The sequence below is a fragment of the Colletotrichum abscissum genome (assembly GCF_030869225.1).
Source record: "Colletotrichum abscissum strain IMI 504890 chromosome Unknown Scaffold_39.1, whole genome shotgun sequence".
Classification (NCBI taxonomy): domain Eukaryota; kingdom Fungi; phylum Ascomycota; class Sordariomycetes; order Glomerellales; family Glomerellaceae; genus Colletotrichum; species Colletotrichum abscissum.
In genome coordinates, this window is record NW_026850309.1 from 148,214 (window position 1) to 285,114 (window position 136,901).

Below are 136,901 nucleotides of genomic sequence, written 5' to 3' on the forward strand. Positions count from 1 at the left end.
CATTGATAAGGTGCTACACATCGAGGAAGCATCACTGCAGAGTACTCTAAGCTCTAGCCTTGGCGTTGGAGAAAGCCATGTTACGACGGAACGCCCGCCGATTATCGGGATCTCGATAGTCATGATGGAGGGGACCATCCAGCGCGCAAAGCTTCGGTGATGGGACCGATTGTAAGGGTTGCTTCTCCCGGCACTTGCGGGCAGGTCGGGTGTGTTTAAACATTTCGGGAGTCCAAGCGAACGGGTCAGCCAAGACGAACCACGGTCTCAGGTAGCCCCGTGCTTGAACCTTTGATCACTGCGCTCTGCCATTTGGACAGCTTGATGTTTATATCCGTAATCGTTGCGAGAGATGGATGATGGGACTTCTGGAGTTTTGCCCGCCCTAAGCTTTTTTCGAGCGATCCTATTCAGACGTCGGCTTTTATTCCGCGTCCGCGAGTTTGTGGTCCGCTGTCCTGCGCTTCGAATCTCAATATCGATTTGGCTAGCCATGTAGCTTCCCGGATCAGAACGGGAAGAGCTTGAGATAGGCTGTAGGTGACAGGGTAATGCTTATGCAAGACTCTAGCAGAGTTCTGGTTGGAAAACCTTGATCCACCGGCAAGTCGGATAGCAGCTTCAGGCGCGATAGAGTCCCAAGGAGGTCAAAGGGGGAGCTCCCGGCCGGAGTGGACACGAATTCGGAATGGAGGGGACGCGAGAGGAAGATGGAGCTTAGCTGGTTTTGACACATTGGCGCCGAGGTTCTCCTCCCCCGCTGGACGTTGAGGAACCTTTGGTTGGGGGTCGTAAATGCCGGGGGATTGCACAGCGACGTGGGGTGGACGAGGAGAAGCAAGGCAGGAGATGTCGAGGAGGAGAGTTTCGAGTACATACGGATACGGGGTTACTATGCATTATACTCTGTACAGATAGCCTATAGATGTAGTACCTATGTGAAGATAGAGGGCGATGAGATGGCTCTAGTCGAAGCTGCTGTTGTGCAAAACGGATGAGCGATGGGAAACATTAAAATGGGGAAGGACAATCCGGCGACTGTGGGGCGGTCGTCGAGAGCACGGAGGCAGGAGCATGGGGCATACCTTACGCAGTAGAGAGCACAGACCTTGTCACCAGCGCTTACCCCACACTTTGCACCTTCCAGGCCAAGTTGAACGGGGAAGGCAGGCACCTCAGACTCAGCGCAGGTGCGTCCGCTGCACTTGCCCGCTGCAACTTCTTACATGAATTGCCATGAATTGGGATTACTGAGGCAAGAAAGTTAAGAGACTTTGAAGTGCAAGCTGCCTAAGGTGACTCCTGCGTACTCTGTACTCCTTCCTGCCTAGGTACCTGTCGTGCTTGCCTCTCCTCCGCATTGAGGTGGATGCCCTCCCAATTGGCATTGGAGCTTGGTTCCCATCCTCAGAACTCGCCCATTCCCACCTCCCACACCCACCCTTTCCCTTTCCCGCCATTTCACCACACCTCACGCACAACAAAACTGGAACAATCCACCGACCTCCCTCTGGCTACTGCAAGCTGCAGCCATCGGGAAATTTCTCAACTGCAAGGTAGCTTGGAGATGGGATGTCACGTTCATGGAAGGGTCTCCAATACGAATGGGTCCCCGAAAATTCGTCGCAATTTCCCGCCAGCCAGAAGGCCCCTTTCGAAATCGAGAGAAAGACAGACCTGGACGAAGGAGAGAAAAAAAAAAAAAAAAGAGGGGGGCCCGAGCCTGGTCAAGTGAGCCAGCGGAGTATCGGCCGGATGCTTGCCGGGCGTGCCTCAGAAAAGAGTAACAATATTTCACGAGAACGACAAGAAGCACGAGGAAACTGACGGATATACCCTTCCGCGGCCCAAGGGCACAGAATGGTCTGACAGGGTTCAGCATGATGGATCGACTGAGCACACACTAATAATGGACGGAAGCATAGCCAGACATGCATGCCACAGGTATGGCTTGTTGTTCTTGGGGTAATCAATCATTAGAGGCAATGTATCTTTTCCCTGTTCTGTTCTTGTCTCCCCCTTCTAACCTTTGATGCTCTTGCGTTGCAGTTGCACCGAGACACCCGACTGCGACTCTTGTGCCCGCTCCTCTCGTCGCTCGCTACCTAGTCTCGACGGGCAGATGGGCCTACGTGGTACGGTGTTGGACCACCAAGTCGCACGCCATGTAACAGTCCTGTGGCTGATTTGTTATTTTATGAACTTATTTTGCCTCTACAGCTTTTGGAGCTTGTTCGGGAGGTTTACGTTTTACTAATCCCCTCTTCCCTCCGGCAAGCTCCCGTCCTTTCCAGTGCGCGTCTCGGACTCCGCATTTGGAGATATGGAGCTGGGTAGCTTTTGCTGGGAGGTGAGGGTATGTAGCTGCCCAAACCCCAATGTCCATCGTGCAGGGATGGTGGCCGTCGCTCTGGAGTCCCAGCTTCAGATTCAGATTCCTTTGAAGCTCATGACACACAGCAACCGGGGGTGGGGGTTGGGTTGAGCTAGGCCACACAGGAACGCACCGGCCCAGAAGCAGCAAACCGAGCTTTGCCTCGTCTCGCCTCGCCCGATTCTACAACAGCGGGAAGGTGAAGCTGATCAGGGCCGAGAGCCCGGGGGGTTTCGAAATGGACAAGATCGATCATCTCTTCTCACTACCCTGGCACTCCTGGCACGCCGCACGCCTGACTTCTGCACGTTCAAATACACTACGGACTACTTGGCCTTGGACAGACGGCGTCGTGTGGTTTCTCCAAAAAGAGGACGAATGAGTGGTCCGTTGGCGATGTGGCCGTCTCATCTAGGGCTCCCTGTCACGATTGGCCGCGATTGCGAAGCTGCCATTGGCGCGTCTTGAGACCAGCAGTGTCCCCGGTGTGTATTCAGACGCCTAATGGAGAAGCACCCATGATCCCCTCCCGGCGTCAGTGCAGCACAAGGCAGCTTGCACAGACACGTTGACGCAGAGTCCAGGAAGAGCATGGCTTGCTTGTGTGCCAATTAGCCTGGCTAGGTACTCAGATGCAGAAGAGGCAGAGGAATACCGACGTGTGAGTGCAAAGAAGACAAGAGCCAATCAGTTGGTGATGGTCTGGAATGAAGAGAAACAGCCGTGGTAGCCCACCAGCAAGCCGCAACGACAACAAGCAGATTGGAGTAGAAGCTTGTTGAGATGAGACGAGATTCCGATATTCGTTTTTTTGCTTTAGTTTGCGTCTTGGGATCTCGCCCTCTCACCAATGGATCCACGGTGCAGATGCAGATATAGCCCACTCGACAGCAGATGACGGAAGTGCCTTAGAGTTATCCGTAGGTATCTGCTTGACTGGATTGCTTGACTGGATCATCGGCCTCCAGTGGCCCTTGCCGACGAGGGATGATTTCATGGCTGAGCTCCCATTGGCACTGGCTGTGAAGCTCCCCGCCCTGCTTCCCCCACCACATGCAACCATCTTTAGGGTGGTTGAACAGGGCAGTCCTTGGTTGAAGCTTGGCCCAGCCGCTACTTGACTAGGTCATCCGAGGAAGGTCTCTTGTTGGTGTGACCAAACGCAAAAAGATACTTCACACATGTCAACCTCAAAGTCCCCTTTTAAACAATCGAGTCTACGGATACCTGACTACGAATGCCCAAGGCCACCCAGAGTGAGGTGAGTCTCAGAGTCTCAATTCTGCTGCCCCAAATCATCTCGCTCGCCCAAGAATCCTTCGACGCCTTTCGATTCTCGATGTAGGTAGACATCATACTCGGGTCAGATACCTTGCGCGCTTGTCACCCTTTGCCCTTTTCTTCTGACCTTTTTCCATCTACTTGCTACTGATGCATGGTCTCTTTGCCGGCTCCGGGATCGAAACCTAGGGATATCCGAATGGAGGTATGGGAGGCAAGACAAGCAAGGTACCTTTGGAGATTGGAGAGATTGGGAAGGGCAGCGGGGGTTGGCTGAGGTAAGCTACCTTGTCATTGGTCGGGGATGGTGGGATGGACCTATGGTCGTAGGTACGTAGATACTTGGGTACGTAATAAGCTACCTACCTTAGGTAGGTAGGTCAGGTAAGGTAGGTACTGTGCAAGGTGAAGGAGCACCGGGAAAGAGCGACCAGTGACAGACGCTACGAGTGCGGCAGTGGCAGCGGCAGTAGCAGCACGAAGCAGGAGCAGGGCACCTTGGTGCTTCTCCAATGCGGAGAGAGAGGAGACAACCCCAGACCCCAGATTCTTGCCTGGATTTCCCCCATTCAACGGAAGCCAATTCTTTCTCTCCTCATCACTCTCTCCACCTTTTCCCACCCATTACCACCACCCGGCCACCACCTCACCACCACCTCACCTCACCTCACCTAACCTCACTCACGGGCAACCTCACATCACACCTCTCACAAAATACACTTCACTTCCATCACTCGCCAGGCACCTCACTCACACTCGCACACGCACACGCATACGCATACCGACACACGCGCGCACACTCTCAGACTCAGACTCAGACTCACACTTTGGACACGCGGGCGCACTACACTCCCTCCCTGCTTCTACCTACCTAACGCATTACCACCGCGGCTTTCTGCCTCCTCATCGCTTCACGTTTCTCAATTCCTCCTCCTCCGCCTCCGCTTTCTTCACACCTACCACCTCACCTACCTTACCCGCCTCCTCCTCACGCAAAGGGCCGCCATCATCAAACTACGTTACCAGCTCCATCTCCAAATTGTCCCCCCATTGGCACACGCGCCGGTCCTGTACACACGACGTATTAAGCATTAATGTTGCATGCGAAAGCATCCCTCCTCCATTAATCTTCCGCGGCACTCCGTTAGATTAGACCTTCCATTGTCGCTACCGCCACCTCAACTTTGAACAGCCGGCACACCAGCCAGCTCTTCTACCGACCGCCTCACGCGACATCTTTCGACCTCCAAAATTTCCCCTCCCGATACACGTAGTATCTCCATCTATACATCAGACTCGCCGCCTCGAGTACCGGTACCACAAAGCTTTGTAGTAGCGCCGATCATATCCTCTTACCTATCTAAACATTCAGCATTATCTCCTTGTCGCACGCGCGCCGCAGACAGCCGGCATCTCCGTGTTTCCCCTCTTCCGCCGCATCCCAAGCTTAAGTTTCTCAGCTTCCAAGCTACCTGCCTTAGCTTACCGAGACAGCTCCAGCCTCTCTTTTCCGCGCTTCTGTCTCTGCACACGTTAACGTCGACGTCGGCGACTCTCTTTCTCATCGGCTACTGAGAAAGGTACGCCGCGGCTCAGCGTTTCCCTTTCTTTCGCTGCTGCTGCCCTGCGCTCTGCCTCTTCAACTTCTGCCGGGCTTCGCTACGACTTTGGTTCGCCCTACGACCTAGTCGCGTCTCTCCTCATCTTTCTCCTCTTTCTCTCACTGCTGCTCTCCCCTCCCGAGAGTCTCCTCATCCATCAATTCCCCGCCTTTTGCTCTCCCACCCCCTCCCTGCCAATTCACTTCGACCTCGCTGCCATTTTATCCAAGGTTGTTATTGTTTGAGCCGAGTAACTACGCCTTGGTTGTTCACGCTCAATCTTCGCATGCATGCTTGCGTGTGTCCTCAGCCCAACGCACAAACATCCATACACATTGCCGCAACATCCCACCGCACACACATCTCCTTCATACTCGACCTCGCTCTGCCTGTATCCGTTGTGTCACTCGTGGTGCCGTGACACCAGTACTTCCCTTCTTCCCCAAATCTTCTCCTCCTCGCGCCCAATTTTCCTCGCAACTTGCCCACCCTACCTATCACCACTACAGCCGGGACATCCCACTCCGAATCCCAACTCCTCCCTTCCCTCGCGCGTCTCCCGCATGCTGTGCGGTACCGGTTGATTCGAGTTGCAAACGCCGGCCGCCACCGCCCGTGGACGCTTACGTCTACCAAGAGGCATCTGAGACTCGCTCACGCCAGGCTTGCATGGAAAGAGACGAAAACGGGGGGCTAGCAGAGGACCGTTGTCAAAACAATTCTCTGTTGCTGCTCTTCGCGAGACCCTGAAAGCTGTCTCTACAACAATCATCTTCATATCGATACACACACCGCACCCCGCAAAGTATCCCTTTCAAGCCCAACTCTGCTTGCTCCGCCTACCTTACCTCCTCCATTTCCCCCACTTTCTCGTGCTGTGTGACCTCGGTGGTCCTTGAGCTATCCTATTACCTAGCCGAGCACACGGTACCCTTCTTTTCCCCCTTTACCTGTCGCTCCTTTGGGTAGCGTTTGCACAAAATGATGCCACTCCAATCCATAGAGGGGCAGCCTCATGGAGGCTCTGGCATAGCTGGGGAAAATGGTGAGGCCCGGCAGCAAAAACCCAAGACGTTGCCGTGCAAGTATTGCAGCAAGCGCTTCAGGTAAGTCGGCTTCCCCTCCTCCTTGTTGCAAGGCCCCCCGACTCTCCTCTCTCGATGATTGATTGCCCTACCTTGCCTTGGCTTTGGCTTTCTGGCTGTACCTTCGGCTAGCTTACATTGCTTTTGCATTATAGGCGTGTGGAGCATGTCCAAAGACACGAAAGGACACACACCAAAGAGAAGCCCTTTGCCTGCGGCTGGGCTCGCTGTGGGAAAACGTTCGGACGACGGTGAGTTCTATCAACCTTGCCCCTGGCCATTCGTCATTTCACCCGTCCTGCGGCCTGCCTGAGTACACTTACCTCACCACATCGACACCATATGCTGTCACCTTCCACACACTCCACACCACCACCCAGCTTGACTTTGCTTTGATTTGATTTATCCCCAAGACGTTCCCCCGTCCCAAGACCCCGACTTTCGACTCCACCTCTTCCCTGTTCTTGATGCTCAACTCCAACACGGCCGACTCCCCCTCCCAACTCTGACGAAGGAATATGCTTATATGGACATCAGTGATCTCCTTGTCCGCCATGAGAAGCTCGTTCACCTCAACGAGGGCAGCAAGGAGAATAATCGGCCAAGAAAGACTTCATCCAGCACACACAATCCGCCATCTTCCTCCGACAGCCATGTCGAACACGAAATGCTGGGCGTTCAGCGCCCACCTCAGCCCCAGTATCACCAGGAGTCAATAACGGCCGTGGCATCCACCATGGCCCCAGATCCTCGCATGCCAGGCCCGGCCCGTGCCGCTGCTTGCAACCTCGATCTACTTTCTGATGCGGCTCTGGCCAGCGAAGTGAACCCCATGCAGCAACCCATGATGGCTGAGATGGGACGTCCGCCTTCCGATCATACGAGGATCAAGTCCTATGATGAGTCGATGGGGTATCCCGAACGGCCACGAGAGGATCAGAACATGCTGGCACCGGGATATGTTCCTCAGCCCCAAGCAGCACCTTACGACGACTATCACATTTTCCTCGACGACTTTGCGCCCTCTTCGCACTACTTGCCACCTCCGTTCGAGTCTGATCAGCAGATGGGGGGACTGTGGCCCCGTGGCGATATGCATCACCGTGGCCCGTCCAAGCCATCATCGCAGTTTCCGTCACGGTTCCCTTCGGTTCAGCCGGATGGTCGGGAGGGTATGGAAGGTGGTCCAAGGAGCCACGAAGAGTCAATGAGAGCACCCCTTCGTATCTCTGCCGTCGACCACACGGTCATCAAGAACCGACTGGAGGAGTTCTCATCCGTTATTCCAAACGACTTTGTCTTTCCGTCTAGACATACACTCACTCGTTTCCTTGAGGGATACATCAGCGGTTTCCACGAGTATCTCCCGTTCCTGCATATACCCACATTGACGCCCGCCGAGATGGCACCGGAGCTTCTATTGGCCATCTTGGCTGTTGGTGCACAGTACCGATTCGAGAGCCACCGGGGTCATGCGCTGTGGTATGCTGCAAAGGCTGTTGCGCTCGAGCAGATTCGAAGGAGACATAGTCATGAGGTACATGCTCTTCTACCGACGCCCGCTGCGTACAGCCCACACTCGACCCGACCTTCTCCCAGCTCTGGATTTAGGCATACCTTTGCCTCGGCACAGCAGGATCGCCCGATGACACAGGACACTCATCGCGAGCCGTTGTAAGTGTATTTCCCATCTTGCTCTGCTTTTCAGCTCTAATGTTTTCCCCGCAGCTCGCCAAACACCCCGCAAGCTCGTCTTGAGACCACACAGGCTGTCTTGCTGCTCTTCGCAGTCGGGCTTTGGGGAGCGAAAGCAATCTTGCATGAGGCTCTATCTCTTCAGAGCCACCTTGCTATGCTCGTTCGCGAAGAGGGTCTGATAGCCGAGTCCAGCCCGGCCGTTGCACCGGATTGGGAGACTTGGATTCGACTTGAGGGAGCTACGCGCACCAAGCTCATAGCTTATTGCTTCTTCAACCTGTGCAGTATCGCGTACAACATGCCGCCTCTTATCCTTACTTCGGAGCTTGGCCTATTCTTGCCCTACCCGTCCAGGCTGTGGAGGGCTGAATCGGCATGGCAGTGGCAGGAAGACAGACAAAACTATCCTTCTGTCGAAATCACCGTCCACGACGCCTTCTCCAGAGTCCTGACGACTTCGCCCCAGGGCTTGCCTCCGCACATGTCATCCCTCGGAAACTATGTCCTTATCCACGCATTGCTTCAGCACATTTACCTGCTGAAACAAACTTCATTCGCACTCAGCTCGCCGTTTGGGCCACAGAGGGGATTGAAGCCGGAGGATGTGGAAGAGGTCACTGCTGCACTGAGGATATGGCAGGTGAGCTTCGAACACCGACACCAATTGAGGGCGGCCGACGCGGGGCATGTGGGCAACAGCGACTCGTTCCCGGGTGGTCCGGTAGCGTTCAACTCTACCGCACTCCTGCGCTTGGCATATATCCGTCTATACACCGAGATCCCACCCAACCGATCCCTCGAGACCAGGGATCACATGCTAGTTGCTTCGTCGTTGAGCAATATGCCCCTCCTTGTCCGTACGTTGAGATTGCATAGAGCCGTGTTCCAGGCCATTCATGCTTTGTCCATGTTGGTCAAGGCCGGCGTCAACTATGTTGCGAGGACCAAGAGCCTGGAATGGAGCATTCAACATTCCTGTAAGTACCTGTTCTTCTCAAACATCGCTTGTTCTAGCTAACCCCGTTTCTTTGGAGTGTGCAACTTCGAATGCGCCATTCTCTTATCTAAATGGCTCCTTACTCTCGCATCGATCGGACCGAATGACCCCCCTGCGACCCCCGAAGAAAAGAATCTCCTACAATCGGTCAGGAGAATGCTGGACGAGACGGAATTTGCTGTGCCCATCGATCCATCCCTGGGTGGGCCTACCACCGGCCAACCTGCCAACAACGAGGTATCTGCGAACGACAGCACAAGGTTGAGACAGCTAGCTGCAGCGGTCATCAGGCTCTGGGCAGAGACATTCAAGGGCTCGCACATTTTCGACATGGTCAGAGTAATGGGATCAAGCCTGGATGGGTATGCTGATTTGGTCGAGAAGCCCCGCGACAGAACGCCCCTGGGACGCATTGCCCATGACCCAAATCTCGGATGAAGTGGTCGGACCCCAGATGGTAAAGTATTTGGTTGAGGCTGTTACACTGCATGGCTTGTACGGTTTTCGACGGAGTAGCGGCATCATTGAGGCTTGATGTCGGTCGACCTCTCAGCGCCAAGACATGATTTCTCCCGATGCGGTTGTTTGCAGGACATGGAGTTTCCCTGTCGCATGCGTGTTTCTCCGCGTTCGAAGACCGCAACAAGGCGGCGTAGTCGCTGGTCCAGGTCTTTTTGGGATGGAAAGAAGCTCTCAACGGCCAAATGCGTTGATTCGGAATGCAGAGTTTGACGAATCGAGCAATGGCAGCGTGTCATTGGTCTGCCCTCAGATGTTGGAGAGGGGGAGAGCGTGCGCGACCCCTGGTCGGGATTTCGGGGCGTCGAACCGGCGGCGGAGTACCGACAGACAGGGACCAGCCAGACTACGCAGGAGATAGAGAGGGCGGGGGATGGGAGGGAAAAGAACTTTTGGCTTGGCGTTCTAATGTTACGTGCCTTGACGCAGTAAGGAAGGTGTCGGAGAAACAGTTGCACTGCGTTTTATCTTTCACCTTTTTTTTAATTTTTTTTTTTTATTCTTCGCGTGTACAGTGTTTGGTGGGCTCATCGGCTCGTCGGATGGGTGGCGCGGCTCGGCCGGTTTGATCTAGCTATTTCCATGTTGTCTCGTCGTATGTTCACCTTAGTCTGGCTTGATCTTTGAGGGGTTATGAAGTACGGATGAGAGATGTGGTTCCTGTCGGGATTGTGTGGCGTTGACAGGTCGCTAGATGAATAATGACATGTTCATATCTGACGTTGCGTTTGGTGCTTGATCATTTGTGATGGTCCTACTTGGCCGACTACCGTATAAGCCGGGTTACCTTTCCCGTTCTTCGAAAGTTCCTAAATGCATTTGAGATCCTAAAGAGCTTAAGTTCGATTTGCAGTTATTAAGCTGAGAACATGTTTTTGGCGAGAACACGAGTAATGTGATTGAGGAAGCGGAGTGGCCTCGAGTGTACGAACACTTCAAGGCTGTAAGACTACAGTTAGGATTGAAATAACAAATAATGGACTACTCCGCATCTGCCTTGTTTTTTCCCTCCTCGTAGTGGAAGATCGGTTTGTTTGTTGAACTATGGTAAACCCTCTCTGATTATTGATTTGTCAACGAGGAATAATATCAATGCGATTAGTTTACGAACGAATTCGAATTGGTGTCAGAAGTTAGTTAAAAGTTTACCAAGGACGGGCGTAAACAACAAGAGACAATTGACTATAAACCAAGCGAGGGGACATGGGGGACTCAAAGAGTCTATTTTCTATATGAAGGAGGAATAAGTACTAAGGTAGGAAACTTAAACTGATTCGATATCGAATTTAGCTTGCTTCTTTTCCGGAAACCAAGAAAGCACCAAAATGCTCGAGTCAAGATCACTCTCGATAGCCCCCTTTATTTCCTCACGTTGCTGTGGGCCATAACAAGAGCGTACTGGAAGAAAACACCACGTCACCATCATGTCTCGCGGAGTGTCTCTCCGTCGGAAACGGCCCCCCCAACTTTCCAAAACATGGAGGGGGGGGGGGATTCCCTCTAGCAGCGGACGGAACTGAGGTTGTCGTTGAAGTTGGAGGGGACGGTGTTCCGGAGACCTCTAGTGGTCCAGGAGGCGCCGCCGCAGCTGCCGTCGCAAGTAGATTGAAGAAATTGTGTTCGGAAAGATATTCTTGACGACCGTCGCTTGACGTACAGGAGCGCAAACGAATGTTTCATCTTCTCCGTTCTTGGAAGGAAGGGAATAAAGTAGACGGTAGCAACTCACGTGAAGAAGGTGCAGGTGGCGCTGCCGGTGTCGACGGAGCTGACGACGTCGTTCATGGTTCCGGGGACGTTGGCTTGGAATGACGTTTGTCAGCTTCGCGTTTTTGAGGGCGGAGAGGAATGAAGCCCGAAGGCTGGAGAGGTCTGAGGGGCGAATCCGAGGGTGCGAGGGACGTCCTGCGGCCGCCGACGTCCGTGGTGACGCAGTTGCCGAGGGTCTGGTCCTTGCAGATGCGGATGGTGGCGGCGTTGGTGAGGCCGAGGAGGGCGATGGCCGTGACGGTGGAGGACTTCATTTTGAGGATTGGGGGGGGGACTGGTACTTCGAGTAGATTGGGAAGATTGTGAAGATGGTTTGTAGTGTAGAGTGTTGTGATGAGGTGAGAGGCTGATGCCGATGGGAGGGGAGTTGGGATGGGTGGAGGGATTTATAGTTGAATCTGTATCGTCATTCTTCTCATCATTTCTAGACTGTGATGTTATTGTAGGACTGGGATTTCGACCAAAGCACCCGATTTTGCTGCCTCTAGATGTCAAGCCGTAGGTGAATACTTCGCGGGACTAGGACCTCAAACCAAAAGTGCCCGCTTTCGTTGTCTCTGTGTCATCCTTCGACTCCTCCCCTCCTAAATTCAAGACGGGAATACATTGTGAGACTAGAATCTTGGACCAGAGTATCCAAGTTCGCGTCTCTGCCTATCCACACTGTCCTACCTTGGCTCGCCACCTTGATTGTTCCTTGAGGTAGCTTAACAGCCCATCTCGTGTATCTGAACATCGAAGGTCTTTTTCGGTACCCTCTTGCCGGGGGATTGAGGATCGTCAGATAGAGCTCATGGTAGCCTTGACCAGGGAACCTCTATACAACCAATCACGACACCGAAAGCCTTGGATGTTGCCATCCGGGCGATCCTATTGCAACAACATCGGAAGAGACTTAGGGATCCACGGCTAGGGCAGTCCCATTACCGCCAAATATAATGCCTAGAGGCTAGGATATTGGGATGATTCTCTTACATCAGAAAGAACTTAGGAAGGTCTTGGATATTGCTCTCCGGATGATCCTACTGCAACGTCGGAAGGGACTCGAGGGAGCCGCGGCTGGAATACTCCTAGAGCATTGATGATGGCACCTAGAGCCGTGGGTATAGAGATCATCCTCTTGCAAGATGAAAAGGAACTTAGGGAAGCCTTAGCGGGGACACTCCTATACCACCAATGAGGAGGTCCAGAGACCTCAAGTCTCGCCTCTTAGACGATTCTCTTGCCAATTTGGGAGAGACTATCGTGAGACCTGGTACAGAGCCCCGAGCTAGAAGTCAGCATGGGTGCGTCGGCTGCATTCTGAGTAGCAAAATGGCACTGTCTCGATACACGAGACATCTTCGTGAGATGTACGGGACTTTGGTTGAAGGATCCATTAATACACTTACTTCATTTTGCTGGACGTGTCGGCACCATTGAGATTGATACTCTTTCAGGTGGACAACTCTATAAACCATGCCGGTTCAAACCATTAGGAAGGCCGGGAGCACGGAACTCGGCTGCTCCTTCATGGGGCGGTGTGAGATTTCTGTCAGCAGAGTACTGCGGCTCCTTTACTTCTCCATACTCTTTAAGATTAAGCCCTACTACGCTTAGAATCCTTCGCTTTCTATTACCGAGCGGAGACTTTCCAGCGACGTTGAGCGGCTAGGATGATTGTGAGGCTAGGATATTTAAACGGCATGGCCGTGCGGGTGTGGCTGGCGGTCGATCTCTGCTATATCCACAAAACCGCATATGGCGGGGCAGTCAAATTATATTTTGTGGTTTTTGGGACTTTGGATTCGGATCGACATTTAACTCTACTTCAGCCTGCAGCCGGGCGGCCCGGGCCCTGTGCCGGTCTAGACTAGTCGGCTTACTTGTCTCATCTTACTATTGCCTCGAGTTGTGTGTGCGAGAACTGAGCTCAAGAGATACGTCTTCATCTTAGAGAGACTACGCTGAACAAGGAGGCGACATTGTGGTAGGGGGATTGGACGGCAGAGACGAAAAAGCTACGGACGATGAGGGACAAAGTACTTCAACCTAAGCACTGGTCCTGAGACAGAACGAATCCTATTTCCCAGCCCAGGCCTTGGTAAGAAGCTCTTCAATGACTATGGGGCGGATATCTGGGTACTTTGCGTTCAGGCGGTTACCCTGGGGCACCAGGATCCTGCCCTCGACGCTCATCAACCCGAAGAGAGCGATCATCGCCTGCGTCTCCTCCATTGACGCCGGTCCTGCGCCGTAGCCAGCCGACCAGACGGTTGCCTGGCCGTTTCTCAACTTCTCTTCTCCGTCATAGACGACGTCAAACTTGGCTCCTGGCAAGAAAATAGACCATGTCAGTGCTACGTGACCCTTATAGAACTTTGCTATGAAGATCCAAGACTGTACGTACCCGTGAGTTTCTCCGCGATTCCCAGAATCTCGTTGAACGTGGTGTCTGAGCCGCTGATGATGCTAATTTTGGGCCAGTCGATGTCGTCGAGCATGCGAACGACGAAGCGGGCCACGTCTACCGAGTAGGTCAGGGTCATGAGCTCATTGCCTGTTCCAGGGATCGCGGCGCGGCGGTTCGCGATGTCGACGGCCCAGGTGTGAGGGGTGAGGTTGCTTGGGGTGTGCGGCATGCCAAAGTAGTCCATGAACCACCCGTTGATGACGCGGGTGTACATGAAGCCAGTCTTTTTGAGGCGGCGATTGCGTCCAGCCAGGCACCGAACACCGCCGCGTTCGTGTCGCTGGTTAGGTGTCAGTGACTCCGCGGCAACGAAGAGGGAAAGGTGCCCCGGGATAGAAGGAATCTGCGTACTCTGGAGACACCCAGACTCCGAACTCGCTGGGTAAGAATCGAAGGGTCGGCTTGGCCTTATCGGCCGCGGCGATGAGGTTGAGCTGTGACTGAGCGGCCTCCGGGCCCACGAAACCAATCGTGGAGATGACTGTCTCGACATTGTGCCTCTCGAGCAGCAGGGATAGCGCCTCGATGTTGCCGTAGTCAGCAAGCACAATCTTTGCGCCACCTGAGGCGAGTGTGGTAGGAGCCTAGAGGGCCTGGTCAGAAGGGGTTCAAGCGTGTTCGCATGTGGCTGCGGCTAGAGCATTCACCTTTCGACTAAGCAGGATCACCTCGTGCTTCTTGCTGAGCTGTAACTGTTCAACGATGGTCTTACCGACACCGCCCGTGCCTCCGGCGACTGCGACTACTACCATGATGGATGTGATGGTGGTTTCAGAGTTGTAGGAATTGGGTTGTGTGTTCCTGAAGTTGTCAAGTACAATGGATAACAGCTGGATCCTTTAGCACAAGACCAGATCCAACACGGTTGTACTTATAGTCAGTCGACCATGAAAACATAAAGCAATCTTGGAGTCTCGGAGGCCTTCGCAGAAACCCGCCCCTGTGCGGATTTATCGAGAATGCATTGACTTCAGGCTTAGGGGCAGCGGATCTCAAGTCAAGACACATGTGGCAAGTACTCGGCGGGTTAAAGATGTCTGTCTCTATCGAAAGAGGGAGCTCCGGAAGAAGCCGTCGTGTGGTGCAGAGAGTGCCATTTCCAACATCGCGGCAGACTTCCATGTTGCGGGCTTCAGGCGCAATGACATGTTCAGCTGGCGGAGTTTTGCCCCGAGGGTGACTCGTGTGTGTGAGCTTGGTATTCAAAGTTGTCGGAATTCGGGCTCCGCGGCCCCTTTGACGATAGAATGGCTGTCTTTCAACGAATTGCAATGTGTATCTTGTGCTGCCAAGCCTTGTTTGAACAACATCCTCTGCACAGTGTCATCAACATCTCCTGCTGGATCTCGTTGTACGAGTCGCGTAGCATCATTCTACTTCGCTCGGATGACTAGAATCACATACCATCATTCCTTTGGAGGAAACAGACGACTGCGTAGATGATGGCGGTCTCAAGGCATTCTCACGACAAGTTCGATATACCAGCAGATTATCAATCAGGGTATGCAAGGGTGATGAGCCAAGTCCCTCCTCATGGGGATGGCATTTCATTCCGACATTCACGGCATCTCACTCGTAAGGTTTGAGAATGAGATTGAGATATGCTTTGGTCATGCGAACTTCATGCAAGCCCGGTGCGGAACAAGCCTGAAAGTGCCGTGGTTTCGTTGTTGTGATGCTTGGAGTTCAGGCTTAAACTCCGTTTAGTGAGTCAGCGAAAGATTTCACAGTCAAGAAGAAAACTCTCAGTGGGTAGAGGTAGTAGCGGACAATGAAATGTGGTGTGGGCGCCACCGGTCCATTCGAAGAACAGGAAGCCGGTCGGTCGTTTGATTCTACCTGGACGGCAGACGTTCGAGGTCCGGTCCCGCCGCCGCGAAATGCGCGCGGCGCTGATAGACGATAAGTACACGTGCAAGGTCATGTGATGGCGCGTTCAGCCTGCGTCTGGATCCCGGCGCGTCCGTCGCCGTGCCCCCCGCGGTCGCCCACTCGATGACGCACGACACCTTTCTGGCTTTTGATGCTGAATTCTTGGTCTTGAGACCCAATCATTTTGTATGCACACCACAGCTAGCTGCAGAGCGACCCGACCTCAAAAGTTATCCATCGACTTATTGGGATACAATTGAGGAGAAGTATTTTAAAATCATGCCAGCCCGTAAGCGTGCTGCGTCGCCGGCTGCTGAGGATGAGCCCCGGCGGCGGTCTCGGCGCGTCTCAAGCACTCCCAAGAAGAGCATGTATTTCGAGAGTGACGACGACGATGATGACTTTGATGGAGATGCGAAGGTCGAGGTTGACAGTGATGAGGTGCAGAGCGAAGGTGATGATGAAGAAGAGGAGGAGGAGCAACCCAAGAAGCGTGGACGTGGACGGCCAAAGGGTTCAGTCGCTAAACCTAAAGCTAAGCCACAGCCCGCGCCCAGCAAATCAAAAGCAGTGAAGAGGCAGAAGATTGAGAAGGTTGAGGATGAATATCAGGATGACCAACCTGAGGAAGATGAGGACGAAGAGGAAGATGACGAGGAAGATTACGAGAGTAGGGTCACTATCATTCCGCATGAGAAGCTTCGAGGGCTCGATGGACAGGACTACTCCGACGACACCGTTCACAAGAACACTTTGTCGTTCTTGAAGGACCTCAAAGCTCACAACCAGAGATCTTGGCTCAAGAGTAGGCCCCACAAGGAAATCCTCTTGGTATTCTACGAATACTGATTTAGTCCAGGCCACGACGGCGAGTATAGACGCTCCCTAAAAGATTGGAACACCTTTGTCGAGACTATCACACCAAAGATCACCGAAGTGGATTTCACCATCCCAGAATTACCGGCCAAGGACCTCGTCTTTCGCATCCACCGCGATATTCGCTTCAGCAAGGACCCGACTCCTTACAAGGTACTTTGACATTCCCCATTGCCATCAGGTTGCTTGAAACCCCGTGGGAGAATGACACTAATGGTCAATAACTCACAGGCTCACTTCTCTGCGGCATGGTCTAGAACGGGTAAGAAGGGACCTTACGCCTGTTATTACATCCATCTTCAGCCAGGCTCTTGCTTTGTGGGCGGCGGCTTATGGTGTCCTGAGGCGTCGCACTTGCAGAAGTTGAGGGAGAGTATTGATGAGCGGCCGCGTCGGTGGCGTAGGGTCTTGAATGATGAGAGGTTCAAGAGGACTTTTTTGCCCAAATCGTTGCAGAAGGGGGGCGAGGAAGCGGCGTTGAAGGGATTTGCTGAGACGAATAAGGGAAATGCGCTAAAGACTAAGCCCAAGGTATGCCTATGTCGGATTTTTTGTCCTGCAATCTATCAAGAGCGAAGAGAAGACCACGGTCATTGTGGATCGTTACTAATCACGCTTTCGTAGGGCTACTTGGTCGATCACCGCGACATCGAGCTATTGAAGTTACGCAACTTCACGATTAGCAAGAAGGTTGATGACAAGGTTTTTACCGAGGACGATGCCCAAGAGCAGATTTGTGAGATCATTGCCGCGATGCACCCATTCGTAAGTAACCCTCTGCCGACTGGTTGTCGTTTGGATGATGGATGTGCTGACACATGATGTAGATCACCTTCTTGAACAGCATTGTCATGCCGGACTTCAATGCAGACGACGACGATGATGATAGCGACGAAGATGAAGAGGACGAGAATGGCGACGCGAATGATGATGCTCAAGAAAACGGCGATGCAGAGGAGACAGGGGATGAAGACGAGGAAGGAGGTAAGGACTGGAGCACGCACAAGTTCTGATACTTGGTTGGGATAGAACACCCTCTCTTCTGGCACACCACACCTACTCGAAGGATATTGCTATTGTTCAAGCTGGCGCGAAGCCATTGATTGGAAGCAAAGACAGCCCGGTGGGAACGAGTTCTAGCTGGATGATGAGCGATGATGGCATTTCGTGTTGATAGTTTAGCACGAGCGTAAGTGCTTGTAGGATATGAAACAGGCGCAGGACACTCCTGTGCGGTCTTTGCTGGCGTCGACTACAACAAGAAGGATTGCACTGATTGTGATACTCCCTTGTTCGTCCTATAGTTCTACAACCTTTGATCGTGAAGTCTACTCAAGTGCTCAGCCCGACTTGGAAGATCCGTTCATCCTACGCCAATAAAGGGGGACGATATCCCTTTGTTGCCTGAAGTACAACCATCCATCAGAAAACCTGATGAAAGGATATATCCTCGGAATCTGTTGCTGGCATGTGTCGGGGAACGGCTAATGGTTGTTTGACACACAGCTTTCGAGGTTTCAAGTCTTTAACATTTCAATCTAACATCATCTCTGAGTATGCATTGAGTCTTTCACGCTATGTAGGGAGCACAATAAGCCATCAGCTTAGACCTAGAGAGTCGTAAAGACTTGACCAAGCTTCTGGTCCCTGAATATATGGCTTCAGAAGGTCCTCGGCTGAGGCTACTTAACCAGAGGGATCAAAGCCACCAGACAGTTTCTACTTATCCTCATCAACAACATCAAATAATTTCATTAGCACATTGTTAAACTCACCGAGCCATTTTCTGACCCGCCACTCTAGTGTTTCGTTTCGACCCCTGCTGCCAACTTTCCTCAAACTTTTCATCATCATGACTATCGGTGCCGTCAACGCTCTGGTCGACTTTTGCAAGTGGGCTGCTGCCAAGCGGCCAGACGGCTCCAACCGTCAGTACAAGTATGGAGATTGCCACAACACAAGATGCCATTGGCCCATGGACTACAGCAAGGATAAGTGCCACTGCTTCGACCCTGTTGAGGAGGTCCCGAAGGATATCGCTGAGAAGGATGCTGGTGAGGATGCAGAGAAGTAGACAGTAAGTTTGGAAGACAGGTACTGCCGAATCAAGGTTTTGTGTTTCTTTACTTGACTATCAGTTTTGCATTGGCATGGAGTTGCACCAAAAAGTCTGCGATTGAAAATGTCCTAGATAAATGAACAAAGATGTCATTGCTTCATAGCTAAGTTGAGGTACGCCGTGAGTTAAGTGAGCCTGAACGAACAATCGTACTTATCTTTTGAGACTAGTGCTTGAACATTTCTTGTAAGACTGATTATCATAGGATATTGCCTGACTCGATCCCGTTCAACCCGGGAAGCAATACCTTTGGACTGCATTCGCAGGCCGCCATAGCCAGGTTCTTGTTGGTAACTTGTGCCATGCTTGGACTCGGAGCTTCAACCCATTGAACAGTGACTTAAATTCCAATCAAGTTCTAGAACAGCTTTGGGAAGCCAGAAGCAACAGTTGAGAGCTCTCAAAAAGAACGGAAAACGCGTGAAATGCATTTTTTCTTTCCAATCATTAGACGTCCACGAGGTTCAAAGCATCTTTGGAGACTGCAGGATCACATGACATATTGTTTCGGCCAGTCACTACGATTGGCCAAGCCGGATCACGGCGCCGAGCAGTGCCGGTGGTCCTCAGGGGAGTGATGACTCCACAGGGTTGAAGCTGGTTGGCCTAGGAGAAGTGGCTCGTGCTTCCAGCGTTTGTGCGGGACATCCCAAAGCTCACTGTTCAGAGAGGTCCGGCCAGCAATACCTTAGGCAAGGTACCTTGAACTCGGGTCATCTTCTCCAACCATGTGCCTTGCCAGACCCAAACTTTGATAAGCAAGACTTGAAAAGCCGAGTGAAAACTCTTCAATGCTTGAGTGAATTTGTTTTTTCTCCTTTGTTTACCAGCATGCTGCATAATACCTGTGTTCAAGTCCAGTTTTCAGGGTCGGTTCCACGGGCTCTTGAGTGAAACTACGTCAGCGGGGCCCAGTCCACCTAAGGTAGGTAGGCTCACGCGCACCCGAAGAGTACGTACCGGAGACACCCCGCGGAGCTGAGCTTGGAGGGCGCCCTCCCTGCCCCACCAAGACTGCCTCGTCCGTCCCTCATTCACTCACTTCATGCACATTCCATCCCGAGCCCGACCCGGAGCCCGATCTTGACGACGGACTACATATCTATCATTCGCATCGTTTTCGACAATCTGAACAGCCTCACTAGCGACGACCAACTACCTTAGCTCCGGGCTCCCGCATCTGCCACCCTCATCCTTATATCCTCAGGCGGACACTCCTCCGCTAAGTAGCGGCGACCTCACCTCTCGATCCCTCCTCCGGCCAGCCACCTGGGTTGAGCCGCAACACCACAGCTACATACCAGTCCTTGCTTGCTTAAGGACTACTGCCCTTTGAACTCAAGATACCTCACTGTATTGTACGCCGGGCATCATGTTCTCTCAGGTACGCGCGCCCCCTCATCTCTAGCTCTCCGCAGTATCGGGTGGTTACAGCCGCACGGGGGCTTTCGGTGAGGCTAGATGGATTGATAGTGGATGCTCAAGAGCTACGTTGTCTTGTGATGATGCCTATTCAACACCCTCCGGAAGCTTCATGTAGCCTCAAAAGAGCTATGTTACCTGTAGAGTACACAGGAACTGACACCAAGGACAGAAGAAACCATATTCCGCCGTTACGGTGAGCATTGAGACGCTGACCGCCGAGACATACGATGAAGATGACATGAGTGGCATCCCAGACCTTGTGGAAGTCATCAAGCTGCAAGCTTCGGGTCCCGTAGAGGCTGCCCGCGCCATTCGCAAGAAGCTCAAGTACGGCAACGTCCATCGCCAGCTCAGAGCTTTGACCATCCTGGACGGCTTGATCCAAAACGCTGGCCCACGTTTCCAACGAGCTTTCGCCGACGAGCCCCTGTTGGAACGACTGAGGGTCTGCGGAACCTCTGATCTCTCTGATCCCGACGTCAGAAAGAAGTGTACCGAGTTGTTCCGCAGCTGGGCTCAGTACAAGAGCACGCCAGGCTTGGAGCGTATTGCGAAACTGCACCAGGTACGGCCGACGTTCTTACTCGCCGATGCCAACTAATTTCTTTTAGGAACTACCCAAGCGCAAGGTTGCTGTGACTCAGGAGCGATCCAAAGCTGTGCGGGAGACTGAGAATCCTTTCGGGGAAGAGGAAGAGGACAAGCCTCCTTCGCCCACCACCCGTGCGGGCGAGTCATCCAGACCTCAGCAAACGCCGTACCTGCCTTATGGCAACACATCCAATGTCACCAACTCCTTTAGCCACTCCAAATCCTCTTCCCATTCTGGCGGCTCCTTCTTCGGGTCGTCAAAGGATAAGAAGAAGAAGGACAAGGACAAGAAGAGCAAGCGCAAACCCTTCAACCTGGAACTGGAAAAGGACGCAATGAAGAGCGCGATTGCTGAAAGTTCCATCGCCACAACCAACCTGACCAACCACCTGCAGAGCATCAACCGTGAGAGGGAACGGATCTCTGATAACGCCCAAGCTGTCCAGCAGTTCGAAAGCTGCAAACAGCTTAGACGAAAGATCCTTCGTTATGTAAGTCACGTTCGCGCCTCGCCGCCTGATTCTTTTCTCTGACTAGTTGCCACAGATCCACCACATTGAATCCGAAGAGTGGCTCGGCAGTCTCCTTCGCGCCAACGACGAGCTTGTCACGGCGCTCATGACGTTTGAGCAGCTCGACCGCTCGATCGACGCCGACAGTGACTCCGACGATGAACTTGCCGAGCAAGCTCACATGTACCGAAGTAAGCGTCCACGTATTCCTATCAATTCTCAAGAGCTCTACTAATAAATTTACAGTGGTGACGGAAAAGGCCAAGCAATCCATGTCTCCGCCTCCCCCTGATGTTTCTGGTCTGAGCATCGGCAACACTCCGTTCTCCCGTCCGCCTGCTCCACCCCGACCGGTCCCGATGGCGAGGCGTTCCCCGCCCGCACCGGCTCCGGCGAAGCCCCCGAGACCTCCTGTCCAGAAGGTTGTTGAGCCTGACTCGGAGGAGGAGGAAGACGACGATGACCCTTTTGCCGACAAGAACGCCCTGGAGACGCCCGCGACCGAAAGAGCAGAGCCGAGATGGTGATACCAAACCGTCATAACTATTACCCATCATACTTTTCTATCTTCTTTGTGCTTTCCCCCCTCTCAGTCAAGGATATTCTGTGATGATGAGGGATTGAATAAGTGGTCGAGAGACTGCATCAGGTGCAAGTTGAAAACCTCAAGTCATCTAGCAAAGCGCCCCGTTTAGACATTTTCATTGATGAATGATTCAAGAGCATACATATCTACTATTTCTGTGCTATTAATAATGCGCACTACTATAGAGTACATAACGTTCCCCTTTCCAAACATCCGAAATCGGTCACCGACTTCCCGCCGTTGGTATCGACTCGGCCTCAACTCCCCTTTGGGAACAGCGCCCGGGCCCCCAACGTCCCCGCCGAGCGCCATTCCGGGAGCTATCGCCCGACGTGCCCCCGCCGGAGATGCCACGATCCCGCAATCCCCTCGGCGGCATGTGTTCAATTTTTGCATCCTGTCAAAGCTCCCCCTCGCGGTAGAGCTCTCTTCGATGTCCAATGGGATCCTCTCTCGCGGGGCACGGGTTTCCTCTCACAAGCTCGGCCGAAGCTCTTGCTACTACATCTCGTGGATAAGACGCAAAACAAAGTTGTGACCCCGCGGTTCGATGTGACGTAAAATCAGGGCCCCGACGTTGCACCGCAGTGGGATTTATTGAATCCCTTTCGATTATCGATAAGCTCGGGCTACATTTTGGTAACGTCTTCCGCGACTCGCGCAACGGCATGTGGAGCGGAGGGCCCGATGGTAACGCGTGCGGATGGTGCATCGAAAGTGAGATGTGACATGGAATAAGATGAGAAGGTTCCCTTTTCGGGAGGGGCCTGTAAGAAGAATTCCCGTGAGGCCATCGCGACTCGCGAGGGATGTTCCTGCATGTCATTTACAAGGATGGCGGAGAGAATATTGGCAGTGATTCTAATCCCGCACGCTCAACCCGCCATCGCCGACCCGGGGGCAGCAAGAATGACCGTCAGACATCCTCCGTCTAAGACATCTATATGAGTGAGCTCTCCTCCTCCAATGCCATGATCTTGTCTCTTCAGCCTCCAGCAAGCGTAGGTCACTCACTCATTCCCTCCCCGAAAGTCCGCCAAGATGCTCGCCCTCCTCGCCCTGGCCGTGGCCATGGTCACCGGCGCCCACGCCGCCGCCAACACAACCACCACGCTCACCCCTGTCCTGCGGCCCGAGTGCAACAAGACGGACCCGGCCAACCTCGTTCCGTCCAACGATATCACTCTCAACTACGGCGCCGCCGACGACGTGAGCCTCGTCAGCGTCGTCCTGGCCATGAAGTACCCCTCGGTCGTCCTCGAGGAGGTCGCGGCCATTGCGAGCGTCGAGTGCGCTGAGGACGCGAGCATCACCGTCACCTTCAACGTCACGGCCGCCTTTGAGCAGACGTCTCAGCAGTGGCAGGCGCTCGACGACTTTGTCATGGTCACGAATCACCTGGGTAACTGCGATGCCGAGAACGAGCGCGGCTTCTTCTTGGTTGACACCGTTACCTGGGACGCCGAGACTCTTCAGGTTGTTGCGAACGCTCACAAGAGCGACGTTGCCAACACAGCTAGTAAGTCTTTGTCTCACGCCTTACACAAAGACATGTGCTAACCACCTTGACCAGCATCTACGGAGATTTCCTTCTCCAACGTCCCTGTTCAGAATCCCGCCAGCAAGCGTGACATCAAGTGGGACGACGGCGGCGTTCACATCACGAACACGCTCGCCCTCCCCGCCGACACGAACCTCTTCACCTACGACCCGTACCTCTCCGTCACCGCCGACGAGGCCTCCCTGACGTCCAACATGACCTTCTCCGGCACGCTCAAGTACAGCATCATCCCCCTCAAGGTTGAGCAACTCGCCCTCGACATCGACACCACCTTTGACGCGGTCCTCGGCCTCACCGTCGACGTCAAGGCACCGTACTCTGGTAACTTTACCTACGACCCCGAAGACCTGGGCTACGTAAGTGATCACTTCTCAAACTTGCCGCATTACACCGACTAACATCCGAATCCCAGAACTTTGTCGACATCCCCGGCATCATCAAACTCGGCCCCGCAATCGGCTTCGCCATCGGCGTCGAACTCGAAGCCGACGCCAAAGCATCCATCACCACGGACCTAGGCATCTCCTTCCCCGACGCGAAACTCCACCTCGACCTCGTCGACGCCGCATCCTCTTCCGCCACGGGCTGGGACCCCGTCTGGACCGCGCGCGCCAACATTTCCGAAAAGGCCGCCGTCGGCGTGAACCCCTACGTCGACCTGGGCGTCGAACTCGTGTTTGAGATCCTCGGCGGCGCCATCGATCTCAGCTCGGGGGTGACGTCGCGCTCTAAGCTGGTGAATGACTTTGTGCTGTCTGCGAGCCAGGGGGTGAATGGGACGGGTATCAGTGTTGGTCAGAATAATACGGGTTGTGAGGAGGGGCTTTCGGTGAAGAGTGATTTCTTTTTTAGCGTTGTTGGGTTTGCGACGCAGTGGTGGTCGCAGGAGCTTTACAGTGTTGAGGTGCCTGTTGCGGATGAGTGCTATACTTGGTTGTGAGGTGTGGTTTATGAAGTTCGATGATGCGGCTGCCAAGGCCACTGGGATCTGAATGATCAATATGGTGATGAGATGAATATTCTGAAAATCCCACATGATGTCGTTGTATGAGAAATGAAATTGACAAGTCTTCAAGCGTCAACCTAGAACGAATGCTCGCGTACCTGGAAAGACATCGAGTTGGCTTGTCTAGGGTACTACGACCGATTGCAGATGATGGTTGATCTCAGGTAATTTGGACCTTGTCTGCTGCCGATCATTCCATCTGGAGACGAAAGGAACCAATCTTTCTACCGAGTGTTCTTTGTTCGAGTTCAGTTCAGCCCTGTCGATTACCTCGAAGAGAGAAAGGATATGCCGAGCAACCCTGCAGGCGATGTTCAATCTCTGCGGCTCTATCTTTGAGAAGATTGAGAAACTTCCCTTGGCTATATGGCCTGAAAGAAGCAAGTCACTTGTTCTAATCATCTATTACCTACGACCGAATCTGGTTTGTCGATTCAGTCATATGACGCTTGATAGGAGACTCAAATCTGCCGTCCTTTCGGAGCAGCCGATCAAGTTTACGATATAGAAGCTCACGAATGGTGAGAAAGGGATTGGCAGTCTTCGAGAGCCGGCATCCGTGTGTACAATCTAGGACAAGACTTCAAGAGGAGGCTCCGAGAAACAAAGACATATATCTCAATCTAGAGATTGCTAGGTGCCTTTATGGGTTTCTCTTGGCTTCAACGCCATTTGAAAGACCTCAACGTCTCAATGACGTGATGAAGCCAATAGCCAGATTTTCCCGGAAGATGTCTCAAGCTACATGCTAGTAGTCTCTTCTTCAAGGGAGTGAATCATACGTACTTCAGTCAGCGATGCATTTGAGGAATGATCGCATGCGAGATAGCCCTGTGTACGAAACCGTCCTTGAGAATGTTCTCCTGAGTCCTTTCGTGGCCTTTCCATGTCGGTGCTCTCGCTATCAGACTAAAAACTTACTTTTGTCAGCACTCACTCACTCATCAAAGCCAAGGTATCAAACCCCAAAAGGATCTTGAAATTTCCTTATTTTCACATATGATACGAAGCCGCGGCACATTCCTGCCCAACGACTAGTCTTCTTCTCATGACAATGGACTTGTCCATCACAATACTTCCTGGAGAGCCTCCTGGTCCGCCTCGGTCCGCCATCACCCTTGGCATTAGGGGATAAAGCCGAGGCACTAAGAAAGGACGAGTATGGAGGGTGGGTGAGGGGTAAGAGTATGGCTGCGGCACATCATGGCTCACGCTGTCTTCACTCATCATCCAAGGCTCACCAGGTCTAAATGCCATACTTGTGAAGAATCCGTCCCCTAAGATCGAGCTCGTAGGGAATGATACTCGGTTTCGAGGTAGTTTTCGCTTATTGAGACCCACCACTCAGTCATATTCTGTCACTCGACGTGGCAGACGCAGTGAAGGATTTCCAGCTTGCGACAAGACCATACACCACGGGACCACTTTCAAAACTGTGCCCAGTGATGCCTCATCAAGATGAAGCCCCTCCATTGAGTCGCTCCCCAATTCGTGAATTGCATGCCTCTCGGCGTGCGCCCTGACAAGCCGCTCTAGGCAGAACATGACACGGCCCGATACCCATGTAAGCTACTCTGCCTTTTCTTCAGGGACTCCTTCGCCCTTGTCTCCGGATATGCGGTGCGGCATATCGTCATGAGATCACAAAAAGCACTCTCAAGATACGTACCGTATCTGATATAGCCCAACGGAGCAATTCTTCCACAGTTCGTAGCCTTTTCGAGTGAACTGAGTGGCGAGTATGTTGTTTCATGGGTGCATATATACGTCCACTGCATGTACTGTTGATCCATGCACTTTGTTTGGAGCGCGAATACATGTAGCATTCGCGAAAGCTCCTCATCGCTGGGTTTCTTACCGCTATTCATGGCGGGAGGCATAGAATATTGGTGACTTACACGGTGAATGCATCCATCCTGGATTACGCTCTGCTACCCGGATACCACGACAAGCTAGGTTCTAGCATGAAGGCAGCTACCTTGACAAGACTACATAACCAAGTCAATTCCGGATGCAGCGCCTGAAGTGTACATCTATTTCTTCCAATTCTCCTTGAGCAAACCGGCGGTGAGGAAGGCCTCGTTTATCCGCCGCGTTTAGCCTAAAACACGCGTGCTCCCGATCTGGCATCTACCGGTGAAGAAATGCTGCACGCGACCCCCTTGCCAATATGGTCTTTCTGATCTACTGGAGGTTGATTCGAGACAACATCTCCTTCAGACCTGTCACCCATGTTAAGGAACCGAATCCCTGGGAAAGATGGGGTCGGTTGAAATACCACCACTTCAGCCATGATGGATGGCACTGCCACCCGGAGTGGCTACGCCATAGGTGCGGTACTATTCCTCTGACACAATATGATGTTCTCTGGGGTGGGAAGAATGTTCACCAGTTGCTCCGTACAATGGCAATAGCCATGCCAGTGCAACGTGCTTGAAGAATATGGGGTACATGACCCCTTGCTATATAATATCAGCTCTACGAACAAAGTCGATGTGGCTTTCATGATCACTTGGTGTGTGTTTAACACAATTCAAGTTCAGGACGTCGTCCCTTCGGATTCCATAACTGTGCTTTTGCTTAGAATTCAAGTTGCGAATACCCCATCCTAGTACAAATTCGGGTATTAACCAGTCAAGGATAGCAATAGAGAAGTTTTCTCTTCTCTCAAAGAACCGTGGAGGCACTTGACCCGAAGTCCCGGGCCCGAAATTGCTGGAAGAAAGTCACCTGGCACACAAATTCTCACCGAGTAACATCATCCCTGGCACCTCGGTCAGCCACAAGCGATGCTCAGCGGAAGGATTTCCCAACAGAGTCACATCCCGCTCTCTTCAACCTTGGCTAATCAGTCTGACTTGCCAGAACACCGGACCGAATAACGGCTGAACAAAGTCGCGCATCCTCCACCCTCAAACAAGCCGTTACGCGTGGCTGTCTCGATCCGTGAAGGAGCGCCTTGTGACTGCTGATCCGAAGCCAGAATCCGCAGTTCGTAATAAATGGAAACCAGGAAGAACTTGAACGACCTGTCCAACAGTGTCCGAGGACCCACGTCGGCCGTACGGCCCCTCTCTCGCTGAAATATCATCCCGGTTTCCTCCCTGTCATTTACGGACAATGAAGCTCGCTCCCGGCTGCACAAGGCCGGGGGCGGGGGAGAACTAACTGACCTGTCGCGTCACAACATCCTGTACGACGGTACCCAGGAATAGACAAGATCTGACCCAATCGTGTCACGCCTTGCATAAATCGCCAATTCTTTTTACCGTCTCTTTTCCCTTGTTCGTCTCACCTCTCTCCCCACGGGACATGCCTGGTCCCGCCCACCGTGCGGTGCGAGGGTAAGCCGAGTATCGTGTCACCCTGTGTTCAGTACCTCAGCCCAAAGTCTCCATACAAGATTGAAGCACGATTACCACACATGGAAACACCATGGGTCCTGCTGAACGACCCCGTCCGAGGCTGTCCTGCGTGGCACCGCGTCTACTAGCTTCGGCTCGGGTTGCGGCCTCCGCTGACTGCGAGATTTGTCGGGCCGCGCGATCGCTAAGCCTGGCTCGTGGCATTGGTCTACAACCTGTTGTACTCTGAGTTGAAGAGGCGCCAGTCTCGTATATGATGACATGGACTCTTCGATGACCTACCTTGAATCCCTTATGGCTTGATCCGGCGACCCCGAGAATCTCAGCATGATCTATCTGACAGCACACCGCGAGCCTTTCTCCTGGGACACGCATGTGTTCTGAAACCTTTGGCTTTTCTGTGATGGAAAGAAGACGCGAAGAATGGCGTGAGAGGCCGGTTTATGGAATGAGCAGGCGAGACAGCAAATTTGACTTCATCGCACAAACTTTTGCACATGACCTTCACAACAGATTCTTGCGCACCCTAAGGGACCTTTGAATGTTCTTTTTAAGATTCTAGGGATAGGTACAGGATACTGTTGATGCTTATGTCGGCCGAGATACCTCACCGTGATACCCATTCCGAGTTCGTGTCGGTCCTAGCTGTGCTCCTTGTGCTTCTAAGTAGTTACTCGAGGCTGAAGAGATCGTCTGTGTAAACCCGTGTTGAAATATGTCCCCTTCTTGGGTCGGAAACGGAACACAGTATCCATGCCATGTTTCCCAAAGCTACACATAGACAGCGGGCTCTTTTGAAGCCGAACGGCTGCCTGCGTCTCCCGCTCAGGTCCAAGGCCCAGAATCGTGTTGATTTTCATCCTGGCATATCTTTTGGCAGCAGATGCCGAACATGAACACGCTCGGGATCGAGGTGGTCATCATTGACTGAGACCGTTATCGCCATACAGTACCCTGCGATCTTGTAGCTACGCCAGCTTATGCTTCATCGAAGGCAAGTAAGCAAGACCTAAGGATATCGGGCTGTTATGACGTTTGGCACTTTGCGGGTACTTTCGATCGGGGTCCTTTTATGGCATGGATGGAATACTTTCCGAGGGGATGAGCAATGAATTGTGGATTACTTGTATCGAGTTCTGGGGTAAGCTCATCAAACAATCTAGGAATCGAGTAGGTACAATGTCCATCACTTGGGGAGCTGACCTGTGAGTTCATGTAGCGTCTTGTATTAGGCTTCCGCATAAGCGGAAGCCAAAGAACTAGACTGAATAGATAGTCTCGGGCGACATTAGCCTGGTAGAGTTTCTTTTCAGCTATCTATACCTATTGAGTGAAGGAACCACTTGGTGATGCTATATCGTGGTTCATCATTGGCAGGCGGAGGGTTCAATAGCGGCCTATTCCTCGCGGCCTTGTCGCTGTGTATGTCATCAAATACCCACCAACCTTGACGAGCGATATGCCAGTCCTGAAAAAATACTTCCATCATAAGGATGGCCCACATGTAGTTTGCAATGCCCTATCCGAAGTATATTCATACACCCTTGGACATAAGGAGTAGGTTCCAAGATAGAGAGGTAGTATCCGTAAGCCACCCGGCATTGCAGTTCTTCAACGAGGATACGCTGGCGGCAGCGATCATGGGAACGATCTCTCTGCATCTTCACGTACTGGAAGCTTTTTGCAATGCACCCGCGGACACCACGGCTTCCCCCGGATCCTGCTGTTATGGAAATTGACTTCGCCGCCGTCTACTTCGTTCTAAACCTCACCGATGTTGCAGACATATTTCTCCACAACCTCACCGAAAGTGATGTCGTCAGCCCACGTCTGACCACCAGTCTCTCTTTCAAGACCTGGCCGTCAGCATCTTTCAAGTTTCCCCAGCCAGGCTCCCCAGATAAGCACGCAAGATATGTAATATCACGCCACGTAAATGTCGCTTGAGCATCTCGGCCCGCAATCTATCGGCGTCAGCAAGATCCACGCCACTCCCGCTCGCCCCGGAAGATCCTACCGCGAGATACGCAAAAGCTAGAAGAGCGAAAGGCCCGAACCTGCAGCGTGGGGGATAGGCTTGAGTTCATGAAAGAATATCTCCAACGGCCGTAGGTATTACACCCCGGGCATGACACCAATCATCTTTTGGTGCTCACATTTGTGTCGACTGAGCAAAGCCGAAAGCCTCACGTAGGAAGTGACAATAGCCGTCTAGTCTGTCTGAAATAAGACCCCATTCAGTAATTGCGCTGCATGTTTGCGCACCTGACAATCAGAACCGAGGTCTATTTGCTCAGCCGCGGCGTCAAACGGCCAACACATCAATCACACCCAACCTGACGAAAAGTCATCGTTGTTGGAGGGAAGACTTTAATGTGACGCTATGCTGACGGTCATTTCCCCCATCACCCACGGCGGCGGCCCGTCCCAAGCCATACCAAAATCCCCAAATCTTTCCGTAAGCCCGCGATTTCCGCCGACCACGGAGGGATAACGAGTCCAGCATGAAGGCTTCTGGAGATTGACTGAGACCACCGAGGGGGGCTTGGTGACTCAGCTGAGGCCTTCCCGTCCGCTGCCGCCGAGGATGCGTGGGGGCTGACTTCAGAATTGCTGCTGTCTCGGACTGGCTTGCGCGCCGCCGCAGACCTGCAGCGAACATCCCGAGGCACAGGAAGCTGTTCAGAATGACAATGGCGAACTTATTCGCATAGGAGACTGTGACACGGAAGCCGAAGCAGGGAGCGACTTGCTGACCTAACGTGCGACTCGTGATGATACCCTCATGGTCAAGCCCCAAGCGACGATGGCGGTAAGTCGCTAAGTCATACGCCTTCCGTCCGATACAGTTCCTGCAGTAGGCGGCGACCCGGCGGTCTAAGATTCTTCACCGCATCTCCGGTCCCTGACTCTCTCCCGCAGTGAAAGAGCGCGGCGCGGGGCATATCGCCGGCTAGATACGCATGACCCCCCTCCTCCTCCGTCTCAGCGTTTACCTCTATTCTTCGTTCTCATCCAACGACGAGTGAAGGGTCCAGGCACCATACTCGCGTCAGCAGAGTCAAAATCACGGAGAAAAAGTAGTCATTAGCCTAGCTGGAGACGATGGTAGTGCCACATGCGCTTCGTTTCCCCCGCCTTTCGAGGGGAAACGACCCTTTGCCGACAACCGTTGGAAGGATACAAGCGTGCGGCATGGGGGAAAGAAGGCGCGCTAAGTGCTGAAAGCAGGCACATCTGATCTGGTGGTGTGAGAATAGAGATTTGGCATATGCTTTTTTGCCTTCTTGCAATAATTTGGCTGACCTTCCCATTACGGCATTTGTTCCCTTGGCCGCTCCACGATGGCGCTGGTCAGCAGCACCTGGACGGGCAATGTGGATGGTCGGAGGCGGCAAAGAAGTATCGTTGTTGTGTAAACATCAGTTTCGCTGAGGTGTCATTCTCTGACTGCGCCGTTTGCGCTCAGTACATGCAATTTTGCTTTTCATTGTGTACCGCGTGACTAACTTTTGCAGTCATCCTCGACCGAACAGAGTCGCAAAGAAGAAACGGACAAGAATAACCAACGATGCACCCAGGCCACCTAAAACAGAAAACACATGTAGACGAAAATAGTGTCTGAAAGACGCTCCTGGAGTCTCCCCGTTACCAAACGTAGATTGCAACCTCGAGCTGTCAAATAAGCACACATTGGGGAGATGGGAGACGCGGGTGTGTGTGCCCCTGCGGCAGCGCTTCAGACCATGGGGACAAGCGCCGCCCCTCGAGGACGGGAACCCATTATAGATATTTTGGGTGATGCGAAGGGCGGCATCAGCATTGAACCACAATCGGGGCGAGCAAGAGACTATTGAGTCGCAGCAATGCGATGCTGAAGCCTAGAGCTGCAGCTCAATGACGGCGATCGAGAGGCTCAGCAGGGCGATAACCAATGACAGTAAGGAGACACATGCTTGCTGACTCTGCCTTATCGATGCCACCCACCCTCTCTCATCCATCCATCCAGCCCTTTACATTACTCTGGGCGGAAGAGGAGGAGGAGCTTTCTTCAACTCGTCTTTCAGGAGTTGCAAGGGGTCCATTCGAAACAGCGTCACCAGAGGGTGAATGAATCCTGGGGCGGCGTAACCTGTTGGAACGAAAAGGAAGACAGCAAAATCTGGGGTTGCAACCGTCGACCCCAGGTTACAGGGAATCTTTCCCGAACGCAAACGGATTTGTTCCCGCAAATCTTGGAGTCATGGGAACAAACAACGGATCAATGTCTGCAACTAGCCTCCGAGACAAGGGAACTCAAAATAAGCTGGAGGATTAAACAATTCTGGGACCAAGAAAATCAATATCATTAGTATTGAATAAAATATTCAAGGTTAGTAAGTAGCTTTTTGAAAGTGTGTATTTCCAAAGCGACGGTCTCATCTCCAACCTCTGGTCCACGAACCGTTTTGATACCCACCTTGATGTTTCCTGGATTCAAGGATCACGGTTCTTGGTTCACCGTATCTTGTAAGTTACCATTGTCCTGTAGTGGAAGTATCGAAATCCACACTCCTGGCCGCGATGGTCACATTTCCACTCTTCTCGCTGCTGGAACCTGGCCGAATGACCAAATAAGGAAGCCGACGAAGCTGCGAGAAAGATTGGACTGCCGGGCACAAGCCGAACCGACGACGACGCCACCGTCTCCATTCAATGTTCCGCATGAGGCGATATTCCGGGGAACCTTCGTGGAGGTCCCACGTACGGTATTTGCAAGCCTCGCAGAATGCGGAGAGAGAATGAGGGGGCTTGGCAAAAGCTCCAGAGTATCTACGACGATTGTGGACCTAACTCGGTATTCTGTCCGCCGAGCGAGCGCCAGCTAAGTAGCTAGTTCGGGAATCGGCTTCAGATTCGCCATCTCTGACCAGAAGCAGAGTCAAAAGATGTTTGGGCGCGTGAGAAGCATGAGGAGCGTAAGAAAACAAGAAATGTGAAAACGTTCACCCGGGGGGGTCATTGAAGGGTGGGACGAATGGAAAGCGTGAGCGTAAAAGCCAACGAGATCAGATGAGAAGAAGAACCGGAGCGCGGTGGACCAGGACAGACCCTGAATCGTGCTCAGGTTGTGGTGTGCACCACTGCACCCTGATTTTTCTTCGAAATCTCCTCTTACGGCAAGGTGATTGTAATAGTACATACTGCGGCAAGAACTAGGTGGCCAAAAAGTTGGTTCTTCCTGGGATGGTGATAGGAACGAAAATCAGGGTCTTGACTTTTGACACTTCAACGGCCAAAGTTGGCAAAACCATCCCATGCGACGGTTCCAGTTCCTTGGTTCGGAAGTGGGATGAGTCGTACCAGAAACGGAACGCAAGAGAAGTCGCTGAAGAAGACGTCAGTTGGAGAATTGGCTAATCGAGGATTTCCTTGGTCTGTGAATGGTTACAACGTGAATGCGACCTCGTCCGTTACAACTTTACGGAGGGTGTTCCGAAGCGCTTCTCATACTATGCCCGCCATCTACCACCCCCTCTCCCCCTCCGCGACTCCAAGAAACGGGGTCTGATACTCCGCCCTCCGTGTCACGATGCAGCCCGGCGGACGCCATCTGGCATCTTGTCTCTTTGCTGGGCCAGGTGGGCTCTACACTAGTAACCCAACCCCTCTCGTGGGATTTTCTTGGACGCAGAAATTTCGCAGAGCATCGTGACTTTGCCGGGGGAATCACCACCCACCCCCCTCGACTCCTCTGTGGCGGGCAAACGTCCCATTCGTGGACCAAGGTGTATGTGACAGAGAGTCCCAACGATGTGGATAGGCTACACTAGACAAAATGGAACTCGGTGCGACTACGGTGGTGATGGCTAACGGAGCGGGCCCCGAAAGAGAGAAAGGAAGAAGAAAAAGTTCCAGGTTCTCCTCCTTCTTCTCCTGGCATCAGAGAGACAAATCCACTATTGTGAAGAAAAGCGCCAAAGACGTTATCCATTTCCCCCTCTTTCTCGAAACTGGGATTTGTCCCGTTTGATATTCACCCCTTGTCGCTCGTCTCGTGTCTCCAGGCGCAACAAAGAGGAGAAGATACTTCGGTACGGGAGCGTGACAGTCCCAGGTGTTTGCGTAATAAACGTCCTCTCAAAGGCTGGAATCACTTCGGTCTGCAGGGACCTGCTATCCCCGCCGCCAGGGAGCGGTTCCTCTCGTGATGACCAGGTCCCACCTCGGTCGGGTTTGCTCGGGGCAGGCGACAGAAAAAAAAACCGCTTTATCCCCCCCATCTCAGGCGTCAAGACATCGTGGAGCTCCGTCGCTCGTTGGGCTGCCACGAGGGGGACAAAGAGCTGTGGCCTGTAGGAGATTCTCCGCGGTAATCTCCGCTTTTGCGGTACATAGCTGGAGTTTACTCGAATGTCAATGAGGAGCCCTCAGGTTTTTCTGAATATGCGCAGAACGGCCAACTTGGCTTGTGCTGCTGATGCCTTCCCCTCACTTGCCGTCTCCGTAGCTGAACAACCGTCGCAAACCTTCGTGAGATTTCGCTCATGATGAACCGGGGGGAGGGGCATGGGAGGATGCGATGTGATCGGATCACTGGTGGGGCTTTGCATTTCGTGTTGGACATGGTCTCACAGAAAGACCAGCCAGGCGAGCCTGTGGATTCCCCCAAAGACCAGCCTAGCAAACCAGGTTGGATGGACGATGAAAACTTCAAGAGACAACCTAGCAGTCTAGTTCTCAGGGACAGTTCGTCGTCCACACCAGTCCGGCAACCCGGTGCGGGATATCATGAAAAAAAGGGTCCAGTCCTGTCAAGCAGAAGTGTCGGTCAGGGCAACAAATCAACAACCATCAGCCGACTCTGAGTGGTTGTAGTGTAGTGTACCGCTTGAGCCACCATCCCGGGACCAAGTCAGGACCCTTCTTGCATCGAACGTCTCTTCTGAAGGTTGGGTAGCGCAGAAGATAACGTAGTGACAAGTTCAAAAGGCGGCTGGACCTTTCTTGGAGAGAAACAGGCAGCCAGCCATGTGGCCAAATAAATTTACCCGAGCAATTTAGCCACGGGTGCCGACTGGTGGAGGATTCTCCTTCTGCCGCATGATTTGTGCAACAGGGCTGCAGAAAATGTCACGCTGCTGACCCCTCCGGGCCCGCCGCCAGATGGACCACCGGCGCAGGCGAAAGCTCCGGAGGGTGACTGCCTGAGGAGGTTTGGTGGTTGTTCATAGCCATGTCTTTCGGTCAAACATCCAGACGACTCGCCGGCGCCATCGCTTTCTCGAGGTTGGATGTGAATGCTCAATGTCTCGCTTCACCTCCAAGATCTGACTTTCTTCCGAGGAGGACCCCGAATGATCCTCCCCAGACGATCTCTCCACGCTCATCGCGGTCCCATTCAGGGGACCACCGCTGATCATGCGCCTTGCGCAAGATTGTCCCCAGAAATTGGACATGCGATCTGAAAGACCGCGCGCACATCATTTGTTGCCCATCAAGACACGTGAAGATGATTGCCGGATGTGTTGAATTCTCTCATCTGGAGCGAACGAGGTGATCTGCCTTAGCGTTTCTCAGTCTCCGTGGGCCGGCGAAAGACCCTCCTTCCGTCGAATCTATCCACCAGTCCCAGTAAAGACGAAGATCCGAAGTCTGATAGCCTTGTTGCCTCGCTCGAGAGGATGTCAGTCGCGGGGTTTAGAGGCACGAGAGGGGGCTGGGCGTAAGCGGGCTTTGCCACCATCGTGCAAGAATCTGATCCTCCGTCCGGGGACACAACGGTCATTTTGTGGACTCCGCGGTGGCCTCGCTCGCAACTTGCAATGACCAGTATCTCCCTAAACCGTTAGGTGGTATCACGTGAAGAGGCGGACATGCAGTAGCTGCGACCGGTAATTGCGCGTTCATGGACGTGGGAAGGGAAAAAATTGGAGAATGGTCCGTACGCTCGCGATGCCTCGACCCACGGTCTGATATTCCGTTCTATCCGCAGATGTTGATAGAAACATTCCCGTGCTACTCAAATACACAAAGGGGGAAGTGGATAAGGGCGTAATGCGAGACTAGGCTTTCGGTGAGTCTAGACTTGAGAAGCAGCCAAAGGGGTTTTAAGCAAACGCCGAGGACACAAGACGGCTTATCAACTCGATGAATGGAGGTCCGTCACTGCGGAGAAGAAAGGGAGCAAACCGGCATAGGAGTGATGTACAGGAATGCTGGCCTCACCCGTATCGCAAAACAGTTCCTGGACTCCGGACAGACGAGGCCAGAATGGCCGGCCTCCTCAGTTCTCGGGCTGGAATTGACCATCGCGCCTGTAGCAAGCACGCGCAGGGCAACAACACCACGCCTTTTGCTTTCTCCCCTTCGACTCTTCCGCGCGAACACACTTGCCTAATCCGGTCTCACCACCGACTCGGCCGCCTGTCGTGAACAGGGACCCCGTTACGATCCCGGGCGACGCTCCGTGACCGAACGACGCGCCGTTCTCTTGCGTGCTCGGACCCCCCTCCGTGAAAGTCCGTCGTGGTTGGTGCGCTACAGACCCTTTTGTTTGGAGACTTTCGGTATGGACAAGGCTGCCTGCGCAGACCACGGGTCTATTTGCCCGTCTAGACCTTTCGCTTGACGTGTGCTGCCGCGAGGACGCATGACAGAAGCCGACGTGGAAGGTTTTCTCAAGATGACGGGTCGCCCTGCACCATTGCTGACAGGCAAAAGCCGCGTGCGACTATGCGCGCGATCCGATGGCAGGAAGACCTGGGCAGCAATCTGCACATGTGAGATACCTCAAGGCGATACCTACAACCAGCAGGATAAACGGACATAGATATTTGAGTAGGCCTGAAGGCTGCTGGTGTGTGGCCAGCGCTCGAATGAAGGTGACAGGGGTCATTGTGAGTCTAGTCTCTCGGTCTCTCCCCCGCGGCTCTCCCATCGGACTTCCAGGTCCTCGTTGTCTCGAAGGCAGAGACAGCGCCCGTGTCTGTCTTTTACCCCCTCCGTCATACCGGCCTACGGATCAACGACCGTCGGATCCAGCGACGGGATTCTAATGGCTAGAGGAGAACTAAACCACATGTAAATGCCATCAGGTTACTCCAGTTCGATGAGGAACCCCAAACAAAAAAAGGCATCCGGCGCCGCCCTTGTGAGATCTCTCGATAGTGGAGTATTAGAGGTCGCTAGCTGATTTATGCATTCTCAATGTCCCCTTACCGGCTCAGCTTGCGAATGACTCTCCAAACGTAGTTTTGCTTGACTCTTTTGTTCCCAACCGGCAGGCGACGTTCGTGAGTAGGTCTTACTTACCCCTCCATCTCAGGCAGGCACGGATCCTCCGAGTCCCGCGGTCCAGGTGCTGTTTTCGATTTTGGGTATTGATTTTATTATGGGTTTGCGTGGGAATAGGATGGTCGTAGAAAAACTCTGTCCAAAATGTGATAAATGACAGCTGACCAGATCCACGGCGTCCATCGGTACCCTCGCGCATCGCGGGAACATCGGTAACAGAGGGTGTAAATCGTGGGTATCCATTCGTAGGGGTTGACGAAGAGATTTGCAGAGATGCTGCCGGCGCATAGGCAGCCGGCCGAATCTAGAACGGCCAAAATACCTGCCTACATCTCCACCACCCATCCCCAAGCTGCCAATAATACGAAACATCCCTTCCCGACGACGCAAGAGGCGTTCCTGACACTACCCTCCAGAGCAAACCTGACAGAGAAACCCCTGCGAATGAGGGGGGAAGAAATAGGTTGGTAGAGAGGAGATTTGCTCATGTCTCTTCCGGCCGAATGTGACCCCAGGCTTGTCTCAAAAAGACAGATTCAATGTGTGTGGTGGTGTGCGTGATGTGCGTGCCGCTTCGCCAGGCCTGCCACGCCCTGGCAGGCCTTCCCGTCCGGGGAAGCGTTCCGGCCGAGGTGAAGGAGGTCCAGATGAGTGGGTGAGGAATGCGCGGATGCTTGGGCTGGGAGACCTACTGGGTAAAAAGGAAGAAGAAATGTTTGGCCATACTACCCCGTCCAGCCAGTACCGTGCTTTTGCAGCCCTCGTTTGCCCATGTTCGTCTCATCTCACTTTACACGCCCCTCAGGAAGGGGCTCAGCTGGGGTCACTAGGTGAGATTCGTGTTCATGCTTATTATGTGGTCAACATTCCCAGCTTGGAGTATTTGACAGATGATTATTTTTTAAATATGAGATTTAATAGACTTAAAGTAATGATTTGTCTTGTGACGCAGAGTTAAATAATATAATATTTGAGTCTCCGTTTCTCATTTTAGTCAACGAAATTCCTGTCGGTGAACCCGTGATATTCGATTGACGTTATAGTATCCCGACAATGACATATGTGGCATTCATGAGGCTTCTCGATCTGGGTCTATTGACGTTTGACACTTTGCCATTGTTGATGCAATGAATTGCTGTACCTTACAGGAATGCGGGCAAACATACATGTTCAAGCTACCACCAGCCTACTGCAGATCATCAGCTCGGGAACCACTCGGTGTTCTCTTATTACCCCAACTATTCGCATCATCGATGAACGCCGTGGCCACTCCGAGATCCGTTCCCGAGAGCTGGTCCCTCGCCAATCTGGCAGTCTCTCAGAGTCTCCAGTCCCATGGCACAAGCGTCTACGTAACTGCGGCAGGCAAAGTGCAACCGAGCTTCGTCACGAGTCTTGAGGAGTCTTCATATCAATCAGCCACCTAGGATACGAATACATCCCTCGATATGAAAGACTCTTACCATATGCCCATTGATGAAGCAACGAGTGTGGCAGCCATCGAGATGCCTCAATAGACACGATTTCATTGGTCACAAGTCATGGCAGTAATTAGATGTATCCGGACGGGAAGCGACACTGATCTCCCCGTACTTACTAGTGCCACAAACCATCGTTGGTGTGCCTAAAACTTCAGCCCACCCCAGTCGTGTTTGCGATTGCCAACACATCGTGGTGAACCCCAGGTACCGACCGATTTTTTCCAGACGACTCAGCAGCCCGTACAACACAACAACAGTTGCGAATTACCGAGACGTCTATCGACGACGACTAATCCCTAGGTGCAAACGCTGAAAGTTTGAGCAGTGCCGCCTCTGTGGCTCACTAATCTCCCCCTCGAGAGGTGACAACTGACAGAACAAGGGACTAACTCCAGCTGCATCAAATCACCGTCCATCGATGACACTTCAGCTGCTTCTCTACAACTTCCCAAACAAGCCCTTTCATGCCTCCCAAAGCCATGATATTCGGTCTCGAGTCACGAGATGTACGTCCTCGAGAGTCAGATCTGGATCTAACGGCGGGAAAGACGAATTTCCCTACAGCCCCTTGCCAGATATTGATTCCAACGTGAGCGATTGGTCGGGTGGCGCTAATCAGCAAGGGTTCATGACACTATAAAGTTTGGTGGCTTGCGGGGTGGCCAAGCCCGCCGACAATCACCATCACTGCCATATTTCCCTAGCTTCAACGATTCATCCTCATTGACAGGTGTCAACTACACTGGTAGACTTCCTCTCTATAGCTCGACGGCTCGCATTGCGTCTACATGCCTCTTCAGAAACGTGATAGGCCGAAACAAGACTCCGGGCCGCAGATCCTTACCCGTCGCGCCGAGTGCCGTGAGGAAAAAGAAGTCCAGTGTCCACGTTCAGACTCTCGAACCCGCAGACTCAGCTACAAAGTGCAAGACATTCAAAAAAGCAACAAAAGGTTCGGCTGAACGAGGCTCAAAGTCTCTGGTCCTGAATTTTCTGGACATGCTGATCATCAGGCACGTTCGCCATCCAACCGTTCATTCCTATTCCAGACGCCACGACTCTGCCGCGAGAGGGGAAGACCGAGTCACACAAGACAGGACTCGGATTTCCCGCCTTGCCTGCTACACCTGCCTGCCTGCCTGCCTTCCTACCTGCCTGCCCTACTCTGAGAGGCCGAGTGAAGCCGTGGCGGGCGTTGCACATCTCAGCCCTCCCGTAGATGGCTTGTTTCTTTTGCCCTTTCGTCGGCTGAACATGAATCAAGCAGAGGGTGCGGAGGGTTGAGGCCCGCCGCCATCCGGTCCAGCATCGGGCTTCTCGTCTCCTCCTCCTCCCCATCTTCCCCTCCGTGCCGTCGCCCGCACATTAGAGACATTGGGCTTGGGTCTGGTGACATATATCTCACTTTGTTGCATCAGTGACATCTCGGGCTTCACAACGTTGCGGGGAGGTCTCAAGCCGCAAAGCCGCGAAACATGCCGTTGAGGTTGAAGTTCACGCAACCTTTACCGGCGATAGGCATCTGTACATTTCGATTTTCTTTTCTTTCTTTTTTATTGTTGTTATTATTTTATTCAAACGGTTGTCCGAAGTAAAACGGAACAATAATTGTAAAAGCCAATAGTCCGGCCCAGAAAATAGAAACTCCGACGACAAGATCAAACAGAAAACAGAGCAAATCTGTAACTTACACCGCTCCCCGCCATGGCGGACGCCGGCGCGGCCGTCACTGCGACCCGCGCGTCATTTTCTCAAATGTCCGCCCGCTTGCCTGCCGCCGGACGTTGACGCGCCCACCCTCTCCGTCCGTCCCCTTACCTCCTCCCCGGTTCCCGCTGCTGCAGGAAAACGAACCTGCGCGGCCATTGCCGGCTTCGATCTTCCGCCACTACGGTATAAGGTACGGATAACATCTGCAACTCGTTTCCCCTACCCTACATGTACCGTGCAGGTGAGCAAGCCTTGCATGAAATATCGTATCGTATCGGATCGCGTCAAACATATTGCATTGGATCTCAATAGATCGTACTATAGAAATAGACATGCGTGCGCCCTCACCGCTCTCCCCCACCCCAGACTTGCAGGAAGGAATGTCATCGTGCTTCAGCCTTCACCGTTTCCCCGTCCCGTTTGATTCCAGGGGCGAGAAGAGCTTGATGCCGATTTCAGCTGTTCAGGTTACCCTATTCAGGGCATCGCACATTACGTCCGTAGATCTTACCCGCCGAGCCTTCCGTATCCAAGATAAGCCATGCTGCTACCACTGCACCAAGCCGTGCTCTATTGCCATTGAAGAATCATCACCGATTCGCCCTTAACATGTCTCGATCAATGGTATTCCCAGATACAACCGACTACTGTTTGTCGATCGTCTGAATGACAATCAACCCCAACGATATCCAACCAGGTCAATGAAGGCTACTACCGCGGATCAGAATCCCCGGTTCCCCCATGTCTTGGCTTTCCTCCAGCGTGGCAGTTGTCTGATAAAAAGCAAACAAACATGGCTAGAAGTCTGGAGCTGGGGTTTGAGCGTACTTTCTGGCCGGACATCTGGTGAAGAGCAACGTCACCCACGCCAATACAGCATTCCCCAAACACACCTGCCGCAGCTTGTCTGTTGATCAAGAGTGTCGGACGGCTACTGTGGACTATCCACAAACACGCAGGCCTGGAGATAACCACACGATGCCATTCTTGAATCCAAGACCGATACATCCCACACCACTCACCCAGAACTTGCTCCCCTCCCCCCTTTGATCTCAACCGCCAACGTCGCAACCCCAGAAGAACGGTTGACTTGAAATAAGAAACGACGCACTCCTACACGACAAGTTGTAATCGTCCCCGGTATGCCGTCACGCGCATAACGTCCGTACCGCGGACGCGGACCCAGCTGCATCTCATCGACTCTTACCCTGCTTTGCATGCGCTGCTCCAAAGAAAAGCCGTTCGCCCGTTTGGAGTTATTCCCCTCCAAAACCATTGTAATCCTATCGCCCAAGAATGGTCCCAGCCCCACCATCCAAACTCTTCTCTCTCATAAGAACCACCTCCTCCAATGACATCTCACACAAACCGCGAAGACAAATCCCAAAAAGGGACAAACCCCCCCCCCCCCCCCAATGCCCATTACCCCCTTGTCATCCGGGGAAGCTCGCCAGTCTCTCCGCGGGTGGAGACAAAAGCTCAGGCCTGTCCCGCGCGACTCGCCGTCACAAATGACGAGATGGGTAGGTCAGCTGAGCATTCCCGAAACAAAATCTGACAGCGGGGGGGGGGGGGGGGGTGAAAAGGGCGGAACCGTGAACGCGCCTACGCAATCGCCAACTCTATCCCGTACTGCTCTATCAATCTGCGCACTTGGAGTGTACTAGTCATTAAGCTTCTCCCGTCGGGTAGCTGTCATTATTGACGACAAAACAGTATCAGTAAAGATCGTCACTTTTATATCAAAATGCAAGGGTCATACGCCGTTGTCGTTACCGTTACTGTTGCCGCATGCCGCCGCCGCCGCCGCTTCCAGGCGCCGCCATTCCCTTTCCTGTTCTCCCTGCGCGCCAGACGCCGAACGGAGAGGCCTTCGATCTATCCGTACGTCGGCCTCCTGCTGAAAGATCGTCGGTAAAGTGCCAAAGCAACCCCGGATCGTCGGGAAACGGGGCCACCCCGTTGAACGACGTGAATGCATCTGTACGCAGTAAGGTATCCATAGTGGCTCTTCAGCTTTGCATGCATTCTCTGAAACTGGTTTCCAGATTTATCATGATTTGATGGCCCCCCCCCCCTTTGATAACCTAAAATGTTAGCAAGAAAGAAAGAAAAAAGACATTGCCTTGTGAGTTGTGATAGAAACAAGTCCTGTCCATTTTTTCTCCCGCGCCAAACGCCGATTCCAATGCGATGAGAACAACCAAGCCGACGGGTCGTCGTTATCCGTCCGTTAGGCGTGGATCGGTACATGTATTATCAACTAGACTTGACTAGCACAATAGCGCAAAAGAGAGGGGGAAAACAAAACACCAAGCGACGAGAGAAAAAGCAACGTCCGCTACCATTTCGCAAACAATACCAGCTTGCAACAACGCAGCAAATCACGTTCCCCACGTGTTTTCCCTTCCCGTTCTCACTGGACCGACTGGTTCTATCCCACTCCTCGATACCTCTGATACGCGAAACAACGCGGCGCTCAGGCATAGCAAAGTTCGGTACTTGGTCAACCGCCCGTCTTCCCCTTACAGAGGGCAGAGGTGAAGGTTGATCGACATAACTCACGGCCATGGCGATATCAACTTCCCCCCGTTTCGCAGCGATCGATGGCAGCGGTGCCAGGTCGTAAATAATCCCTCGGTGTCGAGAGGAGTCTAGCGAAACCCGCACGACCCCGTAGCTGGGACTGCTGCATGAAACGCGGGATAATGTTGAACTTGCTATCCCACGTCTTGAGGGCTCAGGCATTTCGACACATGTTGAATTTTTTTTTTTTTATAAACGGCAATTATCAGAGGATTTGAGTACCCGAACCACCCCCCACGCGCAAAACTACTCGGAGCTTGGGAAATGCCCCATCATTTCATGATACTTCAGACTTTCGCATCTCCGGCTTACACCACCCCATCCAGTCCTCACGAAGCCGGAATCCTTCTCGAAGAAAGCAAAGAAGCCCCCCAATCCCCATAGCCCACGATAAGAAGCCACACCTCCTTCCTCATCGTCACGTAGCATCCTCCTACACCGCACCCGTACCCCCGTACACCGCCCAGATTCCCTCTCCGGCCGGTGCCTTTTGCGTGTCCGCGCCTGTTTGCAAATCTCCTACATACAACGAGGACTATGAGCCAGCCCCGTGCGGTTACATCCGAACCAACCCACCCAACAACACGCCAGGGTCCCAAAAGAAGTTGGTGTGCAGCCTGTGTATGGGTATGCTACAGCCTACCACGACGGTACCAATGCCATCCCGCCAGTGCCATATGGCTTCAAGGTACTCCGTACTCCCTACCAAGCTGTTGCGCGTGGGGGGTTGCACGCTGTCCCGGAGCCGGAGGCAGTTTTGCACTCTTGCGGGTTACCTACTCTTTCTCTGAACTTGGAGCAGTGGCAGGGAGGCGGGAACTCGGTCCAACCGCGCGTGGGGGGGGGGGCTCACCGTCCCCCATCCCCCTTTCGGACGGAAGAGTCGCCGGCCCGCGAGCCGCCGCTGGGCTTTTCCCCATCGTGCATTCCGTCTCCGCGCATCTGACCGCCGCCTTCGGCCACGTAGTATGGGTAGCCTATGGGAATACGTAGTTGTACTGCAAACTGTCCATCAAGCCAAGGGAACGACTGAACGCGACAGACAGGAATGAGACGGCAAGTCTCAGCAGAAGCGGACACTGCGTTTCGGTGTATGGATAAACGAGTTCCAAAGCAAAAACAAATACGCAAACGTGCCGTCGATTCGAGTGAATCGATAGAGATCGTGATGCTTCAAACGCTCCTCCAAATCGCCATGGTCGACTCGCGCTACCTTGCACCAAGCATCTTCCGAAATCCGGGACCTACTCTACGTCCCGACGCATCGAAAAGCCCGGTGATTACAACCAGGCCTACTCCGTACCTACCGCGATTCGAGTCAGCTTTCGTCTTGGCTAAACTACTATTTGCCTTCCCTCGCGCCAATGACAGGAGTCGCGATTTCCACGTATTTGCTTTTTCGCACATCACCAGCTGACCCGGCCGCGGGCGGCCTAGGAAATTCCGCAATTCCTTTCCTGAGCTTGGGTTGCTTCACAGACACACACACAAACCTTCACAGAAGAAGTTCGGGGCCCAGCGCGCCGGAAGCGGCCCCGTCCGCCGCCGACTGAGAAGGGCGCGCCCCCACATTGCTTTCCCGTTGTGGAAGCCCGATGGACAAACCCATCCCTGCATGCTGTCCGGGATGGCAGAGGCACACACACCATTTCTCTCCCCTTTCTCTGCCAATTTTTGTCCGGTTTCCCTCTCGCCCTTACGTACTGGTATCTGTATGCTCAGATGCTGGCGATGATGTTATCAGTCACCTTGTGACTGACCACCACCACCTCTCCCCAGAGCTGAAGGCGCCGTAGGGATAGCTAGGCACAAACTCTATGCTCTAGATATTCCCGAGGCCAAGGTTCCCAATCTCTCGGCCGATGCGACGTATCATTTTCGCAGTAGCCGACAAGGCGTGCAAACAGCGACCTAGAGAGTATCCGTAGTAGCAAAAACAAAATCAGATATGTGAGGTCAAAAGTCAAGTGTGAACCGGGGACCCGGCCCATTTCGTCTCATCATGGGTGTCGTCGTCCAGTCCCCTGGGAACCTTTTGAGAGAAGAAGAAAAGCAAGAGGGAGTCGGAGGGCCATGTCGTAATTGTCGTCGTTGGAGATGCCTTGTCAGGACCCGTTTGCTCAAAGAACCACACCCTTCCCCTTCCCCTCTCCAATCTCCAACTCCCACACCTTTTCACCTTCACAGGCATTCTCCTCACCTTGGCGGAACCTGGGTGGCCTGGTGTGCTTGCAGTTGTGTGCGGCGAAGCGAAGAAGTACCGCAAGCCAGGCCGAGGTGCACGATTTTTCCTGCTGCGCCCAACCAACCACAATAGCAGTGGACCATGAGTGGTGGAGCGTCTACACCGTCCCCGGTTCTTGGGATTTTTGTATGATTTATCGCCTTCCCAATCCCTCTACCGGTGACCAGGTGTAGCAAAGTCAATTTGATTGGGATGCATCAGTTGGCCTTCCAGAACCGGGCCGCTTCCCCCCCTTCCCACCCCCGGCCGAGGTCAACTTCAGGTGAATGCTCCGTCCTTTCGTGAATGATGGCATGGGTTCATGGCCCATGGGATATCGGTTTTCACCCATCCCCCGTTGGCCTGCTTGTCGCAACAACTCGCAATACCATGGGTATAGTCGTAGCCGAGGAAGGCAAAGGGAGGAGAACCAACAGTCCTGTCAGTTAACGACACTCCTGACAATCCCACGATTCCGATAATCCGGGTTGTTGGATCCAAGCCGTCTCATCTTTTCTGGCCATGTCTGCTTCGTACACTATGCGTACGAATATGCCACCCCGGCTCGAGAGCGCAACTTGCACCGAACAATTGTTTGTCGCGCCATCGGTCTTTCGATGGAATGCTCACCGGGTACCCAGTTCGAGTATGGCTTGCGCCGTGCCCTTCATCTTAGAACCCATGCACACCGGCATCCGGGAGTTTGGGAAGGAATCAAGAGTGATTGATTCCTCGTAAAGCCTCTCCCCTAGCTCCAACTGCGCCGTTGGTTTCGGCGTCGCGTGTTCTCAAATGCGCAAGCGATATCTTCGCGAGGCTAGGACAATACCTTTTTCCCTCCTGCCTCGTATGATCGTCACCATGTTCGCGTCTTCTCACAATCATGTTACTCGCGGGTTCCGTTTTGTCTCTCGGTCCGTTGTCGGGGGTGAGTTGGAGCAGGATCGTAGGGCCTGTCCATTTCCCATTAGCTCCGCACGACGTATGATTACCACGGCCTCGGGACTGCTAGATGGTCGCGGAAGCGATATCGTGGTCCCCCGGAGACCGTTTTCTGCGAAGCGAACACCAAGGTGACGGCGCTCACGACAAGTGCCCCCTGGCAGATAATATTGTGCTCTGCCATTGTCAATTCGGGCTTGACAAGGGCGGAGCTCCCCATCGACGATGGCGCCGAAAGCCCGTATCAAAATGCCGTGCACATCGGGCTTCAACTTTCAAGGATACAGCGAGATAGGCAAGCCAGAATCCTCCAGTCACCCTGGGTCAAGGGTGAACAGATGACCACGGAGAGTAGGGGTACTGGCCGCTCCGCCAACCGTGACGGACGGACGGGTGCTCCCACAGAACTAGCATCCCGCGCTGACAGTCGCCGTGATGCCAGGCGTGGCGCGGCTTCAGGGTGAGGGAAAAGAGGAAAAGAGTGGCAGTGGCTTCAGCCCCCAAGCTGCGGTGTTTGCTTCATGGTACCTAACGAGACGTGGGGTGCTGGCGTTGGCTTGACTTTGGGCTTCCAGAGGCAACCCGTCACTTGACCAAACTGTTGTCAAGCAAGGTCCCAATCGAACGACAAACGTTGCTTTTTGCGCAGAGTTGAAAATGTGAGTTGTCAAACAAGCGGCGGTCATTGCGCGATGAGTAAACCACATGGACCATGAGCAAAGCCTGAAAGCCTGAAACTCTGAATTGTAGGGCTTTGGCGATGTCCAGTGGCAGAAAAAACGAACTGCAAGGTGAGTGACGAGTGACCACCAACGCGGTGAAATGAACACCAGGCTCTAGGAACTGCTCCAGCAACTGCATTGGGGAAAAGGTGACGTTTCAAGGGTCCAATTGCAGCCTCTCCAAAGTTCCCCCAGGTGCTGTGACGAGGCACATTTTGGGGCCTGGTGACCAGTTGACCCATGCCGGGGCTTGAGAGTTTGGGAACGAATGTCTCCCCTGGTTCAGGAACCAGAAAGCCTCGAAGGTTTAACGAAGGTCTGGCATGCTGCTTCTGTCGGTCCCTCAGGATCGATCAGTCTCAACCATGCCTTCTGACACCGACTGCATACGTCTTGGCCTTCTTCTTTCTGACCTCTGAGTTGGCATGAGTGTCTCTCGTGAGCAGGAAGAACAACTCATTCCGGGGCGTGGGAGAGCCCACAAAGCGCCCATCTGCGTCTTGCTGCCCCCGACCCCCTGTCCAACCCGTTGATGAACACTGGATCCCATGACATTCTGGCAACCAACCGCGGGGTAGGTAATGAGGCGATGAGCAAGCAGGGCGGTTGAGTTCATCATCGATACCAGGTTCCAAGTTGCTGCTTGGCTGATGTGCATGTCTGTAGATAGGATGCCTCCTTGCGATCAACATTGAGAATGACTGTTATTATGGCGTCCCTTGTCATTACTGACGCCTCACGAGGGCTGAGCTTCGTGGGCGGGCAGCGGGCAGGCGGCAGACAGGCGACAAGCGGCAGGATTTGTTGATGACCTAAGTGATGGGCATCATCACGGGGTCGATTTGGGGCGAGCGCAGACGCGCTGCCGCAACCAGTCAAGCAGCAAAGTCGCAAGCCAGCGAGGGGGTCAGAGCATGTCACATCGCCGTGTCAGCGCTCAAGGACGGGCCGCCGCCGATTCGTCCGCAACCAAATTTGGCGACGACGAATTGACCTTGTCGCCGTCGCGAGTCCGGGCCCAAGCAAGCTGCTTTGGTGCCAGCCCACTATGAGCAGTCGACACTATCGAGGGCTATGCAGCCGCCATGAGAGATAGTCTCGTGGACACGGACGGGCACTGCGAGTCGCCGAAAGATGTTCTCCCTCCAATCTTGCGCCTAAACCTATCCTTCCGCGTAGCAGGCCGGATTTCGTCCCGAGGGACCTCGCGGCTGTGGTATCCGTAGGTTTGGAGATGCTCGAAGCGGAAGAGGGGCTGCGACAAGTCTGTCCCCGTGGTGACAATGCCATGGCAATTCAATTAACGGGCACTGTATTTGCAGCGGCACCTGCGACTCGTGATCCAGACTTCAGGGACGGGAACGAATGCTGGGGAAATTGGAACGTTCGGAACCAGGGCATCTGTTTGACCCCAGTATTCGTAGAGTGAACGTCAAGACTCAAAGGGGGGTTTCCGGGGAAGCGATTGGCGGTCGTCCCGACGGAAGGGTTGAGCAACCTAAAGCCTCGAGGCAGAGATTGAGAAAGCATCGGTTTGGGTTGGTCCGAAGTCACGGGCACAGCAGAGAGAACCAGGCGAACCAGTCGAGTCGAGCGTTTCTTCTGGTGGTCTCGTTGTGCGTTGTCACCTCCGTTGTGCCGTTCTCAGCTCAAGGAGTCAGTCAGTCAGTCAGGGACCCTTTCCCTCTGGCAGGACAAGTCTTTTCCCCCTCCAGTGGCTCCCCAGGTTCGGAGAAGAGCAGCGAGGCCGCAGGGCAGGTGAGCAGCTGGACAGGGACCGACAGGGACAGGGCGTTGATGGACGTTGCCTTCACGGTTCGAGCTGGACGGCGATCCGTTTCGGCGGGAAGAGGCACGGCGGCTCGTGACCAGTAACCAGACGGAAATCGCTGTGAATGGCAGCGAGCTGTCGAGGCTGCATTCGTTCTAGGCCGTCGCGGTCTGTGAGGGTGCCAGAAGGGGAACAGTGCCGGCAGGACGGTAGATCGAGGAGGTACGCCAGGCCTCTTTGGGTAGCAGATCTCTGGCTTATCCTCTCTGGGTAGTGTACGGGTGTTTCGGTCAGGTACCGAATGACGGTTGACGGAAAAAGCGCGACGGAGGACCGGACGGGGGTAGAGGTGTGGACTCTGCGGAGGAGCCTTTGCCTGTGGAGGAGTCTTTGGAGGTCGAGACGAGGCCGATGGAGACTTTTGGATGGAAAACGTGGAGATGAGGCGCGGCGCATATTCGGCCAGACGACTTAGCCACTGAGAATTGGTGACAGAAACCCCGTATTCCGCACAGGGAGAGTCTCCGTTTTTCTCTTGAACGTACGTACGAAGATTCTGTGCCCCCCAAAGATCCAGAACCGTGACGGAGACGCGATATGGAGACTGAATTGGCATGTTCCATACGGAGTAGCTTGGTCTGGATTGGCCGAGGTGCTGACGGTGACAAAACAGCCGACGGACGGACGGGACGCAATGCGGCAATCTAATGGGCCTGGATTGGTGATGCCGCGACGAAGACGGCCAGAAGACTCCCGTCACATGACCCAAACGGTCCCGTGGGCGAGGCGTCCGTGGAGCTGAACGTGGAGCCCAACGGACTGAGCTGGGCCAGGCCCCAGGTCTCAATTGAAAGTTTTCGTTCCTGAAGTTGGAAGACGTGGAGGGATGGAACGGAGAGGGGGGAGAGCGGACAGCTGACCGTCGACGTTCGCCGCCTCAACGGACTGAAGTACTGCCTAAAACGGCTAAGTGTCGAGGAAAGTGAGCTATACCGAAAGAAGTAGTATCTTGGGTCACCCGCGCTCCCAAAATTGCGCGTTGGGTTGCCGTATGGAGTTCAGCGCAATTGCCCTATGATGCCCCTTTGGGCTTGGTTCGAGATCAGAATAAGGGAGCTACTGTCTCTCTGGGAGGAGTCTCTCGGGGAACATCAGAGCAAAAGTCAAGAGTCAAGACAGCTCACGTTCCTGGACCCCCTCTCGAACTCCGGGGGGGAAGCCACCACGACTTGCCCCGTCCAGGCAGTGTACCGAACTTCCCCGAACGACAAGTTTCTGGACCTCGTCAACCCCCTTCCCTTGGGCCCTTGGAGTGCCCTTTGTACGTATCCCTGTGTCGTTGACCGTCCCAGAAGGTCTCTTGCGCACCCGTGACTGCCTTGCCGTCTTGCGCTTGATGGCTGCGCTGCTGGGTGCTGGTATTACTGTTCCGCGCTCTCTCCGTTCTGGTTCTGTGGTCTCGTGGAGTCTTGCGTCTGTACATTCGGCTACGTACCGAGATACCGCCGCAAAGAGTCGTTCAGAACCCCTGACACCCTGACATTGCTTGGGATGGAACACACTGACATGACTGACTTAGGTTGACTGAGTTGAGTCTTTCTTTCTGCTCTAGACCTGATTCTGAATCACCCGGCACGAAGAGGCCCAGCGTCGTCACAAGCCGAAAGAACCAGCAGAGAAGAACTGACTTGTCCGTCTCTCGCCAGGACAGATGGATAGATACAACTGGAGGCAAAGATAGTCGAGAGCTTGAGCAACCGCAGAACGCTGTCCGTATATCCGCACGAATACACCTACCTGGTAACTGAGAAGAAGTGGTACTTCCTGTGATGCTCGTCTTGGGGAGGGTCATTCCCCTCTGGAAGAGAGAAAAGCCACCGACTGGCGGTACTTTGTGCCCCGTACCTGAATACATGAGTTACCTCCACTTTTGCTTCAACACTTCCGTCGTCACAACCCAAGGCCTCAGGTCCCAAGGTCTCTCCTCTCTCTCATTTTTTTCGCAGTACGTACCTTACCTCTCCATACCCAATTCTCACTCACACCCCCACACCTCAGCACCCACACCCTCTTCTTTCCCTTCCTCTCCTTCGTGCCTTCTTCTTTTTTTCCCTCTTTACCAGGTAGTGGTGCCCCATGCCGGGGGCCCCTGCTCGCTCCTCCCTCCCCTCTTGTCTTCTTCCATGCTGAGGGAGGTGCGAGGATATACGTACTTTGCTCACCGCGACTCACCCCCATGCCAGCATCGACATTTCCCACGCCCCCCCCCCCCCCCCCCCCCCCCCCCCCACCCCCCCCCCCCCCCCCCCCCCCCCCCCCCCCCCCCCCCCCCCCCCCCCCCCCCCCCCCCCCCCCACCCCCCCCCCCCCCTCCCCCCCCCCCCCCCCCCCTCCAAAATCCTAAGGTACTCTCACCCCTTCCACCCACTCCCCCCCCCCCAATCCCCATCTCTTCCCATTGCCCATCGCACATTACATCTACCTATACTTACTTACATGCATCCCACTCCGCTGCCATCTAATCCACATCTTTCAACTCTCTCTGGCCAAACCCGAGGTGACGATAATTATTAACGTCCGTCTTCCCCCAGACTTTCCACCCTTCCCTTCTCCTCTTACTTCATTGCTCCACCAGAAGCACATCTCGACCATCGACTCGACACCTCTCCGCACATCCAGAGCCAGCATTCTCCGGATTCCCCTCCCGTAAACGCCATCATATTAAAGCATTCCTGTCTTCGCCCTTCCGCACCTCGACGTCTGCATCAGCACTTCCAGCGACATCATTTCCCCGACGTACATAGCGCCCGTCACTTCATCGTCGACATCATCGACCGCCACCCGCAAAACCACGACCCGCGACTCCAAATCTGATCTCGACAACATCCATCTCGCTTCGCTCCAGGTGCCGAATCTGCCCTACTGTACTGAATCCCAATACACCCTCAACGTTGGGTGTCTCTTCAATCTCAACCACCACCATATCCGCGGAACCGACTACCTCCAGCTGCTCAATTCGAGCAGCCCATCTCGGCGCAATGCCTTACCCTCTCGATACGCATGTCCTGACAGTGGACACCAATGTCATCAACAAGGTCGATACCTCAAATCCTCAGAACCTCTACAGCATGTGGACTGGTAAGCATCTCGCACCTGGCTGCTCCGTTCAAGGAGCTCGCGCACTACGCGCCTACTAACACACCCCCAGTCTTTGCCAAGTGCGCAGAGTCTGTTGAGCAGGGCCGCAGGTTAGAAAACCTCAGCTGGCGATTGTGGAACCGTGAAACGTTCTGCTGCACCGAGGAGGAACAAGCCTCCATCACCGCCACCAGCCTGCCCAGAGAGATTCCCCAAGCCAGCAGAATACAAGATATTCCTCAACTGTCCGGCAGTGTTGAGTCAGAAAACGACGACGAGGCAGTCGACTTCACTTCATTGTCCGCACCCCTCGAGATCCGCCCCAGAATCCAAAGACAGGACTCTTGCGCGAGCAACCGCAGCCGTGGCAAGGAACGCCACATCACTTCCGGCGACTTCGAGAAGATGGTCGTCTCCATAATCAAGGAGAACGAGCCCCTGTCTGCACCTCTTCCGCAAATGGCCTCCCCTTACATGCCTCCTATGAAGGAGACTCCCGACCTGGCCCCTGCCTCCCCCGTCTACGAGCACTCTGGATCTACCACAACCGAGTCGCCTTGCAAGTCATCGGAAGAAGAGCACTCCCAAGAGCCGACCTCACCCGAAATCACCTCTCGCACCACCGTCGTCCGCGGCTTCTCTCCATCACAGATCCCCAGAGCCATCCCTGCCTCTCCCAAGGTTATTTCTCCCGCCGCCATTCCCGAGCCGAGGTCATCACCTGCAGCCAAGCCCATCCTGTCCAAGAAGCAGCCCATGTTCTCCATCGGCGAGTCTTGCTCCTCGAGTGAACAAGGCCACAGCATCGAGAACCTCAGACCCATTCCCGCTCCTGTCCAGAAGCGCAAGATGTTCCAGGTCGGCGGCTCCTCCGAGGAGGACAGCTCTCTCAAGAGTGCTCTTGCCTCCCAACCCGGCTCCCTGCTCACCGGTCAGAAGAAGACGACTTCCTTTGCCGACCATGTCTCCACCCGCATGATCAACGACGATAACTCTGCTATTGCCGACGACTCAGAGACCGACTACGTTGACGAGAGCGCCATTGATGATGACGACGACTCTTCCGACTGGGAAGACTCCATTGAGGACAGCAACAAGTCTAGTATTGATGAGAAGACCTTCTTCCAGCGCGTCGACTCCAAGGTCAATTTGACGTCGCGCCGTTCATTGATCACGCTCATGATGACTGAGCAGAACGACCGCTCCAGCAAGCTTGGCAACATTGCTTCCCAGTCTACTTCGGCACTCCCTTGGTCGCGCACTAGCCACCCGGCTCCTCCTACCTTGGCCGTCTCCCCGAACGACTCTGATGACGCCCCTCTCATGATGAAGCGCGGCAATCGCTCTTCTCCTCTGAAGCCCATCAACGAGGTGCCTCGCTCGGCTGCCCAGCCTATCCATGCCACAGCCAGCCACAGCCACCTCCAAGCTGCTCTTTCTCCCCGCACTACCCGGCGCAACATGCTTGCGACTGAGTTGACCGAGTCTCTTCGCCGCAACCTTCTCTGGGAACGCCAGCAAAAGTCGTCTACTGCCAACGCTGTCCTCAAGAGACGCCATACCTCTCACGACGTCGCCAACCTGAAGCAGTACCCCGAGAAGGTTTGCCTCAAGAACGGAGACGCCCCGGTCAACCCCCAGTATTTCTCCAAGGATACTGACAACTTTGGAGGCTACCACTCCAAGGGATGGTAAATCACTATTACATAACCGCGCCACACACAACACAACACAAAACACACACACTTATCACGATATCTGACGAGCGTGTGGCCTTCGAGCCCGCTCGAGCACAGCTATTTCTGGTTGCTTTTACACTGCATTGCGCGCGGCGGCATCGCATCGGCTCTGCCATTCATCATAGTACCATAATCATGGGCGCGCATAGTTGGGACTATTCAGTCCCATGATACGACACGGGTGCATTCATTGGGCCTCGGGGTGGGCCCTTTGGACCTGATTCTAATTTTCACACATTTGCACGGCGTCTCTTCATCACACGATACCATGGTCTGTTTTGTTTTCGCAACATACCACCTTCATGTTTTATCAATGGGTCTGGGTCTCTGCATTTACATGGTTGTTTGAAAGTTTTGTAGTGAAGGAGAGGTGGATTGTACTCTATGGACAGGACCAACAGGAGGGGAAAACACATCTACAGAAGGCATTGCCCGAAGGCGACTTCAACAGCAGGACCTGACACTGACTGGGGCATGCTGATGACAAGACATGGGAGGGAGAAGAAAAACCGGGTGGTGGAAGACCAAAAGTGGAGAACTCCCACGAGAACGGCCGAAAGGGCCAGAAGAGGTTGAAAAAAGCTGGGTTGAAAAACAAAAAGCGCACGAGAAGGTCGGCGCAGATGGACCACAAAAGCAAGATCATTGCGACGAAGCCAAAAAAAATCCCAAAATCGTCAAAAGAGTTTAGCAAAAACATGAATAAAAGTTGGCCATTCAATCAAACACTCGCCTCATCATCACTGTGACACTGCAATTCATTCATTCGTTTATTCTTTTCAATTCAATGTGCCCTGTGACACTCACCACCGGCGTTGCCTCGCATTGAATGGACTTGCGCGACCGGGCAGATGACTACTTGCTGCTACTGCTGACTGATGGCAGAAGCGCAGACGAAAAGCCCATGCGCTCACCGCTGGCCGACACGCTAGAGCTGCGCTCCATCACGAGCCACCCCGGGGACCGGAAGCAGAGCCCGTTTATCGGTGTTGTGCATTATCAGTCTATCTACGGAGTACGGACTACTAAGGCGATGGGTAGACAAGACAGTACGAGACATACCTACCGCATGGGCTCGGCCATTGCTGACATGGGGGGGATTCCAAGGCGACGGCGGGTTACGCTAGGGCTGCGCCAGGGGAGGGACATTGGAAGGGTGAGTGGGAGTGGGAGAGGAAGAGGAAGAGGAAGAGGAAGAGTCGCATTGAGAATGGGCTGGATTTTTGCAATCCTAGAGTGTTGTTGCTTTGGCATTTTTGCGATTGCGGAGAGAGGGATAGGTTTCGTGGACATGTGAAAGTGAGAGGTGGTTGATACCAGTCCAGAGTACGGACGAGGTACGTGATTTACATTGCATGTTTCTCGGGGAGGGAGGGCAAGGGGAAGGGGATGGGATGACTGCCACATGCGTTCAATCACCTTTTTTGCGCATTTTGGGTAAAATTTTTGATTCACTCTTGATGTTCTTTTACACTGAGGAGAATAGTTGGCCTGTGATTGTTCGTTGATGTTGTCCTCCCCCCCCCCCCCCCCCCCCCCCCCGTTCGCGGGACCAGCCCGTCTCTTTTCCGCCCGGGGTTTTCCGGGTGGGGTGGGGGGTTGTTTTTTTTCTTGTCGGACGGTGTTTGTTTTTTTTTGTTTTTTGTGTTTTTGTTCCCCCCCCCCCCCCCCCCGTCCAGGTTTGGTGAGGAAGCACAGGTCTTTTTGCCGAGCTGGAGTGTTTGCCGAGGGATGGACGGATCTGCTTTTTTCCCTGAGAGAGAGTTTTGTTCATCTGTTGTTTGTTTGGATCTTGTTTTTCGATCACGTGTGTGTGGTTTTGTTGTTGCCGTGGTTAGATTTTGATGGGGGGAGAGCGGGGGGATAAGTGTATGGAGGAGGAGGGGGTGGTCGATAAAGTTTGAGGCTGTCAGGTGAGGGGTCGATCTTGGCTTGTGGTTTGTAGGAAGCCCAAAATGTTTTCCCAGAGGTACGGACACACACACACACACACACACCTATCGGCAGTCCAGTACGGAATACAGAATTCTTGGAGGAAATAAGTATTTGGGGACAAATGTAGACGCGTGAACGCCTGGTTCTAAACGTACCTAAGGTACTCTGTGCGGGTGCCCGGATCGCAAAAGACTTTTGTCGAATGGCATTGGCTTTGTGGGATACCGACGACCTTTGGATACCTTCGTTATCGGATGGATGTTTTTTTTCTTTTTGGTATCTTTGCGATCCGGATTGACAGTCTGATCTCTTCTCTGGTGGTGTGAGGGTCCATACGGGGAAACAGGCTGCGATACTTTTCGGCTTTACCCTCTGGCTGTTTCTTCATAAGAAGTACCTGATTCAATTCGACGTCCTTCTTACTAGGTAGGTATTGATGCCCGTTCCTTGACTCCCCGAGGATTTGAGGGAAAAGAGATTTGGGAATTTGGCGCGTGGCTTGCTCACCCGGCATTCTGCGGAATTCGAGGAGGGGCGCGACGCCGTCGCCGCCGCCGCCGCCGCCGCCGCACAAGGGGTAAGTAAGACTCAGGAAGAGGAGGGGAGATTTGCGCTAGATCTGCTGACAGGGCTTCATTTATCGTTCTTTTTCCTCAGTTCGGAGGCTCGTAGGGAGTTTTCATGGCTTGAGTCTGCGGTGCGGTGGTGCCCGGACGCCGCTGTGCGTTTCCATGTGTGTGTGTGTGTGTGTATGTCTTCGTTCGTCTATTTCTCTTGACTTGGGTATGCGCACCTCCGGCACATTGCCGGGTTTTTTTCCCCTCCCCCCTATACTGCGGATGAGCCTTGCGGCTTACATTGTGTCGCGGCTCCGTGTCTGCCCTGTTCTATGTCTTTGGCTAAAATATCGTGGCGTTTTTGTCCTTTGCGAGAGTGAGGGGGGGAGCGGCCGGCCGCAGAGAGGCGTTTAATTCGGGTTTCCTTTTCGTTGATTTCTCTGATACATCTGGTTTTGAGATTGCGCGGGGGGGGCAAAGGATAACAAAGGCTTGCGATTGCATTGATCCTTTTGGCTTGTGTCACGAGAAAACGGGGCTTCGATTGTTGATGGAAATGAGGCAGATGAGGAAGTACTCTCTGTAAAAAGTGTAGAGACATTGAACGGCAGAAAAGCAGACGCTGAAAGGTCATTGCTGTGGATGCTGAACCAAGTATGAGCCCAGACCACTGCATATCTCATCGTCCCAGCGGGGGAAAAAACAAGGGTCAGTCGGAGTTGCTGCGTCCTTGATGTCACGCATCCGGGGGCGGCGACGGGTTGTATCTTGCGCTGACATGTGCAAAAAGCCTGTGCTGAAGCTATCTAGAGAACTGGCGGGTTTGCCAGTGGTCGATCTACCTTCATCCTACTTCCCGTGCACCAATCGAGAAGCCGACGATACTTAGGTAACTTGCTGGCTGCTGATACGATGGTGAATTATCGATATCGCGCACGCCGAACTCTCTCTCGATACGAGTTTCCCATCCTTCAATTGAGTCGAATTCGATAGCGTGGAAGAAACGCCAATTAGAAAACTGGAAGCGTCTTTTTTCTTTCCCCCGATGCTACTCTGCCGGCTGGCGCATCATTATGCGCATGGGCGTGCTTTTTCTTTTGGGCGGTCTTGACACTACTGCAGTTGCGTCGCAGCGTTTTCGCGGTCAACTTCGCTGGAATTATTGTCGATAGGTAAAGTGCACCAGCTCTAGAGATTGAAAATTGTCCTCAAGTGGCCGAAGCGGTCTCGAACGCGTTCTGTTCAAAGATGCCCTGCGAGCATGATGCGGCTGGTAGTGTGGAATCGTTAGGTTAATCGTGTTTGATCCGCGACCACTTCCCCCGCCGCGTCTACACGGTTCTTCTATACATTCCGGCAGTTTTATGTAGGCAGGTGTATACTACCAGGTGGAAACCCCAGGTGATTGCAATCTGCTCATAATTCACGACGGGGCTAAGTTTCTCTGGTTCTTTTCTTGAATGGGCGTGGTTCTGTACCGGCTTTTTGCGCGAGGAGGGATCGTGTTACTTGGTAAATTCTGGAGAATAGGAGGTTGGAGTTTGGAGGCATGGTAAGGTGTGCGTGTAAGTAACCCCGAGTCCTTCACTGCCACTGGACTCGGCGCCTTTGTGGAGAAGGAGAAGAAGAAAAGACGAGGGAGCGCGTTTCGTTGAGACGGTTCGGCGAGTGCGCGCAAGGCCCGCGACGTAACGAGTTCCAATGAGGCTCTGGGCCCTGGGTTCACTGGCTCACGTCCACGAGTCCTCCGTCCCATCCCTTCTCTCTGCGTGACAAAATTTGGAGAAGAAGGCAATGGGATGGGGTCGGGAGTGAGTGGATTTCGTGGATGCTGAGTTAGCCACCTTGGAGGGTTTCCAGATCTAATTAGCAATTCTTAGGAACGGCTCCAAGAAACCCCACATTCTCTCCTCCTTTCTTTTTCGGTATTTAGAAAGGCCTAGCATGTCCGGGTTCTTCGTTGGAGACCATTTTCGTGGTGGTTGGGATTCTGGACCCGGCATCTAGACTGCCCGAGATGAGTATCAAGCGTCGAAAGGAGCGAAAAGTAGGCCCGAGGTAGTTTCGAGATTTGGGAAAACGCAGTAGGGCTAAAAAGCATACCGTCCTTTTGCTGTTTTTCTGACACATGGCAGACGGGCAGGGGAAGACATTGAATGCCACCCTCAATCGGAAAACTGTATTCGAGGGGCAGGTGTGACTGTGCCGGATCCGATTAAACCTTTGTCAACGTTCCGAACTATGTGACCGTGCTCGATGCCGTTGGTTGTAAGCAGCCTGCCGTCCAGTTGCCGATAATGGGAACCGGAAAGGTATGACGAGTTCCATCCAAGCTGTCTCCTGCTTGGCATAGCTGCGACTCCCGGAGGTGAACTCTATAACACTACCCATCCAAGGTATTCAAGCAGGATACTGTCAATCCGATAATGCCAAGCCCCTTCTTCCGATGTCGAGATGATGCGATTCCCCGCTTCAGATCTGGCACGTCAAAGGAAGAGATTGCCGACTGCCGGTGGATGCATGTGAGCTAAAATATGATGTTGGGTGTTGAGGCTTTGGGAACAATGCAACAGAATGGTTGGTGAGACAGGAGTGCGGAATCTCGTCCGCATCGGAACCACCTCCGGAAGGCCGGTCATCTGGGCCGGTCCATTGGATCAGACTGGATTACTAACACTTGGTGTGCGTTATGGGGACGTGACAGCTAGAGAAGAAACCACAGTAGATGCCTTGTTCTATGGTAATTCAAGCGAATAAAAAAAGATGATTTTTTTCTTAGTACGACCTACAGTGTATACCTATCCACAACCTCCGTGGATGGGTGACGAGAATATTTCGGTCCCAACTCGGTGATGGAGTAATGGAAAGGGATGGGACGGGTTGATGGCTCTTGGCCTTTTGCCTAGGACAACTATGTGGCTCACATAGTAAGTGCCGGTAAACTGACGAATACAAGCCTGCTATTCGTACTAACACCAAAGGGAGGTTTCGATGTAGGTATGCACTCAATTGGATCAGGTGCAGCGAACTCTCCGACATGCTCAGCTTGCAAGGCAAAAGTCTGGACTGTGGGTGCAACTCCATAATAAGGCCGCGGGTGGGATCGGGGTCTTCCCGGTGCCATCTTGGCTTTTTGGCTGACTGTTCAAACGTTGTATCTTTTTTTCTCTCTCAATAGTTTATTCGAATATTTTTTTTCTACTTATTCCAGTGAACCATCTCCACCTCGAAGAAGAGGGGCCGGCTTACAAAAGAGCGTCAAGGGTATGGCATCTTTGGGATGAAGTAGTGTGATTGGACACAATGATTGGCTCCATTGGCCCTCACACCCCCGGATCCGTAGGCCAGAAGCACGTGGTGGGATCTGGGGGGGACCGTGCGTGTGGCTTTTTGTGCGCGGCTCTTGGTCTTTTCACACTACCACGTGACTGCGTGAGCTGCTGGGGTATCCACCTGAGGCTGTGGTGGCTTTGCGGGGCCCGCGGCATCGCCGTTTGGCCGAAGTTTTGGAGACGGACACCTCAGGACGGAGCGCGAGCTAAGCCCCAACTTCTCGGGGTGGGGCAGAAGTGGCACGTGAGAGGGTGTGGCTTTGCGCCTGGAGCTGACGAATTCTTCTCCTCCCTCCAAATCGACCCAGACTGGGACGTCCCGCATCACGCGCGGAACAGTGAGGTAGGTACGGATAGTTCGCGGGGAAATGTCCGCACCGCGGTTCGGGGGAGGCGTAACTCGGACGGGGCGGGATCTTGGTTCCCTCTTCGGCGATGAAGAGATGGGCGGTACAACTGGTTGCCTCCTGTCGATAGCCCACGTAGTCGTTCAACGTGACTTGTATAACGATGACAAAGGTCCCTTACAATTGTGGCCGAGTTTTGCCTCGGGCCCCGTACTACCAGGCAGGGCGTGTGTCGCTGTAAGGTCAAGGTAATCAATCGTCGGGATATGCCCGAGAGAGAAAGACAGATTGAGTGAAGGCGCATGGCGGGATATGCGGAACGCCCTGTAAGCTGTAGCTGAACGGACGGGGGGTCACGATGCGCCGCATCGTGGCCTCCCCCCCTCATTCGGGGATGCGGAACCGTGATGGACGGTCACAGATTCTGCAGGGACTTTGAGTACTTTGCATCCGCACGTAGCCGCGGTAGGGCCACGATGCCTCATCAGCCACCAGCGACGGCCTACCTGGGCCTCTGGCCTTTGGGGGGCAAGGCTTACACCCCAGGCCCCGTTTACCCCTCCACGACCTCGTTGGCGAGGCAGAAACGGCGACGACAGTGAGGGGCAGACGAAGCTATCACTTTTTGCTTCCTTCTGGGCCAGCTCAATGCTTGACCCTCTCCCCGTTGCTGTGCGTATGACTCTTCTCCTCAAGCCATTGTTGATGCCCAAGCTTCAGTCTTGACTTTCCACCCCCTCCCCAGGAAACGCGGCATTTTGGTCAGTATCAATTCTCGAAATGGAGAAGAGGCCAAAATTAGTGTTGAGAAAGCCCTGAAACCCCTCACTTTTCCAATAACCCCCACCACAGAGAAGCAATGCCAGAAGAACACGTCAGATTACTAACGGCAAGGGCACACGATGACTCTTCGCCTCTAGGCTTTGGTCAAGGGTTCAGAAAAGCTAAAGAACATACGCAGTACACGCACAGAGGGAACCACCCCGCATCGTTATACTGCACGTAATGAGTTTCTCTCTCTTGAACGGGTGCTGCATCTTTGGTGGGGGGTGCTGCGCTTGGCCAGGCCACGAGATGCCCTTTTCTTCCATAGCCGAAGGGCAAGGTCCGGTATATACACCCTCGAGACAGACCGTGTAATTCTTCACCGCTCTGCCCGACGGACGAGGATGTTGATGGCGGTTAAGGCTGTTTCCGAGCTCTGTAGCTCCAGCTGCCCGCGCAGGGGGGCGGGGAAAGGATAGAGGGTGTGTAACCGCTTCTTTTCTTTGCGCCTTGCCCGCGTGGAGTTGCAGATTCCGTTGACTGGCTCTCTTGCCCTCTCTCTTGCTACTGTGGTGTATTAGCGGCGGGAGGAAAGAGGGAGGTGGTGAGTTGTCCATCATCGGTGGTCGGCCTGCCTTAGTTCGAGTTTGAGACTTAGGCGAGAAGTCGCAATTGCAACAGTAGGGTCGACGTTTTGCGTGGTGGTTGTTCAGATGTCCATCGCGTGATCCACCTCGTGCCGTTTCGAAACCGAGGACGAATTGGTGACATGAATTGGTTTGCAATTGACCATCTGTCGAATCTCGGTATCAAAATACGCTCGGTGAACAAGCAACATGCAAGGGGGTGATCTGGTTTGAGCGTGTGGTATTGAGAGTTCAGAGCCAGTTGATTAGTTTGGTGATGCGATTGCTAGAACTCAATTGGTGGCTGACGACTGCCGCACCTTTCGTTCAAGCAGCCATGCCAACCACACACGCAAAACCCGCTGCCGGGTCCGGGACTCGCTGCCGCGACGAGGCGCCGTTGACGAGATAGCCTTGGTGGCTTCAGAGCCAGCTCAAAGCTCAAGGCGAGGCACGTCGAGGATGGAGGGGCCGATGCAGAAGTAGAGCAGGCTATCGGGTGTTGCAGGACACCACTACGGATGCGACTCTAGAGGGGAAAAGCACAACAACAAGCTAGATCACGCCTTTGCTACCCCCATCCTCTCTTGGTGTTGTGCCTCGTTCTCTCTTCTCTTTGTGTGTGTGGTCATTGTGGTGTACAGGTAGCCCCTCACCACCCAAAATGCGATTGGAAAAGGACGAGAGAAACTCCACACCTCTCTTGTTGTCGTGGCAGTCAGCCGAGCGGTACGGCTTGCCTCACCGACTTTTGACGTGCATTTTGAATCTTCTTTTTCTCCTCACTGCGAACCCCCACTCGTCTTTCCCCCCTGGTTGTATCGTTGCAGCATGTTCTGCATACAGATGCAGATTGCCTAATTCGAATTCCTCATAGGGTGTGCGTGCGTGTATGTAGTTTTCCCTGCTGTCGATTGCTTCTCCAGAGCTTGAAACGGTCCAAGAAAAGGCAGGGTTATTTATGCTCAGTTCCTCAAGCGCTAAACATTTTAATAATTTTTTCATTATTCGTGGGTACCATTTTGTTATTTTTTCTTCATATTTTTCTAACCTCGTGTTTTCTTTTCCACAATTGGAGTTCGACAGACGTCAAAACGGAGTCAATTGTGGTTTCAATCTTGGGATGGAGATTCCTCATCCCGTAATGATAGACAACCCTGACGGCAAACAGAGTGAACCCCCCAGGTGGGGGGAACATGACGTTATCGTCTACCCCGGATCCGACGTCTGGACTCCAGTTCGGACCCCAGAACCACACCCCAAAATCAGTCCATTGTGAACCTCCGGGACCTCACGAGATTCGCATTTTCTTGTTTTTCCTCAACAAAGGTCCCGGGGGTTTGACTCGTTCGTCTGTTCCAGGCCATCCCGTCGGCCAAACATTGAAGGTCTGGAACTGGGACGCAAACCCCATCGGCAAGGCTGACTTGGAAGTTGACGAAATCGTGGGGCTCGGGTGACCAAGTTTTCCCCAGATTTGATCAGAGTTTGTGTCTTGAACCCCATGGTCCCTTAATTCCCCACCACCGAAAAAAGACGTCAATGACGTTTGCCCGGTTCCCATTCGCACCAAAAACATACGGGGAATCCGTGTCAGATTCCCTGACATCGATCACCATCTGACTGGATACGGTCTTCTCATCGATCAAGTCAGATCCCATAGATCCCATAGATCCCATGATCTGATAATTCCTGCTATCCACAGTCCATTTTTTAGAACTGATTTTCCGTTGGGGGTGTGGTCATTTGGAGGGGGAATAGAAGTTGGTGATGATCTATCCCAATACTGGCGCGACACCAAGCCTGTCATCGCCGATGGGGGGAAAAGGCTTGATGTCATACAACCCCATCACTATTGGAGCGTCTACCCGTCTCTCTACCAACACCCTCTTCGGGAGGGAAAGATCCAAGACATTGATTCTGCACGGCAGACGGGGAGCTCCCGTTACGCGTTGCCGGCCGGGTCCATGTCTTTTCCCCCTTGCTCTGGCGTGGTTGATATGTTTCCTTTAATGATTTCACACCTTTGTCTTCTGGCATAGGCTTCAGTGGTGGTGCTCGTTGTTGGGAATAATGACTCAGGATTGACGGTACATCAGGTACTTCGTCAGGATACTTCTCGCCATCTGTTAACGGTACAGCGCGGCTATTACTTGGAATTTTTTTTTTTTTTATTTCTCTTTCATTTTCTGAATAAACGCCCATCCGGGCTTCCATCCGTCCTTGGTTTCGAGTGTTCATGATAGCTACCCCGACGACTAGCTACCAACCACCCCAAAACGTCAAACGGCAATGGGAACTTGGCCAGGTGCTAGGGAAGTCCGAAGCGCAGGAAGCACTGGCCGACCATCACCGAGCTGTTTGTGTGACCGTGTTCAAGGTGTTCGAGGGGGAAAGGACATAACCTTAATTTCTCTGATCCCAAGTTTGCAGTTTGGTGCAGTGTGACAAGACCAGCTGCAGGGTCCTATTCAGCTCCAACAGGAAGAGAGTCCAGGCAAGCCCAAACGCCTCCTCAGAGTCCATAATATAATTTCACGACTTCCGAGCGATGAGAGTTTTGGAAACTCTGCTCAGGATGGACTCAAGCCAATGTTGGAACATCGCGGCCGCATTCGAACACTTCTGTAACTTTGATGCTTTGGTATTTGGTGGTTCAAGAATCCAAGCAAACGCGCTCCTCTCATTCGTTCGCTATGATCTTCATTATTCGCGACAATCCTCGCCGCATCGCCTTTCCCAACCGTTCGCCATAAACGGTCTTTTCCCCCGCTTGTCAACACTACCCTGCCTTCAGACAGAAGAGCGAACGGGAAAAGAATAAGCGATCTGAATGGGCTGCCGAGGGCGTCATCCTATCTCCTCTCTCTCTCTCTCTTTCCCAACCCTCTTCGTTCTGTTGTTTTAACCCAAATAATAGGTAATCAAAAGCGATAAACTTTGGATGAGATCTTGGATGATTTCTTTCAGACTTTCCACCGTCGGTCCTTCCACGGCACCATCTCGTGGAAAAACGAAAGTATTTCGGGTGACCACGCTGGCTCACGCCCAATCCGGGCCACACCTTGCTCGGTAGACCTCGGGGTTCTCTCCCCTTCGTGGTGTAGCGCGTTCCCGAAGCTTTCTGACCAGGCCTCGCCAGGGGGGGGGACTCGTAGTTATTCTCCTCACCCTCCTTTACGCCAACTGTCACCTCCCACCACCACACCTACTGTTAACTCGTTTTTATTGCCCTTTTTATTATTATTTTGTTATTCTATTTTCTTGCAGACCCATGCCGTCTGCCCTTTTCCATCTCCAACCTCCAACACCCCGCCGGAGACTAGCCACCCCCGCCGGAGAGAAGACCACGCCCCCCCCCCCCTTTCCTCCCCCAACCAACCAAGGCCACCCTACCGACAGCAATTCACCGGCTTCCCTTCCCCGGCCCCTCGTCCGGCCCCTCTTCGTAGCTTTCCGGGACTCATTTCCTGGGACGGAAGGCCTCCCCACCCACCTTCTAGAACAATTCCATCACCAGATCGTTGCACACCAACACGTGTTGGGCGGCAACCCAAAGCTTGCGCTTGCTATCAATTAGTGTTCGCATCTCCGATGACCAGAGATTGCGGTGCTTGGGGAGGTAGGTGTACGCAGTTGCGGCCCCAAGACTACCGCAGTAAGAAGCCAAGCTTTCAAGCGGGCTATCATCCCGAAAGCAGAGAGAGTCGTGCTCTTGAGGGGGAGTCATTTTGGAAAGACATTTAAACTTTCACGATCCTTGGCTGGCGTCGGCTCTTCACCCTCGACTCGACGTAGGCTCGCCGTTGCCCGAAACCGGTTGCGTCGAAGGATTCCGGTAGTATGGCTGGGAGAGGTCGTATCCACGACAGGACCTGTCATTCATCCTCCCAGTCCCTCGGGTTCAATTTGCCCATGGCTTTCTCCGGGGAAAGTCGACAATCCGCACGGCGAGGGGGTCGGCGATGGTCGCCTGCTGCACGGTAATTAGCCCTGCGAAATCCCGCGAGCTGCTGGCTAGCTAGCCCGCGTAAACGAACCGACAAATAGAAGCCTGTCAGAAGGCTCAGCTTGTCTCACTTTCCAGACGCACCAAGTCACGCCGACCCCTGATGCAGTACGCCATCACCGTCGAGTAGATGTTGGTCGACGCGGGCGCGCGCGGGCGCGCGAGAGAGAGCGCAACCTTCATTTCATTTTATTTTCTTGCTCAGTAATACGGAACTTCCGTCGGTGTTTGCACGACACAACCACGGAACAAGAGTGCAAGGAAAGAATACCAGACGTTTCGCAGTCGCAGGAACAGTCCCCTATGCGCCGCATCTGGGAGCGTCGAAGGGAGCATGTGAAAAGCACTGGCCATTGGGAATTGGGACGCAGAGAGTAAGTGAAATACCTAGCATAATGTCATCGGTCGAGTCTCGTTATTCGGTGGCTACGGCGTTCATCCAATCCTGTGCGGGTCAATTGAATAGTGGCCTGGGTTTTGACTTGCGAATTCCAAGCAATGACACCCCCAGAGAGAAGGGGGAGGGGGTGATTGTGATTCATGACTAGAGGCATCGTTTCATTGCAGCGGGGGAGGCAAGCGTGAACTTTGTTATTTGCCTGCTTTTGTGACTGTCCATCCTACATTTCGAGAGCTTCTCCCCTCCTCGTGCTAGGCTGAGTGAAGCTCAGGGACGGGCAATATCATCCCAAGAAACACGAACCACGTCACCGGCGTTTAATTGTGCCTTGAGAGCTGGTGGTGTGAAGACGGGGGAATAACAACTCGGGGGAAAGCTACACTCGAGAGGTGTGCATCCAGGAAAGAAAGAACCAAGGCGCTTGCGAATCAGTACGGAAAGATTGCCGAGTCAGAAATGGATGAAAATCTCACGGCAGGCAAGTTCCAAACTTGGATGGAAGCTTGAAATGTGCGATGGCCATGAGACCGCAAACGCACCAAGGGGGAGAGAGGGTGGCCCCCAGGTCCCGCGCCGGTAGAGTGCTTCTCCGCGAGATCCACGTGTCAAGCTTCCCTTCCGTCCTCTAGTCCAACTCCAGCTCATCAAGAACCTTTCCGCCGAAACGCTCTCACCGAGGATGAGAGAGGACACACCCCCCAACGCCGCCGTCGTCATCCGGTCATTTGCACTCCGTTGCCCCGGGACAGCGTTCCCCGGACGTTGAATTATTTCGATGACCCTGCAGCGGAATGCCGGGGTACACTGGCGACGCGAACAAGCCATTCGAGTCAGAAGATCTAGACCGTTGGGATCTACTGGCTATTCCAGCTTATCCGTTCTTACTTGGCTATACAGATGCAGGTCCCGTGTGCACACGGTTAGTGACGACAAGACAAGGAAAACGCGGTTTTCCCTCTCGGGCTTGACGTTATACACGTCTCCAGTCCACGCCACGTTACTCGTCGATGTTCCGGGGAGCCAATGTCTAGTTTTCCGAGCTCCTGCAACCCGTCAATTCCGCTTCTTAGCTTCGTCCTCAGCAATGCGCGGATCGGATTCTCATCAGTCCATCTCGTATTCTGCCGATATTCAACTCTCCTGGACGACTTGGCTTCTAGGATGAGGAAGAGGAGCTAACATGAACCCTGTCATATCACACCGAGGCGACCACCACCCATCTCGGGAATTTCAGCGTTCGGGCTGAACCCTCAGCCTGATGTTGCTTATTACCCCAGACTTTTTTTTAAACGCCCCGGCATCCGAGACAAATGAAACCATCTTCTTCGGCAGTGAGGCGCGGCAGTAAAGAGCGGCAATGAGATCTTTTCGGCACCGTCGAGTGCTAGACGTGCTGTCAGGCCAGTGGTGGTCTGTCATTGCTAACTTGATCCGGCATAGAGATCGCTGGAAGAGACACACTTCTCTGCTATCCGCGTTTGGAGGTTCGACGATGCAAATGGTGCCTCTGTTCCTGGTTGGTTCCGGTGGATTTGGTATGGATGCTCAACTGAGTTTTGGCAGTGATCACGCGAGCGCTCTTTGCTTGCCACTGATGTCGCTGTATTCCAAAGGCATGGCAGCTACTGGGATGGTGTTGCTGGAATTCAGGGATTTCGGATGAAAGTTTGTCATCACGATGCTGACGACTAAAAAAAGACAACCTTTGGTGCAGCTGGTTGCAGGCATGATATCGACTTGCCAGCTCGTGATATAGATACCGAGATCATATGATGTGAGTTGCCACTGATAAAAAAATACAAAAAAAAAAAAAAAAAAAAAACTTGCAGATCTAATAATGACGATTGACGCTTGAGATTTTCAATAACGATGGGTGAATTAGAAATGACGGAGGTATGCTGCAAGATGGCAAGCCAGGCACATCCGGATGGCAGGTGCCGTCTCTCTCCCGGCTGTGGAGCAAAGACCCGGGACACGCCCAAATCTCCGGTCTCCATCCGGCATGACGCCCGCCACTTCCTCCGACTTCAGAAGCATGATACATTACTAAGGCTTCGTATCAAGTCAAAAGTCGATAATGAACAATGGGTAGGACATCAAACAATTTATCTTTCTCATCTCAAGGTCGGCGAGCAATAGAATACCAAGCTGGAGCCTCTTAAAACTCTCTTCATTGCAAAAATCCGGGAGTCGTATAGAATTGATTAGGGCGATGATATTCTGCCAGCACCTGCCGATATCCCGCCACCAAGTGTGGCTGCGGCCGCTCCTGCCTCCGACTACGGAGCCCAGCTGCCTATACCTACCTACTTACCTACCTACTTACCCACCTACTTACTTACCTACTTACTTACTTACTTACTTATTTATTTATAACTACTATTTCGTTAACCTTACCGTTACTATTACTATTACTACTACTAATTAAAGCTATTTTTAACGTTAATATATTATAAAAAGAGAATAATTATAAAATTAACGATCTTTTTATTTATTAATATATTATTAATTATAACGATTATAGTTACGTAGAGTACGATTATTTATTTTATAATTAACGCTTTTTTAGCTTACTTAAGGCTAGAGTAGTATTTAATAAAGCTATTTATAAGGCTAGTTTTATAATTTAAATTATTTAATATAAACCCTTTATTAAAGTACTAACTATTATTACTTATTATTATACTCATAGCCTGCGTTATAATTAAAAATAGTAATACTTCGTAAAGTTAACTTATTTAAATAAGCGTTATAAATCCTTAACTTTATTTATAAATTATTATTAATAGATTATTATTAGCTTTTTAAGTAGTAACTAGCTCTTTTATCCTATTATTAGCGCTTTTTATAATTATTATAACTACTTATTTAATAATACTAACGCTTTTATATATTATTATTACGCGCTATTACGTAGTAAAAAGGACTAAATCGTTAGTTAATAAAATAAAGGTATTTAACTTATTTAAATCTTTTCGAACTTTTAATTAGAAAGTAGTAATTATAATAGTATTATTAACTATAATATATTTAATATTTTAACTACTTATTACCGTAACGAATTAGGTAGTAAATCCTTTATTAAGTAGTTATTTAATTAATTATACAATTTTATAAAGTACTAGTACTATTTTTAATATAACGACGCGGACTATATTACGAGCTTATTTATTATACTTATTATTACGATTTCCTTATTTTAATAATATCTAAATATTTTATTAATAGATTTTATATATAAAACTAATTAATTTAATATATTACTATTTAATATTTACGGAGCTATAAATAATAGTTATACTTTTTAAATTACGAGCTACTTTTTATTTAATAAAAAAGAAGCTAACTATTATTAGGTTATTAACTAGCTATTAGTATTATTTTAGGCTTACGAAATTCCCTTTTTATAAGTTACGTATATAAATTACGAGATTACTCTACTTAACGCCCTTAATAATAATACCTAATTTAAAATAGTACTATACGTACTTTATTATTAATATATTAATTTTAATATACTAGCTAAGACCCGGCGCTATTTTAGCTTAGCTACGAGGGATAAGATTAGTATTATTATATATAACTCTTATTTTTAATAATTCTTTATAAATTAGGGTAATCTCCTCTATAATAAATTAATAACTATATATTATAATTAATTATTTAAATTTAAAACTACTAAGTACCTTATAATAATAGTTAATTATATTATTAATACTTAGTTTAAGTCGTAGTATAAGAAAATCGTACTTATTTAGGTTAATTAAATTAAATACTTTAGTTACGTAACTATGTTAATTATTAAATCTTTATATATAAGTATTAAAGTACGAATTTATTATTATATAAGTAACCTTAAAGCCGTATTTAATAAATTAGTTATTTTTTAAATAAGTTAAATAGTTATAATTAGCGCTTATTAAACCCGTTACTAAGCTAAAGTATTAAGTATTACTATAAGATTATTTTAAAAAAAGGTCCGTATATATATATATTATAATATTTTTAAGTACCTTTTATAAGAACTCCGTATACTAAGTAAATAACTAAATTTAAATTTATATAAAAAGCTATTAAAAGAGTATATACCCTATTTAATTCGAACTACTTATAAGCTACTTTATTATTACGTTCTTTAATAATATACTAAGGACGGTACTTTAATATTACTAAAAAAGATTTACTTATATTAGTTTTAGCAACGCTTAGAGCTTATTATTAATAATAATATTTCTACCCCCCTACTTAATTCCTTATAAATCCGAGGTAAGGGTCGCTTATAGGGCTCTATAATAAGTATTATAATAGTTATAGTAAGTATTAAAGTACTTAAATTAAAAAAATTAGTAATTAATTTAAGTACTTTTTCTAAACGAGAGCCCTTTATATTTAAGTACGAGGAAGTTACTAAATATATAAAAATAATACCTATATTAGTACTATTACCGTTAATAATATTTTTAATACTAAGTAAGGCTATTTCTACTTAATAAGGCTTTAAAATTAAGAATTAATATACGGGCGTTATAAATTAATATACGGGCGTCGCTCTTATATAAGTATCGCTATTTTACTTTTTAATTAGTTTAAAAAAATAGTACCTCCCTATAAAAGCGGTAAGGGTAACTATATTAATATAGCTATTCTTACTATCCTCTCTAACCTAAGCTCTAGTTTAAGATTTTTAAAAATAAAAATACTACTATAACTTACGTACTTATTTAGAACTATTATATTACCTATTTAAGATTTATAAATCTTAAATAAGCTAATAATCTAAGTTTTTATAAATTTTAAATAAGTAAGGCTTTTTCTTATTATATATTTAAAATATATAAAAAGTAAATTATAATAATATTTACTTAACTACCTCTTTTAACGTAGTTATAATAATTTATTATTATTATAAACTACTTTTTATTAGCTCTATTTTTTCTAAATATTAAGCTATATTAGCTATTTATTTATATAATTCCCTATTATTCTCCCCTTATTAAAAACGCTAAATTAGCTCTTTATTTATTACTAAAATAAGCTCGATATTTAGTTTTAACTTAGCTAACTTATTTTTTTTATAAGCCTAGCTAGTATTAACTTATTTTTATTTTTAAATAAGTAGCCTCGTTTTTTATTACTAGTACTTTAATTATTATAAGTAATATAAGCTTAATTAATTAACTAGCCTTTTTTAAATAAGGCTAGTTATAATAAAATAAGCTATACTATATTTTTTAGCTTATTATAAAGGGATATAATAATCTTAAGGTTAAGGATTTAATAATATAAATTTAAAAAAGACGTCTTTTAAAAACGCTACTAAGGGTATACTTTTTACTTATTAAAAATAACTAAATTTAATATTTTAAAATAGATTTTATAGTAATATAGGATACTTAGCTTAATTAAAATAGTATAGTTTAAATTATAAAATCTAAAGAGTTTTAAAAATAGCTTCTTATTAAATAGTATTACTTTTTTTATAAACCGGCCTTATATCTTAATTAAAATAAAATACTTTAAAAAAAGTATTATTTAAAGTTTACCTAAGTACTTAAAACAAGTATTTATATACTCCTAATTTATAAGTACTTTATTTTTTATATAAGCCTAGTAAAAACATAGCTCCTAATTACTAATTATATTTTATATAACGTTAATAAGCCGATATAAATAACTAAAACTATTTAAAAAATAACTTTTAATATTATTATTACTTAACTTAGTATTAGAAATAACGCGAGTATTAAAGTTTTAGTATTTTTAAATAAAATAACGGGTTTATTATATTCTTAAAAATAGGTATATTACGTAGAAATACTAGAGGATTAGGTATTAATTATTAAACTTTTTATAAAGCTTAGTTTAGGCTTTTTTAAAAAATACTTAGTCTTAGTAAAAATAATAAGCTTTTATATTATAAAAACCTTATAATATATATAAAAAGGGGGCTTATTAATAAGTATATTAATATAGGCATTATCTTTATTATTTAATATAGTTATTATTTATATTAATAACTAATATTCTTTATTATTAAACTTATTATTATTACTATTATAGCTACGGTCCTTAACTTATTTTTATTTAGTCCTAAGTATAATATTAAAGTTAATATAATAAATATAAAATTATTACTAAACGTCTAAGAACTACTCGTTTAGTATAGCCTTTATTTACTTATTATAATTTATAATAATAATAATAAAGTAACGGATTAAATATTAGTTTATAAATTAGTAAATATTTATTAAAAAAAACCGAAAACCCTTTAGTCTCTCGTTATTAATAAGGCCGAACGCGGCGTTATAAATAGATTTAAAATAGGTTTATTTAGTAACTTAGAAAAGAGGGAGCTTAAAGCGATTAGTATTATAAATATTATTAAAACTAATTACTTTAAAAAATCGCTTCTATATTTAAAAATAATAAAAAAAGGTCTAAATAAGGCTAATAAAGTAATTTAGCTTATTATTTACTTATTTTATTACGTATAGAATATTTTGCTTATTAAATAGCTTAATTAATATTATAATTAGTGAGTATTTAGCTAGTTTTTCTTAGTTTATATAAGCCCTAGTATTATAAATATCTTGCTAAGTAAATAAAGATTTTAAAAACTACTCTTAGATAATAATATGTATATCCCGAGCCCGAATCCTAACTTATTAGCTTATAGTTTTAATAATATCCTTAACTATTTTAATAAGTTTATAATATAAAGGGTACGTAAAGGCTTTAAAACTAGGGCTATAATTATATTATTTATACTAAGGGTCTAAATAATAATATAATAACTACTTATTCTTTTCTTAAGCCTTAATAATAACTTATTATTTATAACTATATTTTTAAAACTTATATTATTAAATACTAATACTTTTTATAAGCCTAGGCTTATTAAATTAATTATATTAAAAAATATATTAAATAATTCGGCCTCGAGCTTTATACTTATTCCGCTTTATAATACTAAATTTATTAGCTCTTATAAAATTATTAACTTAGTTAAAAAAAGTATTATAAGTTTACTCTAAATTATTAAAAATTAATAAGTTTAAGATTTAAGTTATAAAAAAAAAAGAAGATCGGTTATTTAGAGTATAATAAGAAATTATAGTTTAAAAAAACGTTTTATTTTAAATAAAAAATAGCCATAAAAGTAAATAGGGTAATAAGTTAATTTAAAAACTTTATATTTATTATTATTAATAAATATATTTTTATTATTAGAGTAGTACTATTATTAGTTATTAATTAGTCTTAATAACCTATTTAATAAGCTAAAGAGTATTATTAAATTATTCTATTATAAAATAAGAAGGTTACTAAGACTATTTATTAAAAAAAGAGGAGTTATACTTTAAAAAAAGTTATAAAAAAGTAGTCCGCTAGGTTTTTATTATTCCTTTAGGGAAATAATAAATAAAGTATAATATAAGCTCTATATTAAAATAATTATTTATAAAAAGTTACGTATTTTATAATATATTAGCTAGGAGCTTAGTAATAAAGTTACGCTATTTTTTAAAATTATTAACTTGATAAAATTAATTAATATTAAAGTAACTATTTTTTAAAAAAGGAGATAATAATAGTTAATTAGATAATAATAAGAAACCGTAATTAATTAATAATTGTTCTCGTAGAGGGGGAAGTTTTTTAGTAGGAGTATTATTTTAAAATTAGTCTTAAGGAACGTTTTTAATTTTAATTATAAAAACTATTATAAATAAATATTATAAGTTAAACTTTAAGGCTTAATAATATAACTTAAGTATAAAGGGAGTAAAAGAATAAAAGCTTAGGATATTTTATAAGTATTTAGTAAAATTTAACTATACTAATAATTTTTTTTAAATTAATTAAAAAGTAGAATAGCGACGCTTATATAAAAGCGACGCCCGTATATTAATTTACGATGCCTATATATTAATTCCCTTAAAATTATATACGATTTTAATATATACGAGCTTAATATAAAAATATAATAGGGGTATTAGCGGGCTATTACTAACGAAATAATTAATATAATTAATAATAATATAATTAATCTTATAAGGGCTCTTTAATTACTAATACTTATAAAGTTACGATTTTAATTAATTAATAATTTTACGTAGTTAGATATATTATAAAATCTAGCTAACGAGGATTATATTTATAATATTAATTTTGTAATAAAAAGCGAGATAAATAGACTTATTAATAAGTATAAGGCTAAAGTAGAGGACGAGGCTAAAGTAAAAGAAGTTATTAAATTATAGGCTATAGGCTATACGAAGTAATTAATAATTAATTAAGTAGTTAATTAAGTAGTTAATTAGGTAGTTAATTAAGTAGTTAATTAGGTAGTTAATTAAGTAGTTAATTAGGCTAATTCGTTAATTATTATACTTTTTACTAAAATAATTTAATTAATTATAAGTTAATTAACGGCCTCTAATTAGCCTAACTTATTTAAATACTAATTACGTAGAGCTTAGCTTACGTATATACCCGAGACCGGCGGTTATATAGCGGCCGTAGTTATACTTAGTAGTAGAATAGCGGCAGCTAGTAATAGAATATTATCGCCCATTAATTATGTTCGGAGGAATTGCGCTTACGGCTTGAGTGGCATCTAGACACGGCAAGAATAAGAGGACTGCAAGGTCGAATTATTCACGACTTTGTTGCGATTCACCGCCACTGTGTCAAGATTTGGAGATTGAAGCCACAGTCAGTGACTCTGGCCTAATTGTCGGCCATTTTCGTTGGTTTGCATCTTTTCGTAGAGTCAAAACAGCGTGAAGGAGCTCTTGTCTCTTTTATAAGCCCAACAAGCTTTTCTCATTCTTTTCTTTTATGATTCTACCTGCTTCCTATCAGATAGCACATAGAACCCGAATGCCTTTACTTGCCCATGCTATACTGGTATATTGAGCTGAACTTTGAGAGTCGAGATGCTAGACAGATGTGACCTACTTCCAGACCCGTAATCGCACGTATGCATGGTGGAACTGGACCCTACGAGCCTGCATGCTCTTCACGGTATTCCCCATCAACCAAAGCAGCAAGTCTCACATTCCAATTGAAGCTTCGCGGGTCGCCCACTCAGACCTCGATCATTTGATCCCGCGGCAATATGCGTCCAAATTACCGAGAGGCCACCCAAAGCTCCAAGTTCGCGGCCGAACCAATTTCGTAGGCGGCTCATGTGTTCTCTCTCGCAATGCCGGCGACGCCGGCACCTCCTTAAGCGAGGCAGGACCGGCTGGGGACGGTGAGCAGGTGACTGAGCTCGAGACCCAGGCCTGGCCATTGCCGAGAGCTTGGGCCCGGCGAGGAAAGCTACGTCACCGCCGAACCACCTATCGCCGATGCTGTCTGCTATAGCCCATCGTCCAAGGTAACCAGAGAGTTACATTGAGTTCCCCAGTGAGAATACTGTGGGCAACGGGGACAACCCACATCAGTTCCAACCACGATATTCCAGATGGAAGCAGTAAAGTGCCCGTCGAACAATGCTTCTAGTTTCCCCCCCTCGAGAGAAAGTCGCAGCTCCCAGCCAGCATTGCCGAAGCCACCACCTTGGAGCGAAATGCACCTCGGCACCTGACGCGGACAAGCTCTAATGCGCGGTGCCAGCTGCCAGCGCCCAGGCCGCCGATCCTTGGTGCCCTCGTGACGGTCAACGCCAGGCAGGCAGTCAAAGACAAGGGGCAGGGGAGATGGGACAGAGTGCCAAAGGCATGGCTTCAGAAGTTCAGTCCGGGGGGGAGAGGGAGGGGGTGAGAAGCGAGTAGCCGCGGAACCTACAACCCTGAAGTGAGCCACGCGACATGTGCGCATCAGGCCTTTGACAATCCTGCTAAACGTTGATCCGTTGTGAGAGTGTTCGCAGCTAGGTCACACCGTTACAGGCTTACCCGTACTCCCTACAGCATGTCTTCCGACCGTGCCAGAGCGTGCTTTCGGGGCATCGATAGGGTGACATTCCTGACGAACATCTCACGCCACAAAACAGCAGGCCATTTGCCAACGCTGCGTCGCGCTCGTCGATGAGGCAGAGTCTAAGAGATCGCTATTTCTCGCTAGATAGTCCATCAGAGTCTCTCAATGTCACTTCGCGATCGCAGTCGGCTCCGCGCCGTGTCTTACTATACCCCAAGCGCTGCTTCCCCCCGACCGATAGCAATATCCGACATTGAAAGATGTGAAACCTCCCCTCTTTCCATCCCATGTTGGTCATCTAGGGGGCGGCCAGCCTCGCCAGACAGAGTTTACAGGCTTCGTCACTTGACCGGTTCCCTTTCGCCGAAAACGACCTTTGGCCCGTCCAGTCTTGTCCCTCTCCACGGGGAAGAGCAGATGAGCCGAGGACGGTGTGTCTGGGGGGAGGGAAGATGGGGGAACACAAAGAGAGGCACCACGCTGCTACGCTGCTCCAGGCTTCAGGCTTCAGGCTTCAGGCGTCAGGCGTCAGTCTATGCCCGGCCGGCTAGGGCAGGTCGATGCGGCGCTCGACCACAGAAGAAAACGGCGCCCCAGGGTATGGACGGATGGAATCATGGATGGCAGCGACGTCTGGTGTGCTGAACGCCTGAGTAGGAGAGAGTGGCGTGGACGCAGCATCAACGCTTTGATGGACGCGGAACCCTTCTCTGTCAAAGCAGAACGTCGCTGGGCCTCCGGATGACAATTCGAACTGGTGTGTGTCTGCCCTTCAACCACATAGTCCTCTTTACAAGAGTCATGGTGGTGTGTTCCAGGCGTCCAGCACTGCACCGTCGCCACGTCTGTTTGGTTTTCGGTCTGATCTCTGTGATCTCGGGGCCCCGGGGAACGGCGGGTCGACTTCCAGGTCCCGTCCCTTTTCACCATGTTCCGCCTATCTGTACGCATTGTGACCTTGCGGTTGGATGTACCACTTCGTCGCTTGACCCTTATTTTCTATTTCTTATTTTCCTTCAATTATCTGTCTTCGTCCGTTTCCATGTTGCCCTCCGTTATCTTGGCATCGCTATCGGCAACGTCATTTTGCAAAGTTGTGGTTTCCGTTCGTTCACCTACCAGAATCCCGGTAGTTCGGTCCACAACCTCAAGTGCGCCGCATGGTAACACAACAGTGTGTTCTCCATACGCGCATTCTTGTTGGTGGAATCCCCATCTGCTGCAGAAACCCCAGATGTCTTGCTTGTCATCATATCGCAACTGCAAATCCCCGATGCCATCAGTGACTCCTAATTCAGTTATGGGAAACTGAGCGACAAGCCAAACCCGATGACGGACGCAAGAGCTACGAGTCAAGAGACGGTCCCTCCTCACGGACGTGCGAGCAAACGGAAATCCAAATAATAAAATAATCAAGTAAAATAAAATAAAATACGTGGAGGTAATACTCCAAAATTCAAAAATATTCCAACAGCGGCTTCCAGAACACCGCGCACGTCCTCTCTCATTTCAACAAGGGGTTGGCCTGTCACAGAAACCTCTTGCCATTACCCCCAGAGAGAGCCAATCTCCCTGCCACGTTTTTTTTATTTTCTCCCCTTTTGAACGCCCTCTCGACTCAAGCGGAGAATCTCCGCGGTAAAGAGAGAGACCAGAGACAAGGCCGAACCCCCCCCCCCCCTCCTTGTTTGACGGCCCCAGCATCGTGGTAGCGACCACCCGGGTACGGAACCGCGTCCCGGAGCCAGGCTCATCCCAGTTCTTCATTGCGAGCCAGCTCCATGACTCGCAGATTGCCGGTCGTCGAGGACTTGCACTTTGAGAGCCCCCCCTTGTGAACCAGTGAATGACGGAACTTTGATCTCCCATTGGGGAAGTCAGTACCGGCCGGCCCTTCTTTTGTAACCTCTATTGAACTACATGTACGTAAACGTATCGTCTTTGTAGGTTGCAAATGCTGCTTTTGGTGGTTGCGCTCAGATGGGAAAAGTCACACTACACGATACAAGGCTACAGTCTATCAGTCAGCCGGTAGTTTGGAGCGACCCCGGAAGAATCAACTAATCTGTCTCCATCAGTTGCCACAGGATGACAGGCCCCCTAAAGGTGAGGCGATTCAGATAGTAGCCTCGCCGTGGCTCAAGAGTATCCGTAGAGGAGGTCTGGAAGGCGTATCAATGGAACGTGCACCGACGACGCACTGATTTCTCAAGATATGAACATGACTCTCTCCCCTCCAGGCTCTTCGCGTCTTACACTCAAAGAAACTTCGGGGGCCAGAAGACTTGCGCGGCCCGCTGTGGTCGCCCAGGGAAGGGCGTGCCAGATTTTGGGACGATCGGAGGGGCCTTTATGGAGTCTGGAGACGGGGGGGGCTTGGGCTCTTTCTTTCAAACCGTGGCTATTGCGTAAGGCCTCACCGAGATTCGAGACATGGGGGCCTATTTCATTATTTTTTTCTCACTGTGATGTTCACGATGTTTTCGATTCGATGAACGGTGGGGGGGGGGGGGGGGGGGGGCTGTGCGTCATTGCTGTCACGGGTTTGTCGTTTGGTGGGTCGAGGTAGTAGGTGCGATAGTTGTTTCTTTTTTTTTTTTTTGTGGGGGTGTTGGTTGTGCAGGTGTGGGGGGGGGGGGGGGGGGGGGGGGGGGGGGGGGGGGGAAGCTCGCAGAGTTTTTGGTTCACGTACAAATTTTGATAGTGGAGTTTTTGGAGTTGGATGACAGGTCGAAATAGCACGAACATGTCGGATCCGTACCTTGCATGGAAACTACGGCGTTACGACGGCAAAATTAGGCACCTTCCGAGACCTCCGTACGTCGCGTGGGTTCATGTTCCTTTCGGAGCCTCTCCGATGCGGACGGGGGGTTCGACTGACCATACGCGGCTCTCGAATTTGTCACCGATAACAGCAGCACCACTGTTGAGAGAGGAAAACTCTTCGAGTCGGGCGGCTGCCGCTTCCCGTTTGGAATGTGTAGCGCGAAGTGCAGACAGCTGAGTCTGCTTTTGGGATCCGGGAGTAGCATCGAGACTACATCATCAAGTTCACGCCACTCTCATGTACGTACACATGGCCACCAAGACCGCGCTGCCTACCCTTCGGTATCCTATGGCTCTTAGCAGCCTTGCCTGACCCTACAGGTCGGAGAAAGGGTCGGTAGCACTGCGGCTCCTTTGCGGGCTGGAAAAAGGGCACATGGCACGACTTGTCCGGGCCTATGGTTCGCCCCAATCCTAGTGCATTTACGACTGCAATATGGGGATGCGCTTGGGGTTGACCGTCCCGGTCACGAGGTCATAAGGTGTGGAGGAGGTGAAGAACGAATTCGGCCGATTTCACAGCGAGAAAGGGAATTAGTCTGGACTTTGGAGACGAGTGTTGTCGGGCAGTCCTTGTTTGACTGACTCCTTCCCTCCCAAGAAACTGGGATTGTTGTTATCGAGCCCGAGTTGAAGACAGGGGGTTTGCTGTTCATCAGGCGTCGAAGATGGTAGGGGGAGAGGGGTGCGCCGTTATTCTTTGCGGAGAGAGAAGGGTGATAACGGTTTTGGGTTATTGAAGGGGCACACTTGTCAGCCTCAAAAATAAATACAATGTATGAATAATTCGTAAAAAGCAGCCACATGATGTGGCTGCAACCCCAGGACCGGCAGGCAATTGTGATCCTTGAATACTTTGCCAAACTTTGGCCAAGCTTGGCCCCCCCCTCTTCCCCGTATCCGTTGCTGCGGTATTAGAAGCGAGCTGTCATGCCCATCTTCAGCGGCTCTTGCAAGCCTTTTGTGGGGTAACTTTGCCACAAGGTATCGGGCCATAGCCGACATCCTGAGGGAATTCGTTGGGTCATTTACGGCGTTGCTTGGTACCTTTCCAGGCTGAATAAAGACTGCCGGCTCTTTGGATGATTTCCCGGGATGAGAACGTAGAGTTGACTAGTGCAAGTTGGTCCTTCAAAGAGCCTTACAACCTACCTGGTCAACATCATCTGGTCGACGGACGCAATGGCAGCAGTGGGAAGAGCACACCACACGCAGGTAGATTGGAAAGCAGAGCCTCAGCCACCACTAATCATCACGTTTGAAAATCATGCAAGACCTTAAAGAGGGAAGCTGGAGCCACCGGTCCAGACCCCGGGGCCCTCGCCGCATGAAGCACCTCCTCCTCGTCGAACGCGTACCTGCATGCGCATGACGAAAGTCGCGCGATACAAAAGGGTGGAGGGCGGACGTGGAGGAGGGGGGTGCTCTGCAGTGGAGTCATGTTTTCCGTCGTCCCAAGTTGAGAGCATCACAGGATATACGTAAGACCCGGGGAAATACGGGTTGCTGGGAGCGCATAGAGTTGGAGGGGACCCGGCGAGTCACCTGCAACTTACTTTTGATCCCAAGTTATTCCAACCGAGAGTTCGTCGGTGTATGGCTCGTAGAAATCTCGCATTAATAGATTCGGATGAGAGGCCCGGCTGGGAGGAGGGTGGAAATCGTGATCTGAAGGAAGATTCAGAGAGGGGGTAGGGATGTTGAGCGAGGTTCTGGGGACCCCATGACAGAAGCTCTGTATTCGGGACGGACTTGACCTTATTTTTGGCTCTTTGGCTCTCATACGGACACGTCTTTTTCATATTATAGAGGTTGCAGAGGACCCTGCGGGCTTAGGTTGCTGATTCATTGCACAGGAAGCTTGGGGCAACTTCACATGTCGAAGATCAACAGCTTCCTGCTGCTTTCCCTACTGCAGAACTTGCGACGTTGATTGTTTGTTTGAGGAGTCGGGAGAGGTATTTCACATGCAATCCCTTGACACGTACAAGTAAACTCGATGACGGCATTATTGGGCGGTCGCAAACTTGGGATATTGATGAAGCGGGATTTAGCCAATCGACTCATGATATCGATTGCCGCAAGGAGACTCAAGCGGCGAGCAGCAGGTCTGGGATCTGTATGCCTCATATCACGACATGGTCGGCTTGAGTCGCGCATACGAAGGGCGTGTGTTCCTGAGCCTCTAAATTAACTTGGCGAATCTGGGGTATGGGGGAAAAAAGCCTGGGGCAAACAGCCAAGCGCACCAGGACGAATTCGTAGCTTACGGTTACACAAGCACGGCGATGACTTATTGATACCACACGATACAGCTGACAGAAGGTCAGACAAGCTAACGGTAGGTAGTGGAAAGTCAAACTATTCAAATTTGAGACGGACCTCAGAGTCATTGAAATCCTTCACCACTACCGCCAACGAGGGACTCAACGATGAGACCGTTGAAGGGTTCGCCAGATCAACAAGACACATGGTCACATCTAGGTGGCAACCAAGAATCCGGGGAGACATTGCCGGTCAGCGCGACTGAGCCGCACGGCATGGCGGCCAGATCGTCCGCCGTCCGCGCCGTCCAACCAAGGCACATACACGCGAAGTCCTAGATTGACAAGTTCGCGCCCTCCCGGAGGAGAGGCAAGGACTTGTAGGGTGGGTTCTCGGAGAGGCTGCCGACGCAAGCCGGAGCGCGAATCAATCTTACACGCGCCGGAACCCCGGGGCAGCTACCCCGAGGACCTGGTGATGCGCCGGAAGAACGCCAGAGCGTCAGACCGGTGCTGATTTCTTCCTTCTGCCCAAATGAAAAAGAAGAATGTCTCGCGTGGCTTGTAAAGTATGTGGTGACGATATTGAGTCTCATTCGCTATTAGGCGTTCGCGCTATTGTAGCTCCTGTGACCGGTGCCATTTCGACACTAGGGGAAGAACTTCCCGGTGGTAAGGCGGACTAGTCGTGCAATCTAGGCCCGAGGCTAAATCTTTGCGTTCGTCTTTGATCTTCATCGCATGGTGCTAAAGAGTTGCTGCTAATGTGAGTCGAGTTTGAGTACGTGATGAGAACTGCTAGCTAGGAAAACATGGGAAAGGTTCCCCGGGGAGCTGTGTTGGGGCTAAGAGGCGAGCTATCAGATCTCTATTTCCCTCGCGGGCGAGCTTCCGGGCGCTGAAAGTCAAAATGCGAACCCACGAACTAGAACGGCTCACTAAGGATGCTGATGATGAACGTTGGTGCCCCGTTGCTTCAGGAAGAGACATGCCACACAAAGGGGACGTTTTCAGGCCCAACCCGGTCTGTAATGTTAAGTCAACCGCGAAGATCACATTGAGGTTTGTTGACCGAAATGGAGTCTTTCGTTGTATCCGCCCCTTGCTCACCGGTGAGCGGTCTACTGTAGTGTCATCACATGTTTGCCAAAAAGCTGCTTGCGTCTTGCCAAAGTCCCAAAGTCTCCGGCCCTGTCCATTTCCATCCACAGGACTTCCCCGCAGATTCTCACATCCAGCCGAGCCTTTCACGTCGCGCCAGTTCTCTCTCTCTCCCTACCGAACTTGCATGGCGCGTCCTCCCAAGTTTGCCTCCCTAGTCTGTTCCTACAAGGGGCACAAGGGGCCATCATAGGGGGGCCGGGGACATTGCAGAAGGATTCAGGGTATCACATCTGATCTGATCTTTTTCTCTTGCCCCCCCCCCCCCCCCCCTCCACCCCTTTCCCCGGGGCCGGTCTCGTGCGAGAAAAGGATGCAGAGGAGCAGAGGAAGATATGCCCAAACAGAGAAGCACGGACCCGGACTCCGGAAGCGGTGTTAGCGCGAGCTGTAGTCTGTAGATCCAGCGGGTTGGGTTCTCCGGGGAACGTCCTCCCGGTGGCCCCCGACGAGCCGGTGAACCTTACCCCGGGAGAAATACGCGATTCTGATTTGTGGGCTTTCTTCAACACCATGAATGGAGGGGAAGGGGAAATGTGCTATTCGGCTTCTCTTTTCGCAAAGCGACTTTGGGAACGTGGCTTTTTCTCCTCTTTCTCTCGTGATGTCTCTTTATATTTTGTTCTCGACGTGAGACATGGGGGCTTTCCAACAAGATGTGTGTTTTGATGCAAGGTAGGGGGTAGAAGAGAACTAATTTGGCTGGTGCGGATGGGCGGGCGTGGAGGACGATGGTGGCGTTGGATGTTCTTCAAGAGGGTGTACAGAATCGGGAAGATACCTGGCGTGCCTGGGTGAGCCGGGGTACAGCACTTAGGATATTGCAATATTTTTTATCACAACTTCTTTTTTATTTTGGGGAAACTCTTATTTTATTTTCTTATTTTTTATTGTTATTCTACCCTTGGTGTACTTGGGAGGAAAACAGTGATATTCCATTTCCAATAGTAGATCCGTCACAAGTCATACCTCAGCCCCCCTAAAACAAAGATGTGATGGTGGTAAGAAGCGCTTACCTCTCAACCAACCGCGCCACCATTCACAACTCTTCAGCCCTCTCTCTCCATTCGCCGTGCCCATTTTACCCCAATCAAAACTCGTATATCAACACTCATGTGACGGATTAGGACAAGAATAACGTCCAATCGCAAGGGCGATAAATCGAGAAATGATTCCCATCACATCTTTTGCCCAGCCACACACAACTCGCACATAAGCGACCGTTATTGCACAATTGGAATTTGTGCACAGCGAATGTTATCCGCCCGTGTGCCGCCCGAGGGGTGTCGTCGTCGGATCGGCGCTTGCGTGGGGTTTCCGGAGGGAGGGGCCGGCAGGCGGCAGTTGAAATGTTCATCACCGTTGCGGTTTTGGTGGTCATGGGGGTGTGCGGGAACCGCTTTTGATGTTTGATGGGGGTGCTATTGGCGTTTGAGGATTTGGTGTTTCTTGGTTTGATTCTTTTTCGTATTGGCGAGGCGAGTTTATGGTCAATATGGGGGAAAGTATCTAGACATCTCAAACATGAAGGGCGGTTCCAAGTGTTAGTAGGGAAGTGAATTGAGACCCTGCTTGTATGTACCTGCTCTTTCGAAAGACAAAAGAGGTACATTTAAAAAGTCGTGACTTGGACAAGAGGCCGATAAACAGTACGATATTGACATCTGAGGGTGGAAAAGGCAAAAAAACAACAGAAGCCGACCGAGGTTCGAATGCAGGAGTCCTGAAGAGTACGGAGCATCACGTACTAGTCAGCACTTCACGGCTTTCACCCCTCGGTCACCAGACCCCATGCTTGTTGTTAGGGAAAGAGGGCACCGAACATCTCATAAGGCCTGCGTGTTCTGGCAATGTTTTTTCAGTGATGGAAACTGCGTATTCCTATCAGGAAGCTGAATCATCCCAACACCAACACGGCCCATCGTGCATCCACCTTAGTCCTTCTTCGCAGCGGCAGCCGCACCACCACCGACCCTCTTAAACTTCCTCGGGTCCTTACGACTCATCAACTTACGGTCCCGCGTACCCTTACCGCCCTCCCAGAACCCCTTGCCCTTCCGCCCAATGACGCTCCGGCCGCAGAACCCGCACGCCTCGGGCGAATACCGCTGCTCGCGACTGCACCACCCGCACACCATCCGGTTCGCCCACTCGTTGACGTGGTTCTCCGCCTCGTCGTGGCACCGATCGCACGGGTGCACTTTCGCGCAGCACGAGAACCGGAACCAGCGGTAGCTCTTGCGGTAGTGCGCGCAGGCGCCGCGGTCCGGGAGCGGGGTGCCCGCGTGGAGACCGAGTTTCTCGGCCCTCTTCGCGGGTCCCGTCGTCGGGGCCGCGAGCCCCCCCGCGGAGAGCGCCAGGAACTTGACGGTGGGGATCTTGAATGTGAATTTGCCGTGGCAGGCGCGGCAGACGTTCGTGACGGCGTCGCCGCGGACGGCGACGAGCCCCTGGCTTGCGGTGGAGCATTTGGCGCAGACGGGGACGAAGGTGCTGGGGAGCATGTCGGAGACGGCGCAGCCCGTGAGGTCGACGAAGCCGGCGCGGGTGGAGTTTGCGTGGACGAGCGTCTGGCGGAACTGCGCTGCTAGGCCGGCGGCGCATTTGCGGCAGGTGGAGGTCTGGGGGACCTCGTGCTTGAGGCCGGTGATCTCGTTGATGGTCTTGCAGCGCGAGCATTTGACGCTCAGGTTGAGGATGGAGACCTGGAAGAGCTCGATGCTGTGGAGCTCGATGGTCGGGAAGGAGATGGATGTGCCCCTTTCCGGGGTGAGGCCGGAGGAGAGGCTGGGTGGTTCTGCGTCGAGGTCGGCGCCGCCTTCGTCCGAGTCGTCTTCTGAATCGTAGCTGTCTGACGAATCTGTGTTGTCTTCACCGGCGCCGGGACGGCTCCATTCCGGTGGACGCGGGATAACTTTGATATGGCTGCGGTCATCGTCATCCACGGCCGGTGCCTTTGCCTTGGAATCCTTTTCAGGTTCCTGGGTTGATACCGCCTGAGCCGCAGCAGCAGCAGTCTTAGGCGGCGCCGCTGCTTGCTTTGCTAAGACGTGCATGTTCTGAGCCAAGTAGTTCAGGTGGCTCGTGAGAGTCATCTGCTTCTGCTCCGCTGCTTTCTGTACGTAGAGCTCCTCCAAGGGCTCGGCGTCTTGCGAGTCACACTCGTTGAGCTGGATACGCAGCGGTTGCAGCGGGTATAGCAGCGGCACAATAAGATGGACAGTCTTGACGCCTTGCAACCCGGGAGATAGCTCGGCACGGCGACGAGGCTCTAGGGGGAGCGTGTAGACGATGCCGTCCGGCGATCGGCGATATAGAGACAGCCGTCCCATGCGTGTCTCCAACTGCCGCGTCTCCTGCGCGCGCCGGGCTTTGGCAGCCGCCATCTCCTCCTTGGTGAAGTACTCTTCAGGAGTGTAGTGCCTCACAGGCGGCGCCGGGGCCGGGGATGGCGTCTTTGTGATCTGGGTCGCCGGGCCCGGGATGGCCGCGGTGGCGGCGGCCTCGAGGTGGCGGGTATCCTTCACGCCCTCGTCCTTGTAGGTGACCAACTTCACGGTAGCCACCTCCTGCTCGGATAGGAACTTTTCCAGGTTCTTGTCCAGTGCGTAGGTGAGGGCGAGAAGGGTAGCGCCCCGGCGTTCCTCGACGAGCCTCTCCCACCCGCGCTCAATGTTGATGCAGAAGCCGCGCGGGATATCGCTGTTCCGCACGTGCAGGACGGGGACAGCATCGGGGTAGTCCTCCGGCACGCGGAGGTCGCACTGCAAGTGCTCCAGCTCAAAGGGAAAGTCCGGATCCGAGGGCTTGATGCGGAAGACCAGGGATGTGGTGGTGCCGTCCGCGGCGGTGGATTCGCGGGGCGAGTAGCGCTTGCGCAGCTGCTCGAGCTGGTAGCCGCGGGGATCCTTGGACTGAGCCTCCGGGACGGGTTTGGGGACCACGCGGTCGGTGCGAGGCCTGGGAACGGCCTGCTGGTGCGTATTGCCGCCCTGTTTTGTGAGGGAAATCATGTTCGCGCGTGGTGAACGGAATTGGAAATGCTCAACGTTGGAAATTGTGGATGAGCTGAACGGGATGAAATGCAAAAAGAACAGGGAGAAATGGGTGGACTGCGGGTGGAGCAGTGCTTGTCCGTCTCTTGATGAGCTACCTCAGCTGGCAAAGGCGAGTATTGAAGGTTTGCTGTCGGAAAGAGGTCGTTCGGGATGATGTCGAGGCGAAGAGGCTGTATTTGACAATTCCGCGTGTTGTCAGTCGGGTGGCGATGATTGACGATGAGCCCAGGTGGGTTTGGCCCCGGACCGGATGTAGTGGAATCTCCGAGTCGCTTCCCAATCTGCAACCGCGACACTGACATGGTGCCGAGACTTTCAGCGGCGTTGCGTTACGCTGCGATTAGTCGAGGTGACTCATAATGGGGCGCCAACTTGTCGACGCTAACAGATTTCGGCCGGAGGAGCCGGCAAACTTGTTAGTGCACGGTCTTGTTTCTGCTGCCAGTCACCAATCACCTGCAGACGAGATGCATCGACGCCGGTCGACTCATCTTCAATAGTGGAAAACAAGACGTGAATAAATATGCACGATTCAGATTACAGCTTCAGGGACGCTAGAGAAGTTTGCCGTGCCGCAGATAATGAGTGGTTTGCACTATGTCCGTCAAGTGGCTCTGACTACCTTCAATATCCGGCAATGCGGATGCCTCAAGTCAGGTGTAGGCTCGTACCTTATTCAATGGTAAATACCCTGATTGATGAGCCGGACTGCAAAGAGTTTTGGAATACAGGCGAGGCAAGAAATGTTCATGATAATTTTCCAGCGATACATCTGTAGGAAATGTCGCGCCCGCTAAGAGACATCCTCGCCTGGGTATCTCCTTGATTGGTCATCTTTTTACCTTTAATGGTATTCTTCTGACAGAAGGAAAATCTCGTCCCACTAAACATATAAAGCCTAGCTAGAATGATTCAGGAGTCATGCTTGAGCGTGGGCAGATTTCGGGTTGACCGACAACAGGTACTTTGACATCCGAACTTCCCGCTGACCGGAGCTGAAGTGGACCCATTCGGCTCCGGGTGTCCACAAAAGACCCGATCGGAACACTTACACGGCTTATGACCCGCAAAGAAAGAGAAGCAAAACACTGCAAAATTCTACCCGAATAACTCTATGAAAAATGAAATGGCATTTTCGTAGCCACTTATTCGCAACAATGTATATTACTTGGTACCTTGCCCCCCTGCAGATTACCGCGTGTTGCCAATACTTAGAAACGAAGCAGGCCAGCGAGGCGCTGACGGTCTCATTACGACTGGATCCCTGTGAATGGCGTTGAAAACGGTGGGAATAAACGAGCTGACCATTCAAATCCCATCGATATATCAACACCATTACCTTCTCGATAGCATTCTTTTCAATAAGGTAGAAAATATTGAATACTAAAAAGGAGAGACCTCTGAAGGAGACAAACGGAAAGTCTTGCATCCACTTTACGTACCGCCGTGTAACAGCCTGACTGTCCGCGCCTCAAAATGGGAAATTCAGGTTCACTTGCGCCAACTCAGGTGTCAATTTTGGCAATTCTGGGCATCATCGCCAGTATTCGTGATCAAAATGGTCAAAGTATTAGTGATAAAGCTTACCCCCGAGGTAAAGCTTGCTGGCAGGAAAAGTGACAGCTGCACAGGAAGGATGACACCCTGCATGACAATCGGATATGCGTGAGCTGGCGTGTCTCAACAACGTGATGCCCAGCACAAACACACCTGCTGGTCGAAAGAATGGAGGGGGCGGTAAAGAGAATAATGTCACCGAAGACAGCCCCCGCCGCGGGGAAACCAACGAAAGTGGTGCTCAATCGCTGCCCAACAAGACGCAGGAACATCGAGTCCTGGTTCCTGGTATGTCACAAGAGGAAGAAACTTCGAGGTTCGAGGTAGTTGGGGGGCATTTTGGAACGGTGACAATGGCCCTTCATGCGAACGTGACAAGCTGTGGCCGCCTCCAAGCCACACCGACAATCCGGCAGCGGGCGCGGCGATTTGCCGCCTCACCTGGCCTCGCATCTTGTCCGCATATGCGGGCACCAAATGACCCCTCGGTATGGGAGTGCCGCTGCTGCTGTCCGTAACCAGGAAACGTGGAGGGTTCAAGGCATGAGGGGCTATCAGCAGCCTTCCGTATCACTGCTGCCCTTGGGCGGCAAAACGACGCATCTAGAATTGAGACGATCGCGGGTACTGCATTCAAGGAGGGGAGGAAAGAGGGGGATTAGTTGCACGTTTGGCCGGCATTGCTGGGAGGTACGGCAGACGCCACCTTCGCGTGTAGCACAACGGTGAAGTTGATCTCGAAAACTTGGGAGGTGTATGTCGTACCGTAGATAGACGTCCCAAGAACGGTAGGCTTTCGGTCCAGCCGGGGCGAAAGAGAAACCGGTCGCAAAGATGCCATCAGCCTACCAGCAATTGTGGTGTGAAACACTGCGGTTTGGGCGGGCGTGCATTTCGTATCGAGAACGATAAAGATCGAACGCCAGTTGGCCCGGGGAACTGCGACGGATGCAGCAATGCGGCGGTTGCATGTAAGGCGCAGAAGCTTGGTGAGCTTCAAAGGGACATGAAATCAGAGTAGCGAAACGTTTAAGGTTGGAGACGGGCGAGTGGAGGAGACGCGACCGCTCTCCAAACGGGGGCACCCGTGATAATGGGACGGACAGCGGTTGACAGGCTGTCAACGGCGTTTTGCGATATTTGGCAACTCGGTCAAGGGAGAATCTGGTCCTCTGCATCTTGTGTTTGTCAACCCCCGTGCTCAGTGCTCACCTTGTCCTGGCAGCAGACCGGCGCGGCGGGAAGGCATGGGAGAGGATTCGCCGGGAGATGCAGCGGGTGGTGGTGTAGTGCCCGACCGGAAATGCAGCCCGGCCGCCACCATCATCAATCGTGTTGAGGATGTTTGGTACCAAACGGCAAGGTATTCAATTAGATGCGGTACGGTACGTACGGGGACGCCTCGGGAAGGCTGCGTGCGTGGGATGTGACAGCTGTTCCCTCATCTCGATGTCGATGAGATACGACCAGGATGTCTTTGAACGCTTGGGAGGGCCAATTTGGTGGTAGCAGAGTCCGGAGGCAGCACGGCCTGCCTCATCAGCCGATTATCGACAAGATGTCGAGGCTTGTTCTCCGTCGGATGGTGGTGGTGAGTTTATCTCTAGGGTCCTTTTGGATGACGATTCCTTGAGGTTGCTGCTGGTGAACATGGTAAACAGAGCCCTGGCGACTGCGACTGCAACGCTGAGAAGTAAGGGAGAGATGCCAGCGCATCAGGAAGAGGGCCTGGTGACCATGGTGTATATGCAAGTCCAAGTCAGCCTCCCGAGCGGTGAGGGGACGGGAGTTGGGAGCCCAGACCTGGGATGCGTCTGGGGGTGTGAAGGAAACAAAGGTGAAAGGTGAAGAAGGGAAAGGGTGGGATGGAAGAAAGACGGACGCGCTGGCGGATTAGCACTCCTTTTGGGTGAGGCTACGGTGGCGGACCGTCGGCGCTACCATTTTAGCAGCTGTGTCTGTAGTTGGTCCCGTTGCTGTCATCTGGGGGGAAACGGTGGGGCTCAGTTCAAGATGGTGGTGTGTTTGTCCGTATGTGTGTGGGTGTATGAGTTGGTGATATGCCAGAAATTGAGCTGAAGATAATCAATATCTTTGTTCAACTTTTTATTCTCTGTTTATCTTTATTTCTTTATTTTAATGATTTATCTTACTTTCTTTTATTTTTCATTTTAGTAGCCCCCGGTCATATGTCTCTGCTTGCATCAACCAGATCTGATGCGTCCATACCTATCTGATCCCAAGAAGTTGGGTAAATGTACGATGCGCCTGTTTTGCAGCCCCTACTGCCACACTCCCTTTCATGTTATGTCTTCCGTGCCCATGATTGCGCTCACAATCTTCAAAGAGGTGTTTTCAATACTTCTCATAAACGGTGATAGCACTTTCGGTCTTTGGATTGTGCCGGCGATGACGGGCTCAAGGTAGTAGTTAAGGCCCCGTCAATGGCAATCTCATTTGTAGTTTGTCTTTCCACAAGTATCCAGGGTCTGGTTCGCAAGCGAGACGGTCTCTCCATCGCAGCGCTAAATTCCCCATAAGTTCCGAGAAAAACGAAATAATAAAAAGGAGAATAAACAAAAGGCAACCGGGTTTCTGCCCTGTCTCTCCAGGCTCATCGCTACCAGGATGACGGATTGACACTTGTTGATGGCACCTCATGCAAGACAGTCCATGTGTTCATCAAGGCCTTGATTGACTGGTTGAAACCCGTATCTAAGGTCACCCCCGAGAATTCCCAAAAAGAGCCTTTGCTGAACGTTTACTCGCAGGACGTGACTCAACATCAGAAAGGCAACCAAAGGTATAGTTTCAAAAGTCAAAATACGGCAAGTCGAGTCGGGTGTCTGATTCCAAAGGTAGCTGCTTTGCCCTCCCAACGAGTACCTTGACCCCCAAATACAACCAATCGATGACTGCAGCTGATTTCTGCCTGGGCTCACGACGAGGGACGGTTCCATTGCATATCTCGTAACCTCGATTTTGGGACCTTGGAGGATGCACCGCCTCGAGTCGCACTGCACCAGCCCCCCATGCGAAGTAACGGGGGAGTGGCTGATCCCCCGCTCCGTCAGATCCGGGAGGGATTGAGAGTCTGCCAGTGGTCAAAAATACGGGTTGGGCGTGCAATGAGAAGCCCCGGACGTTGCGGTATCGCATCGTTTGGATGTTCAGTGAGCGCCTCACTCACATGGCAAGCCATAGATGAAGAAGCGCCAGCATGTGTCATCTCATCCCGTGCCTGAGGTGACTAATAAGCCGGCAGACATGTGCGGCATTGAACCTTGGGGAGCAGACGTAGCCTCGCCATGTCTCTCGCCAGATCATGGCTTTCGACAATACTATCTAATTGTTATTTTGATTGTTATCTTAATTATTATTTTAATGACATTATTTGAAAACACCGGATGATAGTCAATTGTTATTTTCAGCAATGGCTAATCGATCCTCTACCCGTGCGGCCTTCGGTTTCTACACTTTGAACCCTCCTACACGGGCATCCTTCAACACCACCCACCCACACACCCCTCCGCTTGTACGCTTGCTCGCACTGATTAGCCCTTGACACCTTGGACGCCAGCGCAGCGCTTCCCGGAACCACATGGCCCAACTTCCGCGGGAGCTAACTTTCAAACGCGCCAACCACACAGAACGCTTCGCTCCTTTGCGCTCTCACCTGACTGAAGGACTGACATCACCGCCGACGGCCTACCCGCCATCCGCTAAACGTTCTCCCATTGCTTGCAAACGTCCGAGCCGCCGAGGCATCTTTCTACCCCCTTTCCCACTGTTGTTTATCCCCCAGCGCCGCGGCTGCTTGGTCTCAGTCTTGAACAGAGAGACAGGTTCGTGGCGCTGAGACAGGCCGCCAACCCGATAGCGCGCGAGACCCATACGGCTTTCATGAGGGTTCGCTTTCCAAATGGGGCACATGCTCGTTCTGACGTAGTCTGTTTGGGACCCTTTGGGAGCACTCTCATCGAAACCGAGGCGGCGGCATCGTACCTGATTGACAAAATCGAGATAATCGACCTCATGGCAGCGGCGATCTCTGTCTTGTTGCTCTTGAACGGCTAGAGCTCCTGACTTGCTCGGGAATGCGGGTTGATGTCACTTCCGACCCGTGCCTCCGCTGCGCGGACCGAGCCACGGGTTGCGAATAGCTTCGTGACTCGCCTCGGCGCGCGCTCTCCCCTCGGTGAGGGGCCACAGTCTATCCTCGGCAGGATATCTTGTGATGTATACGTGATATGGTAGTCCATATCATACTATTGCCAGTCTTCATTAAAAGAGGGTTTTCGGGGTGTGTCGTTAGCCCGGTGGAGGAGGAGACCCTTCAACGTCGTTGTCTTGTCCGTGTCTCAGTGTTGCCGTGCCAGCGGCGGCATCGACATCAGTGGCTGTAGCTGCACATGTCGAAAACTCACCAGATAATTTGGACCAGCTGCACATGTTCAAGTGAACAACGGTTTGTGTTCCTGAGTTGGCGAAGAACAATTGAGTAGACTGTTAGGGGTAAAGCAGGTGTCAGCGGTTCAGTTCAATAGGCATCGGCCAACATACAACTTATGGTAGTTGGATCTGGATCCTGTTGCATTCATCGGCCATCGGGGATCATCTGCCAAGCGAGAGCTGTTTGGCAGATGAGCAAGATGCTCGTCATTGTGGAAGGACGAGACTACCGGTCTTCTGTGGCTGTTGATGACAACGACAAGGACGGCGAGGCTAATGATTGAGAGTCGGTGCATATGGTGACGGCTTTTCAGAAGATTGGTGTCTTCGTATAGGCGAGTCCAAGACGCGATCAGATAATTCCCTCATCTGATCAGGTAGCACAGTGAAGGCATCGTGAAGTGACAAGGAGCACTGCCTGGCTATGTATGGTGGTGTTTTCAGTTGCAAATGCCATGGTTCTGGATTATTCCCGGAAGGACACATTGCCCCAGGAACTGCACGTAGATTTGACCATGTCTCAGTTCTTTCCTCTTGCTGCCTTCCATTAGTTTCGAGGAAAGAGGAAAAGATAACAAATGGGAGGCGCAGATGGTCTTGCTCCTTCCCGTCACCAACTCCTTCACCTGGTCAACGGCACTCGCTCCTGCCCTGCATCGCAGCCACTGCCTGAACCCAAGGTCTTAGGTACCTACCTAGGGTAAGGTAAGTACCGGATGAGGTACCTTTCGGAAAGGAAGGAACCCGCCTTCCGTCCAAGAAGCAATACACATTTCCATGAACTTCCATTGCCTACTTGAAACCTTCCCCTCTGCCCTTTCATCGTGCTCTTCTCCCTCATAGCACTGTCACTTACTATCGAGCCGCCAGAACGTCGACTGGCTAGACTTCCGCTCTCTGTATGTCATCGTAGCTCAAGGCTGAAGACGTTTGTAAATCACGGAAGAAGTAGTCTGATAGCATTTCCTCATGTCTTCTTACCTAGCAAAGACTGACACCTTCGAAGTACCACATACCGCAGACTCGACGTCCACGATGCGAAATGTCGCCAGTGCTTTCGAGCCCACCAACGTTCCAAAACGACCCCTGACGCCGAGCTCATCTTTTGCAATTTCTTCTCCGTTGAAGCGGTTAGCTGTCGATGCCTGCGTGGGACCGAACATCTTCGATCATGAGGGCCTGCCTCAGATGTCATTCGAGCCCGGCTTTCCAGCGAATCTTATCGCAACTTCAAGGCAGCAGTACCCTCCCGTAGACCTCCCGCAGTCTCCACAGATCCCGGCAAGCCCAGCTGATGACGTTGTCGAGATACCCGAGACACCGCCGATCTCGTCGTTGCAAACTACCACGCATGTTTTTGTGGCAGAGCCCGATCTGTCAGATTTTTGGACGGATTACGTAGATCTGGACAGCGTTGGGGGCGAAGGTTTTGTCCCGATGGAGAAACTACCTGGTGAATACCACGATGCCGTATCTGAGACCTTGTCTAATGTAGATGAAGATTTCGGTAAGCCATTTCCTGAGCTCAACGTCGATCGCCTTGCCCAATCTTCGTCAAAGAGTGAAGAAACTGTCGAAGATGACTATGGTCTCGAAGGCTTTGACGAAGAAGAGATGGTTCAGCTTTTAGAAGATACCGGGAACGAGCCTCCTGGTTTCCCTCCGCCAAGCGTCATACGGAAGATGGACTGCGATTCGAGATCAGCTTCAAGCTTCGACTCCAAATTGCAGTTCTCCGAGCCTGATATGAACACGAGCGAAGCTTTAAAGACTGGTCTGACTGAACCTGATCTTCTTGATGATGATGTCGACTGGGAGCTTGTGATAAAATGCGCGGCAACTGCGGCTGGCGCTTCTCCGGATCATGAGGCTGAAATGAGCATTAGAGGCACCAAGGAATCACTGAAAGAGCATTCGAGCCCGGCACCCTTAGTCAGACCCCCTTTCCCCGACAAAATGAGAGACCGCTCTGTGGTCGTTGGACTCTCTTCGACGATCATGATGCGCACTTGTTTCAGAGTTGGAGAGCTCCTCAATACGCAAGCTAAATGTAGCCGGGAGAAGCAGGACGTTATCTTTGAGCTTTTCGCGCGGGTCGTCTACTCCAACCGGGAGAACGTTGCCAGAGTACAACATGTACAGCTGCGAGATCTTTTTACCGATCGGCAGCCATTTCTCAGCGGCGTATTCAGGGGCTGGAAGAGCGGTGGGCCTGTGGATGATCAGAGCAAGGTATTCTTAGGATCCGAAGGAAAGAACAAGTTGTGTCGATGTCTTTGCAAGGTATCAGAAGACAAGAAGGCTGCAATTGGTCGCTCAGCAACGCTCTTGTCGATCAGGGAGACAACTTGGGATGAGGTCCAGTGGGCTATGAGAATTGTTGCAAGGGATGCAACCTCGGACGAGAACATCGATATCGAGGGAAAGAAGTCCTCTGTCATATGAACGACACAATCTGCTGATGCGGACGATTTTCGGGGAAGATTCACGACATGTCATGAGAGCTGGCTTGATGTCGACGAAGGAACTGAGGATAATCATAGCTTTGAAAGGAAGATTCCTGAGTAAAGGCATGTAGAAGACAGAGCGCAACATTAATGATGGAATCTCCTCGCATCAGATTATTTGCTTGCAAGTCTTCCTGCTGAAATCCGCTTTCTGAAAGAGGTAGCCAGACTAGCTAGCTCCCGAACCACATCCCATCACCATCGCCACTTGTCCCTCCCTTAAGGAACTCCATCCACGCGTCGTCGCCCATGACGACGTCAGCCGCTTCTAAGGGAGGCACATTAGGCCACATCATAGAGAAAACGCTGTTAATCTGGGTCTGAGGGCTTTCATCTATGGGCTCAGGAGCCGAAGGTTGTGCTGCATTGACCTCATATCTAGGAGAAGTTGTGGAATCTGCCCGAGCCGTCGCGGAGGGGGCTACGGGCAGCGCAATATCATTGCTATCCAGAAACCTGCCACAGAGGTCAATGATGACTTGGTAGCATCGAGATGAGCTGGAGTTTACGGGGGCGAGGGCGGCTATGCACCGTGTTGTGGTCGTGATTTGTTCCTGCCAGTCTCTGGCGTTGGGTGATGCTGGGTCGTTGCGGAGACAGATGCAGGGTATCAGGGCCGCTTGGAACAAGAAGTATCTAGAGGTTGGGGAGAGTGAGTAAATTGAGGAAGTCCAGAAGGAGACTGGTGCGGATGTTGGTACTTACAAGGCATACCAGGCACCGAGACGGTTGTGCTCGTTCCGTTGCCAGAACTCGCTGATGCTGGTGATGGTTGCCTTGGCCTCGGCCAGACACTTTTCGAAAGCGCGGACGTTGTCTGGCGAGTCATCTGATCGTCTATCGCGGGCTTGTAGGGCCCGACGGATGACGAAGGGGCGGTACATTATGATGCGGAGGTTTCTGTACCGCCAGTTCATGACGGCGTGGGCGAGAGCGTACTTTGGCGGCACGCGGCTGGTGGAGGAGAAGTACGACGGAACGCTTGCCAGCCATGGATCAAGTAGGTCTTCGTCTAGTCGCAGCATCTCGTCTGGGGAGGGTAGGGGCTTTGAGATTACCCTTGTGTAGATGGGCGTTGTGGCGATGTGGAAGCTTGCTTGGGTTCGGACGGCTGTGTAGGGGGTTATGCCGTCTGTTTCGGGGGGGTATGATTTTGAGATGGCGGTTAATGACTACGAGGGAGGTTAGCGACAGCCAAAGCAAATCCAAGCCAGTAGGGAAAGCGACCTTGTCGTCGACGTTCAATGGCAACGAGACCTCGACGCCTTCGTACGGCCAGACGGACGGCCTGCTGAACGTGATGGTCGCCCCGACATCGAACACACACAACGACCACCACACCCGCCGTCGAATCTCCATATTCAAAGGCGAGATATTCCACCCCTGGAATTCCTTGTGCAGACCGAGCCCCATGGCCATGCGCACGGCCAGGCCGAGGTAGTTGTACCCGGAGTTGGGCTTGTCCCGCTTCTGCTGGTAGTTGGAGATGAGGGTGAGCGCCTGGACGAGCGTCAGGTTGCCCACCTCGAGGAAGTTGAAGGACAGGATCGAACGGGCCTGCGCAAAGAGCGAGGTGTCGAAGTTGTCGAGGTTCGCGGCCGTGGTGTAGACGCCGATGGCGGCGACGGTGTAGGCCAGGACGAGCCAGCAGTCGCCGCTGGGGCGGGGGATGACGCCGGCGTACTGCGCTCTGAAGGTGGCTTCGTGGATGATGGGGTAGCTTACGTGGTAGAGGCGGAAGTAGGCGTCTATCATTGCGTCTGTGATGTGTCTGTTGGGATCCGGCTGTTGCGTGATGAGTGGGTTTTGTAAGTGGTTGGTGATATGTTGCTGCTGCTGGGGCCCTGCGCCTATACTTGGTCGTGAGGAGGAGGATTGGGTTCTTCGTCTCGGTGTTGATGGTTCCAGGAGACGGAGGAGGGCTGCGCCGGAGGCGACGCCGAGGTAGCCTGATTCCCTTTCGCTGACGGCGAGCGAGGCCATGCCGTCTGCGATGGGATCTGCGATTACTTCGCCGTTCAAGTCGGCTTCTAAGATGGCCTCGGGAGACGCCGAGTAGTTTGTTAAGGTTTCTTGCTCGTCCCATTCGAAGTCGTCTGTGGGATGAGCCTCGAGGAGGTTGAGGTCTCTGTGCGATGTGTCATTGTGAGGTTTATATTGAGCAATTCTCGAAGCGCGCAGGGGTTCGGATCTCATGTTGGAGGTTGGTAGGACTGAGGACGGGACATGATTCTGGGGTAGTGATGATGGTTGGAATGGCTGTGACGGCTCAAGATGGACAGCTTCGCATTGCGGGAGCGCGTCGGGCCCTTGGGCCGAGAGGGCCGGGAGAGGAGCCGGAAGGGGGGCCGCCTCCAACGGCGCCGGGGTGTCAAGCTTTGAAAAGTCAAAGTCCTCTTCATCATTCCTCGGCGCCGGTGTTTCTAGGTTCCTTGGACTGGGTAGCACGGATCCCGATCTTAGCTGAGCCGGCATCAGCGCTCTCATCTGTGTTATGATTGCCTCGGCCCGCTCCAACCTCTCTTCTACTTCCGTGAGGTGTCTGCAGAAGGGCGTTATGTCAGCGTAAGAGGCCCATTTGCGCTCGACGTTTATGCACTAGGGATAGCGAATTAGTTCTACATACTTCCTTGTCAACGGGGTGCGGGCGTGTTTCTCGTACAGGCAGTGCCGGCGGTACTTTACGCACAAGTTGCATGTCGGAATCGCCCGGTTGCACTTGGCTTTCCGCCTCCGGCACTCCTTGCATGCTTGATCAGCCGACGGGAAGGCCATGCTGAGGGAGTCAAGGTTGCTCGGCTGAGGAGGTGCCGGCTCATTGTCACCCGTCGCACCTGAGGACGACATCTTCCTCTAGGCAGGCTTGAAGCTGGTCACGACTCTCTCCACGGGCTTTCTGGAGTGCTTAGTCTCTGCATTCAGATCGCGATTCGAGCCGGGGAGCGGTAACCGTCCTTGACGATGCAACAGGGGCCGGCTGAGAAGACTAAGGGCGAGTGTAGTCCGTATCTGAAGACGTCATGACATGACATGCAGGAACAGGCGAACAATCGATAAAGTGTTGGTCTGGCACACATGGGGTGAGGTGAGGTTGGCCTCCAACCGCAACGAACTCCCAGTGAAACCCCGCCCTTTTTTCTCCGCACGCTTGCGCTGTGGTGATCCACAACACCATCTGATCGCGATCAGGGGGATGCAATCCTTGCACGGCCGAGCTCCGTCCGGTGTTAGTCGGCTCTTGAGAATGGCTGAGAGAACTGCCGTTTGGACTGATTCATGGAATGTGTGGTTTATGTGTCTCGTCTGCACTCAGTCGACACAAGAGACTAAAGTAGACCTCAATTGTGGAGGGGACCAAATCCCTCCCCGAGGCCGGAGCAAACAAGCAAAGTTGATAACAGCTCGCTGGTGTGATTGTAAAATAGTTTTGAGATCTATCTCATGGATGGCACCTCCAATCAAATTGGCAGATGTTCCTTTGCCTTAATCCAATGAGTATCGAACTATTCACTCTTGAAATTAAATTTACCTCATAATGTTGCGGTATCTCTCGCTAGATCATTCCCTAGAGCTATCCGCGCCCCAAAGACGCATATACATGAAAGATGAAATTAGACTATGCCTCCTCCTTATGTACGATATCGTGAATTCCGCCTTTGGCAAGTATTTTCTCTTCCTTCGACTCTGAAGCATCTTCAAAGTTTTCCACAGCCTGGGGCCCGTCGAAAATCACCGCAATCTCTTCCAGGCTGTACCCCTTGGTCTCCGGGAACAATACCCACGTAACGACAAAGAATACTACCAAAAAGCAACAGAAGACAATGTAATAACGCCACCCAATGTTCTCTAGACCGATGGGATTTATGAATGCCGCGATGATCAGTGACCCGTAGATTGCGAATAGCTCAACCGCGATGCCTTTGGAACGCAGAGAGTAGGGAAAAATCTCGGTCGGATATCCCATCAGAAGTGGGGTGTAAGCGATGTCGTAATGGAAGTAAAAGGTGAAGAGGCAGACGACGACAACAATTCCAGCGGATTTGGACCCGGTATCTGTGTTGACAGCTGAGCACGCTGTCCAGACAATGTAGCTCACCAGCATGCCTGCCCCTGACCAAAGGAATAGAGTTCGACGGCCAAGCCGGTCGACGAGGAAGGCAGCGCTTAAAGCGGCAGCGAAATTGAAGATCTGAAGAAGACCGTTGATCAAGGTTTGTGTAAAGGTGTCCGTGATACCGACGGTGTTGAGAACAAGTGTGAGATAGTACGAGACTACGCCAATCCCATTCCACCTGGAGATCAACACATCAGCAAAATACTCAGTCTTCCAAATAACCCACAGGAAAGCACTTACTGGGCAAACGCTCCCACACAAACTGCAATTAGCGTCCTCTTGCGATTGCCAGGCGTGGATATCAACGCCACCCAGCCCGTCGTCTCTGCAGACTTTTCTTTCTGGATTGTCTGGACGATTTCAGCCACTTCACGGCGGACAAGAGGAGTATGGCCTTCAGATGGGGCATGGATCCCTGAATGATACTTTGCGAGAATTGCAGCTGCTTCTGTAGTTCTTTCTCGTGCTACCAGCCATCTGGGTGACTCTGGAACCCAGGCATAGAAGCATAGCTGCACCAGTGGGAAGCCGGCTTGAAGAATGGAGGGAACCCGCCATGCCCACTCGCTTTGGTAATCTTGGCAACCGAAAGTTGTCCAGGAAGCCAAGATCGCACCTGTCCAGTTTTGGATCAGTTTCCGGAAGTCATCTAAAACTGGGGGCTTCACGTACCAAGATAATACATAGTCCAATAAGCTGATGTGTATTTTCCACGGTGTGTCGGGTCTTTTCGTCGTCCGTCAGTGAAAAGTCTTTCATCTCATCTTGTTCCGGGTGCTTACAAGCTAATTCAGCAATGAGCATGGGACTCGGATGAACGACAAACATGCCACCGAAGCCGACAACTAGCCGCGAGATGATGAACATCGGTAGGTTGATCGAGGTGGACTGGATTATCGTGGCGATGATGATGAGAATGATGCCAGACAGGAGAACGGGCTTCCTGCCGAAGCGATCCGCCAGATATCCCACAATAGGCAGGGCTAGAACAGAACCAATAGATTGCGCTGCGTTCACAACTCCCAGCCTTACGCCGGCCGGATGTCCAAAGTATTCTCGCCACTGTTGAAGGGATTGAAGGCCGTTCATCAAGGAGCCTACATGCAACGTAAAGATGTGGTATTAGTGGCTGTTGATTACACAGAGAGGAGGGATTGGGAATTATCTCTGCGCTCACCATCGTAACCTGCAACTGAAGAGGACAGTAGAGGGATCAGAAGTAGCAGATTCAACCTGAGCAAATGCGGCTGTTGGAACCAGTATCTGTCTGTCTTGGGAAGAACTCCAGCCAAGGCGGCGCCGACAATCTGCTCGTCCTTCATGGTGGCTTATTTCCGAGGTTGCTTTTGCAACATTGACTAACACGGAGATGTGACGGACGATGTATGGGCAAGATAAGGCAGGGTTACAATAAGTTGATGATAGTTCGCGAACGGGACCCGCAAGAGCTTTATACATGCACTTGGACGAAGGAAGCCCATGGGGGCTGGTGATCAACTTGTCGCGGAGCATTTCGTACGCAAACAAGATAGTTCCCAAGCAGCCGGAACCTGGGAATACCGCGTCCGGCAATCCTCCGCATGCTCGTTTACCCCACATAACGTGGTAAATGGGTCGTTGAAAATACGGGGGGATTCGCCCATGGGGTAGCATCACTCAAGCTGTGCTGCATCTGCATACGTCCTGTCACGCGAGTCATGCTCTTGCGTGGTATTGTGAGGAAGTCCGATGTGCGGTTGGTAAAGTGCGGGGACGACGGACGACTGTCACCCTTCACTAGCGGGATGTCAAGGAGTTAGTCGACGAGGAGTGACAGTCGCTATTGGTGAGTTGTGGCACTGTTGCCAAGTCCAAGTTCGGGTAGCTTTGCCCGGTAATAACGCGCAGCCGTCGTAGGTCGGGGATTTAGGCGAGGGTGGATGGGGGCCGCCAGCCGGGATCTTTCGATCATGGCGCGACGACGAGGTTGAACCGGGTTGCAAGATGTTTGCAGCTTCAAGAATAGCAGGTTTCGGGAAATATCGAGGATCGGTTGGTCGGGTTTCGGCCTGATAGTCTCAGATGTATCGACGCCGCCATGCTCTCGAGGTGATATCTAGTTTAGCTGTGAAATTGAAATATTGCGTCAACCAAGCGCCGCCGAAAAGTATTTAATGTCGAAGTCAAGAGTGTGAGAACACTATGGCTGATAAAGCTAGATGGAGAAAATGTCACCAAGTCCAAGATCAAAAAGACAATCTTTTCTCTGTGAAAAAGTCACTTGTGCTATTGACTTAGCACAAACCTATGACGCCGAAAACGAACCATGTAAGAGATGGTGTCAGGACATCCGTCTCTACTTGTAGGTTTTTCCCTAATTCACTTTATTTCAGAATTACTGATAAGCGAATATGAGGGAAGTAAAGTCAGATTGAGATATGAGTTGGTATTACTCCCTGTAAGGTCTGTAAATATACATTACCATCATCTAGTATTTGATCAATAAGTCTCTGTTTATATTTTTAAGACTGACTGTGGTGTGAGGTTGCGGATACTATTTTATCACAAAGTTCAAAAGTAATTCAAGCAGAATTATTTTCTCATTGCATGACTTTATACGTTCAGAGTTCAAGATGTGAATGACAGGAACCTCTCATAGATGCCACGGTTGAAGTTTGAATTGAACAGACTTTGATGTGTCAAGCTATTCCAGATCACCGTGCCGTGTACCCACCATCCACGATGAAGTCAGCCCCAGTTGTGTAGGAACTAGCATCACTCGCTAGGTACAGGTAAACGCCTTTCAACTCCCTCGGATCAGCATCTCTGCGCAGTGGTGTTAAGCTGAACCACTCCTCCTTCATCTCGAACGGACAATCACCCGAGATGACGGTATCGATGTAACCAGGAGACACCGAATTGATGCGTCCTCCCCACTTGGCCCACTCGACAGCCAAAGACCGCGCTAGGTGTATCTACAAGTCCTTAGTATCAGCCAAAATTCCTTTATCAGGTGTTTCAAAGAAGATGGTATAATCGTACGGTTCCTGCCTTGCAGGCATTGTAGCAGCTCTGTTCTTGCGGTACGTTTGCAGCGTGACCACTCATGGACGCAGTGATGATGCCTACGCCCCTCTTCTGCTCACGGAACACGAGACCAGCCGCCCTCATGCAGTAGTACGCGCCGTCAAAGTCGACTGCACGTACACGATCCCAGTCCTCGACCTTGTCATCGAGGCCCCCGGCCTTGGACGGGATTCCGGCGTTGGCGATCATGACATCCAGACGACCGAAGTCTTTGACCGCTTCTGCCACCGCCACCTCGACGGCAGGGTAGTTAGTGACATTGACTTGATAAGCCTTTGTCTTGACTCCAAAATCTTCCGCAATGGTTGCGGCAATGGTAACGGCGGCTTTAGAGCTGTTGTACCATATGGCGATCTGTAGATGGTATCTGTGTCAGCCACATAGGTACTGAACTGGGGATGAGATTCAGAATACGTTGGCACCGGCTTCAGCGAGGCCCCTGGCGATCTCTGATCCTATTCCGCCTGCTCCACCAGTGATTATGACCGTTCTTCCATCAAGGCGGAACTGTTTGAAGACACTATCCTCGATGGGCGGATTGGAGGCTCTGATGGACTTTCTCGCCCCATTCGTGGAACCATTTGTTGCCATGTTGCTTGACTAACGAGCCGACAGATGGGACAGAGTAGGAGGTTAGTCGGAAGATAGGATGAATAGAAATTCTGATACCTTTGGCGACAGGAATTCTTCAGCTCAAGCTGTTCATGAGAGACATTCAAATACCTGGTTTCCAATCACAACCTTTTCGTCCAGTCCGTTTTGTTTCCCAAGAGGTAGTTACTCTGCAGGCTCAGAAAAGTTAATGTCGCTTTCGTCAAGGTCCCCCGGGCCCGGGTAGAAGCCAAAGCCGGATCTCTGTCACCCTCAGCTCTAGTAGGCTAGTCCGGATTGTCATCCGCGAAAAGTCGATCTTAGATGCTCCTCAATTAGGTAACTCTTCTACACTATCGATCAATACGTCGTATCTACCCTCACTGTGCCTGTCAACGAATTCTCCATTGACCATGTCATTACTCTCTGCCCGGAAGAGAGCTCTTTCCATTGTTTCTTCAATACCAGCTGTGAGATGCCGCGCGGCAACTCGTCTCCGTGCCAGTGTAGGCTCAACTCTCACGAGCCACCGTTCATCTACCAAATCTGCGATCTGGTTCCAGGGCTCGTCATCCACGAGCAAATAATTCCCCTCAACAATGCAAACCTGAACATCTGCATCTACAGTGAACCCATCGGAAACGGGATCCTTTACTTTGTGGTCAAAGGTTGGTGCAAGAACGGGTCGCAGTCCTGCTGAAGCCCGCAGCTGCCGGACGAGGTCGATGACGGCCTGGCCATCAAAGGTCCAAGGGGCCCCGCGGCGAGCAATTGCTTCCGCCGCATTAGGAAGCGCCCGGAGAGCTGCGAGAGGTAAATGAAAGCCGTCCGCAGATAGCACAATAGAATTTGGGTGGGGTTCCTGGGAGGCGTTGATGGCGGAGACGACTTTCTGGGCGATGGTTGTCTTTCCGGACCCCGGTGGCCCTGCGAGGGCGATAATGAGGCGGGGATGTACATTGGAGGTGTCGGATGATGTGCGCCTCTTCTCAGCCCATTTGAGGATGATACGCTGAACAAGGGTATGATATGTAGACTCCATACTTGTGTAGGTAATACGACAGTTTGTAGATATTGCAAAGTCAGGGGAAAGTCGACTTCCCGGACACAACGACCCTAAAGAAGAGTGTGTTCTATTAGTAGACTCCAGAGATTGATCTAGACTTTCAGTGAAAAGAATTCCCTGAAGTAGGCAGAATGCTTCTGGAATTTTTGACTCTAGCCCGGCGCTTAATGCTCATCGGACTACTGTCGCCCGAATTCGATTCACTGTCCGGCCCCGCACGGCGGTCCCACCCCGTCCTCGACGTCACGGCCATAGTCCATGCTTCACCTCCACACACATTAAGGTGATTGCCAGACTGAACACTAAAAGATCATTGAAGAGTTCCAGATCTTGAAGGTTATCTCAGTCTCACATATCTAACCCTTGTAAGGGATCAATCCAGAATGTGCGAAATTGTATGCCCCTATCAACTGCCTCTGCTCCCTTGATCTCGCTGATATCCTGCCCAGAACCCTGCTTTCGTTCTTCATTCTGTCAAGAACGTCTCATTCGAGAACCGCAAAGTCCCAATACTTCGCGATGAATACGACGTCCGAGTCCACATCGAGCAGACGGGCATCTGCGGGAGCGATGTCCACTACTGGCAGCGAGGCCGGATCGGTGACTTCATCCTAGAGTCGCCCATTGTTCTGGGGCATGAAAGCTCAGGGAAAATTGTCGAGGTCGGAAGCAAGGTCAAGAATGTCAAAGTTGGCGACCGTGTAGCGATAGAGCCAGGTGTTCCGTGTCGGCAGTGAGCTTCTCCCCAACCATCAACACAGGCAAGCAACGGCTTCTAACAATTTGCATAGCTGCGATTACTGCCGTTCAGGTTCATACAACCTATGCGCAGACACAATCTTCGCGGCAACGCCTCCCTGGGATGGCACGCTGCAGAAGTACTATATTGTTGCTAGTGATTACACTTACCCGATTCCTGAGCACATGTCTTCCGAGGACGGTGCTTTAGTAGAGCCAGTTGCAGTCGCCGTCCAGATTTGCAAAGTGGCGAAACTGAAGGGTGGCCAAACGGTTCTTGTGTTTGGCTGCGGGCCGATTGGTGTTTTGTGTCAGGCTGTTGCCAAGGCGTATGGGGCCACCAAGGTCATCGGCGTTGACGTGTCCGAGTCTCGCGCTCAGTTTGCGAGGGAGTTTGCTGCCGATGACGTGTACGTCTCAAAGAAGCTGCCTGACGCTCCGGAGGACCCCGTTGACGCTGCTCGCGCTATTGGGGAGAAGATTGTGCGAGATTATGGCCTTGGGGAAGGGGCCGATGTCGTTCTGGAGTGTACGGGTGCCGAGCAGTGTATCCAGGCTGGTGTGTTCGCCGCGAAGAAAGGCGGGACATTTGTTCAAGCTGGCATGGGAAAAGAGGTTCGTTCTTGCACACTTGACCACCGAACATTGTAACACCCTTTACTAACATAAAACTAGAATATCGTATTTCCCATCACGACAGCTTGTATCCGAGCTTTGACCATCAAGGGGTCGATCCGATATCAAACAGGATGTTACCCCGAGGCTGTGAATCTCGTTGCCAGTGGAAAGGTTCTTCCAAGGAAGTTGATCACGCATCGCTACAAGTTCGAGGAGGCTCTTGAGGCGTTCGAGGTTGTGAGGCAGGCCAAAGAGAACACTCTCAAAGTAGTCATAGAAGGTGTACCCAAATGATGCGATCTTGTATTGAGTTAGCAACGAAAATATGGATTGAACATTCATGTCAAACGCTCCACAGCCTTCGGTAGATTGGTATGACTCAGGATTTTAAGAAGTAAACATTCATGTATCTGTCACTGCTTATACTTTTGGACAATCTCCCAAATCCTACGTCGGTGATGTACGTGCACATATGGTGGCTAGTTAACAATTCTCATATCCCACTGCTCACTAATACCACCAATCTGTCCTGGATACTATCTTACAATATTTCTCATGCGCCTTACTACTTCAAGCGATACGGATAGAATCCGCTACTCCGTCTTCTTGCAAACAGTTGGGCAGTCGTCATTTACCAACCCCAGTCGATTCCCTACTATCCGCCTTTAGATGGGCGGACGGGGGTGACAGGCACCCGGAGTGCAGCATCTTCCCCGCACCGAAATGGCCCCTCCCGCTCCGGAAGCCTGTCGACCGTCGGCCTAATTCGCCGGTGGACGTAAAGGGTTTCAGAGTCCATCGTAATTGTATTCTCATCGGTACAAATTTCCTGGACGTAGCTCTCAGCTGGCCAGCAAACAACAGCCAGGCCTTCACATTGCAATCTTATCCTTGTCCTCACCCACCAACGGCCTCTTAGTTCCTGAGACGCAACAGAATATCCAAGATGGTTCTTCCAAGCCACCCAAACCCGACAGCGCCCGTCATCGCGCATTTTGACCTGACCGGCAAGACAGCCATCGTTACCGGCGGAACCCGAGGTATTGGCCTGGAAGTTGCCCGCGGACTTGCTGAGGCCGGTGCCAAGGTCGCAATCACATACACAAGCACCGACCCCACAGAAGCCGACGCCACGGCTGCCAAACTATCTGCATCAGGCAACGGTGTGCTTGTAAAGGCGTACAAATGCAACGTCCGCAACAGGGCGGAAGTGGAATCCGTCATTGAGACTGCGACAAAGGAAGTCGGAGGCGGCAAGCTCGACGTTGTCGTTGCCAATGCCGGAATCGCGGACCACATCCCTGCCATCGAATATCCAGAGGACAAGTTCCGTGATATGCTGGACGTCAATTTCCACGGGGCTTTTTGGACTGCGCAAGCTGCTGCCAAGGTCTTTGAGAGGCAGTTGAAAGGTGGTAGTGATGGTCGAGGGAGCATAATCTTCACGGCTTCAGTTTCCGCCATCTTGGTTAACGTCCCGCAGAAGCAGGCGGCGTATAATGCTAGTAAGGCGGCGGTGGTGCACTTGGCCAAGTCGTTGTCTGTCGAGTGGGTCGACTTTGCGAGAGTGAACTGCGTATCGCCCGGTTTTATTGCAACGGATAGTAAGTTCAATCTCGATACCATGAGTCTATTGAGTGATGAAAATCTGACTTTGATAGTGCTTTCGGTGCATCCCGAGGAGTGGAGGGAGAAGTGGTTCTCCATGATTCCGGGCGGTCGTCTCTGCGAGCCTGCTGAATTGAAAGGATCTTACGTGTATTTGGCAAGTGGTGCGAGCAGTTACATGACAGGTATTTCTCCTCAATTCCAAGGGACACTATTTTGTCATATCAGCTAATAAAAATAGGCGCAAATCTGGTTGTTGATGGTGGTTACACGTTGCCATAGATAAGATAGAGTCTAGAGCTCAAGGAATCGGGAAGAGAATCAACTAAAACCAAAACGCTGCGTGTCGGAATTGTATGCCACTTGGATGAGGCCTTAATCTCGTTTGTTCATTCGCCACGTTATATGTTATGTGGATTGAATGATTACAACATCCACAACTGTGTCATCATATGAGCGAGTACCTGTCTTGAGCTCCCTAATTCTATAAGCTACCTGTGATCTCATCCTCTTGTAAGCACGAAAGACACAGGGGCAAGAGCTAAAACAAGATTATTATCCTAAATTAGAACATTGTAAAGCCGTCCCCTACCCTGCTCCAGGCTGGACAAGTCGAAACGCCATCCCGAAAGAGGGCCCACACCCCGACCCGCCGAGGCCCGGGTCGTCCGGAGGGTTCACGATGGATGCCCTTGGTGTTGAATGTGGATCGTGCCCTCACCTCACGCACAACCTAGAATCCATCAGCTTCAATCTACCCAATAAATCTTCATCAACCGCATCAATTGCCCGGCTAGCTCAATCGGTAGAGCGTGAGACTCTTAATCTCAAGGTTGTGGGTTCGACCCGTAAGCACCAGACGCCTATCCTGAATATCGTCGAACATTTCACTAACAGTAACCAGCCACGTCGGGCTCAATTCCCGTCAGCGATTGAACTAGCAATCATATCTTTTTGCTCGTCTTATGCTGAAGCATGTTACGTTCAAAGCAAAACAAATGAGCTTGAATACTACCGGCTAGATATAACCTCGTTATGATCTTAGCTGTCCTTTTTGACGAAACTTGTCCCCCGATAACCACAGATCATCCCCCTCTCCCTGGGCTTGGCATCATCATCAAGGAACCCAATAAGACTCACTTGACTCCAAGACGCTCTTCAAATTTCGCCATGGCTGCAGGGTTCCCCTCCATCTCATAAGTCTTGCCCAGCCCAGCTAAAAGAACGCGCCACACGACGACTTTCTCCAAAAACCAAGCATCTTGGCAGAACTTGGCATCGCGGCGTTTGACGCTCCGGTCCTTACAGAAATGCAGAAAAGCGGGAGCTATCTCAGTCTAGCGAGATCCTGCGCCGAGAAAAAGATCGTCACAAGGGGTCGTAGTATCGCGGGTTGAGCCTAAATGCCACGCTTGTTTCGCTAAGGAGGGTGGCAGCGGCAACTATCTCGATTGGTCGGCTATAATGGTGGTGGCGAGGCTCCCATTGCTTGGCTGAAGGAAACTTTTCTATAAGGTCATGTCGTTTCGAGGATAGCTTTTCTCCTAGGAATTCCATCTGTTATCTCTTTGTTGCGATTACGATGGGCTTGTCTTCGCTTATAGTTTGGCCTTGGAGTTGCCTTTTGTTGGTTACGACTATTGTTTCGTCAACTCCTTTCAACCGCATTGTTGATACCCCTAGTCCACTTATCAACATCGAGTTTGAACAACAATGCCCATTGAAGTATAGTTCAGGGAAGGCTGCCAAGGTCACGGAATGGCGCCCATGGACGCAAGAGCCGGTATGTGTGGGCCCAAAGTCAAACAAGACACTACAACACTGCGCTTTCATCAAAGAAGACTTTCGGGGGAACAAAGTTCTTCTCGTAATCACAAGCCCAGAGGTTGCAGCCGGTCATGTCAGTCTCGTTGAGGATTTTGACACCCAATCGGCGAGTACTCAACCTTCACCTGATTCTGCCGACCCACTCCCCTTCGATGATGAGACGATACCGGGTAAAGGTTTAGGAGCTGTCGCAAACATCCGCATCCGCGCGGGGGATGTCATCTTGAGGGAACACCCTGTCGTTGTGCAATTGGCGCAAGTATCTGAGCCGATTAGCTGGATGCAGGCTCTGTGGGTGTTAGAGGAGGGCTTCATTCGGCTGCCGAGAGAGGATCAGCAAAGAGTGTTTGAACTTTCTAGGAGCACCGGGGGCCATGTTCTGGAAGATATCATCCGAACAAACACATTTGGCGCAAGTTTCAATAACGTTGCCCACCTTGGACTGTTTCCAAAGGTCGCGGTAGGTGATCAGCTTCTAGCATCTTGTTCCAGCTTTTCTGACACCAATCAGAGAATCAATCATGCTTGTAAGCCCAAGTACGCCTGCAACCTTCTCGAGACAACATAGGTAAAGATAGAGTGCTTACCAAAAGCTAGTGCAATAACCCGCTTCTCGCCCCGGACATTGGAACTAGAAATCGTGGCGTACAAAGACATCTTGCCGGGCGAGGAACTAAGCATCAGTTGTAAGAACCCTGAATCCGTCCCGCACAGCCATTTGAACAGGACTAATATCAGGAACGTACAGACTCGATGCTAAACATGCTGTACCAAGACCGGCAAAAGGCTCTTCAAGAGTGGGGTTTCAACTGCACCTGCGTGCTCTGTAGTTCCTCTCCCGAAGTGCTGGCCATCTCAGATGCTTACCGCAGACGGCTGTCGGAGATCTTCTCGGAGCTCGAGGACCCAGTCATCGCAGGCTCGCCGTCTTTGGTGGCGGAGCTGATCGACGAGCTTGAAGATATCCTGGTGAAAGAAGAGTTGACGGCGCAGGCGGGCGAGTTCTATGGCATAGTTGCTGGGGTGTACCGTAACATGGGGGAGATGGAGTTAAGTAAGAAGTATGCAAAGTTGGCGGTGGAGAAGCTGGTGGTCTTTGCGGGGTACGACGACGAGAGGACGGTAAGGGCAAGGGAAGTTCTTCTGGAATTTGGGGGAACGCAACTCGGCACGGGGTAAAGGGTCGCGTTGGGGAAACGTTGGGGGCGGCGCGGTAGCTACACTCAAACGAGCACGCAGTTCACGGATCAAAGGGGTATAAGTGGCGTGCGTTCTCTGGAACCGGGGGTTCATGTTCCTCAACTCGGAGGGGGTGATTCATTTACCTCACCCCCGTCATGGCCCATGGGGAAGGAAGGAGGAACGTGGCATGGCACTTTGCCTGGTCTGGGGAAGCGAGCATGTTGACAGGTTGCGGAGAATTTTGTGGTGGAGGAGGATTACTCCGGTGCTGCGGGTTGGTTGACGGATTGACACGTTTTGGACCGGCTATGCGGCACCTTCGTTGATGAGATGGCGGCAGCGGGCCGGGGGTGATGGTTCATGTCATGTCTCGATTAGGTTGCGGGAGGATGTGTCCGCTGCAGCATCCCACTGGGGCATATTGTTTTCTAGATGGAAGAGGAACGTAATATCAGACCGTTTGAATGAGAAGTGTAGATGCGGGTCATTGGAGTTGAGGCTCTAGCTGGAGCCCATCTTGGCGATGCCAAGTGGCTTGGAACCACGGTTGCCAAGGTTTCTTGGCGTTCTTTTGTGAACGTCGACTTTCACCAGATGCTCAAAGACAAAAGACATGTTGATGCTCAAAGACTGTTTTAACAGAACGTGACCAAACAAAGAAAAAAGACATTGAAATCTGATTGTGCAGGGGTATGTGTGTGTGTTGCGACCTTAAACCTAAAGACATTGGTTGTGAATCAAACTCGCTCATAGAACAAATAATATGGCGATCGAGGTAAGGGCTGGGTCTTCAAATGACAGACAATGCTATTGTTTGACACACAAACATAGAGTCTGTTTAGCGAGAGTCACCGAGTGGTAAAGGTATTTAGTTCGCTAGTGTTAGCAAACATCCTCTGCCTACCCAGAATTCAATTGCAATAAGTACATCAAGCAAAATTTCGGATACGACACACGAACTGATTGTCACGTTCCGATCTCACTCACATAGTAGCAGCTATAACCCTAACGAGGGAAATAAGAGAAAGATAACCACTACCAGTCATGTGCATCCAGTGGATTGCCTCCGCAAACTGCACCGGCGCCGTAGGCGGGAATACCCCGCGTGACGGATGCAAGGGCGCCCATGTCGCGGTGGTACGCCGCGAAGTCTGCTCATCGGCCCGCGGGCAGTGCTTGTGCTTCTTCGGCTCGTGTAAGAACATCGTCACGCTGTCCGCCGAGGACCAGGAAACCGTTAACGCGCCGTGCGAGGTTTGCGGCGTGGACATGGACCCGGAGCAGATGATGCTGCTGAGGATTTTTGACGACGCTTTTGCTGCTGAGTGGGCTGTCGCCTTTGGGGAGAGCCACTATGCGACATGCACCAAGGGTATGTGGAGGTCGTTGGTCAGAAGATGAGTAAAGTGGTGAGTCTCGTCGGCCGTGGGTGAGTAATCTTGTACGGATTTCCCAGGGGAATGGCACAACGCGGAGAAAGGGCGAGACTTCGGCGCCAAGGATGGACTGTTACATGGCCGATGGCCCATGGGAGCGGTCACAAAGAAACTGCGCGGGGAGAGCATACAAATCAGGTTTCTGGGACCGTTGGTAAGTGCCGCTAGTAGCGTTGCAACCGTCGATCAGTCGGACTCGCTCTCTATTCTGCCCTCCGAAGCCGGTCTGAGTTTGAACGAAGGATCTCCAGTTCTTCACCAACATGGAAATTCTCAGGTAAAGGATTTGACCAATATACTTAGTGTAATTCAGGGAGAAAAAAAGTTCTTGTTGGCATGCCGCCGCGTGGGACGATCGTATGAGGTCTAATTTACCAAGACGTGAAATCCCCGCAAACCTGTAGGTTGCATGCTTGATCCTGGGTGGCTGGGAGTTGCCTGTTGGACGTCCTCCGCTTCCTTCGCCATGTGACGACCCTGACGGGTGGACTCCGTCCGCGTCGAGGTTGACAAGAAGCACCCTGTTATTGAGAATGTGCCATTTAAGAACATGGTGTGCGTCTCTGTCCTACATTGCCTGCTACTCTTTTGGTGTGTGTGGAAGCGTCAAGGCCTCACGCGAGCTGTAAGTTGAGCGCTTAGATATTCCAACTCCAATTTTCCCCATACCATCCCCATTGAAGGAAGCTTTCTCCGTGGGGTCTTTGGAGTTGAAGGGAGGCCCATGATCCATCAAAGGGACTTGGGGTTGATACCAAGACCGTGCCCTAGGACGAGGTTGGGAAACTTGGAATCTGGCCGAGATACCCTGGCGCTGTCGCCGGATCTTCCCCAAAGCTCACGAATCACTAGGCGTATCAAAGTATCACGGCGCAGATTATCGTTCCTCTGGTTGGCCAAGTACGGACATATAAGCTTATTCTACGGGGTCAGAGTCACTACGAGATCCATCTTATTTGGCTAAAATGAGGGGAGGAGACGAAAAAATGGGCACCGAGCCGAGGGAGATGAAAGAGAAAGAGATCGAGAGTCACTGTGAGAGGAAAGAGAGAGGCGAATATCGTCGGTCGAACCCCGATGGGCCAGACCTTGTCGCAGGCTAATGTCTGCTCTTCTGCTGAATGGCTGAATTAGCCTGTCTCCGTTCGGGCTCTGGCTCTGGCGCTCTGCATCTTTTCACGTCTAAGTATCAATAAACCGGAGCAGACCGGGGTGCGATGACTCGATTCCAAAATGGCTTCGAGGCGCGGGCGCACTCCGTCTTCGCCCTCACGGAAGATGGCCGAGCGGCAGTTGATGGCCCCGTCGACTTAAGCCCGAAACGGTCCATTAGGGATCCACCGGCCGGCGGCGAGCTGCGAGCTGCGAGCTTGCGGAGTGCGAACCTGTCGGGTATCCAGTTCTTTACGCAAGGCAGCTTGCGTTAGCACTTTAGCCAGCGACGAAACAAGCACTTTGAGATATGGGGATGGGGGAAATCTTGCGTGTTTTTGTTGGGTTCCACGCGCGCAAACGGCCTTTTGGACATGGATCATGGGCCGATGATGGGGCTTTTGCGAGTGGTTTGTCTTGGATTCCATCTTCCCCCCCTCCTCTTCGCAGTAGGCTTCGCTACCTCTGCGTAGACCGTGTCACCGTACGGATACTCCAGTCTTATTCTCCATCTTCTTGGTCCCCTCTTCCTCCTGGAGCTCATCCGTTTGTCAGCAAGACTAGCGAGCATCGGCCGTCGACGAGTCATATCGCAGCCAATGTTTCTAGAAATCCTTGAGGAGGGTTGCAGTGAGTGGTGTGTTGCGGGGAAATGGTTGCTCGTCTGGACCATCTCATCTTCTCCAAACCCCAAAGCGCGGAGAATGCGGAGCCAACTCCTATATCAGCCAGGGGTAGCACGATAGCGCGCACACACAGAGAACAACGCAGTCAACGCACACACAGACTCATCCGTAGCCTAGGTAGGTAGGTAGTCAGGCAGTGCATCACTGCAGTCTGTCTCACAGTGAGAAGAGCCAAGAACACGCGAGCAGTCAGCCGGACCGCAACTTTGGATGCCGTTGGGTAAGGTACCTCAGTAAACCCTGCCGCCAGGCCCGACTTGGCCAGCTCTTCAGGTTCCTTCTTGGCAGAGCCCAGACGCCCAGCCGGGGGAGACATCACGTCACTTGGCGCTGGCTGATCGCCCTTGGTGAAAAGTCTTGGTTCCAATCCAGCGACGCGGGACAGCAGCCTGCCGGCGCAAACAAGACTTGAGGCGTATTTCTTGTCCCGACCACCACCATCAACGTTCGCGCGCGCCGTCGGTGCACTATGGAACGAGCGGCGTAGCTCCGTCTGACGGTTTGGCTAATGATAGAGCAGTTTACGAAAACTTACTGCATGGAATGGCATGTAGGTGTGTTGCATTACGGAAACTTGCGGGAGCCTCTTGATCCCAACGCGTCGGTTGAGGCAAGTATAGGCTGCCTCGCTAGTCCAACGTATGTCGAAATATGAAAGCGAACGAGGGCGGCATGAAGACCGTGCTGCCTATAGCCACGGTTATCCTTGAGCTAAATCAACCAGTCATCCGATGTCAAACAGTGGTTATCCTCGCTTTTTGAGGGGCAGGTGAACGCTTTTGAAATTTGAGTTTTGTATCAGCGTCTTTTCCGTTGATTCACTTTTTTCTCGGTCCCCTTTTTTCCTGCTTTTCCGTCAATTTTCACTTACATCAACTCGACTCGGCGGTTCTTCGCTGTGATCCAGATTGTGATATCTCGTCCCAGCAATGAGTAATTCATCAACACATTTTCCTTCCTTTTTCAGCATGCCGAAGATCCGAGAGGATAACGTGTACTCTGCCATTGCATTATCAAAGTGGATAATTAGATAGGTCCCATGCGGTGACACAGTTACAGGTGTGCCCGAGAAAAACTACGAAGGTGGACGAATGTCACAGTCAAGATGGACGATGAGCAGCGGCTCTTGTGAGTACGAGCTGGAAAGGCCGCCGGAGATCTGACCGGCAACATCCTCGTCGCCTTTCTATCTTCCTTCTTCCCGCCTTCTCCCCCCCTCCTGGTCTTCCTAGTCTTCCTAGTCTTCCCCAACCTACCCCAAACCCGCCCCCGGCGCGCGGTTGGCATGGCCGGATTTGGGCAAGCTGCCGCCCACTTCACGACCTTGTTCGACCGCCGCCGCTCGCCAGGTCTCCTCCCCACGCATCTCCATGTTCATCCCCATACTGGTACCCCCCATCTCAAGCCACCCTTGCTTAGTTTCGTAACAAGGACACCATCCGTTCATTCCTTCCCCTCGTAATTTTTCACGATGGTGGAACGGAAGTTGAGCGATTGGCCAGTCGCCGGAGACCATCCATCCCGACATCCTCTACCCTTCTTTTCCCATGGGGTCGCATTGGCCGCTGGCTGTCATCTCACTCTCTGGGGCGGGGACGGGGGAGATAGGTTGGGTTGGTCCACGCGAAGATGGGATCTAGTGTGATGTAGAACGAGGGAGGTATGGATCTACGTGTGCCCTCCTCCTCCTCCTCTCCTCAGATCTAAGTATTAATAGGAACCACTCCTTTCCCTTCCTCAGGTTTCTTGTTCCTCAACCGTCGTGTTCATACCCCAAAGCCCACGCACCTCCTCCCACACCTTTCTTGTCCATCTTGAATATCCCGTGCGAGCAAATCAAATACCATCAACATGGCAGGCGGTGGTGTCAAAAAGCCCATCAACATCTTCAAGTTGGGCGACCTCGGTGAACCCGAGGGCGTCTTCAACTGGCGGCTATGGTTCGCTGTCATCTCCTTCGGCCTCATGGGCGCGGCCCGTGGTGTCGATGAGGGTCTCATCTCTGGCGCTTTCGGTTCCAAGGATTTCCAAAAGTTCATTCACTACGATCAATACAGCGCTGCCGAGAAGACCAACATCAAGGCCAACGTTTCTGCCATGGTCCAGCTCGGTTCCGTCGCTGGTGCTCTCTTGTAAGCTTGGCTACACTTTCCCTCTTCAAAGTCTCTTCGCAGAACTCTCTCTAACCGCTGATACCACGTACAGTGCCTTCGTCATTTGCGATAAGATCGGTCGTATCTGGGCTACCCGTCAACTTTGCGTCATCTGGATCATCGGTATTGCCATCTTCATGGCCAACAACGGACACCTCGGCGCCGTCTACGCTGGTCGATTCATCGCCGGTCTCGGTGTCGGCCAGACACCCGTCGTCGGCCCCGTCTACCTTGCCGAGATTGCCCCGGCCTCCGTCCGTGGTCTCTGCACCTGCGTCTTCACCGGCTTCGTCTACCTGGGTATCGTGCTCGCCTACTTCACAAACTACGGCTGCCAGATTCACCTCGGCGACACCACCCACAACCGCTGGCTCGTGCCCACCTCCCTGCACATCATGTTCGCTGGTATCATCTTCATCTTGACCTTCTTCCAATTCGAGTCGCCCCGCTTCCTCGTCAAGCAGGGTAAGATTGAGGAGGCCACCGAAACCATGGCTCACCTCCGTCACCTCCCCGTCGACCATGAGTACGTTACCCGTGAGATCTACGCCATCCAGCACTCTCACCAGGAAGAGCTCGAGGCCACCAAGGGTACCACCTGGTTCGGAAAGGTCAAGGAGCTCTTCCTCGTCCCCAGCAACTTGTACCGTCTCTACCTCACCACCATGGTCCAGTTCCTCTCCCAGTGGTCCGGCGCCGGCTCCATTACCCTCTACGCTCCCGATCTCTTCAAGATCCTCGGTATCGAGGGCCAGAACGAGTCCCTTCTCATTACCGCCGTCTTTGGTGTCGTCAAGCTCGTCGCTGCTGTCGGCTGTGCGCTGTTCCTGGTCGATGTCATCGGTCGCAAGCGCGCTCTGCTTACGGGTATCACTCTGCAAGCCATTGCCATGGTCTACATTGCTTCCTTCCTCACCCACGTGCCCAAGCTTGGTGTCGACGAGTCCTTTGAGCTCCCCTCCAACCTGGTCGGCGTCAGCAAGGGTGCCATCGCCATGATCTATGTCTCTGGCTTCGGTTGGGCTCTCGGCTGGAACTCCATGCAGTACCTCCTCACTGCTGAGCTGTTCCCCCTCCGTGTCCGCGCCCTCGCCACCTCATGGGCCATGACTCTTCACTTTGCCAACCAGTACGGCAACTCTCGTGCCGTCCCCAATATGCTGGCATCCACCTCCGTCGGTGGAATCTCGCCCATGGGTACCTTCTGGTCGTTCGCCGCCATCACCCTCATCGGTGGTGCCTGGGTTTGGTTCTTCGTTCCTGAGACTTCTGGCCGTGCTCTCGAGGATATGGATCGCCTCTTCGAGCTTCCCTGGTACAGAATTGGTCTCCACGGTAACGCTGATGCCGAGGCGAGAGATGTTGTCTACAACGAGAAGCAGGAGGCTGCTGAGGGTATCCAGGGAATGTCTGAGCATGCCGAGAAGAAGCCTGCCCAGGTCTAAAACAAAATGTGTATGAAAAAAGCCTGAGAGGTTTCCAATAGTTGAAAAGGGTATCTAATGAATGCAATATACCCAATAATGACATGAATACAATCCTACCCTTTCGAGGTTTGCCATTCAAATCAGATTTCTCTTCCACTGTGATAGTGTATCCTTTCTAGTCAATATCGTAGTTATAGTTCATCACGTATTATGGCTTAGATCCAATCAACACTTGAACCTTCAAAATTTATCCCTGTTGATTTCATTTCACGGATAAGCTATTGAACGTTTGATCTGGGGCACGGATATATGCAGATTGATTGATAATCTTGATTAGATCCAGGGAGTGTGCTTGTCTCGTCTCAACCTCTGACGGTTAATGCTTGAACCTTCGGATGGTGGTGTAGAGGATTTGACGTAAAGTAAGGTGGGCACACACTCAGATTCTTGAGGCCGTCGCTGAGCGGATGATCTGTTGAATGAATCAATTAAGACGTCTTCCAAAACCTCAGACGCGCGCTACACGTGGCTGAGTCTGAGAAGAAATCTTATCTTGCCTGAGGTAACACGGCGAGCACAACAGGCCGGCTGTTGAAACAAACAAACACATATCGGAGGGTAGCTCCGAGTTCGTTTCAACCCGCTATTTGGGCATGGATGTACCCCACGTGCGATCGAATTTATCGCATTAGATACGATGTGCGATTCGGCGAATCTAGATCCAAATCCGGCGATCTAGTCTCGCTATCCGCGACTACGGAGCATTTACGGCATTGCACGGTAATAAAACACAGTGAATTGTGCTTTCAAAGACCAGCCTCAATAGGTTAGCATTGTCTCTCTCGATAGCCACAGGGAACGGATTGATGCCCATCGAACTGATGTGCAGAAAGCGGTTTTCTGTTGCCCCAAGAGCTGACGAGATTGCCCCCATGGCCTCCCCGCCACACTGCGCCTGTGGCGCAATTATCGTCCTCGACGCAGCCATAGCCATACACGAAAACGATCTGTTTTCTTTCAACAACAATGCACGCCAGGCCAAGAACGCGCCCATTGGCGTTGACAGCCATCCCCTAATCGCCAAAGCTGAAGCGCCCACAAGCCCTTTGCCCGCCCTTTCCCACTTGAGCCGATCTTGAGGGATCGTCTTTGCCGCTGATGTGGTTTTTTGTTGACCGGCTTCTGGGTCTGGATTCAGTGTGCATCATCGAAAAGATGGTAGACACTAGCATTGTTTCCGTCGATTATGTAGATTCGTATAATACCGAGAATCCCACGCTGCCACGCATGCAATGTGGGATACCGACAATAGAGGTTTCAGAGTGCCCGATCAAAGACCACTGCGTTCTCTGGTGCGAACCAAGAAGGAAACCCTTGAGCTGCACCATGAAGGCTTCTTTCCTCCCTTTGCTCTTGACTGGGCTAACAGGGCTGGCGTCAGCCGCCTCCATTGCTGACGCTCCTCAGTGCGCTGTAAGCAGTATCCTACGACTTTTCCACGAGTTTCTCGCGGGCTTGGTGTGGCCATACTAACACTCTCTCGAGATATCCTGCGCTCTTTCGGCTCTTCCCCAATCACCTTGCACTATCTCGAATCAAACATGTCTTTGTGTCGATCCGACTTTCAACAGGCTTGTTGGCGACTGCGTAAAAAATGCGTGCACGATAAAGGAAGCATTGGGTAAGCATGTCGAATTTGCTAGTTGACGCTCGATCATGTGTTGGATTGTTGATGCTGATGCAATGATCCAGCTGTTACAAACTTGACGTGGTCGTCCTGCGGGTTTCCCCTGACTGATCGGACGAGTACGGCGCGATACACGACAATCTTTTTATTCATCCTACCGGTGGTTTTCATGGCAATCAGACTGTCGGCCAGGTTTATGCGTCTTGCGCCCTGGGGCGCAGAAGATACAGCAATATGTATCGCTTTTGTATGCGTGCCAGTCCAACGTTCCAAGCGCGTTCAAGAATACAGGTCTGATACGGATATAGGCGTTTTTGATACCTTTTCCGCCGATCATCTTCACCAGTAAGTTCATCCGGTCAGCTTTGACATGATTTGACTAACAACCTCGAATAGTGATGCGATATGGCTTAGGACGAGATATCTGGACATTGCAGCCGTATGAGATTACAATGTTTCTGAAAGTAAGAATCCCACACAGTCCCTAGAATTCATCTGACAAGTCAACCCCAGCTCCTGTTCGTTCTCCAACTCTTTTACATCTCTGGACTGGCAGTCATAAAGGCATCGGTAATATACTTGTACATACGAGTCTTCAACATTCAAGGCTTCAGGACCCTTCTCTGGTGCACGCAGATTTTCAACTTTCTTCTCGGGGGAGGCTACATCTTGCTCAGCCTCGTTCAGTGCCAGCCATTCCAGCACTATTGGAACGGGTGGGATGGCGAGCAAGATGGCCACTGCGCAGATCTTAACACAATCGGCTTGACGCACGTAGCGTTTAACATTGCGCTCGACGTGTGGATGCTGATTTTACCGGCCACGCAACTATATAAGCTTAACATGGAGCTCAAGAAGAAAATCGGCGTGATGGCGATGTTCAGTGTAGGCGTTTTGTAAGTCTTTTCGTTGATTCAACGTTGTTCGCATGCTCTAGTCTGACGACAGAAAAGCCTCACTTCAGTCAGCATTGTACGGATCAAAAGTCTTCTGGTGTTTGCTACGAGCTTCAATATCACTGGTACGTGACACTATTGTTCTGTGATTAAATGTCGAAGCTGACTTTCATACATAGCCGAGTGCCTTTGGGGTATTATTTGGTCCTATGTAGAGCTCTGCGTGGGGATCTTCGTTGCCTGCATGCCTGCCGCCCGACAGCTTGCGTGGAGGTTCTTCCCCAAACTTGTCAATTACACCCGGGAATCACTTACGGGGTCAAGTAAATCGAAGCGTGAGGTGCAGAACGAGGAACTCACACCTATCGCCAAGGGCAGACAGTCCTCAAAGTCAGGTACTTTATCGTCAAACATAACGCAATCGCACGCAGGGTCTGTCATGGACCCCAATACACCTCGGAGCGCAACGTTTGGTTATCCACAGTCACATGATGTCATTATGGTTCATGAAAGAAAGGAATGAATCAATGTCATCGGGTGATCAAGAACCGGAGTATTGTAATTACGAGTGTGTTTTGTTAGACTTTGTATCAGTTTGAATACCCATTGAACATCACGCAATCATACTTGGTATGTCATCCACGATCAAGACAATTTCGAAAAGTCGCACATTCGTGTGGATGTCCTTTATTTACCGGAGAAATCATCTATAAACTACTGGCAAGTACCTAGGCACTTCATGCGCTTGGATCACGATACTTTCATTATCGCTCATGTTATTCGACTACATGGAAGGTTGATTGTGGGGTGCGTTCATCGACACAACTTACGCCTTATTGATCTTGCTACACTACGCAGTCCCTAGCTGGATGTAAACCATGTCCTTATACTTGTGCTTGAAGTATGTCATTTTGATATGTTCACGTCGTTTATGTTTGCATCGCGGTGTCAACCTTGGATATACGACCCTGAGCTTGTGAGTAGAAGGCACATTGTCGAACCTCTGTGGGGACTTCGGTTCCGGGTTCGCTATGCTCTCATCTCGGAACTCAACCCATGGAAGACTCAGAATGCCATTAGTGACATTTGCACAACATAGCTTGAAGGTGAAAGCAACTCTGAAAAGCCAAACTGTTGTCATCAGGAGATCTAGTGCTACCACGGTTACTGACTGGTTGAGACACGAACAATGCTGCTACCACGGCAATGTCATCCCACCTTGAATCTTCTCGATCTCTATTGCCAACGTCTACTGAACTATTCTAATGAAAACTTTTTATTCTCCACCTCACTAAAAGCCAGGTGCGAGTTGTGCGGTGGGGTCGTCGCCCTCCATAATGATTGTGAGAGAGTCTTTGACCACAGCAACATCCCCGATAGTCTAGTGGTGAGGATATCTGCTTGTCATCGGGGAATTATTCCTGACGACGATTTACAAACGTCAATGAGAACCTTTATTTTTTGCCGCCGTGTTGTTAGTATAGTGCGAACTATAGCATTGTTGGTATGTGCTGTGACTCGACTCCCCATCGAGATGCAAGATGGAAACCAAAATCGAGATGCTCCCCGACGAGAACGTAAGCCTGAATGAGAAAAAGGACAATGGCGATTCCCCGTCGAGGAGTCTTTCTTTTGCTCTGCATCATTCATTTTTGAATGTCGTGAAGAGAGGGTGTTGTTGATGGCACTGGTCGCTCCCCCGGTGAGCAGGATAGCCATACAGCGCAACTCTCCTGGAGGGAACCTTCTTGTTATACACATCAGCCGGGAAAGCCCTTCGGCCGGTAAAAAACTCTATAATATGGTATTGAATTGCGGATGTGTATGGAAGGGGGAAGTTGGTGGGCGTAGCCTATGATTCCTCCGTTGGTAGTAATTAGGTGGGTGAAAGGGCCGTTCGCAGCGGCCCAGACCACCTTCTAAGTCTCCTTTTCTGCTGTCAATACTCCCATAAACCTAGTTAATGATCAATTATCCAACGTGTGAGTCAGTGCTGGTGCTGAGTGCAGCAAATCAGCCATAGATATGTCTTGGAACGGATTACATCTAGAAAGTAAATTTCGCTACTAAAGCATAGCCATGTTGATATCATAAAGTTACTTAGAAGGAATATATTGGCTGATAATCAGGATAGCACATTCTACCCCGGTACATGTACGAAGGTAGTAGTTTACAACATATAATCCACTTCAGTCTCAACAAGATGAACGAGTCACAACAACTTCCCGAGTTCTCAATGCTATCGTAATCATAAAGCCTGAGTTCGTGGACAGTCTTTTCTTACCCAACCCTAGAGCGCCCATTTTCTATGTCTTTCCGCTGCGCAAGCACGAGTGGTAAGTTGAAGTCATGATAGGAATACTGAAAAGAAAGCCTGTCTTTATCCAGCCTGCCAAGCATCGTTCGCTTTCACATCCGCGATGAATACCCGGTCTGACCTGCTGCCCCGGTCAATGAACACCTCCCATCATTCAAAAAGTTTCTTGGACAACATATGTATACCGTCGCAGTAAATATTGCAGAACCAAATTTGATAGTGAAGGGTTTCCTGGTGTTCCCCGTCGACATCATAATCAAGCTATCATGATTGATGAACAACGCTGTGATTACTTTCCTATCGTCTCTCGATGATTCGTTGGCTCTTGTCTGTCAAAATTCATTTTCATTAATGTACTGCTAACTGACTTGCCATTATCTGAGCTCGATATACACTAACTCAACCACGTCATTATCTCGCCTGCTAAACACATCTCGCATCGCGATATCTCTCGTGCTTGGGAGGCTCCAAATATTCCTGCAGGCTCGAATCATGTTGATAATCGGCTTCTTCAACTATTAAAACGAGAGCATCCCCTCGATTCTTAGTGGCCGTGGTTTCCGTGAGATTGTCTTGACTGCCTCGACTGCCTGGATCGCCTCGAGTCTGCAGATGCAACCGAGTGATACGAGGCAAGAGACTTGTGGCAGTTGACGCCGCAGTCGTTATGATCCAACTTGTAATGATTGTTTTTGTGGTTTATCTCATCCTGCCTGGTGTTGTGCTCTCCTCTCGACGCCCTAGAGGACCTCTGAACCCCATAATCGTGGCCATTGTTATGGTGGTCATAGCCGTTGCCATTGGTATGGTAACTGTTGCCATGGTAATCATTATGATGGATATCATTATAGTTGGTAGAATGATGGTCCTTGGGATAGTAGGTGTTGGTCCTGATGGTCCTATCGTCATAATGCCCGTTGTTATGGTTATAACCGTTGCCGTTCACATGATAGTCCTTGGGATGCCAGTTGTTGTACTTGTCATCCTGGTGGTTGTAGTTATGATAGTCCTTCTCCCGAGCAATCCTTGAATCCTTGGAGGCCACGGAGCGGTACGAGGCTAGCGAATGTTTGCAGCCCGAGCCGCAATCGTGGTTGTCCTGCTTGACGAGGTTGTCCCTGTACTTCCAGTCATCCGCGGGTGTGTTGTGTTCGCCCCTCGAAGCGCGGGAAGATCTTTGGACTCCATAATTGTAGTCATGGTGGTCGTAGTTGTTGCTGTGGTAATTCGTGCTTCGGTCGTAGTATGGCCTGTGTTCTCTGGACACCTTGGAGCGGTATGAGTCGAGGGAGCGATGGCAGTCTACGCCGCAGTTGTTGGCGTCGAGCTTGGCTAGGTTGTCTCTGTACTTCCAGTCGTCTGCGGCGGTAACACCTCCAGCGTGGTAGTCTGGGTCAGTCCATGCAGCCTTAGCTTCGCTTCTTGCTTGGATATGAGGCTCATCTCTGGCGTGGATCTCAGGTTTCAGGTCGAAGTTGTCAGGTAGAGCAGCTTCCTCTCTGGCCTTGCTCTGAGGCTTGTCATTGAGTTGGACCTCGGGGTCTAAGTCAGAGTTGTCGAGTGCAGCCTCATTCCTGGCTTTGATCTGAGGCTCTTCTCGGGCTTCAATCTCAGTCTCAAGATTGACGTTGTCCAGAGCGGCCTCATCTCTGGCTTGGATATGTGGGGCGTCTCGCGGTTGGGTCTGTGGCTCTAGGTCCCATGCCTCAGTCGCGGCCTCGTCTCTGGCTTGAATCTCAGGCTCTTGCTGCCAGTCAGACACATCAACATTGTTCTCTCCACGGGCCTCGATATTGGGCTCCGCATCGGCAGCTTCGGCGGCAGGGTCAGCCCTGAAGACATGGACTGGGGGATGAATGAGGCTGGGAAGCACTGCGACGGGTACTGCGGTTACACCGGCCGTTAATATGGCCAAAGTGATGGTGAAGAGGAAGCGCATGTTGTAGATGTTGCGGGAAAAAGTGGTAAGATATAATTTGATCGCTTATGTGGGTATAAGGGTAGTTGATAAACAGGTGTGAGAGAGAGACTCATTGACCGGCCAGGGTTCAGTCAAGTTGGCTTGTAATACAGGCAGCACAGCTCAGTACGAGAAGATATTGCCTGTCCTTTATACTTGTCACTGATAGACACCAGTGAGTATCAAGGGACGAATACTCGCTTAGAACTCCTGAAAAGAGATACGATTTAGACTACCCGAGCCGGCTTCTGCATCTCAGCGTCAAAGTCTCATGATCAATATCCTTCTTCGTCGGCCTCCTTCGGGATTTGAGAAGAGCCGCTTAGAGAAGCTAGCGTAATCGTTGAGTCAACTTTTGAGGTTGTTGGCGCCGAGCTTGAAATTAACCTAACATGGTGGATTTCGCCTTTGACTTTCTCGAATGGCAATATCATGGGTACAGTCATGCCGCCTATGAAAACCCAAGGATTGTCGGACACCAGGATGACATTCTGGCTGAGACCGGGTCTAGATGCGGCCTAGAGTTAAGGGGCAATCCAGGAACCGAATTGCTTATCGCCAGAAAGCAAGCTTCTGGTCCACGCAAGCATCGCGTGTAGTTAAGGCCAATCTGCATGCTGCGCATAACGGCAACAGGCTTACTTGATAGTGAATTGGAGGACGATGTCCAACTTTGCCCCTCCTCCTAGTAGTGGAGTTGGAGTCAAATTTGCCGTTTTCGCGCAGGAGTCGGTTCAGTCGAGGAGATATCCACGCGGACAAGGGAGCGTAGTGTGAAGCTTATAACATGCCATTCGGATAGCTTCATGATTGGTACAATCCTCCTAATGTCCCAGACCTAGCTGAAGAACTCATTCTCGACATGGAATAAACACTAATACGCGATACTGGGTGGAGACTTTTCACCGACCTTTTCACCGTAATTGGGAATATGTCGAGTGTCATTGATTCATGCAAAACGATCAGCCGCCAACTTTTCGATTCGGTTTGAAAAAATCTTGCAGCATAGAAAGACGAGCTTAAAGAAGACTTTTATTGTAAGCTGTGGAAAAAGCCGCACCGTAAACGTAAACGCGTCCGGTCTACACCAGTTCGTCTAAGTGATCCGAAGTACACTGTTTCAAATCGCATGTCGTTCATCAATGACATTTCCATGTTGCTGGGTTGACATTTTTGAGCTAGGGTTCCAGGGTGACGGATCTTTCTGCAGGTCATTGTCCCGGCACGGCGAAAGCTTCTTATATGTGGGTGTGTGGGTGCGAGATTCTGTGTGGCAGCCTCAACTGGTTGGTGATGGCCGCAGAGCCTCGATCTCCGACTACGTAGCATGCGAATATCATGCTCTGGGTCGTGCGGACAGTTGCACAAGACTTCTTTTCAGAGTCCTCCTTGCGAATCAACTCACCTATACTGGAATCGTGCTCATTATCATGTTTAACTAGACCAGTAGGATATTCCAGTTAGAATAGCCAGAATGTGCGATAGGAACCCAAGCTGCCCGACCTAGCTACTCCAGGATCATAGCTCCAACTCAAGAGAGCTCATCCAGGGTGTCAGCACGGATAGTGTCGATCATGATTGACGTTGCTGGGCTCACAGACACCGGACTTGTACACCTGGGCGCGAAGACCTTGAACAGTGCAGGTGTAAGTTGGGCGTAACAGGCCAGGCTTGCACATGGTACTTGGCTCTTCGGACGGTCTCGCCGGCTACTCAACGAAGCTACCCCGCCTTGCCCCTCTTTCCCAAGGGTGTTGAGAAGAAGTCTAAAAAAGGTTCCGCCGACGAGGGGCTGCACGGGACGCCGGTGGAAATTGCCTGCCACGGCCCATGACATGGGAAACCCGCCTCGGCGTCGCTTTCGTTGTGGCCATGGGATGGTCACTCCGAGCATCATATGATTATTGATGGAGCATAGAGTTTGGACGCGAGATAGTTCCCATTGTGAGTTGCGATGGGAGGGTATGAGAGGCTCAAGGAGTTGAGGGCGTAGTCTTCCAATCGCGGCGGCTCGGACATTAAAATCGGGTTAGCGGTTGAGGGGCTGCATACACCCAGATCAAACCTTGATTCAACGGTGCGTCGTGAACATGAGGAGCGGCGAGACGCGTGTACGATCGTCGGTCCTTACTCATGGCGAAAGTTGAGGTCGGGGAACTTGGCTTGACTGAGATGCGGGACCGAGATGGCGGCGCCGCGGCGGGCAAGCGTGGGGGGTGGAATGCAGTTGCATTGCAGACATCTCCGAGATCGACTGTCTGCCATGCCGTGAGCCAACTCTCTGGGCCTTAACAGCCTCAACTCTAGCCTTCAAGCTGTCAACGCCAAGTTGAGCACCCATAGTGCCAAGATGGGCCTCTTAACGTCAAGTCGTTTAGTCAAGTTAGCTGCACACTTTAAGGACTACAAATGCTCAGCTCTTGCCCCTAGAGTCCATATCTTTTTTGCTATGGGAGTTTCTCGTCTACAAGCACGTCTAGTCTGACCTAGAGATCCCGCTCGCTCTACAGCAACAAGCTTCTACGGCCTTACTCAGCGCAGAGAAAGTCCGTCTCAACATTATGCGCAGGCAGCCTTACATTGCCAGCCGGCGCTCCCAACTTTGTCCGTTCTCGATCAAAGCTTATTCTACCAGCTTCGAAAGTTTCCATCTGTTCCTCGATTTAAGAGGCCTCATCACCATCGACTCGACTGACGTCCAAGACGCTAGCTGGCGGGCGCTTGCAGAGAGTCTTTCCGAGCAGCCCAATCTCGGACGGGAAGTAAATGCGAGTATTCGAGAGACGAAACCTAGAAGGGGGATGCATTCTAGCACTATCAACCATCACCACTTGGAGCGGAACATCCGGAACGATCACCTCCTTTTCATCCCATGTCTTGCGGTCGTGGTCCATAGAAGTTGCTCGAGCTGTCATGGGGTCCTAGCGATTACGCCGCCCACCCGACTGACCCCTCATGATCGTTTTTGCTTTAGGCAATGCACCTCGGATTCCGCTCCGGCTCGGGGTCATTGATCCCAAGTGTTATGGCAAGTAAGAGTCAATTGACACCTTTTGCCTATCATCGGGCTGTCTGTATGGCAGTTTCTGGAAAGTTCCGTAGAAGCTGCCAGGAACGAGTTTAAGGTCTTCCGAAATCAGGTTTTGTTACCTCTGCAGGAAGTATGATTGCTTACTCTTGCCGCCTAGAAAACGGATAACATATCTATAACGCGGCAAAGCAAAAACAGCCTAATAGGTATATGTGGACCCGCCGGAGGGCAAAGCTGGCCCGTGATTGTTAGCCGGATGGATACAAGAGAAACATCGTTGAAAGCTCCGGCTTCCTAGGTATAACTATAGGAAGAAGAAGGAACGGGAAAGGCGCAAAAGCAAAAAGGGAAATATCTCATGTCTAGGCGGAGTCTAACCGCTGTAACTCCCCGAGGTGGGCTCGAACCACCAACCTCCAGATTAACAGTCTGACGCGCTAGCCAATTGTGCCATCGGGGATATGAGATATGATTGGATGACGATCCTAGGGTGTGCAGAGTTACTAGTAGGAAGGCTGCTCTCAACGCCGCGCTTGGCCCGAGCTCCTGCCCCAGCTCGCTCCTATCGCCATAGTGGTCGCGGTACAAGAGGCGTAGGCAGGAATGGAAAGAGAAAAAAAGGGGCGAAAAAGAGCGAACTCTTGAGGTGGATTTGCCCTAGCTCTTCAGATCGTCTCATGGGAAAAGTTCCGGAATGCGGCGATCTAAGATGTACGAGAAGTTACGCTTCGCACCAAACTCCCCCACTGGGAAGAGCCTTTCTTGATGAACAATTGTTAGTGGGTTTATCCAATCCACTGATCTCATGGATCTTAGTGATTTCCCCTCGAATGGAGGGCTGGATTCTAGAATAGCTATGTTGATGAGAAATCGAACTCGACCGTGTTTCTTACTCTCGTTCTACTCCGAACATGATGTAGAAAAAGACGTAAAGGCTGCTCCTGGCTGGTCGATCATGGATCGCACAAGGCTTCATATTACTATCAACCATGGTGGTTCTTTTGACTTGTCTCTGCGACAACGTCCAATTTCACGAGACTATTATCTTCACCATTGCAACCACCAAACTCCCACGGCAGCAGATTTGACCCGTTGATATCTCTTTCGCAGCCAAACTTGACATATGTTACAACGAGAACCTCTACATCTGCCAAGACCCTTCGTGCAGCTACGCCACCAATTTTCCACCACTGGCGTCAATTCCCCTCATCCCACGCTCAACCCCGCGTAGGTCATCACGCATCATGTCTTCGGGCTAATATCGCCCGCAGGCGATCATTCAAAACATCCTTCAAGAATGCGATCTCACCTCCCAAGTCGACTTTACATCAATCCATTTGAGCCATCTTTTCTCTCTCCCTCGCAACAATGTCACTCTCCGACCACGCGCAAAAGCTCACCAGCACGCTCGAGCAAGCCAAGCTCGTCCCGGGCTCAGCGGCGGTACTGATACCAGAGGGTTTTAAGCCGACGATCAAGCTCGAGGTCTCGTTCGCGGATAAGGCCGTCGATGTGGGCAACTTCTTCCGCGCGGGCGAGTGCAAGCTTGCACCCAGCATCTCGTTCGCGGCCGAGGAGGGAGCCGAATCCGGTGCCTCGTACACCCTCTTCCTAACAGACCCGGACGCGCCCACCCCGGACAACCCGCAGTTTGCGTTCTGGCGCCATTGGGTCCTACCCGGGCTACAGCCGCTCAGTGGGGGCGCGGTCGTTGCGCAGACGAAGCCGGCGTTGACTGAGTTTCTCGGACCCGGACCCAAGGACGAGTGAGTCGACAAACAGCCTCAATGATTTGGGCAGCCTTTAAAAGTGACCTTGCTGACTCTGCCTTACCTTGTAGCTCAAAGCCGCACAGGTACCTCTTCCTGCTCTACCGGGAACCCCAAGGACTGGATCTCAAGAAGGAGGATGTCGGCGGAGAGGAATTTGTTCAGAGGCGCTCATGGAAGCCTGCTGAGTTCGCGGATAAGCATGGTCTGAAGCTCGTTGGAGTGAACTGGATGACCTGCGCTGGCGATGGCTGGACAGAGTGAGGCACGATGGCCGGTTTGTCTGGCAGATGCAGCTAGGGAGTCCAACCCCAAGGCAAGCTGAGCCAGCGAAGGGTCATCACGAGACTGTACCACCCTTCAAGCTACCTGGACCGAAGCTTCACGTCCCCAGCTGCTCGAATGGCGGTATTCAAACCTCGCTGGTCGTTCACGACACGGCAGTGGACTGCCATGGACAGCGAGATTCGGCGGCAACGCCATCAAGAATCATCGTAAAGCTGGTCCTATAGTCTAGTTGGTTAGGACGTCGGATTCTGATTGAAATATGGTTAGATCCTTCCGTAGGCCCAGGTTCGAATCCTGGTAGGACCTAAGTCTTTTGCTTCCTACTCATAATTTTCCTTTTGCTAATTATGCGGATATTGGGACCGAAGTCGAAGCTCCATGATGCGTCTCTTGGACGTTGTAGATGTTCAGTGTTAGAGTTTGCCGTTGCTTAATATGCTGTCCATAGCAAAAACCACGTCTTGCGTGCATCTTGGATTGTAGTGGTCTGTGCCTGAGCTGCGGCGCTTCAGGACCCTGACTGTCCGCTGCGATCTGAATTGCAGCGAACGCATCCCTGAATCGACGCTAATTATTTGCTATTCACCCGTCAAATGTACCTGAAGTGAAATTCGGACCACTTTACTCCACGACGCGTCTTCTCGTCGCGTCTCCCAAACATCACCATGATTCAACGTCGTCTAGTCCGTCGACAAAGTTCACTCGCAGCAGCCAGGAGGATCTTGGCGCAAGTCGACAGCGAGCCAGATGTAGAAACCAAGAAGCCGACGTCTAGATCACGCTCGGTAGCCACCAAAAAGTGTGCACCTGTATCACCCCCGGCATCCAAGGACGCGTCAGAAGAAGACTTCAACCCAACTCTTCAAGACGACGAAGGCGACGAAGTGAAGGACGTTATTGAGCCGCCGCCAAAGAGGCGCAAGGTCGAGAAGAACCCCAAAGCTCGAAAAGCAGACACCGCAAAACTCCATGCGCGCCTCTTTGGTCCACCCCAGCAGCAGCCGGCGACGCAGGATGCCTGCTGCTCGCCCGCCGCATCAAGGACGCATGCCACCTCGTACCACCGCCCTCTCCTCCTAGATGGCCAACCAGGCCGTCGCGGGCGCGATGCTCTCCTCGGCTGGTTCGACTCCATCAGCACAACCCGCGGTATGCCCTGGCGCAAACCCTGGATCGACCCTGCAAAGACTTCGCCAAATGACGCCGCCGACCTCCGCAGCGCCCTCGAAAAGCGCGCCTACGAAGTCTGGATCAGCGAAATCATGCTCCAGCAGACCCGCGTCGCCGTGGTGATCGACTACTGGAACAGATGGATGGCCCGCTGGCCCACGATCCACGACCTCGCGGCCGCCGAGCCCGAGGACGTGCTGAGCGCCTGGCGCGGGCTGGGCTACTATAGCCGCGCCACGAGGATCCACGAGGCCGCAAAGCTGGTCGTCGCGGACCCGGCCTGGCGGGGTTTGATGCCCTCCGACACGGCCGAGCTCGAGGCCAAAGTCCCGGGCGTGGGTCGGTACACGGCCGGTGCCGTCGCTGCTATTGTGTTTGGTGAGGCGGCGCCCATGGTTGATGGGAATGTGCTTCGCGTGCTGAGCAGGCAGCTGGGACTGTATGGGAATGCCAAGACGGACAAGGCTGTCATTGATTTGCTCTGGGCAGCTGCAGATGCGCTCGTCAAGGCGGTTGCGAAGGACGGACCTGACGAAGATGGCACTGAGCTTGCTGAGAAGGCGCCGTTAAGTGACCGTCCTGGGCGATGGGGGCAGGCCTTGATGGAACTCGGAAGCACCGTCTGCACGCCGAAGCCAAACTGCGGCGAGTGTCCAGTCACCTCTACGTGCCGAGCGTATGCAGAGGGCCTTCAACTAGCAGCCAAGAAGCCGAGGAAAGCGGTTGAAAAAGTCGAAGATATTGAGGACCTGTGCTCGATTTGCGAACCTTTCGAAGAAGCCGCAGACGAGACGACGCTCTCTGAGGAAGATTCTGAAGCTGAGTCGCCGAAGCGAAAGCCGGTAAAGGGGGCTAAGAAGGGCGTAAAGACACAACCAGGGCCAAAGCAGGCGACGCTATCCGCTTTCTTCACCTCAAAAACGGCAAAAAAGAAGGAGGAAGAGGAGGAAGCGCAGCCCAAGGTTGCCCAAATCGATGCAAGAACACTAGAATTCGTCGCGGAACACGCTCGAAAGTTCCCCCTCAAGGTGGTCAAGAAAGCAGTTAGAGAGGAAGAGGCCCTGGTCTGCGCAGTTCGGTGCAGCGACGACGGACGATTCCTAATACACAGGCGCCCGGAGAAGGGACTCCTTGCCGGGCTGTGGGAGTTACCCAGCCACACGCTGCCGTCTACTAGCGGCAACACCGCGACATCGCGGAAGAAGGACGCTCAAGGATATGTATCGGGACTCATCAACGGTGTTGGAAACAATAAGTGGAAGCTGAAACATGCCGGGGAGCTGGGCAGTGTGCCGTGGTTGTTTTCTCACCTGAAGCTTACGATGCATGTGCATCTCTTCGAGGTAGATTGCTCTGAAGACCTCGTCTCGTCGCACGCGCGACATCGATGGGCTACGGTTGAAGAGATTGATGAGGAGTCTATGGGGACTGGGATGCGCAAGTCCTGGGCCTTGGTAAGGGAGAGGTACGAGTAGTGTATGAATGGATTGGTCCGCGTCATGCGCCGGCAGCCATGTAACCAGCATAAATTTCCAGATGGGCCATTAAACCTTACCTTGTTTGAAGGTTCTTCATCTTAGGTAACTACGATTTGGGGAATTGCATGAGATGTGACTCTGCTCGGTTGCACTTATGGAATCGCGGGCTTCTAGCGCGTAACAGTTCCGTCCCCATCCAAGCAGCCCGAACACTATCCCTAAGTGTGACGAACTTTCTTGAGCCAGAACAAAGGAACGCATCCTACTTCATGCCTCATTGTTGGTCTTGGTAATTGGTTTGATGAAGACGACAGTGAACGAACGATAAAACTTAAGCCCAATGGTTTCTTACTTTGGCACCCTCCTTCGTACCTCACTATTCTTCTCGATAATTGTTTCAAGGAATAAGATAGTGAGCGAACGTCAAAACCTGGACCTGACGGCCTCTTGATTTTGCATCCCTCGGCACGGCATTGGTCAAAAAAGTAAGTACTGCTGTGTAGATTGCTGTTCAGTTCATGAGTGACTACACTAGAGGCCACTCGCCTGTTCTCATCGAGTGCGAGTGAATCGGTGCCGTAGAATGTGAAAATATGCGATATTGCACGTAGACATACATACTTTCGCGGAAAGATCTTTTAGTGATCTTAACATCCTTGAAGAAACATTGGATCTATCCAACCTAATGCTGAGACATAATTCATGGTCTATCTAGGTCACCTAATTACAACCATTGCAACATGGAAAAGAACCAATCATGTGGAGGCCATATTATCAGTACGTAAAAACTACATGGAATCACTACATGTAGCATCATGCCAGCTCACAAGTGGGCAACGGCATCTCCATGCGCTATTACTAAGTGGTGAAATCCAGGAAACCCTGCAGAGACCTCTTCATCAACAAACTTGAGATACGGTCGCAGCCCGCCAAAGAAGAAGTTAGTATTGGTCTTCTTCCCGGGAATATTCTGGCTCAAAATCCAACTGGGAGTCTTGGCAAATAGAGACCCCTTCAGCATGCTGTTACACAGCCCTACCCAGTCTGACTCGGCTTGCCCCTTGGCCTCCATGATCATCCGCCTCCTTGGGCTACGTGTATGGAATGCTTCTTCGCCCAAGCTACCGGCCCCCTCACCTTCTCTAGGCTCTAATTCTAAGGGCGAGCCTTCGGCGTACTGTATAATCGACATGATGAAGTTGACTTCTAACTCCACGATGGGGGGGAAATTGGCGAAAGGGCTCTGAGGCCCAGAAATGAGAAACATGTTGGGGAAGCCAGCACAAGCAACGGCGCCGAAGGTCGTAGCTCCATCACCCCAATGGTCTTTTAACGTGCCATTTCGACCCGTCACATGGATCCTCGTGTAGCTGCCGTCGACTGCCTCGAATCCCGTGGCGAAAATGAGCACATCAACCTCATGAACGGTCCCGTCGGCCAACTCAACCCCTTGAGGAACCAGACGTCTGATGCCGTTCGCCTGGAGGTCCACCACGTCAACGTTATCGCGGTTGAAGATTTGGTAGTATCCAAAATCGCAGAGCGGTCGTCTCGCATACGCTTCCCGAGGTTTCAGAATCTGCGCTTTACGAGGGTCTTTGACAATCTCGTCGATTTTGCCGCGTATGAAGTCACAAGCGGCCTCGTTTGCTTCTTCGTTGGTGACGATGTCGCCAAAGGCGCTGAACATGAAGCGGAACCCGTTTCCCTGGGACCAGACTTCCTCAAAGGCCTGCTTTCTCTCTTCGGGCGTCGCGTCGGTCGCTTTGCGGGTTACTTCTGGGACCCCGAATCCCATTCTCGAGGACCAGACGTTGTCCCAGATCTTGTCGTAGTTTGCGTTGATCTTCTGTCGATAGCTGGGGTCGACTGGCCCCTGGCCACTGGGTACCGAGTATTGTGCTCGTCGTTGGAAGAGAGTGAGTTGACCCACGAGAGGTGCGATTGCCGTCATGACTTGCACGCCGGTGGAACCGCTCCCGATTATGCCGACTCTCTTTCCCTTTAGGTCGATGGTATCATCCCACTTTGCAGTGTGGCACGTGATGCCCTGGTAATCTTTCAAGCCGGGGATGTCTGGATAATTCGCCTTGGAAAGTACGCCAAGCGAGTTGATGAGGTATCGAGCATGATACACGATTCTTTCGGAGCTGGTCCCTATCGTGGAACACTCGATCCGCCAGCGATGTAGACTGTCGTCCCACGTCGCCGACTGCATCTGACAGTTGAACGACATGTACTTTCGCAAGTCGTGCTTCGCCACAACATGTTCTAGATATTTCAGGATCTCGGGCTGGTAGACGTAATGGTGCGACCAGGGATACGTTTGCAGGTCGTCCTGGTCCCAGGAGTAACGATACAGGTAGCTCTCTGTGTCGCTCATGGCACCGGGATATCTATATCAGTACCATGTGCCTCCGACGTCGCTGGCCATTTCGATAGTTTGGACTTTCATGCGCGGTTGCATGCGGGCCAGGCTGTATGTTGCGCAGATACCGCCGAATCCTGCCCCCACGACTAGGGCATCGACCTCGATAGGCTGAGCCATACTTACAACTCAACTATGCGATGGGATGTTGTCGTAAGAATTCCGCTTCGAACAGAGATAAAATGATGACGTGTGTGATATGGAAATTATTTGCACAGATAGGGGGAGGGGGGGGGGGGGGGGTTATATCCAGCCATCTACGTGGATCAGGGAATGAGCGGGGTTTACGACAACGATGGAAGATGTCATCGGCAGTCCGAGAAGTCTCTGGATGGAGGCATCAGATCGCGCCTGAACTGTAGCATGAATGCAACGGCAGCTTGCTCCAAAAGGCAAAATCGTCCAGTGGGCGTTAGGCTGATCTACAACTGGAAAGATGCACTCATGCGGTTCGATACCATCAGCGAATCGGATTCCATTAAGAGAATCATCTGCGGAGAACGGGCCGAACCACTCTCCACATTCAGTGCGCCGAGCAAGACATTGACGTGCCAGTCACCGAAGCATTCGATATCTCGTTTTTGAGAGCCAAGTCACCGTTGCGTCAAGGGATTTCCGAGTTGAGCCGCGTACAGCGGGCGGGGTAGATACATGGCCTGATGTGCTCTGGTCTTTTCATAACGAAGATGAGTTTGTAGATGCAATCCAACAGGAAGTCCAGTACGGGAAATGCGATATCCAATGAGCCTAGTCTCTTTGTCCTCTGACTGCACACGCCGGTGTCTTGATGTGCTCGATGCTTGATATCACATGAGGTTACTACTGATTGGTCAACATTACATTGATATCATCCTAATCAAAGCCGACCTTGAAGGCATTTGCCTTGAGAGCCTCCTTGGTTTTGTTTTTCCAGTAGCTTCTTCAGTCACCAATATCTCCAAATTGACTCCCCACCGCTCAACATCATAGTGGAACGTCGGCTGAGCAACGCTCACCACTGGTACTATTAGGCCGTCGAGCATTTAGGCCTGAGACAACACTCACTGCGAACTACTAGCTGACCGGGACTATTGAAGTTTGGAAGATCCCAAGGTCCACCACCGCTGATTATTCCGCATTTTACCTGCGCAGTTGCGGTAAAGTAAAGTTGATGATCATCAAGCACCGCAGGACTCCAGTCAATGAATTCGAATTGTTATCATGTTTCTATCTTCCTTTCATTCCAGCTCTCAGAGCCGAATCCACGTTAGCGAGCCTTGAACCTTCATGTAAGGACAGAGCGATATGTCTCGTCAGGTTTCATCTACTGTCAGGCCGTTCATAGCTGACTTCTAAGGTCTATGGCGGCTAATCAGGACAAAAAAGAGGCGAAATGAGATCGTCGATGTCGTGAAATTGTGAAAATCAAAAGCATTGGGCCCTAACCAGGATTCGAACCTGGGACCTCTCCCAGTTGGTTGTATCCGAAGATGCACCCTAAGGGAGAATCATACCGCTAGACCATCAGGGCGAATGAGGATGGAGTGGTGAACTCGATGTGAAGCCGGGGCCGGGAAGGCATTTTTGATGAGTCCACGAGGTGTGGGGTGGAGTTTTGACATGGATGGCGACGGTAGATAGAAAGAAAGTGGGGCAGGAAGGGCTCACCACACCGAGTAACAGAGGCTGAGTCTTACCGGCGAGGACTCAGCAAAAACAGCCAGTTGAGTCCAGGAAAATAGCAATTTTGGTAGCTTGACGGAGCTTTAGACCTTTGCTCTCCCTGGGGTGTACGTGTAAGGGAATGGGAAGTTGAAGTTGGGTCGGCAGAAAAACTGGTCATACCAGCGCGGAAAATCAAAATACGCGACATGAGACAACTACAACTGGTAGAGACTTGCGAACTTATCTCTTACACCGCCGCTCCCTGAGACCCATAGGCGACTTGTTTTTCTCAAGGCACTTTAGTCACCTAGGCAAGCTCTCTCCGTTGTGGAAAATAGTGAGCATTTCGAGCTTCGATGCTTGCAACTATTCTTCAAGTCTCGTAACTATACTTTGACGTTTTTTTCTGTCGACAGCTTCAGCTTGAAGTAAATCACACGCATGACCTGGTGTATCGAGTTGAGATGAACAGGGTCGATTTTGCACACTTAAAGGGCAATTGACATTCAATTGGCTAGATTGCAAGTCGGCCCGTAAACTTACTTGTCTTGCATGACCGCCGATGCTCGGCCGATTCGAAGACTCTTCTAAGGCAGACAGAAGTACATGTACCTAAACTGTGACAGTCGCTATCGTTGATGAAGCATCAAACCCGTCGCAAGCACGCGCACGGTCAAGTTTGACAGCTTTATGACGAGACTCATTCACGTGTTGTCTAGAAAACATCGTCTCGGGTCATCCCTTGCAGGATTCATATCGTGACTCGTGGCGTTCTTAGTTACCTTGGATACCCTGGCAAATACTAGCGGAAACGTTCTAAATGAAGTGAAATTCAGTTTGGTCATACTGGATTGATGTTGTAATATCTGAGTTCATGCTACATCAACTTCATTGTCTCTTTTAGTATGTACCAGCAATACCGGTCTTACAGAACGTGTAACATATGAGGTTCTGTTCCTGAGACCATGGCGAGCAATGGGGTCTTAAGGGGTCGCAGTCTATTGATCCTTATTCCACTGCAGTCTGTATTCATTTGGTAGAGGGTCGGCGGGAATGTGCCAAAAAGTCAAGATGCCAAATGACGCAAGATGCGCGACTTGGCTTTCCTCATGGGGGCGATTACTGAGCGAACCATAGTGTCATTCGTTAATGATGGGGGCGGAAACGAGTTTCCCACGTTGCCGCTTGCCGCACGGCTACGTAGACTGAACTCAAATCATGTTTCTGCTATTGCGACCGAGCGTCGATAGTAACATGGGAGGTTCGAACTCAATATTGAGCCAGAGGTACACTTTCCTAAATCTTGGGCGTTTTTACGTCACACGAAAACAAAATAGAAGCCACCGTGTGGAAGAGAACATCGCTCACAATTTGCTGTTTAGAGATTCTGAAGTCCGTAAGAAGAGGCTTCTAACAGATCTTTGACGAAATACCGCAGGCAGGAAGATGGCACGAGATTCTCTTCAATTTCACGCGATTTCATGAGGTCAGCCGATAGGAATGTTCTGGTTCGAGATCGATCATGCTGCTCGGCATAAAGAGAGCCAACTTGAATAACAAGTCCCGAGCAACATGCCCTTGCACCGCAATGCCGATGAAACCTGGATCAGTATTCCTCCAAATTAGAGTTGCTCGAATGTGATGCCTATGATTTTCCGCCAATTGCCAGCGATTTCGGATGAAAAGTGTCATTGACCATAAACTCAACGTGCGAAGTCCGAAAGGTTCGCGTAGCTAATACACCATTGAGCCCACACCTCCCTAGATTCCTTCACACGCACGCTTTCAGTTGTAGAATTCTAGATGCTTGGAAGCAGAGTGCAGCTTGCTCAAGTATGTTTCCCTGCGAGAAGCTTAATAGCTCTCAAAGATGCGGTGAAGAGAAGCTTGGCTAGTCGGTGACGAGGGTTGACGCTGTCAAGCTACCGCTAGTTGCGAGTTCGCTTGCTTATTACATTGAACCCAGAATCCTGACAGATTAGCCAATAATTACAAGGTAAACGGAACGCCACCCAATGTTACAACTTTCACGTGTTCTGGAGTCTGGATTGTTATTGAGAAACGATCTGCGGGCAAACATGAAATGTCAAGAGGAGGTTCGGCCATTATTTCGGTTCATCTAGACTGAGTGGATGTTACCACGCCGGCACTTTTATGTAGAAAGCCCTCCATGCCTGATGAAGCGATGTACCGAGCCATGTAATGGGTATTAGGGGGAGGGGCAAAGCATATGCACCTTGGAATTCCCCTTGCAGCGGCAGTGGTCCGGCGGTAACACCTGTCTGATGGAGCAGTCAACGCTTTGCTTACGGGCGGCTTTCTCCGCCGAGAAGCACCACAGCGCCCGCCGTCGAACAAGGTTGTGAAGATGTCTGTCATTTGAGTGGATGCTGCTTGGCCTCGTGAAGAGTCAGAAACCGACCAGAGGCTTGGAGTGATGTTCGCTTGGGATACCTTGGCGGGGCTCCAAGTAGGACTATTGGAGGCGGAATGATAGACCGCAACTTCTGTGACATCTTGTCCACAGAGCGTGAAGGCTGTGCGGCAAAAGGAGGTAGAGAG

The 136,901-nt window shown here is 51.3% G+C and overlaps 35 protein-coding genes across 35 annotated transcripts, besides 1 other annotated feature; 20 read left to right on the forward strand and 15 right to left on the reverse strand.

Annotated features, from left to right (window-relative positions):
* Positions 1–508: 508 nt before the first annotated feature.
* Positions 509–877, reverse strand: CABS01_12649 (uncharacterized protein; the record flags this gene model as incomplete). Its single annotated transcript, XM_060546002.1, has 1 exon — positions 509–877. The coding sequence occupies one exon, from the start codon at positions 875–877 to the stop codon at positions 509–511; it is 369 nt and encodes a 122-aa protein (XP_060396233.1).
* A 5,360-nt stretch (positions 878–6,237) lies between these two features.
* Positions 6,238–9,474, forward strand: CABS01_12650 (uncharacterized protein; the record flags this gene model as incomplete). Its single annotated transcript, XM_060546003.1, has 5 exons — positions 6,238–6,362; positions 6,497–6,592; positions 6,879–8,015; positions 8,070–9,016; positions 9,074–9,474. The coding sequence occupies 5 exons, from the start codon at positions 6,238–6,240 to the stop codon at positions 9,472–9,474; spliced, it is 2,706 nt and encodes a 901-aa protein (XP_060396234.1).
* Positions 9,475–11,055: 1,581 nt separating this feature from the next.
* Positions 11,056–11,579, reverse strand: CABS01_12651 (uncharacterized protein; the record flags this gene model as incomplete). The annotated part of the gene is made up of 2 exons (XM_060546004.1): positions 11,056–11,279; positions 11,369–11,579. The coding sequence occupies 2 exons, from the start codon at positions 11,577–11,579 to the stop codon at positions 11,056–11,058; spliced, it is 435 nt and encodes a 144-aa protein (XP_060396235.1).
* Positions 11,580–13,386: 1,807 nt separating this feature from the next.
* Positions 13,387–14,529, reverse strand: CABS01_12652 (uncharacterized protein; the record flags this gene model as incomplete). The annotated part of the gene is made up of 4 exons (XM_060546005.1): positions 13,387–13,637; positions 13,715–14,057; positions 14,140–14,361; positions 14,425–14,529. 4 exons carry the CDS (start codon positions 14,527–14,529, stop codon positions 13,387–13,389), a joined length of 921 nt encoding a protein of 306 aa, XP_060396236.1.
* Positions 14,530–15,928: 1,399 nt separating this feature from the next.
* CABS01_12653 (uncharacterized protein) lies at positions 15,929–17,538 on the forward strand (the record flags this gene model as incomplete). Its single annotated transcript, XM_060546006.1, has 5 exons — positions 15,929–16,454; positions 16,509–16,678; positions 16,757–17,056; positions 17,150–17,290; positions 17,353–17,538. 5 exons carry the CDS (start codon positions 15,929–15,931, stop codon positions 17,536–17,538), a joined length of 1,323 nt encoding a protein of 440 aa, XP_060396237.1.
* Positions 17,539–18,377: 839 nt separating this feature from the next.
* On the forward strand, positions 18,378–18,599 carry CABS01_12654 (uncharacterized protein; the record flags this gene model as incomplete). The annotated part of the gene is made up of 1 exon (XM_060546007.1): positions 18,378–18,599. The coding sequence occupies one exon, from the start codon at positions 18,378–18,380 to the stop codon at positions 18,597–18,599; it is 222 nt and encodes a 73-aa protein (XP_060396238.1).
* A 1,417-nt stretch (positions 18,600–20,016) lies between these two features.
* Positions 20,017–21,699, forward strand: CABS01_12655 (VHS domain-containing protein; the record flags this gene model as incomplete). Its single annotated transcript, XM_060546008.1, has 5 exons — positions 20,017–20,028; positions 20,242–20,634; positions 20,681–21,151; positions 21,207–21,363; positions 21,419–21,699. 5 exons carry the CDS (start codon positions 20,017–20,019, stop codon positions 21,697–21,699), a joined length of 1,314 nt encoding a protein of 437 aa, XP_060396239.1.
* Positions 21,700–22,158: 459 nt separating this feature from the next.
* CABS01_12656 (uncharacterized protein) lies at positions 22,159–22,584 on the reverse strand (the record flags this gene model as incomplete). Its single annotated transcript, XM_060546009.1, has 1 exon — positions 22,159–22,584. One exon carries the CDS (start codon positions 22,582–22,584, stop codon positions 22,159–22,161), a length of 426 nt encoding a protein of 141 aa, XP_060396240.1.
* A 215-nt stretch (positions 22,585–22,799) lies between these two features.
* Positions 22,800–24,259, forward strand: CABS01_12657 (uncharacterized protein; the record flags this gene model as incomplete). Its single annotated transcript, XM_060546010.1, has 3 exons — positions 22,800–23,277; positions 23,332–23,675; positions 23,732–24,259. 3 exons carry the CDS (start codon positions 22,800–22,802, stop codon positions 24,257–24,259), a joined length of 1,350 nt encoding a protein of 449 aa, XP_060396241.1.
* Positions 24,260–37,678: 13,419 nt separating this feature from the next.
* Positions 37,679–39,731, forward strand: CABS01_12658 (uncharacterized protein; the record flags this gene model as incomplete). Its single annotated transcript, XM_060546011.1, has 4 exons — positions 37,679–37,894; positions 38,115–38,327; positions 38,557–38,651; positions 39,152–39,731. The coding sequence occupies 4 exons, from the start codon at positions 37,679–37,681 to the stop codon at positions 39,729–39,731; spliced, it is 1,104 nt and encodes a 367-aa protein (XP_060396242.1).
* Positions 39,732–41,175: 1,444 nt separating this feature from the next.
* Positions 41,176–41,472, reverse strand: CABS01_12659 (uncharacterized protein; the record flags this gene model as incomplete). Its single annotated transcript, XM_060546012.1, has 1 exon — positions 41,176–41,472. The coding sequence occupies one exon, from the start codon at positions 41,470–41,472 to the stop codon at positions 41,176–41,178; it is 297 nt and encodes a 98-aa protein (XP_060396243.1).
* Positions 41,473–43,592: 2,120 nt separating this feature from the next.
* On the reverse strand, positions 43,593–44,315 carry CABS01_12660 (uncharacterized protein; the record flags this gene model as incomplete). Its single annotated transcript, XM_060546013.1, has 2 exons — positions 43,593–43,720; positions 44,237–44,315. 2 exons carry the CDS (start codon positions 44,313–44,315, stop codon positions 43,593–43,595), a joined length of 207 nt encoding a protein of 68 aa, XP_060396244.1.
* Positions 44,316–45,850: 1,535 nt separating this feature from the next.
* Positions 45,851–46,373, forward strand: CABS01_12661 (uncharacterized protein; the record flags this gene model as incomplete). The annotated part of the gene is made up of 2 exons (XM_060546014.1): positions 45,851–45,895; positions 45,939–46,373. 2 exons carry the CDS (start codon positions 45,851–45,853, stop codon positions 46,371–46,373), a joined length of 480 nt encoding a protein of 159 aa, XP_060396245.1.
* Positions 46,374–51,439: 5,066 nt separating this feature from the next.
* CABS01_12662 (uncharacterized protein) lies at positions 51,440–53,234 on the forward strand (the record flags this gene model as incomplete). The annotated part of the gene is made up of 2 exons (XM_060546015.1): positions 51,440–51,539; positions 51,610–53,234. The coding sequence occupies 2 exons, from the start codon at positions 51,440–51,442 to the stop codon at positions 53,232–53,234; spliced, it is 1,725 nt and encodes a 574-aa protein (XP_060396246.1).
* Positions 53,235–59,426: 6,192 nt separating this feature from the next.
* CABS01_12663 (uncharacterized protein) lies at positions 59,427–59,753 on the reverse strand (the record flags this gene model as incomplete). The annotated part of the gene is made up of 1 exon (XM_060546016.1): positions 59,427–59,753. One exon carries the CDS (start codon positions 59,751–59,753, stop codon positions 59,427–59,429), a length of 327 nt encoding a protein of 108 aa, XP_060396247.1.
* An 11,729-nt stretch (positions 59,754–71,482) lies between these two features.
* Positions 71,483–71,560: a sequence feature (Short protein (CABS01_12664, KAK1489513.1) was converted to a misc_feature.).
* A 4,550-nt stretch (positions 71,561–76,110) lies between these two features.
* On the forward strand, positions 76,111–76,494 carry CABS01_12665 (uncharacterized protein; the record flags this gene model as incomplete). Its single annotated transcript, XM_060546017.1, has 1 exon — positions 76,111–76,494. The coding sequence occupies one exon, from the start codon at positions 76,111–76,113 to the stop codon at positions 76,492–76,494; it is 384 nt and encodes a 127-aa protein (XP_060396248.1).
* A 6,873-nt stretch (positions 76,495–83,367) lies between these two features.
* Positions 83,368–85,446, reverse strand: CABS01_12666 (CHY zinc finger domain-containing protein; the record flags this gene model as incomplete). Its single annotated transcript, XM_060546018.1, has 1 exon — positions 83,368–85,446. The coding sequence occupies one exon, from the start codon at positions 85,444–85,446 to the stop codon at positions 83,368–83,370; it is 2,079 nt and encodes a 692-aa protein (XP_060396249.1).
* A 1,603-nt stretch (positions 85,447–87,049) lies between these two features.
* Positions 87,050–88,745, forward strand: CABS01_12667 (uncharacterized protein; the record flags this gene model as incomplete). Its single annotated transcript, XM_060546019.1, has 7 exons — positions 87,050–87,085; positions 87,162–87,336; positions 87,428–87,672; positions 87,767–87,847; positions 88,155–88,428; positions 88,509–88,639; positions 88,710–88,745. 7 exons carry the CDS (start codon positions 87,050–87,052, stop codon positions 88,743–88,745), a joined length of 978 nt encoding a protein of 325 aa, XP_060396250.1.
* A 3,724-nt stretch (positions 88,746–92,469) lies between these two features.
* On the forward strand, positions 92,470–93,945 carry CABS01_12668 (uncharacterized protein; the record flags this gene model as incomplete). The annotated part of the gene is made up of 1 exon (XM_060546020.1): positions 92,470–93,945. One exon carries the CDS (start codon positions 92,470–92,472, stop codon positions 93,943–93,945), a length of 1,476 nt encoding a protein of 491 aa, XP_060396251.1.
* A 235-nt stretch (positions 93,946–94,180) lies between these two features.
* CABS01_12669 (fungal specific transcription factor domain-containing protein) lies at positions 94,181–96,854 on the reverse strand (the record flags this gene model as incomplete). The annotated part of the gene is made up of 4 exons (XM_060546021.1): positions 94,181–94,643; positions 94,713–95,179; positions 95,235–96,549; positions 96,634–96,854. The coding sequence occupies 4 exons, from the start codon at positions 96,852–96,854 to the stop codon at positions 94,181–94,183; spliced, it is 2,466 nt and encodes an 821-aa protein (XP_060396252.1).
* Positions 96,855–97,623: 769 nt separating this feature from the next.
* On the reverse strand, positions 97,624–99,443 carry CABS01_12670 (uncharacterized protein; the record flags this gene model as incomplete). Its single annotated transcript, XM_060546022.1, has 5 exons — positions 97,624–98,299; positions 98,362–98,737; positions 98,794–98,847; positions 98,904–99,218; positions 99,299–99,443. 5 exons carry the CDS (start codon positions 99,441–99,443, stop codon positions 97,624–97,626), a joined length of 1,566 nt encoding a protein of 521 aa, XP_060396253.1.
* Positions 99,444–100,814: 1,371 nt separating this feature from the next.
* Positions 100,815–102,820, reverse strand: CABS01_12671 (short chain dehydrogenase; the record flags this gene model as incomplete). The annotated part of the gene is made up of 4 exons (XM_060546023.1): positions 100,815–101,075; positions 101,143–101,541; positions 101,602–101,787; positions 102,146–102,820. 4 exons carry the CDS (start codon positions 102,818–102,820, stop codon positions 100,815–100,817), a joined length of 1,521 nt encoding a protein of 506 aa, XP_060396254.1.
* A 473-nt stretch (positions 102,821–103,293) lies between these two features.
* On the forward strand, positions 103,294–104,494 carry CABS01_12672 (D-xylulose reductase A; the record flags this gene model as incomplete). Its single annotated transcript, XM_060546024.1, has 3 exons — positions 103,294–103,577; positions 103,636–104,197; positions 104,258–104,494. Coding segments are annotated over 3 exons (1,083 nt in total), but the record flags the coding sequence as incomplete, so codon positions are not given.
* Positions 104,495–105,146: 652 nt separating this feature from the next.
* CABS01_12673 (alcohol dehydrogenase GroES-like domain-containing protein) lies at positions 105,147–106,090 on the forward strand (the record flags this gene model as incomplete). The annotated part of the gene is made up of 3 exons (XM_060546025.1): positions 105,147–105,804; positions 105,862–105,993; positions 106,050–106,090. 3 exons carry the CDS (start codon positions 105,147–105,149, stop codon positions 106,088–106,090), a joined length of 831 nt encoding a protein of 276 aa, XP_060396256.1.
* A 1,201-nt stretch (positions 106,091–107,291) lies between these two features.
* Positions 107,292–108,814, forward strand: CABS01_12674 (uncharacterized protein; the record flags this gene model as incomplete). The annotated part of the gene is made up of 4 exons (XM_060546026.1): positions 107,292–108,095; positions 108,147–108,172; positions 108,233–108,321; positions 108,384–108,814. Coding segments are annotated over 4 exons (1,350 nt in total), but the record flags the coding sequence as incomplete, so codon positions are not given.
* Positions 108,815–109,861: 1,047 nt separating this feature from the next.
* On the forward strand, positions 109,862–110,534 carry CABS01_12675 (uncharacterized protein; the record flags this gene model as incomplete). The annotated part of the gene is made up of 3 exons (XM_060546027.1): positions 109,862–110,189; positions 110,274–110,407; positions 110,496–110,534. 3 exons carry the CDS (start codon positions 109,862–109,864, stop codon positions 110,532–110,534), a joined length of 501 nt encoding a protein of 166 aa, XP_060396258.1.
* A 908-nt stretch (positions 110,535–111,442) lies between these two features.
* CABS01_12676 (uncharacterized protein) lies at positions 111,443–112,631 on the reverse strand (the record flags this gene model as incomplete). The annotated part of the gene is made up of 4 exons (XM_060546028.1): positions 111,443–111,655; positions 111,894–111,944; positions 112,321–112,558; positions 112,627–112,631. 4 exons carry the CDS (start codon positions 112,629–112,631, stop codon positions 111,443–111,445), a joined length of 507 nt encoding a protein of 168 aa, XP_060396259.1.
* Positions 112,632–113,942: 1,311 nt separating this feature from the next.
* On the forward strand, positions 113,943–115,689 carry CABS01_12677 (uncharacterized protein; the record flags this gene model as incomplete). The annotated part of the gene is made up of 2 exons (XM_060546029.1): positions 113,943–114,223; positions 114,297–115,689. The coding sequence occupies 2 exons, from the start codon at positions 113,943–113,945 to the stop codon at positions 115,687–115,689; spliced, it is 1,674 nt and encodes a 557-aa protein (XP_060396260.1).
* A 1,583-nt stretch (positions 115,690–117,272) lies between these two features.
* Positions 117,273–117,469, forward strand: CABS01_12678 (uncharacterized protein; the record flags this gene model as incomplete). Its single annotated transcript, XM_060546030.1, has 2 exons — positions 117,273–117,352; positions 117,424–117,469. The coding sequence occupies 2 exons, from the start codon at positions 117,273–117,275 to the stop codon at positions 117,467–117,469; spliced, it is 126 nt and encodes a 41-aa protein (XP_060396261.1).
* A 58-nt stretch (positions 117,470–117,527) lies between these two features.
* CABS01_12679 (uncharacterized protein) lies at positions 117,528–118,777 on the forward strand (the record flags this gene model as incomplete). Its single annotated transcript, XM_060546031.1, has 6 exons — positions 117,528–117,605; positions 117,667–117,703; positions 117,755–117,822; positions 117,872–118,254; positions 118,312–118,379; positions 118,434–118,777. 6 exons carry the CDS (start codon positions 117,528–117,530, stop codon positions 118,775–118,777), a joined length of 978 nt encoding a protein of 325 aa, XP_060396262.1.
* Positions 118,778–121,115: 2,338 nt separating this feature from the next.
* Positions 121,116–122,510, reverse strand: CABS01_12680 (uncharacterized protein; the record flags this gene model as incomplete). Its single annotated transcript, XM_060546032.1, has 1 exon — positions 121,116–122,510. One exon carries the CDS (start codon positions 122,508–122,510, stop codon positions 121,116–121,118), a length of 1,395 nt encoding a protein of 464 aa, XP_060396263.1.
* Positions 122,511–125,194: 2,684 nt separating this feature from the next.
* On the reverse strand, positions 125,195–125,425 carry CABS01_12681 (uncharacterized protein; the record flags this gene model as incomplete). The annotated part of the gene is made up of 1 exon (XM_060546033.1): positions 125,195–125,425. One exon carries the CDS (start codon positions 125,423–125,425, stop codon positions 125,195–125,197), a length of 231 nt encoding a protein of 76 aa, XP_060396264.1.
* A 1,505-nt stretch (positions 125,426–126,930) lies between these two features.
* CABS01_12682 (phosphatidylethanolamine-binding protein) lies at positions 126,931–127,595 on the forward strand (the record flags this gene model as incomplete). The annotated part of the gene is made up of 2 exons (XM_060546034.1): positions 126,931–127,328; positions 127,403–127,595. The coding sequence occupies 2 exons, from the start codon at positions 126,931–126,933 to the stop codon at positions 127,593–127,595; spliced, it is 591 nt and encodes a 196-aa protein (XP_060396265.1).
* Positions 127,596–128,284: 689 nt separating this feature from the next.
* Positions 128,285–130,264, forward strand: CABS01_12683 (A/G-specific adenine glycosylase; the record flags this gene model as incomplete). Its single annotated transcript, XM_060546035.1, has 1 exon — positions 128,285–130,264. One exon carries the CDS (start codon positions 128,285–128,287, stop codon positions 130,262–130,264), a length of 1,980 nt encoding a protein of 659 aa, XP_060396266.1.
* An 826-nt stretch (positions 130,265–131,090) lies between these two features.
* Positions 131,091–132,650, reverse strand: CABS01_12684 (uncharacterized protein; the record flags this gene model as incomplete). The annotated part of the gene is made up of 1 exon (XM_060546036.1): positions 131,091–132,650. One exon carries the CDS (start codon positions 132,648–132,650, stop codon positions 131,091–131,093), a length of 1,560 nt encoding a protein of 519 aa, XP_060396267.1.
* Positions 132,651–136,901: the final 4,251 nt, after the last annotated feature.